This window comes from Alnus glutinosa, chromosome 14 (assembly GCF_958979055.1).
Source record: "Alnus glutinosa chromosome 14, dhAlnGlut1.1, whole genome shotgun sequence".
Classification (NCBI taxonomy): Eukaryota; Viridiplantae; Streptophyta; class Magnoliopsida; order Fagales; family Betulaceae; genus Alnus; species Alnus glutinosa.
Window position 1 is genome coordinate 73,340 of NC_084899.1, and position 123,598 is coordinate 196,937.

General features: G+C 37.7%; 10 protein-coding genes, 1 long non-coding RNA gene and 1 other non-coding gene across 18 annotated transcripts; 6 read left to right on the forward strand and 6 right to left on the reverse strand.

The window, feature by feature from the left end:
- The first annotated feature begins 5,861 nt into the window (after window positions 1–5,861).
- LOC133856462 (probable pectinesterase/pectinesterase inhibitor 12) lies at window positions 5,862–7,836 on the forward strand. The gene is made up of 2 exons (XM_062291495.1): window positions 5,862–7,014; window positions 7,105–7,836. The coding sequence occupies exons 1-2, from the start codon at window positions 6,084–6,086 to the stop codon at window positions 7,794–7,796; spliced, it is 1,623 nt and encodes a 540-aa protein (XP_062147479.1). The 5' UTR covers window positions 5,862–6,083; the 3' UTR covers window positions 7,797–7,836.
- A 3,651-nt stretch (window positions 7,837–11,487) lies between these two features.
- On the forward strand, window positions 11,488–13,901 carry LOC133856465 (putative pectinesterase/pectinesterase inhibitor 45). Its single transcript, XM_062291498.1, has 3 exons — window positions 11,488–12,389; window positions 12,639–12,799; window positions 13,176–13,901. The coding sequence occupies exons 1-3, from the start codon at window positions 11,488–11,490 to the stop codon at window positions 13,865–13,867; spliced, it is 1,755 nt and encodes a 584-aa protein (XP_062147482.1). The 3' UTR covers window positions 13,868–13,901.
- Window positions 13,902–16,273: 2,372 nt separating this feature from the next.
- LOC133856480 (pectinesterase) lies at window positions 16,274–18,587 on the forward strand. Its single transcript, XM_062291514.1, has 3 exons — window positions 16,274–16,574; window positions 16,779–17,363; window positions 17,541–18,587. Exons 1-3 carry the CDS (start codon window positions 16,274–16,276, stop codon window positions 18,233–18,235), a joined length of 1,581 nt encoding a protein of 526 aa, XP_062147498.1. The 3' UTR covers window positions 18,236–18,587.
- Window positions 18,588–25,756: 7,169 nt separating this feature from the next.
- On the reverse strand, window positions 25,757–26,164 carry LOC133857427 (uncharacterized protein At4g02000-like). Its single transcript, XM_062292694.1, has one exon. It carries the CDS (start codon window positions 26,162–26,164, stop codon window positions 25,757–25,759), a length of 408 nt encoding a protein of 135 aa, XP_062148678.1.
- A 952-nt stretch (window positions 26,165–27,116) lies between these two features.
- LOC133857815 (DNA repair protein RAD51 homolog) lies at window positions 27,117–30,332 on the forward strand. Its single transcript, XM_062293167.1, has 9 exons — window positions 27,117–27,337; window positions 27,786–27,930; window positions 28,066–28,176; window positions 28,382–28,473; window positions 28,724–28,818; window positions 28,898–29,011; window positions 29,418–29,547; window positions 29,719–29,840; window positions 29,952–30,332. The coding sequence occupies exons 1-9, from the start codon at window positions 27,245–27,247 to the stop codon at window positions 30,073–30,075; spliced, it is 1,026 nt and encodes a 341-aa protein (XP_062149151.1). The 5' UTR covers window positions 27,117–27,244; the 3' UTR covers window positions 30,076–30,332.
- Window positions 30,333–31,622: 1,290 nt separating this feature from the next.
- Window positions 31,623–55,004, reverse strand: LOC133857886 (1-phosphatidylinositol-3-phosphate 5-kinase FAB1A). 2 transcript variants are annotated; one of them, XM_062293258.1, is made up of 13 exons: window positions 54,676–55,004; window positions 54,334–54,551; window positions 53,486–54,188; window positions 52,534–53,289; window positions 44,609–44,762; window positions 44,071–44,415; window positions 42,550–43,467; window positions 42,140–42,471; window positions 35,737–35,860; window positions 35,482–35,652; window positions 33,607–35,136; window positions 32,631–32,894; window positions 31,623–32,305 (listed from the first exon to the last, which is right to left on the reverse strand). In XM_062293258.1, exons 3-13 carry the CDS (start codon window positions 54,133–54,135, stop codon window positions 31,976–31,978), a joined length of 5,574 nt encoding a protein of 1,857 aa, XP_062149242.1. In that variant the 5' UTR covers window positions 54,136–54,188; window positions 54,334–54,551; window positions 54,676–55,004; the 3' UTR covers window positions 31,623–31,975. The 2 variants fall into 2 exon arrangements, with proteins under 2 accessions (XP_062149242.1, XP_062149243.1); XM_062293259.1 differs by lacking the exon at window positions 54,334–54,551.
- Window positions 55,005–55,953: 949 nt separating this feature from the next.
- On the reverse strand, window positions 55,954–62,852 carry LOC133857176 (dnaJ protein ERDJ2A-like). Of its 2 annotated transcripts, none has more exons than XM_062292324.1 (12): window positions 62,705–62,852; window positions 62,372–62,454; window positions 61,577–61,802; window positions 61,373–61,468; window positions 61,051–61,171; window positions 60,815–60,921; window positions 60,473–60,690; window positions 59,748–59,925; window positions 59,524–59,643; window positions 58,453–58,539; window positions 57,526–57,636; window positions 55,954–56,940 (listed from the first exon to the last, which is right to left on the reverse strand). In XM_062292324.1, the coding sequence occupies exons 3-12, from the start codon at window positions 61,760–61,762 to the stop codon at window positions 56,110–56,112; spliced, it is 2,055 nt and encodes a 684-aa protein (XP_062148308.1). In that variant the 5' UTR covers window positions 61,763–61,802; window positions 62,372–62,454; window positions 62,705–62,852; the 3' UTR covers window positions 55,954–56,109. The 2 variants fall into 2 exon arrangements, with proteins under 2 accessions (XP_062148308.1, XP_062148309.1); XM_062292325.1 differs by having other exon boundaries at window positions 62,577–62,707.
- A 5,198-nt stretch (window positions 62,853–68,050) lies between these two features.
- LOC133857617 (AT-rich interactive domain-containing protein 4) lies at window positions 68,051–88,596 on the forward strand. Of its 2 annotated transcripts, XM_062292887.1 has the most exons (16): window positions 68,051–68,483; window positions 68,652–69,286; window positions 69,387–69,578; window positions 69,995–70,048; window positions 70,221–70,309; window positions 74,603–74,876; window positions 74,985–75,041; window positions 75,787–75,818; window positions 76,055–76,190; window positions 76,317–76,490; window positions 77,793–78,356; window positions 86,155–86,292; window positions 86,364–86,462; window positions 86,947–87,047; window positions 87,146–87,236; window positions 88,176–88,596. In XM_062292887.1, exons 2-16 carry the CDS (start codon window positions 69,128–69,130, stop codon window positions 88,269–88,271), a joined length of 2,256 nt encoding a protein of 751 aa, XP_062148871.1. In that variant the 5' UTR covers window positions 68,051–68,483; window positions 68,652–69,127; the 3' UTR covers window positions 88,272–88,596. The 2 variants fall into 2 exon arrangements, 1 of the variants encoding a protein (XP_062148871.1); XR_009898358.1 differs by lacking the exon at window positions 88,176–88,596 and having other exon boundaries at window positions 86,912–87,047.
- Window positions 88,597–90,447: 1,851 nt separating this feature from the next.
- On the reverse strand, window positions 90,448–93,727 carry LOC133857560 (uncharacterized). Of its 2 annotated transcripts, none has more exons than XM_062292823.1 (5): window positions 93,546–93,727; window positions 92,179–93,068; window positions 91,681–91,881; window positions 91,260–91,455; window positions 90,448–90,992 (listed from the first exon to the last, which is right to left on the reverse strand). In XM_062292823.1, exons 2-5 carry the CDS (start codon window positions 93,031–93,033, stop codon window positions 90,811–90,813), a joined length of 1,434 nt encoding a protein of 477 aa, XP_062148807.1. In that variant the 5' UTR covers window positions 93,034–93,068; window positions 93,546–93,727; the 3' UTR covers window positions 90,448–90,810. The 2 variants fall into 2 exon arrangements, with proteins under 2 accessions (XP_062148807.1, XP_062148808.1); XM_062292824.1 differs by having other exon boundaries at window positions 92,179–92,988; window positions 93,546–93,726.
- Window positions 93,728–95,146: 1,419 nt separating this feature from the next.
- On the reverse strand, window positions 95,147–103,722 carry LOC133857198 (suppressor of mec-8 and unc-52 protein homolog 2). Of its 3 annotated transcripts, XM_062292368.1 has the most exons (12): window positions 103,499–103,722; window positions 101,571–101,670; window positions 100,129–100,243; window positions 99,621–99,811; window positions 99,114–99,228; window positions 98,593–98,641; window positions 98,375–98,464; window positions 97,452–97,520; window positions 97,248–97,371; window positions 96,470–96,822; window positions 95,936–96,310; window positions 95,147–95,617 (listed from the first exon to the last, which is right to left on the reverse strand). In XM_062292368.1, the coding sequence occupies exons 3-12, from the start codon at window positions 100,173–100,175 to the stop codon at window positions 95,339–95,341; spliced, it is 1,692 nt and encodes a 563-aa protein (XP_062148352.1). In that variant the 5' UTR covers window positions 100,176–100,243; window positions 101,571–101,670; window positions 103,499–103,722; the 3' UTR covers window positions 95,147–95,338. The 3 variants fall into 3 exon arrangements, with proteins under 3 accessions (XP_062148352.1, XP_062148351.1, XP_062148353.1); XM_062292367.1 differs by lacking the exon at window positions 101,571–101,670; XM_062292369.1 differs by lacking the exon at window positions 101,571–101,670 and having other exon boundaries at window positions 103,494–103,722.
- LOC133858200 (small nucleolar RNA R32/R81/Z41) lies at window positions 98,736–98,820 on the reverse strand. Its single transcript, XR_009898478.1, has one exon. It is a non-coding gene; the product is annotated as a small nucleolar RNA R32/R81/Z41 (small nucleolar RNA).
- A 462-nt stretch (window positions 103,723–104,184) lies between the features above and the next one.
- On the forward strand, window positions 104,185–107,232 carry LOC133858178 (uncharacterized). The gene is made up of 2 exons (XR_009898462.1): window positions 104,185–104,540; window positions 107,036–107,232. It is a non-coding gene; the product is annotated as an uncharacterized LOC133858178 (long non-coding RNA).
- The last annotated feature ends 16,366 nt before the right edge of the window (window positions 107,233–123,598 follow it).

Consider the following 123,598-nt stretch of genomic DNA (forward strand, 5'->3'; position numbering starts at 1 on the left):
ATAAGCTCCTAAGGTCCTAAAGATCATAATCCCTAATGGATAAGAATTTCAATAATTACAAAACTCCAATTGACAAGATTCTCTTATTATAAATAAGGACCTCTAGCTAATTCATGATATTGAAATCTACACAGCCGATTCCACGATAAAAATAACCTAAAATTACTTAAACAAATTGGCTTAAAGGCTTGCAGGGTGAATCGACGGAGGATACCTTTGATGCCTAATTTAGTCAATAGCTCTGTCAAGGTCTTTCTCGAGGAGAAAGAGTTCTTGTATAAGTGTGTGTTCAATTGAATGATCGAATGAGTGAAAAACTTTCTCTTTTGATTCTTTCTCCATTCAGTCGAAGGTCATTCATTCCTCTTATGACTCTATTACGTGTCATCTTCTCATTGAGTTCCTTGTAATTTGTCCATGAATCATGGTCACTGACCGGTTCTGGCAAGGGGTGTCCCTTATAATCCTCCCTCTGAGCCCTTGCAGGCTGCAATAGAATGAGAATGATATTCTCATACCGTTTCCTATGTGGGTTCTCCAGAAAAACCACTGACAATGTTAAAATTTGAACTTAATTTAAGGAACAGGGATGATTGTGTGCTTTACCATCTAATTTGATTTTTATGCAGCTATACAAATAATACAATTAGGACAATAAAGACTTAGATTGGTCAGCACTCGTAATAAGTTGTTTGATCGAAGCTCAAGGTGGAACACAGTAGTGAATGCTACTGTTCATGTTTTTTTAAATTTATTTTTACATTTTTTATAATAACCAACATCAAAATATTTTCACTTTTTATATCACATCAATCATTTTTTTATTATTATTCAAATAAAAAAATTCACTATAATACAAATTTTTTTTATTTTTCTATACAAATTCTTTTTACTTTATATCACATCATCATTTTTACTAATTTCAAAATTAACAACTCACTACTCTGTTCTATATCTGCATTTGACAAACATCACCAATATCGTCTTATATCAGTAACAAATAAGTACTTCTTATCCCTTCTTGCAAAAAAAAAAAAAAAAAAGAAAAGAAAAAAAGAACTTATCCCTTATGGATTAAGATTTTTCACTATTAATTAAGTAAAGCAATTGTTTAACAATATTAATTTTTATACAACAATTCCTAAAGTACGGGGTTTACTCAAAAATGATCGAAAGAAAATTAAATTGATATTTTTTTCCTTGCGATTTTTGGGACTGTACCTGCTAAACGTGATCCATTGGACGGTGGGCTAGATTCTCTTCTCATATGCAGTTAAAGAAATGCCGACATGAATGAACAGTAATTTCCAACAGGCAACAGAATGGGCTACATTAGAGCACAGTCAGTCTATAATATTCTACACGTTCTTGCTCCCAAAAAGAAAATAGTAAACCGGGTTCGATCTTGTCTTGTTAAATCGTACCTACTACCTATTTGTATTTTACAGTGTTTCCTCCGCTGCGGGGCCCCCAAGTCCTTTGATTGCTGTTGCACAAGTCATCTCAAACAGAGTTCCTTTGACTTTCAATTCAATAAATATTAGACTTATTTTTAATAAATAATGATTCAATGTCACTTAAATATACAATTTTTCATTGCATTATCTATGTTGCCAGGTGATACTCATTACTTTTTAAGTTTTTTATTTATTTTTTAAAAATAAATTAAGGTGAGGGACCACCTTGCCACATAAACAAGGTGGTAAAAAATTGTATATTTAGGCGGTAGTGAATCATTACTCATTTTCAATTATTTTTATGTTTTATCCTCGAGCAATATATTTTTTTGTTTCGATTTTGTCCGCCCCTCTTGTTTCTTGTTTTAATCAAGTTTAATCTTGCCTAATAATAAAAATTCATATAGTAATTATTGTTTAACATGAATTTTAATTAAATTTTGATCAAACAATAATTTTATAAGTCATGTTATATTTAAAATGAAAAAGGAAAAAAAATTATCCCTTGAACATTACTCTTCTATAAAGTACAAATTAGGGCAATAGTATTCCATTAATAAAGAATCTCACATGTGAGATTCGGGCAGATGCTGCGACAAAAAACTTGATATAATAATTGACTTCTCTGTCGCAATTGCTAAAAGACAAAGGTCAAGTTGCAATATGCTACATACCAGATCTGACAAAACCTTATTGCGGAAAAATAGATAATAATAATAATAATAATAATAATAATAATAATAATAATAATAATAATAATAATAATAATAATATGAAAAACTTTATCGTGCACTCTTTTGATAGAGGCGGAGTGATACATGCATTCATGGAGTCATGGTGCACAATAAGTGCACTATCACAAAGTACAATAGAGTTGGTACTATTGTATAGGATTCACTCCATTCTGCCTTGTGATAGTGCACTTGTTGTGCACCATGAGTATTTTGAACCTTTCTTAAAAAAAAAACCTTTATTATGTAAGAGCATTCATAACAACTTTTTTATTATTATTTTTTAAAAAATATATATGAAATAAAATTATTTTTTTGCTTCATTATAAAAAGAATCTGGCTTTTATGCTGTAAAATTAATAACAAGAAATCTGCTGTTAAAATAATAGACGGCTGAAATTAAACTTCAATATTTATAGGCCAAACATCGCCGTGTAAAGACAGCATAACTTTTGGTACAAACTTTACATTTGACACCATGTAAGGATAAGGGAGAAACACCTCTGCCGATGCATTTGCCTTCTAACGCGAGAAACAACTATTCAGGCTACAGCACCAATTCCACTGCAACTGTCGCCACAGCCACCACCACTATTAAATATGACCATGAGTTTAGAAACCTCAATTGACTAGGCCCCAGTCACTGGGACTAGCCCCCGATGGACCACCAGGAACATCTTGTCCTCAGATTACAAGAAAAAATTTATGCATTGGAAAACTAGCTAGCTATCCTAAAATTGAAAATCAGAGAAGGCATGCACCAATCAGAAGCGAGCACCAGGTGGTTAACATCTAATTAATGTTCAATCTCTTTTCATGTGTTTCGCCTAGGGATGTAAATTATCCAGTCCGTTCGACAACCCGCTCGATACCCTCTCAGTTTAGCCTGATTCGAACTCGAGTTCAATGCTGTAGAAACTCGATCGTTACTGTAAAAACCGCTCGATTAGTAAGTGATACATACCCGACTCGCTCAACAAAACTCGATAGGAGCTCGCAAGCTTAGCTCGTTTAAAGTTCGACCGGATCGCTCGCTCGGCTCGTTAGTCCAATTCGTTAGCTCGTTCATATCTTACATATATATTAGTAAATATAGTATAATATATATAGTATTACATATTAATTATTATACTTTGATAACAATATTTAGTATGTTAAATTAACATATTAAGTTATTAATAATTAGTATATAACAATATTAAATAGTTAGCATATATATATAAATATAAATATAAATATATATATATATATATATATATATATATATATATATATATCTCACACCACTCATGGTTAACAATAGTTATATATTATACTTATATTATAGATATTTAGTTTTATAGAATATATTAGACTTACTATTTGTTCACATTATAAATGTACCATAGTTTATACTCTCTAGTTATATATAATAACATATTGTTAATTTGTTATTTATAAATTATAGTTATGTACTATATTTTATAATATGCCTTATATAGTTACATATTATATATTTATGTTATTAATAAATGCATAGAGTTGTTCATAAACTTGGACTTGAATTCTGTTTTGATCATTCATTGAAAAATTTAATAGTCTACCTCGAGCTCTAGTTGAGCTGAGCTTGTCGAGTAATCCGACTCGGCTCGAATGTCATTTTTAACGAACTTGAACTTGAGCTCGAACTCGCCCGAATTTTAAACGAGCCGAGCTTGAACATGCAATTTATAGCTCGGCTCTAATTCGAGCTCAACTATTTAGGCTCGACTCATAAACGAGCCAGTTTTGAAATCTTCAAACTCAACTCGGCTCGATTAAATCTCTGGTTTCGCCTATATTATTGATAAAAAGAAAGAAAGAAAGAAAAAAAGAATAAAAAAAAAATCTGCATTAGTGTGAACATCGGACAGCAAGAGTTTGATCTTTTTTGGGACTACAGAACAGGGGAGAACAGAGAGTTCACTGGCTCCCTTAATGTGGCCTTGACGTGGGAGTACCGTAGAAGATTCTTATTAATATTGGTTTTTAGCCTGTGTTGCATTCATTTTAACAAGTCTCGAATTAATTTCTGCATTGGGGTCAGCCATGACCCTTCGTGCTTTATGTGGAAGAGACTTAGCAGATGAAGTTGAAGATTTTTGCATTGAAATTGATTTAACTAGGTCTTTCACCTAGAGAAATCCTACAGTCTACAGATGATAACAAAGCAAATATGTAAATTTATTCAAAACAACAGGAAATAAATCATAAGAAGATATTTGATTTCATTTTATTTATCAAATAAGTAATATGGAACCTGTCTCGCTCAAGAATGGCTCTGATCAAAGGCTTATTCTGTCTGGTAGACCGTAGATGAGTCATCCTTCATCGTCCATCATGGACTCTATGAGGTCTAAATCATTTTGGCTAACAAGAGATGTTTACAGTTGTCCAGTGGGGGCCAGTCTCAGTTACTAGGGCCTAGTCCATTGAGACTATTGAACTCCTAATCATATTCAATGGTGGTGGTTGCGAACTTACTGCGGTTGTTGCGGTGGAGTTGGCGCAATAGCCTAAATAGTCAAGCCCAATTTCGTTTCTCGCAATAGAAGGCAAATGCATGGCAGAAGGGTTTTTTTTCCTTATCCTTGAGACAACGTCAAATGTATAGTTTGTATAAAATGTTATGTTGGCTTTACACGATGACGTTTGGCCTACAAATATTGAAGTTTAATCTCAGCCATCTATTATTTTAACTGCAGATCTCATGTTAATAATTTTATAGCATAGAAGTCAGATCCGTATAAAAAAATACACCACAATAGATTCCTTTCACATTTTTCTGTATCAATTAAATATTATTTCTCTACTCTTTCTTTATACTTTTTTAGTTTTGATTATTTATGTGATAGGAAAGAGAACTTTTTTTATGATTACATTAATGCTTGAGCATTTCCAATAAACAGAAAAATATAGAAAAGTTGTTGTGGGTGGCTTTTTATGACTTTTTTAAAATTTTCTCTAAAATTTAGAAAACAAAACCCTTATAAGGAAATTAACTACTATGAATGCTTTAAATTGAATCACAATAACTCAAAAAAAGAAAAAAGAAAAAAAAAGTTTTCTTACGATAATAACATGATGATTGATGATGAAAGTATGAAACGTAGGTCATCACAGGGCTCTTAATTACAGGGATTGAGACCACTATCATCCAGTACTGCCTTATTAAGCAATATCTACTTAATTGGTTAGATGTAAGCCTTTTGTTTTTGGGATTTGATTCTTATACAACACTAATACAATAACTGTACAACAACCTCTCACATGAGGGTGGACCTCAATATATGGGACCCACCCTCATGTGAAGGATTATTGTACAGTTATTGTATTGGTGTTGTAAATCTAACACTTTCCGTTGTTTTTAACAGGTCTCTTAATTACAGGGATCGAGACCACTCTCATCCAATATTGCCTTATTAAGCAATATCCGCTGGCGTTAGATGTAAGCCTCTTGTTTTTATATTTTCTTAAGAGAATCATTCTTGTATATACACTTATCAAGTGTATACCAAAGCGGTGTACTGGTGTGTAAATAACCTATCTCTTCTTTAAATTATTCTTCTCTTCATATTCTCAATTTTTTTTTTTATCTTTTAGCATCGTCAAAGGCCTACTCAGTATTCACCACGTGTTATGGGCTAGCAGCCGCCCTCTCCATTATCCAGGTACTAAACAAGCTAGCTCTCTCTCCACCAATTTCCCCGTGAAAGAAAAAAGAAACATATGGCGTTGTCATTATCCTTACCCGTGCCCTTAAAAGTCCGTGTGCTCTTGAGAAAACCATGCAACTTTACGTTCCCAATGGCATCTCCAATTAGGCCTTTTTAGTCTCCATATCAGTGTTCGGTTTAATTTGTCTGTTCAAATTTTGATGACTTCCTCCGTTCTGAAACTAATCCTGCTCCTCTCTGCAATCTTCTTCTCAACAACATGGGCTCTCAATTCTTCTTCTTCCACAACTTCTCTGAATACCCACTTCTCCTCCATAAGATCTTTCTGCAAGACCACACCATACCCAGATGTCTGCTTTGACTCATTGAAGCTTTCTATATCGATAAATATCAGTCCAAACATCATCGCATACCTCCTGCAGACCCTCCAAATCGCAATATCCAAATCTGAAAATCTCTCCAATCTGTTCTTCAATGCCAGGAATTCAAACATTATCGAGAAACAAAGAGGAACCATCCAAGACTGCAAGGAACTCCACCAAATCACGTTGTCTTCTTTACAAAGATCCGTGTCTCGAATTAGTGCAGCCGACCGACGAAAACTAGCTGATGCAAGAGCATATCTTAGCGCAGCTCTCACAAACAAGAACACATGTTTGGAAGGCCTGGATTCAGCATCGGGTCCCTTGAAGTCAGTTCTAGTGAATTCCATAATCGACACTTACAAGCATGTGAGTAATTCTCTTTCAATTCTGTCTAGGCAAGCAGGGGCTCCTAGAGGCCGTACCAATCGGCGCCTCATGGGTGTCCCAACGTGGATGTCAAGGAAAGATCGTCGGATCTTTGAGAGCGCATATGGCGACGAATACGATCCGAGCCAGGTGCTTACGGTGGCTGCTGATGGAACAGGAAACTTCACCACCATCACTGATGCTATCAACTTTGCTCCAAATAATAGTTATGATAATAGGATAATTATCTATGTTAAAAAAGGGGTTTATGAGGAAAATGTGGAAATCCCAATTTACAAGCCCAACGTTGTTCTGCTTGGAGATGGAAGTAGTGTCACTCTCATTACTGGTAACAGATCGGTCGTCGATGGTTGGACCCCCTACAGATCTGCAACTCTCGGTAAACTAAATTCTATCGCCTTTCTATTTAATTAATTTTGTCTCCTTCCTTCTTACTCCTGGCCTATATATATATATATATGAATTTCAGCGGTGTCTGGCGACGGCTTTCTGGCACGAGACATATCTATCGAGAACAGGGCAGGGCCAAACAAATATCAAGCGGTTGCGTTGAGAGTGAATGCCGACTTGGCCGCTTTGTACAGGTGCTCCATTAATGGTTACCAGGATTCCCTGTACGTCCATTCCTTTCGACAGTTCTACAGAGAATGTGACGTATACGGGACCATAGATTTCATATTTGGGAATGCAGCGGTGGTATTCCAGGGGTGCAACATTGTGGCTAGAATGCCAATGCGTGGCCAATACACGGTTATCACCGCACAGTCCCGTGATACCGTTGATGAGGACACCGGAATCTCCATACAGAATTGTTCAATTGTGGCTGCGGATGATTTGTACTCCAATTCATGGGTCAAAAGCTACCTGGGGAGGCCGTGGAGGGTGTTTTCTCGGACGGTCTACCTTGAGTCCTACATCGGCGACTTCATTGACTCAACTGGGTGGACCCAATGGTCCGATGATGATCAACGAGGCTTGGACACTTTGTATTACGGCGAGTACGACAATTATGGGCCCGGTTCGTCAACGGATGGTCGAGTTACTTGGCCAGGGTATCACGTGATGGATTATAATGATGCATATAATTTCACGGTGTCAGAGTTCATTACTGGTGATGCCTGGTTGGATTCCACTTCATTTCCTTACGATGATGGAATTTGATCTTATTGTCTAAAGAGGCACTTAATGGGTTTGTTACGTTCCTCTTCTGTGTAAACATTTACCGTACGTGCATGATTTTTTATGGCATTATTCACTTGGCCGGGAGTGAGATACTCTATGATGCCAGCTGCCTGTTTGGCTGCTTGACAACGCGGTTTCGCAGGTTATAATTAAGTTTGTTTTTAAATAAAATTGCAGAGTGTGTTTTCATTAAAGAGTACGTGGTTTAAAAAGAAATCATTTTAAAAAAAAAAATGCACTTTTGTTTAGATTTAATGGAAATTTAAAAAAATTACGTTTTCATTATAAATATTTTGAAATTGTTATATTTTTTAAACCAAACGCACCCACAATTTAAAGGAGTCTAGATCAGTTACAAATTGGAAGTCCTCCCCAATTTGCTTTCATTAATTCATTTACATTATGGGGCTCATCCTTACTTTTTTATCTCTGAAAATACGCATGAATTTTTGTCGGTAAGATATTGCACAACAGGGGTGGACCAACATGGGGGGAAAGGGGGGAGTAATCCATCTTCCTTCCTCTCAGGTTGAAAGCTCTGCTTCTGAGTTTTAGTTGGGAGAGGCTGTTGTTTTAGGATATTGGGTCCCTGGCCCACTAGTTGAACCATGCTCTGTTAAATTCGTATCAATCCTGACATCTTAGGAGCTTGTCTATGATTTGCTCTGGGAGACTCGTCTGAGACCTAGACCTTATGAGCTTTGGACTCGCCCCGACAATCTCATTATATAACGATTATGAGACCTAGACCTTTTGTGCACTGAAACATTATATAACAGGGGGTTTCTTTAGATGGAAGAATCTAAATCCCAAATAAAGATGAAAATGAAAACGATTATTATTCGAAGATAGAAAACTGGGAAGTGAACAATTCCCTGATAGCGTCATGGATTCTGAATTCGGTAGATCCTAGCATTGCTAGAAATTTAACTCATATCCATAATTTTATTTTTTTTTCAATTTTATTTTATTTTTATTATTATTTTTTTTTTAAAATTTGGCCCCATAATTACTAGGCTGGGTCCACCACTGTTGCTCAAGCGTAATATTATTGTTCTGATAATTCCAGGACAGTTGTGACATGCTGATTAAGAAGGCATGTCTTTATCTTCTTCTAAAAATATCCAAGTGGTACAACAAATTGAATATATATATATATATATTCTCATTCGATGTGATTATTCTTATCAATATTTGGATTAGCCCCCTTTTTTTTAAAATAAAAATCAGGAGTTGATGATTATTATTATATCATGGCGAACAGGTGTGTAACGTGCGAGAATCAATCGAACAGTTTGGGCCAAATTCTGAGAAAAGCTAAAAAGCGTTGTTTGATGAGTCTACGTAGCATTAGGTAGTTAGTCAGGTAAAGGCTGACCAAGCCAATGATGCTTAGTTGGTCTTTTCGGATGATCAGCCACATTGAGATTAAGACACAGTCCGAACTCCCACGGGATCAACCTTATTGTCCGAATTTTTGTCGGTAGGATATTGCACAACAGGGGTGGACCTACATGCATGTGCTCCCCCACCCCCCCCCCCCCCCCCCCCCCCCCCCCCCTCCAAAATTTTCCTCTAAATTTTATCCATAATTATTTATTTATTTTTTTACTTTTGTCCTCCATTTTTTTTTTAATTAATTTGGCCCCCATAATCATAAGGCTGGGTCCGCCACTGGTGCTCAAGCGTAATATATATTATTGTTCTGATAATTCCAGGACGCTTGTGAGTCTTGTGACATGCTGATTAAGAAGGCAGGTCTTTATCTTCTTCTAAAAATATCCAAGTGCAAGAAAGAAACAAGCTCCTTAGAATCGATCGTCATGTACAACAAATTGAATATATATATATATATATATATATATATATTCTCATTTTACTGGAGTAATCACGGAGTAATCGATGTGATTATTCTTATCAATATTTGGATTAGCCCCCTTTTTTTTAAAATAAAAAGCAGGAGTTGATGATTATTATTACATCATGGCGATTGGGTGTAACGTGTGAGAATCTATCGAACAGTTCGGGTTAAATTCAAAAAAAAGCTAAAAAGCGTTGTTTGATGAGCCTGTGTAGTATTAGGTAGTTGGTCAGGTAAAGGCTGACCAAGCCAATGATGCTTAGCTGATCTTTTCAGATGATCAGCCACACTGGGACTGAGACACAGCCCGAACTCCCAAGTGATCAGCCTTATGGTATGCAGGTAGCATTACTAACTATAGCAAATTTATTGAGTTTAAAATCAGATACTGTTTCAATTCATTATCGATATAATAAAAAACTACTATGGGGGATTATTAACCTATTGGCTATTGAGGTTATTTTTGCTGGCCAAAACACAACCACAAAATAGTATAGCTCCTGATGTAGACCAAATTGCATTTGATTTCATAAAGAAATAAAGAGAAAACAATGTAGTCCGAACGAGATCTAAGGCTCGTTCGAACGGGCTTTCTAGGAGAGCATTAGTATCAGTTTCAAGGAGTCTCGATCAGTCAGCGTACGAACGGCATGTCCAAAACTAAGACCAATGTAGGACTCAAGACATCTGGTTGGTGCTACGATTGCACCCCGTTTGGCTGAGTATTAAGTCCAAAACTTTCAATTAAAAGACTGGTTGAAGCTTGTGCGACTAGAAGCATTCGTCTATTTTCATCATGTTTATTGTCCGAATGTGATCACTATTGGATGTTTTAATTTCATGTAATACTAGGGTTAGAACTCTATTTTTCATATAAACTTAAGAGTAATGCTATTCTTTACACCTATTTTACATTGGCTGATATGACGTGTTTGAAACTTTAAAGTTGTTTTTTTTAAGTAGCTGACATAATAAGCCACGTAAAATGCTCTACGTCGACCTTTATCAAATAAATGTGATTAAGTGTAAAAAATAACATTCATTGACACCTAATACGGAGGAATTAACTCGCAGCTCATGTGTTTTCAATAAAAAAAAAAGCTCACCAAGGTTAAGTTTAATTTCTCTTATTTTACTCCAATTCCTTTATTGAATTGTAGTTTTTTTGGAAGAGTTGTTGTATTGTTTAGCTTTGCAATCCACCACACATCAGCTCCTGGAAACACACACCCACTTATTGAGCTATAAATCTGGACAGCCTAGATCGATATCTTGGTCTCCCGTAGTGGAATTTCTTAATACGAGATAACAAGCCTAAAAAATGTTAAGTTAGATAAAGATTTTAATAGGCTCCAACCATTGAGACAACATTTAATTACCAAATAAACAATATCTGGGGTGAGTCAGTTATGGATTAATACCAATCACGTACACAGAAACAAATTAAGACGGCTTGATTAGTTTTTTGTTTATACCTTGGAAAAAGAAAACAACGTACCTTTAAAATAGGTTGGTCATATGGGCAAAATTTAAAGGTGATGGGGAGGAGGCTAGGGGAGCCGCGGGAAATGCGGTTGGAAGGGACAGAACCCTTAACTAACTTCTAAAAACAGAGTGCCGTGAAACCCTCCTGTCCAGATCTCCTTTGTCACTCTGAAAGAAAAGAAAATTGAAATTTCACAAATCAAAATTATCAACGGATCGAGAGGAAGAGGAAAGGCTTAAAAAGAGTTCCTCTGTGGATCTCTCTCCGCTCTCTCTGTGGCTTGGGGCAGAGGCCTCTCTCTGCCTTAGCCATTAATTTTCACCATGGCGTTTCAGGATTTTGAATACATAACGGAACGCCGAAGAGCTGAGAAGCAACGCAAGCTCAGGAAGAGGATTGCCATGGCCGCAGTTTCGGCCTTTGCTCTTGTTGCTCTAATTGCTGTCGCAGTCTTTGTGGGAGTTGGTAAATCCAACGACAGTGACACCAAAGCAGCTCAACCTCACCAACAAGCTGCAAATGAGTCTTCACAGACACACAGTACTAATAAGGTGATACAAATGATTTGCCACTCTGCGGATTACAAGGAAAAGTGCGAGAACATCCTCACCAGGGCAGTGAAAGCGAACCCTGATTTGTGTCATCCCAAAGACCTTCTCAAGACTGCTATTTCAGCAACCGCAGATGAGGTCAACAATGCCATGAACAAAACCATCGGGTTCAAATATAACACCCCAGCAGAGAAAGCAGCATTCGAAGATTGTATGGTACTCATGCAGGAAGCCAAGGAAGAATTAGGCTTCTCCGTTTTCCAAGTTGGCAACAGTGACTTAGGAGAGTTGTCCTCTAGAACCCCTAAACTCAACAATTGGCTGAGTGCGGTCATGTCTTACCAACAAACGTGCATTGATGGTTTTCCCCAAGGAAAATTGAAGGACAGCGTGGAAAAGGCTTTCGAGGGTGTCAAGGAACTCACCAGCAATTCCCTTGCCATTGTATCCGAGGTGGCCTTGTTCCTGTCCACATTCCAGGAAGCAGGTGGACATAGCCGTCACCTTCTGGAAAAGGACGGATATCCCACCTGGATGGCCCATGAGGACCGTAGGATGTTGAAGGCCCAAGATGAAAAGCCCACGCCCAACGTGACTGTGGCAAAAGACGGTAGCGGAGACTACAATACAATTTCTGGGGCACTGGCAGCCATGCCAGAAAAATACCAAGGACGGTATGATATCGATCGATCGATCCTTTAGTTTTGCATCTACGAGGTGTCAATGCTAATAATCATGCACCTTTATCACATCATAATTTTCTAGGGAAATTAAATGGGGGGTGTGGGGGATATATATCGAATCATCGATCGAACAAACGACAATAATTTTCATCTTTTCGAAAACATTTTCAATTTTCTATATTGCTCGATCGTATATAGTTCATTTAGTTATTTTTCTTTTCCACTCTCATGACAATGCAGATATGTCATCTACGTTAAGGCAGGAGTATATAAGGAGACCGTGACTGTGACAAAGGAGATGGTGAATGTCACTATGTACGGTGATGGATCCCAGAAGAGCATCATCACTGGTAGCAAAAATTTTGTAGATGGAGTTAGGACTTTTGAAACTGCAACTTTTGGTATGATGGTATCCAAATTAATTAGCATTCAGCTTTCGGCTTTCCTCCCCCTCCCCACAAAAAATGAAACGAAACAGAATGTATTTATAAATTAGTACACATGCATGCATGCTCAACCTGTTTGTACATGATATATAGCTTAATTCATCTTGTTTAGAAAGCCATTTAATTAGTGGGTATCAATGAGGTTTTCTTCCATCCAACCTTCCAATTGGGAACCTCATGACCATCCTTAGAACAACAAATAAATGACATACGACTAAAAATTATCTGGTCAGCAAGCGTTTCGGTAAAGAATTTCCGCAGATCGAGATAGTTTATTAATTCGGTTTTTTTTTTTTTTTTTTAATTTATTTATGTGAAATATCTAATGCAGTGGCTTTAGGAGAAGGCTTTTTGGCGAAAGCCATGGGATTTAGAAATACAGCTGGTCCAGAAAAGGGACAGGCAGTGGCTGCTAGAGTCCAAGCGGATAGTTCAGTTTTCGTCAATTGCCGCTTTGAGGGATACCAAGACACCTTGTATGCACAAACCCATCGTCAATTCTACAAAAGCTGTGTGATTGCTGGCACCGTTGACTTCATTTTTGGTGACGCAGCTGCTGTGTTCCAAAACTGCTTGATTGTGGTGAGGAAACCTTTGGATAACCAGAAAAATGTGGTTACAGCCCAGGGAAGGATTGACAAACGTGAAACCACGGGAATAGTGTTGCATAAGTGTCGCATTTTGCCGGACAACAAACTTGTACCTTTCAAGTCCAAAATCAGCAGTTACCTTGGGAGGCCATGGAAGGAATACTCGAGAACCGTTGTCATGGAATCAACAATTGATGACATTATCCACCCCGATGGATGGCTACCATGGGAAGGAGACTTCGGACTCAATACTCTATATTACGCAGAGTTTAACAACATAGGACCAGGTGCCAAGGTTCTCGCCAGAGTCAACTGGCCTGGCCACAAGCTCATTAATCAGCAAGAAGCCTTCCAGTATACAGTAGGGCCTTTCTTACATGGGGATTGGATCAACGCCACTGGCGCTCCAGTTCACTTTGGTTTATATACTTAATTAAGGCTTCCATCAATTTCTCTTACCTTATAGGGAAAAACTATGCGCAACTCTATTTATGTATGAGTTCTCCAGTGGCACACAATTGGCTACCGCGTCGAACATATTCACCACACGTTACCAAATCCATTGTGTATCAGGCCCAAAACATAAAAACACATAACATGCATCGACCCTTACCGTTAAGTCCATCTAAATATTGGGTCCGTTTCTAATACTTAACCAACAAATGGAATAATGGGTTTCGATCTTTGTCACTAGACGCGTCCACCGCGATAGTGCTTGACGGCTGATGCAACCATATGATATGTATGGCTAAAATGGTATTTCATGCTCAATATTAATTCGTATTGTTTTGAATTCTATTACATTTTTGTTATATCAAGCAAAAAGATAACCAAACGTCACTTTTATATATTTATATTTTGTTGAAGTAGATTTTTGGATGGCCGGACCATATTGGAAAACCACCCGCTCCTGGAGGATCGAAGAACCTCTAATGCTTCAGGCAATAAAGTATTTGAGAATAAATTGATTGAATGAAAAGAGTTTTAGGAGAGAGAGGGCATACCTGATTTTGGTGAATTAAATATTTAATTAATATTCTAACATTCATTTCCCTCTTCCCCACGTGTGAGCTCAATTTCTTCATCAACATAACATGAAATATTTATCTAAAATTGAGAAGTAAATTGTGAAATCGAGGTTCGAACTCAGTACCTTTACTTTGATACAGTTTAAATCATCACTTATCCAAATAACTTAAGGTGACTTGAAACTCTAACTCCATAATTTACCCCTCACTTTTAGTTAAATATTTCAAATGTTAAGCCTCGCTTGTTAAGGGATAGTATGGGTCAAAACATGACGGAGAGCGTCAAAGTACTAATTAAATGTTTAAAAATTTACTATTTCCATCAACTTAATTTTTTTGAAATAACTCATGATTTAACATACAAAAATTAAAAGAAATGACAGCCTCCTTGTGTCTTTGCACTGTATGCCATATTTTCTTAGATTCCAAAAATTGATGGGGCAAACTTAATGGGATGGGGGCTTACATCCCCCCTGGCCTAGTAATCAACTGGCTCAAATGCGGCCCCAAACTCCGTTGGCCTAATATCCAAGCAGCCCAAGCGTGATTCTAGAACCACCTACGAGCTCGCGAGCCCAAATTAAACTTGCCAACAAGCATCCGACGTGGGACACGCGTTGCCAGTAGGAAAATCAACATGAGGCAACAAATTCTCATGATTATGCTAAAGCAAACCAGTACTCTCCTAAAGCTTGGGGGGGGTCGCCGACCCCCCCCCCCCGCGGCGGCGCGGCCCCTATGCAGGTCCACCCTTGTATCACTGTATTAACAATTAAGAATAAATTTTGTGACAAAGCCATCATCTTGTTTCAAAATATGGAAGAACACCTCGTGTTGATTTAACATAACATGTGCTCATCGATCAGCTCATGAAATTTTGTTTCCTTGAATGTTCAGTTTATTGAAAAAACAAATAGATAGGAGCAAAATTAGGATTTTTTTTTTTGTGTGGAGGTCTGAACTTACGTAAATAAATAAGCGCACAAGCGTGAATTTATGTAAAATAAAAATAGACAAATCTTAAATTTAATTTAATTTCATACAAAAGCATAAGTCAACTATATACTAATTAAAGTTACATGTCTATAAAATAATCTTAAAAGATAACTTTGATTTGGAATACAAAAGTTTCTTAATTTGTTATAAATATATCAAAATGTACACAAAAAAAAAAAAAAAATCATGTTTAAAATTAAAAAAGATTTATAAGAGTTGACCAAAAATTAAACATTTGACGAGCCACGGGATAAAATAAATAAATAAATAATAATATTTTAGTAAGTTTTAAAAACTTTTTGTGGAAATCCCCCAGTAATCAATGCAAGTCCGCCCTAAAACCAGATCAAACACTTCAGAATTATTTATAAAGTAGGCATGCAGTTATGGTCCCATACTTCTTACAAATTGATAAAAAAAAAAAAAAATCGTTCTTTATGATCGATATGTACAATATGTAAGTACGGGGGAGCAATAGGACTCACAAAAGTGAAGGTTCGAGTTGATTACAAATTCACAAGGCCCACTGAAACTGGAAGGATTTAGACACGGCCGAGGGCTTGGCTAAGATGAGATATACACTGGAGCACCAGTTTTTGTCATGGGCCAAGAAATTAGAACACCAAATTAAACCAACAATACTAAATGTTAATTCTTTTCCCGTAGCCACGCCGGCAATCACATAACTTCTCTCACTATAAGTCTATAAATGTGAAACCCCATCCTCGCTTCTAGTCGTGGGGTTCCTAAAGGAATTAGTTCTCATTTCTCTTTGCTAAAACTTGTATTTTTTCAATTATTTGGCATATATGAGAATGAGAATCTTAGAGTTTATAGTGCTTTGGGTATTGGGATGTGCACTAGGAGGGGCCTCCGTGCCATCGGCCGCCATAGATACTTATCAAAAACGTATCCAGGAGGAATGCGGCTTTACTAGATATCCTACCCTCTGTGTTCAAACCTTAATCGGCTTGGACTCAAGGAATCAACATGTTGACTTGATGTCGGCTCTTGTTGACAAGATCGTGCATGCGACGACGCTGTCCACTTCAGATTTTGCCAATTTCAGCTCCCAATTTGGAGCCCATGAACCTAAACGTGCTGCTTCCGTAACAGGTACGTGTGTGTACGTACGTGTTTGTCTTTCACAATTTTAAATGCTTTGTCTGATATGAGTTGCTTGAGAATTGAACAGCGGCGGAAGCATAAAATGGGGCCATGAATAACAGTACATGCATATTTGTCTAGATCTATGCGTGCCTTTTTGTGTCTCATTTTTGTTTTTCTAAAATAATTAAGCCCCGGTTTTTGTACATGCAGCGTATTGTGAAAAACTCATGAGCATGTCTCTTAAACGCCTTGAGCAGTCCCTGTTAGCCCTAAAAGATTCTCCAAAGAAAAACAAGCATGACATCCAAACATGGCTAAGTGCTGCGATAACTTTCCAGCAAGCTTGTAAAGACTCCGCCGGAGACTTAATGGTTCAGATATCTAAGAAGATGGAGTATCTGTCTCAGTTGGGAAGTAATCCTTTATCTCTTGTCAACCGGATCACTAGTACTGCAGGTAAGTTCAAGAACAGCACAACTCGCCGTCTTGGTGAGGAACAAGCTTTTCCCAAGTGGGTATCAGCTAAAGATAGGAAGCTACTTGAGGCAACCACCGTAAAAGCGAACGCCATAGTTGCAAAAGATGGATCAGGCAACTATAAAACTATTTCGGAAGCCATCCAGGCTGCTTCCGGGAAACGGTTTGTGATTTACGTAAAGTCGGGGACTTATAAGGAGAAGATTCACACTAACAAAGATGGCATTACCTTGATAGGAGACGGGAAATATTCAACTATTATAGTTGGTGACGACAGTGTCGCTGAAGGCTCTTCCATGGCCGGCTCAGCCACATTCAGTCAGTATTCTCTCTCTCTCTCTCTCTCTCTCTCTCTCTCTCTCTCTCTCTCTCTCTCTCTCTCTCTCTCTCTCTCTCTCTCTCTCTCTCTCTCTCATGCACACACACGCTTTGTATGAGCATATGATCAATTAAGCGATGCTGACTTTTTAACATTAATTGTGGGTACGTGCACAGCAATCACAGGAGATGGATTCATTGCTCGCGATATTGGATTTCAAAACACAGCAGGTCCTCAAGGAGAACAAGCCTTGGCTTTGTACATCGCTTCCGATCATTCAGTTCTCTTCAAGTGTAGCATTACAGGCTACCAGGATAGCCTGTACGCACTCGCACTCCGCCAATTTTACCGCGAATGTGACATCTCTGGCACCGTAGACTTCATCTTTGGAAACGCTGCCGCTGTTTTTCAGAGCTGCAATTTGGTACTTCGTAGACCAGGACGTGGTTACAATGTGATCCTCGCAAGTGGAAGAAGCGACCCCGGACAAAATACTGGCTTCTCCATTCACAAGTGTAAGATCACGGTGAGCTCAGACTTTTCTCCGGTGAAACATTCCTACAATTCGTATCTAGGGAGGCCGTGGAAGGAGTACTCTAGATCAGTGATAATGGAGTCAAGCATAGATGATGCTATTGCACCAAGAGGTTGGATTGAGTGGCCTGGAGCTGGGAGCTCCACTCTCAAGACACTTTATTTTGCGGAATACTCAAATGAAGGGCCTGGATCTGGACTTCACAAGAGGGTGCAGTGGCCTGGATTTCATGTTATTGGAGAGGAAGAAGCTGCCAAATTTACTGTCGCTAAGTTCATTGATGGGAATTCATGGCTGCCTTCCACTGGAGTAACTTTCAACTTCGGCCTGCACTGATTTTCAATGGAATTAAGCTAGGATGCCGTACGCTGAATTACTAGCTAGCTCACAAATAAAGTGCAAATTAAGCTGGATAGCTGGCGAATAAGAAAATTTAGCGCTTCTAGTTAATTATTTTCAGTTGGAAAATATTGTTGTTAATTACTAGTTACTGTACGTATCACACTAGCTTATAACTAAATGGGTTTGGCTATCTTCAAAAAAAAAAAAACTAAATGGGTTTGGCGGCTTTGGCCACTGTTGATTCCAACAAGTTAACGGTAGCGTTTTGTTTGTAATAATATCATTGTAAGAAGTTCTGATCAGTCTGGTTTATTAATTAAGGTGGTTTGATTGGCCGGGCGCTTGTTTTGCATATATGACCATTCAAATTCAACTATATATATATATATATATATTGGGAAAATATAATTACATAATTAAATTATTTTTATTTTTATTTTAATTCTATAATTTATCTCTCATTTCAATTAAAATAATTTAAATGTTGTTTGATTGCACTGTTCATATCGTGAGAAAGAGTATTAAAATATTTATTAATTAATAGTTAAATTTATCAATTTTTATGAACTTAAATGTTTTTTTTTTTTTAGTAAATGAACTTAAATGTTTTGAGTTGGACTCTACAATTTATTTTTCATTTTAATTAAAATAATCTTCTTCTTTTTTTTTTATCCCACAGTCCACGTACACGTTGTTTACGTGGAAAGGAGTATTAAATTTTATGCGTTTAAACTTTTGATGGATATAAGTATTGATTTCACAATTATGTGTAAAAAAAAGGCGTACTAGCTTTTTGCAAGTTCCGGGCGTTTGGCTTAGCATTAATTCATTGATTTCTGCAAGTAACATACAGACTCATGCATAAAGCACTCGATCTGTAGGTAAGTCTACATTGAATTACATTGGCGGGGGAGAATTGAAATTACGTACAGTGTCGGTGGGCTTGTGATGGTGATGTTGATCGGTGATATATATTAGATAAGTCGACTCTGCAACAGCTAGAGGTGAGGTGTAACGAGTCAAGCCCTAATAGTAGGCGAAGTGTACGTTATTAATTGGGGTCTGTTATAGTGAGTCAAGCCCTAATCTAATATAATAATATTGGTAGTTGTGTGTGATGGGGGTCCATTAATTAGTTAAGACAACTATTATTCATAACTATTATACAATAATAATGTACGTACGTAAGATTAAACTCAACATAATTGAACATGTACTGCTAAATAGCACATTAATTATTCAGCATGCAGGAGGCTCGCTCCCCCTCCGCGTCGATCTTCTCATATTCTATAAAATATGATATAGCCTACAATTAGCAAGACTGATCATTTTGAGAGTTGATTTGTGGCATGCATGGACATTTAGGACAGGGCCGAGTGCAACCCAAGTGCCTGTAGGTTTAGAATAGGTGATCACAATCCATATTATCAATTATATATGACGCTACCAATGAACACATGCACGTCCAATCAATCTTCCAAATCCTTAATCAATCTTTAGACAAAGTAACGTGCTATTTAATTCTAATAATGATGATAATGAAGATGGGGTAATTAGTTGTCGGACGGTGACCGTGACGCTGTGATAACTGTCATAACTCCGATAGGTTTTTAATTGATAATAGATGATTGAGAGCTCTTGCATCCACTTACATTGCAACATTTCGGCCACTCAATGAGCGGACGGATGAGTGTCATGTCACTGGGCCTCTTTATATTCATCCATTTTTATTTTACTTTTTTTCATTTCAGCTTCTTTTAGGATTCTTTAATTTCTTGTTATATTATAACTTTTCTTTGCGTATCTATTTTTTTTTCTTTTTGAATTATTAAGGTAGGTCGATTGAGCTCAACAGTTCCAAAGCAGCTCTTTGGACCACAAACCAAGATGTCTCAGTTTGGTAAATATTTTTGAGGGGTAACTTTTTTTTCTTTTTTCTTTTTTTTTTTTTTTCTTTTTTTTTTTTTTTTAATTACAACAGAGAAAAAAACCAAACAACATCAAAGAACCCTAAAAGAAAAAGAGAAAACAATTCCGAAACAGGGAGGAATGGATGAAGAACTAAAAAGACAAGACGATGTGGAATTGCAGTTAGAGGAAAATCTAGTCGCGGCTCAATTTACCACATTGTGGGCACAAAGTTAGCACTTCGGTTGATATTACTAGCTGACCAGCTAGTAGCGGTAGGGATGGTAGCAAAAAAATCCGAAATAATTGACGAGATACGCCAATCTTGTGTGATCGTCGGACTATTGATAGCGAGATTAACTGTGAGAGAATCACCCTCAAAAGTGACATGAGACAATCGCAAATATAAACAGAGTTGGGCGGGTAATAAAGCTACAGAAGCTTCTCCATACAAAGGGGTGCAAGGTGGACTAATCTTTGAAAAAGTTTGAGAAGAATCACTACAGACAGCTACCTGTGCTGAAAAGGTGCTTCTGATAGTTGTATCATAATTGATCTTAAAGCAATGAGAATCCGACCTTATCTAAACCTGGTGAACAGGCACAGATTTATTTGCCCATGCTGAAAAATGAATCCGAGAGGTTTGATTAACAGCCGCAGATAAAGATAAAGCATTAGGAATCCAACCATCATAATGAGCTTTGTTGCGAGATCGCCAGATATTATCACAAGCCATCATAGCAAAAATTTGAAAAGATTAGTGTCTTCAGAAGGAATACCAATAGTCCCTGGATGAAGCATAATATTTAACCAATCAGAAATATCAGAGATACGCATAGCAGTAATGTCCATAGGCCATAAAGAATTTCTCCAAATAACCCGAGCAATAGGGCAGGAGAAAAATAGATGAATCAAGGAATCCGTTGTATGGGAACAAAGAGAGCAAGAAGTATCCAATTGAGAGGAAAATATGGACTTTGAAATACGATCCTTTGTAGGAACAATTTTCCAAACCATTTTCCAGAGGAACAGCTTCAGTCTATGATTAAGCTTAAGTTTCCACGAACCTTTCCAACTGACTGATGAAACCAGTGAAATTGGAAGAGGCCAGCTTGAAGTAAATAAATGATGTGCCGTTTTAGTAGTGAAAACACCAAATGCAGAACCTATCCAAAGAAAAGCATCGGAGAGAGCTCTAATCTTTATCTTTAGGATTTCTGTCACAGTAGATGAATCAAAGATAAAGGTTAGAAGTGAGACATTCCAATTCAAAGTAATAGGGTTGATTAGATCCAAGATCGCCAAGGGATGCTCCATGATCAGTCTTGAAACACGTGGAATAGGTTGAAAATTAGGTAAAGTTGGTATCCAAGGAGATAACCAAATATCCAGAGAACTAGAAGCACAAGGGGAATAGCAAAAACCCAATTTAAGCAAAGAAACCACAGATTTGATACCATTTCAAATAAAAGATTCAGAGCTTAAAGGGCAAGAGAAAAGCGTTTCTATACTTAATATATTTCTCCTTGAAGAGTGATATCCAAAGTGCATAATGATTGGAAAGAAGTTTCCAGCCAAGTTTAGCAATAAGCGAGACATTTATATTTTTCATTAAGCGGAAACCCGAGCCACCTTGATCTTTAGGCAAACAAATCGAACTCCAAGATTTAAGAGTAAGATTATGAGATTTACCATTAGAGAAACCCCATAAAAAATTCCTAAAAGCATTGTCAAGGCGATGACAAAGAATGTCTGGGAACATAAAAAAACTCATAGCATAGGAAGGGATAGAAGAAGCCACCACTTTAAGTAAAACCGATTTTCCAGCTTGGGAAAGGGTTTTAGATCTCCATCATTCTATTTTTCCTTGCACTTTTTGTAGAATATCAAAAAACGAAGACTGTTTTAACCTACCAAAGAACATGGGGAGGCCCAAATTCTTCGCAGAAATAGGAATCTCTGTATAAGGTAAAATATCCAAAATACTAGCTTTGGTAGATGCAGTGATATTAGAGCTAAAAAGAATATTAGATTTATCTACATTTACCGACTGGCCTGACCAAAGATTGTATTTGGATAAACAGTCCTTTATAATACCTACTTCTAGAGAGGTGGCATGAGTGAAAATGACCAAATCATCCGCAAAGATAATGTGATTTAATGGAGGACAACCCCGAGAAATCTTGTAACCTTGTAAACTCTGGTGCATGAGCCTTGAAATAACTTCAGTACCCAAAATAAAAGGAAAGGGCGAAATAGGGTCACCTTGGCGTAAACCCCGAGAAGGCCTGAAGAGACCAAAGGGAGAACCGTTTAACAAGACTGAGAAGGAAGATGTAGATAAGCAAATCCGAATCCAGTTGATATATTTTGGGTGAAAACCCAATTTCTCCATAATAATCAGAAGAAAGTCCCACTCCATTTTATCAAAAGCTTTCTCCATATCAATATTAACAGCCATAAAACCATCATTTCCTTGTTTATTCTTAAGAGAGTGAAGCATCTCATGGGAGAGGATAGAGTTATCTTGAATATAACGACCTGACACAAAAGCAGTTTGAAAAGGATAAATAATTTTGGATAAAAGAGGCTTTAGTCGATTAGCCAACAGCTTTAAGATAATCATGTAAATAATGTTACAGAGACTAATAGATCGGAAGTGCTGAACCGCAGAAGCCCTCAAAAGCTTAGGAATCAAAGCAATAAATGTATGGTTCTGTTCTCTAAGCAGTTGAATAAAAATCAAAAAAATTACCAATAGCCAACAGAACCGTGCTTTTGATTCAGTCCCAATATTTGACATAGAATAATGCTGTGAAGCCACCAGGACCCGAAGCTTATTCCTTACCCAAACTGATAAGCGAATCATAAATCTCAACTTCAGTAGGAATAGCACAAAGAAGATTATTGTCAAGCTCTGAAATGATTGGATTAAAAAGGTCTAGTAATTATTGAGAAAAAAAAATGGATTAGTAGAAGTAAACAGAGTCTTAAAAATTGTTGACATAAGAATTACCAATATCAGCACGATCAGTGATCCACCCCCCATTTGGGGTCTGAAGAAGAGAAATAGAACTTCGTCGACGACAAATAAGAGTACTAGTATGGAAGAATCTTGTGTTAAGATTAGTGACAATAAGCCATAACTCCCTAGATTTAGTCTTCCAAAGAGACTCATTTTGAAGAAGATATTCATCCAATAAAGCTTGAAGATGAAGCTCTATAGCTAAGTTAGAATTTGAATGAGGAGCCTGTTGAATCTTATCAAGCAGAGATAGAGTTTTATCCAATTTAGATTTGATATTTCCAAAATAGTGCTTGTTCCATAATTTAATAGCCGCCTTTGTTAGTTTGAGCTTTTTTGTCAAACAATAAGAAGGCGAACCAGCAATAAAAGGGGACCATAGTTCTTCAATAACAATACCGCAGATAGGATCCCTATTCCTCAAACATAAAAGGTCTAGGAAAATAGGGAACCGGGATACAAGTATTCAAAAGAAGCGGGCAATGATCTAAACTATGAGCTGGAAGGTGAGTTACAAAATAAGATAGAAAATAATGAATCCAGTTACTATTAGCAATACCCATATCAAGTTGTTCCTTAATTAAACTATAGCCTTGCCTGTGATTAGACCATGTGAAAGGATTACCATTGAAACCCAAATCAATCATTCATAAAATCAGAGTAAATATTATAGGAGAAATAATCAAAAGGTCTACCCCTAATTTATCATCAAGCGATGTGATAGCATTAAAATCCCCAATGCAAACCCACGGGTCATTATAAGAAATCTCAAAATTATCCATAGCATTCCAAATTTTTTTGCAGATATTCTTGTAAGGAGGACCATACACAAAGGTAAGCAAACATTCAATAATAGGATCATCCGAATAGTACCAAACACAAATAATATTACAAAAAACATGGCAACTGACAATATTAACATCTGTTTTCCAAACAAGCAAAAGACCTCCCTTAGAACCAAAAAGAGGTGCATGTAGCATAGAAGTGAACCCCAGTTGATGCAAAATAGGGGTTGAAACAAAAGGAGTAGTCTTCGTTTCAGGGTTATGTTTTCTGATAAGAGCTCTAAGACTGCGAATTGTAGAGACTTAGGCCAAACTTCTACAATTCCAAGATAAAGCTATCATAATTCAGGAGGGGGCATGGCCAAGTCAGCCGCCTCTAAAGGTGCAGAGGTTGTAGCCCCTGCAAAAGAACCAAAATCCCTCAAGATAATTTGTTTAACACTTCTAGATTTTTTAGCAGCCTTGTACACCTTCCTTGCAGGAGTTGGAGACATCGGTGCAGTAGTTAATCCCAAAGAATCAACAAGGGTAATGGGAGAGTAATCTGCATAAGAAGAATGTGTCACAGTGAAAGGTGCCAAATCCAGTGAAGTGGAAACCCTTTGCAGAACTGAGGTATGAGAAGCTGGAGGAGCATTCTTCATTGCCGTGAGGGAGTGGGCAGCAAGCAACATTCTCTCCTGGATGTTGCTGGAAAGGGCATGCCTTTTGGAAGGACTAGAGAAAAGTTATGAGGCTTCCGAAACAGCCACTCTTTTATGCCTAGTAATCTGACTCAACTCCGAGAGAGGCAAGGGGTAGACCTCCTTAGTATGTGAAACACCACGAACAGCCGAAATAGAACCCTTCCTTCGGTATGGATGGTGTCGGGTAGATGACCTAAAGGTGCGGGTTGGTAAATGATGTGAAATAGGTGCATTCAGGTAGCTCGGGTAAGTGGGTTGGCTACTGCGTATTTGGAAAGGGGAATGAGGCAGTGAGATGATTGGGTTTCTGTATATTTGGGGTGGAGCATAAATGGGATGTGTAGTAGTGGCCGAATGAAAAGCATGTGTTGGTGGTGATGGTTGTTCAAGTGAAACAGAATTAGGCATGTAATTGCTAACAGGGAAAGAAGTGGAAGTTGGTGAGAAACTTACATGGGATTGACCAGCCAAGGGAGAAGGATTAAGAGGCAGATGCTCGGTGTCTGTAGTTAAACCAGTAGAAGTAAACCCCTGATAAAAGTGGATGGGTGATGGTCCAAAAAGAGTGAGCCTAGAGGAAGAGTGACCCATAACACCCGTAAGTTGCTGGGCAAGCTGCAAATGGCCCGAGTAACTATGTTGGTCTGTAGGTTCATGTATAATAAGCCCAATAATAGTTGGACCCATGGAGGAATGGGTCAATATATGAGGTCCAAAACCCGATGGAAACTCAGGAGGAAGAGAGTTGGGCTAACCCGCAATACCCAGATCCAGAATATCCTGCTGGCAAAATATATTATCCTTGCCCTTACACCTGTCAGCCGAAGGATGGTGAGACGTGGCAGCATGGGGATCATGCAACCCATGAACGTACGGACAAACTAGAGGGAGATCCTGCTACAGGCTTCGCCAGAGGTGCTGATTCAAGAAGCAAAGATGGAGAAGGCCGACCACCACGAACAACATCCATAGGAAAGTGGAATAACATACCCATTGACTCTGTGCAAAGCAACGAAGAGGCCGGAAAAGTTGCTGGAACTTGAGCCGGAGGTTTAGGAAAACGATTACCCGGGTAGACATAACCTCTGAGAGTGTGGGTATAAATCGCTTGTTAATCTGGAGGACCTGGTCTTGGGCAGAAATTTCTCCGATGTCCAATTAAACCACAGAGAACACAGTAGTCAGCCAAACGCTCATATTGGAATTTAATCCAAATGGGAGCTAAACCTTCACGCGGTAGAAAGAAGCCCGGAATCAAAGGTTGCACAACATTAACCTCAATCATAATACGGAGATGATGAAAAGCAATAATCCCTGAATTATCACCGTTCTCAACATTTTTGACATCTCCAATAAACTTGCCAATTTTGATAGCATTAACAGCAGTTAAGTTTTGTAGGGGTAGGCCATGGACTTGCACCCAAAAAACACAGGTTGAAAAGTTAACTTCTTCAATAGATAGTTCTGGAGGCCATGGCTTGACAACCAAAAGAGCCCCTTTGATATTCCACGGGCCCATTATCAAGGATTTTATCAACCAAAACCAAAGACGATACAGAAAAAAGCAGTCAGTCCCTAGGTAAAAGATCAACCGAGAAAGGTGAGGTAAACTTCCATGCATGAAGTAAAAACTCATATACCAAAAACACCGAAGGGGGATGTAGTGAGATGATGAGACCAAGAAGACGAAAGGCTTTCGATTGATGTGATTTAAAGTAAAAAAAAAAAAAAAAATTTGTATGGAAATGTGAAAAAGTTTTTTTTTTTTATTTGTTGAATAGTAATAAAAAATAATTAATATGATATAAAAAGTTTTAAAAAAAAAAAATTGAATGTTTTGAAGTTGTTTTTTTTTTTTTTTTTTTTTGAAGAAGTGAAAAGAAGAAGAAGAGGAGAGTGAAGTTGTTTATCAAGCGGTGCACATGATTCGGCTGCACCTTTGAGGGACTTTTTGAGATTTTTATCCCTTAGAAAATAGTTGGTGGATTTTTTGAGGTTTGTACCATTTCAAGAGGAGTTGAGAGACATTTCGAAGTTTGTGCCTCTGTTAAAGCCCTTTGATTTACCTTTACTAAAGCCCTTTGTTGTCGCTAATGTTCTCAAAATTGATTGAGTTATTTATTTGACTTATTTTCATTGATTTCTTAGTTTTTGGTTTTCCGCACTGATTTATGGTCATTTAGGAGTTGTTGTTTGGATTGTCTTTCTTTTTTTTTTTTCTTTTTTTTTTGTGTGTTTGCTTGTGTTGTAATTTCCTTTTTCTCCGTCCTCATTTTGAATAATAATAATAATAAAAAAGAATCAGCTGGACCTGAAAGCACTCACTTTGGCCTTTTATCACTGTATATTTTATTCCACTTGGGCTGATACATGGCCCAAAGAGTTAATTTGGAACGCCGGAAGCTTTCTCAGAAAGCCTTAATACTTTTGGCGCCCACTAAACCCGTTTCAAAGTACCATTTCCCTCCAATCCCATCCATTACTTCACCAAACAATTGCCATTGTTAATAGCTCAGATTTTTTTTTTTGTGCCATTGCCCTTATTGCTATAGAACTCTCTGTCTCTCCCTCTGAGTGGTCGTGTCTAGGGGAAGTGACAATGGAGCAGCAAAGGAACCAGAAGATGGCACAAGATCAACAAGAAGAAGTGGAAGAGATACATCATGGCCCTTTCCCTGTCGAACAGCTACAGGTTTTACCAACCTCACATATCTCTTTGTTTTCCATTCCGATGTTGCACCACGAATCATGGGCACGCCCCAAATTTTGTGCTTTCTTCTTAGGATGATTTATTCTTCGTACTTGTCACACACAAAAAAGGGTATTTTTTTTTTTTTTTTTTTTTTTTTTTTTCTAATTCATCTAAAAAAAAATTGGGGGGTTTTTATTTTTAGTGCGATTCCCTGTAGAATGTTTTTGTGCTTCTTGATTCCACGTCTTTCTCTTTTGTCATATGATTCGAGTGGTGTTGGGTCTATTTCCGATTGAAATGGGTTTATTTGATTGACAAACCCAATTTTTCAAACCACCAATTAAATCCATATTTTGTTTTGACTGACCCATGGGGTTGTTCTGATCTCTGTCCTGAAATTCTCAATTTTTGTTGTTGTTAATATTGGTTTCTGGATCTTCAACTCAAGGCGTCTGGCATTGCTTCCATTGATATTAAGAAGCTTAAAGATGCGGGTCTCTGCACTGTTGAATCTGTTGTTTACTCTCCCAGGAAAGATCTCCTGCAAATCAAAGGAATCAGCGATGCCAAAGTTGACAAGATCATCGAAGCAGGCATGTCCATGCCACCCCATTTACATCCTCCCCCCGATTTTCCATCATCTTAATGTGTGCATTCGCTATCGTTTGCGATATGTAAGTTGAGATCATGATGTTTGGTTTGCTTTGATTTGCCTCTTTTAATAACAGCTTCCAAGTTAGTGCCTTTGGGTTTTACTAGTGCTACCCAACTCCATGCCCAAAGGCTTGAAATCATTCAAATAACCTCTGGATCAAGAGAGCTTGACAAGGTCTTGGAAGGTCAGTCATTCAGTAACGTCTGAGGTTTTAATTTATTCTGAAACCCTTTCTTAAGAAGTTAAGAGAAGTGAGCAAGAAACACAAAAACAGGAGAGAGAGAGAGAGAGAGAGGGAGGGAGATAGAGACTGCTAATTTTGCTCGCAAGCATTAAGTCTCCTCAGCGACATTGCATTTTTATAACTTGACATGGCTAGCTTATGACAGGAGGAATTGAGACAGGATCTATTACTGAGATCTATGGTGAGTTCCGCTCTGGAAAGACTCAATTGTGTCACACACTCTGCGTCACTTGCCAAGTAAGAGGTTTCCTTTTTTCATCTTATCGCACATTTGCATTTTTGCTTTTCATTAGAAAGTAGTCGCATCTCTTCTTCTCCACTTGACTAAGCGAAACTAGAATTTACCTGCATTTGTACGACCTTCTGTTTCCAACAAACTTTATATTGAGTTGATTGGATTTTAAAGTTTCTATCTTTGTAGAGATGCAACTGCCATCTCTTACCTTTGATGTCAATTGCAAACTTGTTGTGCACTATGACATTTCAGCTTCCATTAGATCAAGGAGGCGGCGAAGGAAAAGCAATGTACATCGATGCAGAAGGTACATTCAGGCCACAGAGACTCTTGCAGATAGCAGACAGGTGTCATGCAGCTACCTTTAGATAAATATGCTGCTCTGCGGTGTGATCCATTAAAAGCTGATGGTTTTGAATGCCGCAGGTTTGGACTAAATGGTGCTGATGTCTTGGAGAATGTGGCCTATGCTAGAGCATATAACACTGATCATCAGTCTAGGCTTTTGCTTGAAGCTGCTTCAATGATGGTAGAAACCAGGTGTCGTACTGTATTTTGGCTTTGATTGTACCAATGAATCACTTGTTCCATGTTGTCACTATCGACAAAAGTCAAGAAAATTCCCTATAATTTCATCTAATTTGTCTTTTGTTATTGAGACATATCCACTTAGGGGCTTCTCATGGCAAAACTTGCTTGGTGAAAGACAAACCTCCCTTACAAGTTGTCAGTGGTTTGGCAGTTAAATATGTTTTATACTGGAATTTTAAAAACACTGAACAACCATTACTTCAATTCTGGGTTGTCACTATTTGTTCACAACAAATCCACTAACAAAGAATCTTTACTTACGTGCCTCCACAGCTTATTGGAGTTGTCCTAGGTCGCTTCTATACACTTTTGAGTTGCAGGGAAGGCTAATTGTTCAATGGATTTGCTTCTATAGGTTTGCGCTTATGATTGTAGACAGTGCTACTGCTCTGTACAGAACGGATTTCTCTGGAAGGGGGGAACTTTCAGCACGGCAAATGCATCTTGCAAAGTTTCTCCGGAGCCTTCAGAAGTTAGCAGATGAGGTAACTCTTACCAACAACCTATCATGTAGAGAAACCTTCTTGGTTCTTCTAGTTGAATATTTCAAGGGTTAGGGCTTTTAGGAACTTAGAATCATTCAACTGATAATCACACTTGGATCTTTGGCAGTTGTTATTCATTAACATTTTCCTTGTGTATTCCGTGGGTTGTAGTTTGGAGTGGCTGTCGTCATCACAAACCAAGTAGTTGCACAAGTGGATGGTTCTGCAATTTTCGCTGGGCCTCAAATCAAGCCTATTGGTGGTAACATTATGGCTCATGCTTCCACGACAAGGTCTGTAGAAGAAACTTTATTCTTCACAACCTTCTCCCCAAAGGAAAAGTGTGGCTCATTGTTTGAATGTTGCTAAATGTATATGCCTATTTCATTTCATGCTTATGACAGGCTTGCACTGCGTAAAGGAAGAGGAGAAGAGCGCATATGTAAAGTAATAAGCTCTCCTTGTTTGGCTGAAGCTGATGCACGGTTTCAGATTTCTGCAGAAGGTGTAACTGATGTCAAGGACTGATCCATTTCAATTCTGCCCATCATTTCCCACAACTTTTGCCAAGTCCTGTTCATCATATGCTCCTGCAGGCTAGCGATCTTTGTTATTTTGTTTACAGGTGCTTCCAAATTTTAATAGCTATTCTGAAGCTTTGCAGGTTCCTCTTTTTTTTTTTTTTTTGTTCATAATCATTGGATAGATTTCTACCACTTTTCAAGTAATTCTGCTACTTGGGAAGATGTTTGATTGTGATATAGATTCAAAACTTGTCTTGACCATATGTTTATGCAGGAAAACAATAAGAAGTATTGACGATGATTTGGTTTTCTTATTGTGATTGAGATCAAGGGTCGAGGAGGTCCAACTCTATTTGCAAAAAGAACTCCAATGCCTTTGGCTTGCGCTTAATCAAAAGCCATGAACCATGGTAGTTAGTATAAGTGACAACATCAACCCCGCATATCCTCCCCTTCATTTGCAAAAGGAACTCCCAAGCTTCCTTAATCTGAGCAGCTCTAAAATACCCTCTCCACCATCTCTTTCAACACCTCCAATGCTTTGGGCGTGCGCTTAATCAAACACCATCCGTTTGCAGTTATGTTATAACTAACATGATCAGTCTTAAACCTACACTTTAGAGCCTTAAACAAATTATAAGCCATTTTGATGCGAATCAATAGTCGTATTGAACAACTTCAAATCCCGTACACGACTCTTTGTGCATAAATAAGAACAATTTGACAGCTTTATTGGGTTTTCTAGAGAGATCGATGAGTTCGAAAGAGTTACATAAGTGAGCTTCGAATTGCAATTCATCAGTTCAATGATAGTGATCTTTACTTTGCCTCCAAATAGTACTCGTATTTCAAACCCTAAAACCCTGTACCCTTCAATCTCCCTCTCTCTGAAATTATTATTATTTAATGTTTGAAAATTGCTTTGTTGTTGCTTTTGGAAGCGAGATCTTAATGCATTCTAAGCAAGCTTGATTTGAAATTAATGTCACATTTGGGTTTTAAGGTATAATTTTGAACAATTAAAAGCTGCTTTGTTCAATTTCTAACCCCCATTAGTTTCTAAGTTTAGCCTTGAAATGGCATAAAGAAACAAGAGTTTTGACTTGAGCACAGTAAAGGGAGATCGTGGAGTCCAAGATCATTCAAAGGAAAAAGAATCTGGGCCTTCTGTCTTGTGGAACTTCTTCATATCTATCAAGGAGATACCTTATTTTGACATTGTGGAATAATTGTGGCATAAAAATGTGATTTTTAGCATTTCTCTTTCTATAATATCTCTATACTCTCATACGATGACAACAACAAACAAGCCATGCATCAAAAAAAAAAAAAAAAAAAAATCGAGAGCTTATGATGAGCATCTATTTGAGTCGATCATTTCCGAGATCTACTTCTGTAATATCTGGGGCAATATACCCTTTACTTGAAATATTGAAGAGGCTCCAACAGCATTATATAAGGCAGTATATAGGGGGCAATTCAATCATAACATACATGTACAAGAGCTTAATCAATTAATTCAAAAAATGGTAAAGTAAAAAACCCTCAATATAAAATGATGAGAGAAGCATTACATAAAAAAAGTGCTATTTTTCACTCTCTTGAAATAATATACATAGACGATACAAGAAGATACTCTACAATTACTCCAAAAGAGAGGTTATCCAGTACTATACCACTACTGAAATGTTCACGGCGTTAAAAAAGCCTTTTCCCTATCCTAATGGAACAAAAATTCTTCTGAAAAAAAAAAAAAATAGAACAAAAATTAAGGTTACATTTATGTAGAGAACACAATGAGGCAGCCATCCCAATAATACAATAGAAGAACGAGAGAAGAAATGTGAAAATAGTAAAAAGGGAAAATTTATACCAACTTACATATACAGGAAAAAGATTTCGCATCATCCATCTAAGGATGTTCCACCTTGCGAGTTTTCTTCACAAAGGTCAGATTGAGACCCACTGGGAACAATCATTGGAGAGGACCACTGATCTGGGACCATAAGAAAATAAGCAGTCATGGCTTTTCTGAACCGCTTCTTGTACTGCTGAGGTGAGATCACAGTTGGAGTTGTGTTCTTAGGTCCACCAAGGATGCCCGAGGTCTTCACCCAAGTTTCAAGGTGCTTATCCCACGTATATTGCCTCATAAAATCAATGATCCCCAGAACTAGCTCGTGCTTTTCTTCATCCACACCAACCAATAATGAGTAGTCCATTACATCAATTGACTGCAGAAATATATAATGACATATTAGAAAAGACACACACAACACATACAACCAGTAAGAGAAGAAAGCATTCCAAAAGTACAATAGATTATAATTGAAAAAACAATGCTTTAGATGGAGACTGAATCCACCCATTTTTGTATGACAGCCTTGGAGGATCTCTAAGGAAATGAAAGCCAGCCAAACGATTGTTAACCCGTTCTTATTTAAACCATATAAAAACATGCCTATGTGTGGGTTTTACAAGGTTCAAATAAAAACCACTGAGGGAAATCTTGTTATTGTGTGTGCTCCCATTATATCATGACAGCCAAATCCAACTTACAGCAAGAAATGAAGTATCATTCCAGACAGCTCTCTCCAGCAATCGCTTTGCCTGGTTTCCCACAAAAATTGGAGAGGTTGGCATTGCTTCAATCAGATTCTGATCCAGCAGAACTTTATTGTTCCCACTTGTATCAGGATTATAGCGTGAGCGAGAACATCCTTTGAGGTCATAAAGTCGTGTTACATTACGCCTATATAGAAGATTCTCCATTACCAAAACATCCATTTTTGATTCTTTCCCTCCTTTGAGGTGCTTAGAAACCTTCAAGACATTGCCGACAAAGAAAAACCAAATAGCAATTCATCAATAGAGTTAATAAGAAAAAGCCTGGGAAAAATCCAAAAAATAGCATTCTTTGGGTGGACAGTAGCTTTAGGTAAAATTTTAACAGCTGACAATTTTAGGATATGAAGAATTATTGTGGATTCATTTTGCATGTGTAAGAACAGCGGTGAGACAATGGTTCATCTTGTATTACATTGTGCCATGGAGAGGGAGCTTGGTAACTAGTCTTATTTTCATTTGGGGTCCACTGGCAATGCCAAAGACATGCTCGAAAGGGAGATTTTGTCAACATGACAATAGTAAGATTTTGAGTGCTGTGCCGCTTTGTCTCATTTGGCCTATAGAGAGAGAAATATTATATATATATTGTACTCCTATCAAAACTCAGATGTAGTAAAATGATACTGTAATTGGGGGCAAAAAAACTCTTATTTCCGATATTCAGCTATAAATCTTAACTTCTAGCCTTGATCAACAAGTCAGAAATCCATCAAATATTTTAACATATAATCATACAGGACTAATTACAAAGCCAATTTTGTTAAATGACTTGATATGACTTGCTTGACATCTATAATATTTGAAGAAGATCAATCCAGCAATAAGGCAGAAAGCAATTCATCACTTAGTGTTGGCCTTTAAAACTATTTTTAAGCTTTTTCATTATGGCAAAAGTGACAAACAATACCTGATAAATGCCCAAGATCTTAGCCAGACAAGTTGGGCTTCTGGTGCTGATTGATTCGCACAAGTACTTAAAATAGGCTGGTGCAAACTTGATGAATGACTCCAACTCCGTCTTCGTGACCTGTTTGATGATAAATCGATCATCCAAGGTTTTTGCAAAGAAAACATTGCTCTTGCCACCCTGGGCCCCCCACTTCTTACAACGACTAAGAGATCGTACGAAATCGATCTCTGAAGGGCAACAAGACCTCCTCAAAGACTCAAATTGCTTCGGATAGTAACAAGTCACTGTATACTTCACCTTCCCAAGAGGGCCATCATCTGTAAAACAAACTCTGGCATGAAAACCCTTGGCATGTGAGAGTGGGTCCGCAACCTGGGGGCTCCGGGACCAAGAAACAGATGAAGTGCTCTCATCAGTAGAACCAAGACTTCTGTAGGAATCAAGAATTGACTCATCTAAAGAGTTCAGTGAGAGTAGATTCGCTGAATCAAAAAGCGGCAACGAAACTGAAGTATCTAAAACATCTTTTGCTCTGTCAGGCTCAGACATCTGGAGATGATAATCAGACGAGACAAGTGCATAAGCTATAACACTAGTGGGTTCATCATCATAAACCGGCACAACAGTGTCATTAACACCAGCAGGCAAAAGCAGTCTGCCACCATTTTGTCGAGCCAATTCTCTAAATGATGAAACATAGACAGGATTGTGCTCACCAATACCAAGCTGCTGAGAATTCAATGAAGAATTTTTGTTGAATGAACCATAAAAGTTCAGAAAAGGCATCCGCACCCAGCTAGTGGAGCCTTCCATATTATCATGCTGCTTTGGAGGTAACACAGAGCTAAGAGTAGAAGCTATCTCAACCCCACCTTTGTCAATAGTGCAATTTTCCTCATGCGATTTTGCTCCAACAGAATTCGCCACAGTTGGATCAGGGAGGGAATTATCGTTAAGGGGTATGCTAATTGGGTGACTGTCACCAGTCCATGCCGCATCAAGGGAATCAGATAAATTTGCCATAACAGGATACTCTCCTTCTGAGAGGGCCCTTCGAACAGTTCTTCCACATTCCAGAAGGTCAGAATCATCTCTCATATTTTCACTAGAAGAAGGATGAAGATCAGCATCCTTTGTATGATTCAGATCCAAGTCCATCTCACTTCCTTTATGAGCTTCGGTGCGATTATGAATGTGACCAGCCTTTGCTCCCTGATTAAGGTTTATATCAGGCTTTGGCTCCAGAAGAAATGAGTCGCAACTACTATAGCTTTTATCTGCGTTAGTGGTCACATTTATCTCAATAAGCTTCTCCACAGAACTAATGGTTTTCTCCTTGAGTTTCGAGATGAAACTGCTCAAACCTTCCTGGAGATTATTGTTACTTAAACTGGCTGCATGTATCAGGCGTTGGTCCCAGACATAAGAATGAAAGAGTACCTGCCTCCGCAATTTATTGATCTCAAGAATATCAATTGCAGGTTGACCAACTTTTACCTCTCTATGGATCACTTTTTGTATTGATTCCTAAACAATGTCATAAATTCACTCAGGAATCAGATAACATAAACAATTGGACTTTCTTTTCTATAAAAAGAAAAATAACTCATGCCAAGCAGATTTTATACAGCAAGGACAACATAACGAGGATTTAAGCAATAAAAATGTAGAAATCCATTCTTTTTTCTTGGATGAACAATTTGAGTTAACCATCATCAATATAGAATGCCTAACATTATCTGCAAGTTCAATCACTGAGTGAATTCTGCCTGATTTGATGCATAGCCCATGCACTATTTATTGCATAAAGAACAGAAATTTTCTCTCCATAAACAATTTGGAGATGGGAGAACATGAATTGCAGCAAGCTACCTCAAATTCTTGTTTCTCCTTTTGTAGCAACCCTTCCAGTTCTGAAATACGATGCCTAGATTCAGGTGCTTTCACTCCACCATCTTGCAATGCTGCACTTGATACTTTCTCTGAAATCTTACGAAGAGCATTCTGAACTTCAGTAAAAAGACCTTCAATCCTGTTACTTACCTATTAGACAACACAAATAATCTGTAAGCATTAAGAAAATTAACATCACTTGCTGTATTTGAAACAATAATGGTATCATTGCACCTCATTTGCTTCTTTTTGCATCCACTCCTCATTATCATAGAAAAATCCAAGTTTCGGTGGTGGAAGATAAACAGAATGGACATCAATTGAAGCATAGCGGAAGCAAGCAACCATTCTCCCAAAACTGTAGATGTAAAAGTAACAAAGTAAGAGGGCAATAAATAATATGGTTGTGTTCATGGGGTTAACCATTCATGTGTTTCACAAGCCACTGCAATAAAGGATTGCCTACTTAATCAGGTCAATTTTCTAAATGAGCACTCATGTAGACCAAGAAGATCCAATCTGTGATAGTGTAAGCTTTTGTCGAGACTTCATAGATACAAAAATGGAAACAAGGAGAGTTGAGAGTTGAGACAGGGTGGCCCAACCAGGTTGCATTGAAGCAGACCTAGTCCCAATGAACCAACGTGGACTAACAAATTTAAGAAACCACCCAAACCCCCAGTTCGACAAAAAGTGATATTATACCACAAACTTTTATCCAAACTCATGACCATATAAATGGGAACAGGATGAGTTGAGAGTTGAGACAGGGTGGCCCAACCTGGCTGCTCTCAATCAGGGCTAAACACAAGGAAGCAACCTGAACGAATTGGTTCAAGCAATCACCCTGATCAAGCCAATCATAAATGTCTCAAACAGGGTACCTATCCAATTACAGATGCATAATCTTATCTTTTTTTTTCTCTATCCCTTTTTTTTTTGGGGGGGGGGGGGGGGGTTGGTTGGTGCAGGTGTTAGAGCATGCAATGGTATTTTAGCAGGTAAAAACCAAAATATGATGGGTGAGTAGTTTATAAAATAAACCACCCCATGTCATGCTCTTTTTTCTTTTTTTCCACTTTTCTCCCAATATAATACCCAGATCAAGATGTTAAAGAAGCCAAACACTATTTATTGCATTCATTGGGTGTGCAAGGAAATGGCTACAAAAAATGCTTAAGCAGTTTATGTTTTTTCACCAAGTGCTACAAGATGGATGCAGAATATGGATCCAAAAATTTACAAAGCTAAAGGGGGGTCCCGGTCTCTCTGCAGCCCATGTCCACAATTATAATGTGTGAGAGGGTTCCAAAGGCTTAAACAAAGACTTAAAACATGACGCTAGTTGGAAAACCATACATTAGTTAGGTCCTACCAAAGAGATACTCAATGCAAAATGCATCAAATTCAAAGCCTTATCAAGAAAATTCATATAAAAATCACTACTTGAACACCTATCTTACAACCAAATGGTATAATTAAATATTTCTACTTTTAAGTTCCCCCAGGAATGATTAGGCTACTAGGATCTCAAATTTGACACAGGCAATTTAATATTCTTTAAAAGCCCATAGTTTTCCACTACATGTTTGATTGGCCTTCAAATTTCCCAATTTAGTCAACCATCAGTGTGACAGGAAAAGACCAGTGATTTTTCACCCTTCAATTTACCAAGCAAGCAGATACACACATTAACAATTACAAGAGAGAGAGAGAGAGAGAGAGAGAGTGCAAATAAAGACAACTGGTTATTTATCAAAAATATATAGATAACTAAAGACAGCCACAGGCATACAAATATCCCAAGCATACTAGCTCCAGAAAACCATATGTGTAATATCCGGGAATATCGCATGCTTAATTATTAATTCATAAACATGAATTTATAGCATGTGTTAAGATTGGCAGTTTTAAACCTTAGCTATTACAAGAAATCTTGATATATATATATAAGCATTCAGGTGAAGAGTTGAACTTGGGAATTCTAAATCAATCAATGTCGATTGATCGATTCTACATTCGATCGAGTGACATTAGATTGAAGTCGATTGATCGAATTTATATTCGATCGAGCGACGACCGATCGATCAATAATATAATTGATCAAGCGAAAATGTCGATCAATCGATTTAATAATCGATCACGCGACTTCATTTTGAATCGAAGTCGATCAAGCGACTAAAATGTTGATCGAACAACCTTTTACTGCAGTGTATCGTAGTGTTCTTGTAAGCAATGAATCACGATTTTAATTCTAAATATCTTTGAACCCACTTGGTGTGGATGAGTTCAGAGGATTAACAACGTGTTAGTTAATTTAATTAGCAAAGTTTAGTTAGTTTATAACTAAATTAGATTAAGATAAGATATGATAAAATCTTAAGATAAGATTTTATTCGTTTAATCATTTCAAGTGGACAGCTGCTTCAAATCCGACCCTTGAGGACGTTAAATGCTGGGAAAGATCTTGACCATTGAAGTCCTTATATAAACCATGCATGGGTGCAACCGGAAGTGGAAGAAAAATCAAGGGGAAACGCTGCTGTTTTTGGTTCCTGTTCTTCCTCTTTTGAGTGCTGAAACTTTAAGTTTAAATTTTCATTCTTTCTCTTTCATTTTCTGTGATCATAGAACAAAGTTTGAAGCCATTTTTACATTCTTAAACTTCAGCAAAAACCAGTTTTTAAACCTATAAAACAGCCCCTGTTTTTGTATCCAAAAACAGAGGAGTTTTTGGACAGCATCTCTCTCTTGGTGTGAAACGATTCTGGTGTGATTTCAAGGAGTTTTGATCAGTAGAACAGCAAGCCAAATAGGTAAGAATCTTGGTTTATGTTTTTATTTTGATAAATAACTTATTGGAGTGACTTTGTTTAAGATAAAGTATACATATATGTTTATGTATATATATAAGTGTTTATGTATATAGGAATATGATAGAATTTTAGGATGTGGAGGTACAGGTTGGGGCTCTTTGTAGAAATGTGCTTAATATGCTATATCTTTGGGTGTCGGCGCATAGCTTGGGTAGTATGCCGTACGCTGATTTTTTACTTTCTTGTTCGTTTCAATCCTCTTTTTAGGGGCTCCTTTTTATACTTCTTGTGTACTAGGGTTGCGCCCCTCTGCACTTTTTAATGAATTCTTACTTATAAAAAAAAATGTATATAGGAATATGTTTTGTTAGGAAAAGATATTTTTATAGCACAATTATGCTATTTTAATATCTGGCGTTCAATATAATAATGTTGTTATTCTGTTTAACTTAAATAAACAGCATAACGATGTTTTATACCCTTATATTTATTTATGTATAAGGTGTTTTATATATTAAATGAAGTTATATTTATAACAATGTCCGAACAAGACATTAAATAAGCAGGTTCATTAAGTATTGTTTTAATTAATTTACGATTTTGGGGCAGGGATCGGGTCCGGTAAGTCTTCTATGTCCGACGGAGGTCCTTGGGAGCGCTATTCGGCCGGAGATGACGTCTGTGGCAGATTTTGGGGTGGATCTAGGTCTGTCACCTTTTGGGGGTGGATTTAGCGATCAGCAGCTCGTTCCAGTGGTCGAGTCCGTCAAGCAGGCCGTTCTTCCCCCCCTGCGGGCGCCGGTGTTGCTTCCTCCAGTGTTTCTGAGTGATTTTCCTTCTAGGGTGCAGTCTTCTGTGGACTTATGTTCTTCCGGTTCAGGGCTCTTCCTTCGGTAGGCAGTTCCATCAGCTGGCTCTGTCTTGGTGAGGTCGGGTTTTGAGGACTATCAGTTTGGTAAGCATGGTGCCTCGTCTGGCGGTGCTAGGCATGCAAAGTTTGGGCGTCCTTCGGGTTCTCTCATTCGGCAGGCAGCGTTGCTTCTGGTACTCCTTCAGGTTCTCTCATTCGGCAGGCAGTTGTGCATTCGGATGCCCCTGCCTTGGTAAGGAATATTGGTGGGGGTCCTCATTTTGGGAAGTTTGGAGGTCCTCTTGGGATTTCGGCTACCATTCCTCCTTTTCAATGGGTTTTGTTTCCTCCGTAGCCAAGGCTATTCTCCCCTGTGTATGGGTGTCCCCAGTTTGTGTCGTCTGGAGTCTTTGAGGTGGGGGAATCTTCAAAGGGGGCCGGTCCGGAGGAAAGAGATGTGGTTTACCCCAAGGTTGTGCAAGATGCTAGATCTTGTTTTCGCATGTTGGGGGTTTCGTTCTTGGGATCTGATGAGAAGGGTTTTTTGGACTTCTTGACTTAGACTGAGGATCAGCGCTATGATTCTGACTCCCCTCCTAAGAAGGAAAAGAAGATAAAAAGGAAAAAGGGGAAAAGAGAGGTCAAGAATTTAGAATGCTCGATTAATTTCGATGCTAGGGGTGTGGGTTCCAGTCGGGTTAGAGGCAAGAAGATGGGGGTTTGATGTATCTTTTCTACTACTTTTGGGTTTTTCGGGTGTTCTTCCTTTGTTTTTTGTTTTTCTTTTGTTTTGGTGTCCTTTTTGTATACTACATGTATGCTTAAGGGCGCCTTTACGCTTTTTTAATGCAATTTGTTTACCTATCAAAAAATTAATTAATTTATTAATGCATAAATGTAATTATGCAGTTACTAGGATTTATCTTGCGAACGGAACTGTAAGTATCTTTATACTTACTGAAGGTGATGCCGGTGGACTTTTCCTTAATATTGTGTTTATTGTTTTGTTTATTTGGTTGTGCATGTGATTTTACATATTTTTTTATTTCTAATTAAATTACTTAATAACGAGCTAGTAGGCAGAGGGGGTTATAGGCTAGTGGTGGGACCACTAGATCCTGTTTGAACTTAATAAATAACCTGACCCAAGACCTTTGGCTTCCAGTAACAAACCAATAAACGTTAAGTGAGGGGACAGTAATCCCGGGCTAATACGCTATACCGGACCTATGGATTTACGAACGAGTGATGCAAAAGATGATTAATTAAGACATTGCATATAAAACTGTCACATTACTGCTTTATGATTATGCTTATGTACAATTTATGTCTATGCTACGCGACGTGGACAATATATTGCATATACATGTGATTAAGAAGTTATATATTCATTGTGTTGCATTTTATAAACAATCCAGCATTCATTATATTAATGAAAATAGTTGACTCACTTAGGTATTTTCTTTTGTATTATTCTTCTTCTCATGTTAAATATTAATACAGGTTATGAGGATGAGGAATATCAGGATTTCCCAGAGGGCTGGGCAGATCTGATAGTAAGTGTTGAGACTGTGATGTCTCCAGTTTTGTGGGCTGCTATGTAGTAGTCCATTATGTAATTATGACGGATATTATGTTTATATTTCTGTTGTATTGTAATAATAATAATACTCTTGTTGACTTGGTTGTTTTTATTCGTGCTTTGCGTGGTACAGGTCCTATCTTATGTATAATGACTTAATTACACTTACTTTTATTATATGAGGTATTTTTATTAGAAGCTCTGTTGTGTTGGCTATGTTATTTCAATGACGTCATAACGGCATGTGCAAAAATCAAAATTTTTCACTTACGCCTTTTTGTAAAAGGCAGGTCGTTACAATATGGACTAATCATTTCAGCCTCTATTCTCACTAATATTGTCATGGATTCACTCACCATCTTCACACCTTTTCAATCATGATTCCTTAAATTATCACATAATTACTGATATTTCTGCTGCTATCTGAACATCTTTGTTCCCAACTTCCCATGAATATCTATCTAATGGAAAATTATTCCCTAATCCCAACACAACAAAAGATCAAGCTAAGGTACCAAAAATGTTCATTCTTAAATCCACCCCCACAACACCAGCCCACTGTCTTAAACGGACGGTACTTATTAGCATTCAGACTAGGTAGCAACTAGCAAGACATAAAGAGCACTTATTTTAGTATGATACAACATTAATATAAACCCTATTTGTAATATTATCCTTGGCAGTTCTATTAAAATTAACCCTCTTCTAGAGACCTCAAACAATATATCATCGGCCCAAATGCATACACTGCTACTTCAGAATACATAATGGTAAATACTATCAATTAACAAAACAACAGGATACAGAGGGCATATGCAACTTGTCAGGTGCTGGTCAGTTTGACCAGAGATTTCCCCCACAGGAGTCCACCAGATCAACAACTGACTCATGCAACTGATGGCACATGTAAAATATTCTGAAAACAATTGCCATGTCAAACCATCAGCACTCATGTCTAGAAAAAATGGCAATATCAACAATAACAACAGAGATGCACACTTCCAATCAAAAATCAGTTGAGTGGTTAAAACGTCTTGTTCCAGACAAAAATAGCTGACACGATATTCAAGCATATCATTTTACCTGATTTCAGTTCACAACCTCAGTCATTAGAAGATACTGAAGCATTCATATAAGCCAACACAGGTGCTTATCAAATTTACAAATGTTTGTACTTTAGAAACTTTGTACCCATGTCCAATTTCGATAAACAGATATCACCATACAAGTACTACAGTCAATGATTTACTTCTTGATGAGTGAGAAATGGGCAGAAGAAAAGGACTCAGAATATGTGTTGTTTAAATTAAATTAAAGGGCGCAAAGTAAACAACAAAGTTTCGCATATTCTCATAGTTACCAACACAATTTGAGACGATAAAAGCATACCCATAGAACCGGAGACAGTCTCTGTGTAAGGAATGTCCACAACTTGCAACCCTGCTTGCAGCTGCATGATTTGAGAAGCTCAGCTCCAAAAATTTGCCAAAAGACAATCCCCAGGCAGCATCAGACATTACAATTCTCTGAGTGGCCGGAGGGAAGCCATTGGTTCGGGGACATTTGAGGCACCTGTGCCACATCCAGATTTTTCCTTCTCGTTCCCCTGGTAAGAGAAACTCTGAAAGTTTCTTTACAGATATTGTAAGGCTCCCTTGCCGGTGAGTATAACAAAAAACATGTGCCTCTGATGGCATGTCACATGAACGACAACGGTAACTCTGATCAAGAAGAGTTGGTATTTTCAGGGGAGTTTTTTTTAAGAAAAAATAACAGGATAATGAAGAAAGTAAAAATACCTGATCAAACAAATGATCTCGTAAAAACCGCCCTAAAGGCTTATCAAAGCTTCCATAATATTTGATTCGAAAGAGATGGGCTCGTTCGCAGACAGTTCCTTTCCACACGCAACGTGTTGATAAGGAAACCAAAATGCTCAGATGATCTGAAGGTGAGGGAGGAAACTCTTCCTTTGAAGATCCGATCCCTTCATTCTGATTATTACTATCTTCCTTTGAGGATTCCAAATCTGGAGAACCTACATGGTTTCCGGCCAATGCATTGCCATCAGTGTGACTAGCATGAACACATTGTTGTAATGCTTCTGAGGTGCCAAAAAAATCAGAAATCAGAATATCATCTACTATAGCTTCCTTAGTGTTAGCTGTTATGGCCTGAAAAGATTCCTTAGAACCAACTCTATTGTTCTCCGCAGAGGCATAATTTGAGGAGAGCTCACTATAGTAGGAAGCTGAGCTATCTTGCCATGAAGCAGACAGGCAAGTCAAGGAAGAAGTTGATTCTTTGGAGCATGAGGTAGGTTCAGCATAAATTGGTTGGGAGCAAAGAACTTCAGACAGTCCAGTTGAATCGGCCCCTTCCAATTTGCAAATAGGGTCACTATTGGTAGATGAGGCTCTATCTAACATGAGGCCTTCATTGGATTTCTGTAATTCACTGATAGGTTCAGGATCCGGAGGCTTTCCAGTGGCAGGAACAGTAAAACCAGGAACAGTGGAAATGGACCTCTCGATACTTGATGGTTTATCAGGTAATGCAACAGTTATGGGAGACTTCAAAGAGAGTTCTGGAAGCGAAGCACCTTCATCAGCCAGAAAAGATGTCTCCAAGGCCAGGTGATAAGCTGCAAAAATGCCATACTGAACTACATGTTTCACCTTCTTCAATTCATCCCCATTGGCACCCTTGAGCAAAATCTAAAACAAAGCAAAGAAATAGGTCCACTTAAAATCTTTTCACAAGAATTTCTCTAGCAAATTCCAGCACAAACAAAAAGCAAGTTAAGAAGGGCAACCAAGGCACTCTACATATTGATAGAAGTTTTGAGGACCGTGAAAAGACTTTGGAAGACATTAAGTCTCTATTTTTCAACACGTTGTATCTTTAGACAACTGCTTTTGTTTCTCCTTTGGTAATTAATTATCATAATTTTCTTGTTCTTTTTGCTCCTCCCAATTATGTGGTTTCTCTTGTATACTTCATGTGTATTTGAAGAAGCCTTACGCTCTTAATGATATTTTTGATTACTAATAAAATAAAATAAAAAATACATAACATTCCGCTCGGAGCACTCACTGACACTTGAGACACCACAGCTCATTCGTCCAAACTAAGAACATATCCTAATCACAACATTGTTATATTTGATGAAGCTAGAAACAAAGTTAAGTCCTACCCTCCATGCACATAGCCTCAAAAAACAATACATCATTAAGCCAATGACACGGAACTGTAAAACATATTGAAACAGGAAAAAAAAAAATACATTTGTTTGTCTGTATTAACATGTTTGGACTTACAGTACAACCCAAAGGCTTTGGACAATCCTCAAAAAACATCAGAGTCTTTGTCAACTTCTTCCCACCTTGGCCAGCACTGCCATGCTCTTCAAGGAATTTCTCCACATGAAACGTGTCACAGTACCCCAGTTTTGGCGTAATGAGATGATCAATCGAAGGGACTATCTGTGCCCCAGTGCAGCGCGCTATCCGCTCTAAAAGTGGCCTCTTAATATTCAGAACAAGTGATATGTCTTTTGCAAGAAGGTATTCTTGAGCGTATCGAGAAACAGACTTCTCAACCAAAAGAACATTAGGGTGGTGAGCATCAATCTTTGCAACTGCCATCTTCAAATGGTCCATTTCCTGAAAAGGAGTATAAAGATCAATGAAAACAAGAAACATCCCAATTTACTTAATGAATGGAAAAAAGTGAGTAACTATAGGAGAAACTTGTGAGCTTGGTCCCTCATTAGAAACACACAAAGTCAAGGCTAAGAAACTCAGACACAGACAAAAAAAACGCATATAAAGAGGAGGAAAAGTAAACATTTAATACCTGCTGCAACAAAGTATCAAAACTCGACAACAGGTTGGAAACACGCTGATACTCCAAAGCTCCTCCGAGGATTAGTAAACGTGGTTTATCTATTTTTGATGTCATTCGCCGATGAGCCACGTTTTTCTTACAAACAACTCCTTTAACCACCATACTACAAGGGAAAAAAAAAAAAAAAAATTAGAAGTCCAATCAGTAAACAAGAAGACAAATTTAATGAAGCATTCTCCCAACTATAGTTGGCTATTGGTAAGGCATTCCCATTCAATATTAAAAATATGCTAGGCACATGTCTTCTTCTTTTTTTTTTTTATAAGTAAGTAGATTTCATTGAAAAGAAAGCGTAAGGCGCCCCCTACGTGCACAGGAAGTATACACAGGAGAACCACAGCTAACCCGAAAAACCCGAAAAAAACCAGGAAACAGTCCCCAAGTCAAAACCTAGAAAACAAAGAACCAACTAAAATACTACCCACAAAAGAAACCAAACAGCACCCAAAACACCAAGAAAACCTGAGAACAACCCACAAAAAAACCTTCAAAGCAACCAACCCTACGACCTATTGGCCTTGTCTCTCCTACACCTCGAAGAAGCTTTGATGTCTCCGTAATTTACGGAACTTTGTAGATTCCGAAGCTCCCTCTTACTCTCGCGTTTCTTGTTCTCAATCATCTCACCCCAAATCTCCCGATGCTTCTTTCTCTGTTCTTTAGTCACCAACGGATACACCTCGGAGATCTTTCCCCAGAGCTCTGCCTCGATACTCCAACAATCCTTCTCCCAACCCTAATAAGAATTCAATTTCATTAAAAGTGCATAGGGGCGCAACCCTAATAAGAACACTAGCAGCAGACACCCTATAGCCCATTATCTTCCCTATATATAGGAAAAATCTAAAAAAAAAATCACAAAAACCACCCACATCAGTTTCCCTATATTTTTCCTAAACCCTTGGATAGCTACAGTGTTACCCAATGCCTTATTATAATTATTAAAACAAATATTTTCTCTCTTCTCACATCTTTTCACGCAGCCCCCCATATCCCTTCTTCGTTCAAGCATTCCCCCTAGTTAAAAAAAAAAAAAAAAAAGAAAAAAAAAAAGAAAAGAAAAGAAAAGAAAAAGCACCACGCTCTCTCCCAGAGCTCAAGCCATCTTTCCTTTAGGTTAGATTCTTCTAAAACCTTGTCTTCCTTTTCTTTTTAAGTACAATCCTCTGCTATTTGTTATGAACGCTTCCAACTCCAAACGCCAAGATCTGATTGCTCATACCAAAGCTCTTGGATGGGATGATCCAACCCAGTTGGTATTAGTTCTGGAAAATCAATATACTGACTCTTAATTATCAGAATTCAAATATTTCCATAATTTTTCCGAATTTTCTGTTGATTAGAACGAATGAAACTTCATAGCTTCATAACAATCTCTTGTTATGGCTTACTTTATGCTAACTTTTTAGAGGGTAATTTGTATATGTTAATTGATGCAACCATAAAAGCTTCAAAGCAATTAGCAAGATAAACTGATGGGCTAGCAGTAATAATTTCTTGTATCAGTGACGGCGCTTTCTGCAGTCTAGAGTGCTGGCAGCAACAGATAAACTGAGACAAGAGAATGGAGAACTGTTCATTGGCTTCCAAGAAAGAAGCTTCGGCGTCTTCCACCACCAACGCACCCCAAGTCCCGACCAAAGGGGAGAGCAAATCTTATCTTATGTTCTTATTGGTAAGATTTTAGCTCTTGATCTTGCAGGAAGATTACACAGAGGACAGAGAGAGAATGAGAGAGAGTGAGGTACAGTGAAGAGAAAAAGAAATGAAAAATAATAATAATAATAATAATTTAATGGTATAGAGAAAGATTAAAGGAAGCTGTTGTGGAGCATATTTGTATAGGGAAGCAAAAAGTAGTTTTGTTCCCTAAAAAAAAGGAAAAATGGTTGGGTGTCTGTTGCTAGTGCTCTAACAGCAAGTATAAAAGAACTCAGAAAAATTAGACCCGGGCAAGCTATTGAATGCTACTATCCATGTGTAAGGGATTGGAACATCTTTTTCAGCTCTAACAATGTGATCTTCAAAACTCCTTGCATTCTAGTCTCTCCAAGTACACCACATTAAACACAAATGAGCCAACCTCCACACTTTCAGAGCATTACGGTTTCTCATTTGTCCTCTCCAACTCAACAACATCTCTCTCACCCTTCTAAGCATAACCCAAACAACACCAAACAAATGGAACAACGAAATCCATAATTCTCTTGCAATCTCACAATGAAGAAAGAGGTAATCAATAGATTCCCTACTTTTCTTGCACATACAACACCAATCCACCACAATAACATTCCGCTTTTTCAAGCTATCTAAAGTCGAGAATTTCCCTAAAGTTGTCGTCCACACAAAGAATGCCACTCTCGAAGGAGCCTTAATTTTCCAAATACTCTTCCAAGGAAAAGGGAAACTTACAAGAATGGATAAACATGATAATAAGACTTCACTTCAAAAAATTTCCTCTTGGAGAGGATCCAACAAATTCTATTATCACCTCCTTGCCTTACTCTTTGAGAATACTACAACTCAAAGAAGGAAGAGACCAGTTCCACCTCCCAATCATGCACTGGTCTTGTAAAGAATATATACCAATGAATATTTCCATTTCAAAACTACATATGATTCGCCACCTATGCATCCTTACAACGTGCAATACTAAATAACTCTAGATATATCTACCAAAAAAAAATCTAGATAAGAAATCTTGAAGGGCTGTTCTCCACACCATAAATCATGCCAAACCTCACCTTTGAACCATCTCCCACCTCATGCCTAACAAATTTAGAAAAAAGCTTCCCACCCTCTCCTTATACATTTCCACACTCCCACACTGAAGGGCCCCACAACCTCTATAGAACACCAACCTCCACTCAAACTATCATACTTAGTATCCACCAACTAGAACTGATTGGTGTTGTAATTGTTTGATTCTGATTTCCGTGCTTTTGTTTGTGTTCCAAATGTTATAGTTTGTTTAGGCTGAATTCCTTTTTCTAGTTCATTAGGAATTGAAGGCGCGTCACGTTAGGGTTTTGTTTCATTTTCTCCTTTTCGGAGTTCGGCGTCAAGCGGTGCTAGAGTTTTTGCAGCGGAGCGGAGGTGTTTGTTAATGCATGCTGTTAGGATTTTCGGAGTTTCCATCGGAGCTGCTCTGGGGTGAATTCTCTGGTTGTTTCGTCCCTTCTGAGGTGCGGCTCAGCGGTTATGCCTCTGTAGAGTTTCTTCTTCTCTGAGGCTCAATAGACAAGGCTAAGATGGAGTGTTGTTTCTTCATGGAAGCCAAAAATTACTCCTTTTCAGCAAAGGCGAATGTGTCCGAGCTTTGTTTGGAGGAAAGGAGGAAGGGGTTCTGTGGGTATCTTTTTTTGGGTTTCCAGTACTCTGAGTGGTTGTTGGCCACGATTGAGGAGGCGTTGAAGGCTCCAGTGAAGAAGGATTTTGTCTCATCCTACTGCGAAGATGCAAAAGCTTTGATGGTTTGTGGGGGTGGTAACAAGGCCAGCCGTTACATTTTTTCGTTTTTTTTTTTTTTTTTTTTGATAAGTAAGAGAATTTCATTAAAAAAAAAAAAAGCGTAAGGCGCCCCTAAGCACACATGAAGTATACACAGAAGTAACCCAGCTAGCCCACATAAAAAACCCAAGAAAACTCCTAACAAGCATAATAGTAACCTCCATAATACAATAGAAACCCCCCTTAGTAAACCCCATAATACAATAAAAGCCCCTAAAAAGCACCCAAACCAACCCCAAAAACCCCCAACAGGACCCCCTAAACCCAAAGAAAAATAACCCAAGAACCTGAGAAAAATCCAAGAGAAACACCCCTTAAAAGAACCCAAGCAAAAACCGAAAGCCCGAGAAATGACCCACAAACCCACCCAAGGCCAGTCGTTATCTTGAGGTGGCTGACTATGCGGAGGGTGGTCGTAAAGGGGTTATTTGGATCCCTGAAGGCCGTAAAGGTTGGGGATGGTCTCGGATGGTGGGTGAGTTGCGGCAGTTGCTGAAGTTTGTTGAAGCAAAGGATGGGTTGCTGGTTTCTGAGGCGCCTTCCCCCAAGGGGAAACAGAATAGGGGTGTTTTATCCGGTTATTTCGGTGGGGCTTCTCCGTCCTTCGCATAGGTGGTTCATGGAGTAGTCATCAAGTCTCCAGGGTCTCTGGTTCCGAAGGTAGAGCTTTTTGGTTTGGATCTGCTTCCAGCGGTGGGGTGTAGGGATGTGGTAGACGGGAGAATGGCAATGAATTGCTTTGTTTTGGAGGAGCACTTGTCTGGGTCGTTGGAGAAGAAGAAGAAGCAAGTTTGTTGCTTGGTGACGACGAGTCTAGGAAGAAGATGAAGTTAGGGCTTTTCCGTTCGTGGAAGAAGATTCTAGAGTGTCTCAGAATCGCTTTGGAGTGGGCTTCAGCTTCCGAGTTCAAGTACGTTGGGCTGGGTCTAAAGCCCAATCGCGGCATCTAGGCTAGGCCTAAGCCCACGAGGATGAGGATGGGTCTTGGTTCTCTGAGAGTTGGACCCAGTTCGAATCCCGATTCGGATCTTGTGCAACCTAAATCATTTTCGGCGATTGTTTCTAGGGCGGATCTGGATCTATCGTCTTCCGGGAGTTTTGAAGATCGACAGCCCTTCGCCGGTGGGTGTGTTTCCGATCCAGTGGTCGATTCTCCTTCTGCCGAGTTGGCTGTGTCGAAGGTCGCGGTTCAGTTTTCACGGGAGTTCGAGTATCTGGTAGTCTCACGGTTCGACTTTCCCCCTTTGCCGACGGCGATGGTTCTGTCTTCAATGTCTCTGGATACTTCTCGCAGGTCTGAGGGGCCTTCTCTGGCACCAGTAACAATAAGGACTTGTTGGGTTAGGTTCTCTCGGTATCTCTCCTCCATATCAAAGCAATTTTGGTGGTGCTTGCTTGGCCCCTCAGCTCAGACCTGAGGGGTCTTCTCAGCCTATCTTCGCCCCTTCATAAGTTTCAGGGGTGGCTGAGTTGGGAGAGAGGCTCCGTTCTTGTGCTTCAGTGTCGTCGATATCTAAGCCTTTCCAGAAAAGTATTACCGAAAGGCAAGGGAAGGAAAATCAAAGCATTTGGATGTGATGATTCCAGGGTGAATGGTTTGTCCCAATCTCAAAAGTGGCCAAAAGGTTTTGGTCCATCTGGGGAGATGGTTGTGTGGGAGCAGGGTGACGAGATCTGGGATGGAGAAGATGGAGATTCCCCTTACCCTTTGGGTATTCTTCCTCCCAACTTGGCTTTGGATTGGGAGATGGATTGTGTTGAGGACGAGGATCCGTCCTAGCAATTATGGATGCCTTTGAAGATGACTTTTTTCAAGAAGTTACGGTTGATGCAAGCGCGCCCTCTCGGCATAGGAAAGGCAAGGCTCACGTGTTGTAAAAGGGAGTGATTTTTGAGGGTTCAGGTTTGAGGGCTTTTGGTTTTTGTGGGCTGCTTCGGCTGCCCCTGTGTATACTTCATGTATACTTAGGGGCACCTTACACTTTTTCAATAAAACTTTCCTTACTTACCCAAAAAAAAAAAACTTAGTATCCACCAAAAATCTCCACTAGCATACCACCACAACCACTTACCTAGAAGAACTCAGCTAAATTGAATCAGATTTTATACCCCCAATCCTCATGATTTAATCAGAGTACAAATTTTCGACCACTTCAGTAAATGGAACTTAAACTCATCGCCATGTCCACCCCATAGAAAATCCCTTTGAAATTTTTCAAGTCTATTATTAGCCACGCCCACCGGAATAGGGAAGAGAGAAATTAGAAAGAGTGCTTTTTATCAAAGTCAACATGCCTCCCTTAGAAGACGCCTTTCAACCAAGGACATGAAAAAGAATTTGCATCTTCTCCAATGTACTTTCTCATATAGCAGGGAAAAAAATCGCCATTTTTTTTTTTGGATAAGTAAATGAAATTTTATAAAAGCGTAAGGAGCCCCTCTAAGTACTCCCTATTCCATTAAAGGTGGCTAATCGTCTTGAAAAAATCCAAAGGAATTTCTTATGGGGTGGCATAGGGGATGAGGCCAAATTTCATTTAGTGAAATGGAACAGGATTTGTACTCCGTTGCATTCAGGTGGGCTGGGAGTTCACAATCTCATCCAGTTTAATCAAGCACTTCTGGGTAAATGGTTGTGGAGATATGGTAGGGAGAGAGAAGCTTTATGGCGTTTGGTGATTGACGCCAAATTTGGGAGCCTAAAGGGTGGGTGGTGTTCTATTGAGGTCTCGGGTTCCTATGGAGTGGGGGTTTGGAAATATATCAGGAAAGGATGGGAGAAGTTTTGCAATTCTGTTCGGTTTGCGGTAGGGGATGGGTCACATATCAGTTTCTGGCATGATTGGTGGTGTGGAGAGAGATCTTTGAAGCACTATTATCCAGTTCTGTATAGTATTGTGAGGAACAAAGCTGCAATGGTGGTGGATAACTTGGCAGTTCATAATGGAAATATTCATTGGAATGTTCTCTTTACGCGGCAACTACAGGACTGGGAGATGGAGATGGTGCTTTCCTTCTTCAAGCGGTTGTACTCCACTTCGATTCGACAAGGAGAGGGTGGCAGGTTAGTTTGGAATCCCTCTACAAGGGGCTTATTTGAAGTAAGGTCCTATTATGAAGTGCTTAGTAGGAAAGAAGGCCTTTCATTTCCGTGGAAGAATATATGGTGTGCTTAGGCTCCAACAAGGGTGGCGTTCTTTGTATGGTCTGCAGCTTTAGGAAAAATACTGACCCATGACAATCTGCGAAAGAGGAATATTGTGGTTATTGAGTGGTGTTGTATGTGTAAAAAGAAGGGGGAGGCTATTGATCATCTGTTACTTCACTGCGACACTGCCCGTGAGCTTTGGAGCTTTATGTTTTCTTTATTTAAAGTTGAGTGGGTCATGCCACAAACGGTGCTGGATTTGTTGACTACTTGGGGTGCGTCTTTTGGGCATGGCCTAGCTAAAAAAGCTTGGCGGTTAGTTCCTCACTGTGTTTTGTGGAGCATTTGGCAGGAGCGGAATGCGAGGCTTTTTGAAGATGTAGAGACTGTAATGGTAGTGTTAAAGAAGCGCGTGCTTAACACGCTATTTCTTTGGTTAGTGTCCAGTCTTTGCCACCTAGGTATTTTTACTTTTGTAGACTTTCTAAATTTATTACTTGTTCCTCCCTTTTAGGGGCGCTCTTGTATACTTTCTTTATATTAGGGTTGCGCCCATCTGCGCTTTATTGATGAATTTGAAATTACTTATCAAAAAAAAAAAGTACATTGGAAGTATACACAAGGAAACGCCTAAGAAGGCAAAGAAAAACGAATAAGAAAATCAGAAAAGCTAATACACACGGGAGACAAAAAAGCCTCCGTCCAAAGATACAACGTATGAAAAAATGAAGCAACAAAATTCTCCATGGAATTCTCCAAGTCTTCGCCATGTTAACAGTCAAAACTTAAGCCTTTCACGAGATTGTGGCAAATCACACATCATAAAAGAAAACATATAAAGGAACAAGATTATGCTATCAAGCATTTGAAGCATCTATTCACACGATCAATCCTACAAAATCATAATCAACTCTGAATGTAAGAACTAAGATTATGAAACACCTGTTCAACAAAATCAAAACTTCCAATTGGCCATATAAATGGTTCAGCAGCAGAATTATGGCTGAAACACAGTTAAATCTTCTAAAACTAATAAACAGAATCACTTAGAAACTATCAAAAGAGTCCAAACATAAGACAAGATTATCATTTGTGACATGCTCAAGATTAATTTATGATTTTGGACATCGTTTCCCAAAAGAAGCAAGCCAAAAGAATGTAACATAAGTTGCATTGATAGAGGTAGAATTATAAATATCCTTGATCTATTAATTACCTCTCACTGCAACGCCCACAAGCTATGCATTTAACCTTCACATATCCACCAGGATCCATTCCTCCTCCCTTGCTTGTATCAGGCTTAAGAAGAGTGGCAGCTTCCCAGGACAAAGATGTGATTATATCCAACCAACTCTCTGTGTCATGTCCGTCACCCACAGGAAGGTTTTCAACCTGCAACAGTTGAGCTATCAAAGCTCTAAAATGATCTTCCACCACATTTTTCATGGCTTTCCTGTGCTCCTCACTTGACTTTTCCCTACTACGATACTCCCCACTATCAAAGCTTCTTGAACAGCGTAGATATCCCCACTCCCCTGTCGCAGCCTCATCATCATCATCATCAAATAGAACAGCCTCCCTCTCATCCTCTTCATCCTCTGGCTCTGGAGGGAGCCAGAGTAGCCCATTGTTCTCAAAATCCACAGGTTCAGCGTCCAGACCCTCAGTGTCACATGGAGCTTCACAGCTGTCACATGGAGCTTCACAGCTGTCACAGTTATTATGTTCATCTGCTTCTTTCCCAAGTTCCCTAATCCCCTCCAAACTCTTTGTGTCAAAATTCTCAGGTAACAGTGAAGAACTCACACTGTTCAAGTCGATGTTATCTCCGTTAGGATGCACATTATGAGGTCCATAGACATGGTCGATTTCATCAATGTTAACTGTGCTATAATATTCATAGCCCTGAGAGAAGTGTCTTGTTTCTGAATCTGACTGATAAACACCATAGTCATCATCCTCATCATCGCTCCTGGTGGGGAAGGATATGCAAGAAATAACATAATGGATTAACAATGGAAGAGCATCAAGGAAGCATCAGAACATGACATTCAATAATCATGCTTAAGAGTAACGGAAGCATAATCATAAGTGCAACATTAGAAGAAGCTGATGAGAACTCTTCAATTGCACCTATTAATATCAACCAATTGCAAGGCAAGAGATACCTGTTCATACAAAAGCCAAATCGGTTTGGAGATGAAGCTACTACAGCAGAGCTGGGATTTCTGCTCTTCGTGGATATTATAGTGTGCTGCTCAACCATAACTGGATCCACATGGACGGACTGACTAGGGCTAACAGCAGAAGTATATGGCACACGCTGATAAGGGCCAGTGGAGTAAGGAGTTGAACCGACAGTGCTGCTGCTACTATGACAGGTGCAACTGGACTTGGTACTGGCCAAGCTTGTTGCAGATGGTGAGGGACTGAGACCAGGGGTGGGTGCATTGGTGCCATTATCAGGTGGTTCTATCCCCTCCTCCCACTGCTTGAAGCAATAGTTACACACCCTGATCCGTTCCCAATCTTCGCTACCAGTCCTTGGGTCATCGGATGGGGCAGGAAGCGAGTTAGCTGTGCACTTGGCACAGAAAACTCGGCCACAGAGTCGACAATGATGCCTGCGGTTAAAAATGGTGAACTGGGAGTCACAGTCGTAGCATACCCTACAGCTATGATCGGGCATCCAGAAGTCCCTGGACACATTGGGTGAATGGGTCCTGCGAGGGATCCAGGACTTGACGATGTCAACTAGCTCCGACAGTTTGTTGTCAGGGGTGCCCATCCCATGGACAAGGATCCCACCCAACCCCATTCATTGTGAATTGTTCATTGGCCAGTCCCACGATCAGACCACAGCCCAAGGTCCTGATGAAGAAGAATCAAATCCCAAATAAATATGATGACAGTGAAAAACCAAAACCCAACAAACAAACAAACAGACAGAAAAAAATAAATAAATAAAAAAAAAATTAAAAAAAAAAAGATAAAGAAAAAGGGAGCAGGAAACAACCTCTTTCAAAGTTCCATTGCATTGTTCGTCTACAACTATGGTAGTACTACTGTACTAGCAGCAGTCATAAATGATTCCACAACCACAAACTCCTAGAACCCACTCAAAAGTTCCATTGCATTTGCCGTATTGGAGTAGTTAGTCAGAAATGAATCCACAACCACGCACACACACTGATGCGCATAGACACGCATATATCCATATCTATAAGACTATATCTATAGAGGAAAGCAAAAGATATGCCGTTAAAAAGTAATGGGCCAAGCTTTCTTTCATCTGAATGTATAGAAGAAGTCATAGTACATAATGGAAACAGAAGTACAAATAAAAAAGAAGAATTACCTGGCGGTTGTCGCCCGGAATCCCCAGCTTCCGATATCTGAGCCTTGGGAGTCCCAGAATTCCAGGGGCCAAAGATACTCTCAGGGCTCAATCCGAGAGGTAGCACGAGTCAGGAAGGGAGAAAATGCCCCCGACCCTAATCTAGTCAATCAATTTGGAATTTCGCACCCCAGGAACACGAACAGCACGAAACCGTTAATCAGAAGAAAATTAATTTCCTACACGAGTGGTCTATTTAATTTAGTTTGAGCCCATGACAGACAGGCGCAGACAAAACTATTGGCGTTGATATTAATAGTAATACAAACAGAAAGCCTTTCAAATCCCCGATTTGTGTTGCGCCCCCTTATCACATAATTACGTCCGACACTGACTAACTGTCTCATGTTTCATATCTACATTATATTTTAATTAAAACAAAGAAAAACTAAGACAAATATTATATATAAACCCAAAAGAACATCACACTGCAGACCAAGTTGTTAGAGCAATCTTGATAGAGAGAGGTTTAAAGCTACTATATTCAATACTCTTGTTCCTTTCTTATTCTTTAAAAGTGATGTGATTTTAAAAATCACTAATAAATTTGAAATTGATCACCTTCAATAGAAATTTTAAAAACTACATTATCTTTAAGGAAATAAAAGTCTTACCTATAGCATTAGTCTACTCTTTAGTCAGGATTATACATACAATAAAACGTCGTTGAAGTTGGCTGGAGTCTTTGTACTTTGTCGAAGGGTGAGAAGGATTTTTTTTATTATTATTTTTTAAAAAAAAAAATATTAGATGACCGAGATTTCATGAATCTCTCGCCTTCTTGGTTTCATTGCCAGTCAAAAAAGAGGAGAAAAAAAAAAAAAAACAGCCAAACTTAAACCAATTAAATGGACATTCCACTTTGTACATTCGATTTGTGGCATCATTTCAGGTTATAAATACGGACATCGCAATCGTTTATGCTCGGTTTGCTTGGAAGGAATTTGTGACTAGGAAAAAAGCTTGCTTTTTTTTTCTTTTTTCTTTTTTCTTTTTGGATGAAAATGATGAATATCATTAGGGAAAACAACCTGCTTGCTCAGCAAGTACAATGCTCTGGATAAAAGGACATTCATCTATCCGTACTCTATTTAACATCTGTGAAATTGCAATCTTAGCCATAACATGAGCTTGCTTTATTAGCTTTCCTACAAATGTGCCAAACAGTCCTGTAGCAGAAACCGTTTAGCTTTATTTTAGTATCCTCAATCAGTTGGCCGAGTAACTTCTTGCCATGAGTTGGTTCTAGTATCGGATAAGATTATATGAAGCTTTGCCAAGTTAAACAAAAGGTAAAATAAATGACTCACTGTTATGGTTGTTAAGTTCTTCAAATGATCAACGCAGGCTCAAAATGTTTATTATTTCATCATTAATAAAACAGAATTATGTGTTTCACTCCTCATCTGTGCCTGAACCTTCCGAGCTCGAGTCCCGTTTATTGAGAGTGCCATTGGCAGCAGGGCCTTTCTTTTTAGCATCTTGTTCATCTGCCTCATCTTCACTGTACTCACTCTCATAATCATCATATTCCTCTTCTTCATTCTCCTCTTCCTCTTCAACCCCATCCTCCGTAATGGGTCCCTCTTCTGCGACAAGGCCACCTCGGGTGCCAGCCCTAGTCCGTCTCAAAATTTTTACTTTCAAGTTTGTCTTTCTATCGCAGCCTATCCAAGCGTCACACAAGCAGTAACAAGTCAAATTGTAATTACCCTCTGCTGGGGCCTGGAACTTGCCCATCACCAGTCTAGACCCACCCTTCACCTTGTCAACTGCCTCTCTCACGGCCACACTGGTCTCCTTTACATTTGCTCCTGATCCCTCCATAGTCTCCTCAATTGACTTCGAAGCGCCAGTTATAGCTGCAGCTTCATCCATAAAACTAACCTTTTGAGAAAACCACACATTATTTGAAACAGGATCTGCAAGCATAAACCAGAAGTTCTCTTCCTTGTGAAATGGGTAGCATGGGGCATGGGGGAGGGCACCTATCAGGCCGTTACCACGTTTGAGTGTTACCCAAGCATGGACCGTGACAACGTCACCCTCTTGTATACCCTCTTCACCTTCAGTCTCGCATGTAGCTTCAATTGTTATAGAAGGCATCATTTCCAGCACCATCTCAACATCGTGTACGCAGTCAGGAGAGAACCCGGCTACCTGAGTAAGCAGCTCAGCACGTTCTTGCAAGCTCATGTCCTGAAGGTCCTGAAACGTTCTCACCTTCTGCAAATGAAGAATAAAAATGTTTAAAAAATATCAAAAAGAACGTAAACACGGGGAAATGATAATTTTTCTGGGTGGGGGTTTGTGGGAAGGGGGATCACAGGATGTGTTCAATACTCCAGACAGAATTCGTTCAACACTGATTTTTGGTCATTAACAGGCTTGTGTTAAAGCAAAAGTCATTTCAAAATTTCATCAGATGTGTTGCTCAACAATTAATTTCGAATACTTATTAGATAGGTTTAGTAAACCTATATGATTTTAAAACATGTTAAAAAGAAAATATACAAAACACAGAAGAAACCCCAAGTGAAATATGAACTGGAACAAAAATGTGGGTACAGCTCTTTCATTCCATTGTTCAGAAATTTTGATTTTAATCAAGTAGAAAATAACATAAATATAATAGCTAAAGCCATTGGAAAATAGCGCACCACAGGTTCTTAAATTATAGCACATTTCCAGATAATAAGGGCAGCCATCAAAGACAAATGTTGTGGCTCTGCCCTCAAAGCTAGGCAAAAGGCATATTAACAACTGCATTCCTGCATGCCGCAAACAAGAGAGTAGATTTTATCTACTTACTTTGCGGGCTATCTTTTTGATAATGGCCTCACTGAAATGCGGCAGCTGCAGAAAGGTTGCAATGCCCTCAGCAGATCCTCCAGTTGCCTTCCTTGCACTGATAGGAACAGCCTGCATCACAGGTAACACAACAAAAGGATCCTACTGTGAGTATGAACTAGGAAAAGAACAAAGGAACACAAAATAGATTAATCCTAAACATGGAAACGTTAACAGGAAGCAACCATCTAAGTAAATGACTTACTAACAAAACAAAAGTTCTTTGCAACAAAAAATGACAGATACATTCCTATGAAATTGAGCAAAAAGTTGTTAAGAAACTAAATGTCTGGTATGCACAACAACTAAAACAAAAAATGCAAATACCCAAATCTCGCAATGAGCTTTGCCAAAAAAATAAACAGATAAACATAAATTGGAACTTGCTTCAAATTTCTGAACCTGACTGGAAAATTTGTTAAGTACACTCAAAAAGACACAGGGAGGACTACAAACAAGAAAAAATCACAGCATATTCAAGCCTGAGACAAACTAACAGAATGAGAAGCTGGGCGCACTAGCCCACCATCAAATCTTCAAAAGGTTTGCAACTAGGAACTCAGAAAGTATTACATATTGGAATTAAAAAGCAATAAGAAAGTTGTTGGGAATAATACGAAGTAAAATAATGTGAGAATTGGAGTAGAAGAAAGTAAAGCATGTTGAGAACGATTTGCATTATTCAGGATATTAGTATACAATCTGTTAGTTACTGCCTTCTACATAATATAAACAAGCTAAGAAGGTCGTATATAGTCCCTGCCTATCCAAGAATTGCAGAAAAACTCCGTAATTAGACATAAAGATAAGAATAAAGTCATTAAAGCACATGTCACTGTAATAAGTCTTTTTTTTATATATAAAAGATGTCCTCAAAGCACATCTCACCTGAATGATACATTGAGAAAGCTCGACTACCCCAATTGCAGGCCTCAGCCATCCATGCCCCTGAGCGGTGCGTGGTATCACCGCCATCTGCACAGATAATAAGAGATTACTTATCTAACAATCGGTATGTAGCTATTTCAGAAAAATATTCTGCTTGAGAGCTAAATCAGTACTTTCTAAAACTACTACAAGACAATGAACAGCGATAGTTGCAGCATGTAACTAAAATAAAGTTTGCAGGGAACTGCTAACTTTATACATCCTTGTATGATACTTCCATCACTCTACAATAGGTTTTCGAGAACCAACCCCTCAACCCCCTCCCCCCTTTCTCCCCCACCCACAGACCAAGGGAAAAAAAATTTGAAATTATTTATTCAGTTATAGAGTATATCTCAGAAAACATGATAATAGATTCCTTTCATTACACCGCATATAAACTCAGACAGAAAATGGAAGAGTTGTGAAGAAAAAAGTGCAGCAGATATTCTGTTCTAGGCAGTTCTACTAAACTGTTGAGAGATAATGTACAAGAATACTTCCAACAGAAGACACAGTTGAAATACTCAGAATGCATCTGAGAACCGAAATCTGCATAATTTCCCTCAAAAACTCCATTATTCATACATGTATAGCTCAACAGAAGTTATGGGTTCGTTTGGTCAAATTTTTTAGAGGATTTTTTTTTTTACTTTCTGGTTCTGATGCAACATAAAGGTGAAAGTAATTTGTGAGAGTTTTGTGCATTGAGTTGTTTGTTAATTTTTTGCTTTTTTGATAAAAAGCAAAAAACTGTCCTGAAAAATGTTGCCAAACAAGCCCTATATTTTGGGGGGGAAGATCTAAGAACTCTTCAAATTCAATGAGGAAATTATAAAAAAACTCCTTACTCTCATGGGCCATTTGACTTCCTTAATACTTATGACAACCAATTTTAACAAAGCAGCATACCACAAGATTTAATTGTTAAGAGACAACAGCACAGGCTTACAGGCGGTGACTTCAGTGTTAAACACAATTAGCAATGATTATAGAAGTCTACTCGAAGAATGTAAAAGAGGACATAAACACCTTCATTAATTCTTCAAGAAGGCGAGGTGAAAGTTCTAGCACCCGTCTGAAATCACCTTGCAATGATGGAGGCAAAGTTGCTGATTCACGAGTTAATTGAGCCTGAATCAACAATTCTGTCTGAACAGAAAAGAAAGCAGAAACAAGCATTTAAGAATTTACCAAAAATCCATAGAAATGCAAACTAATTGCCAAATACAGCAAAATATTGGTGCAAAAAGTACCTTAACAAGGGCTGGATGCTGCTTCCAAAACTTAGCTTGCTCTTGCTTAATGTTTTTAAGGTCCAGATTCAACTCACTCCTGACCAACATGAAAAGCTTCTGGAGGGGCTCATTATCAGTCCTACGAACTGGAATTTCCATATATTCAGCAGCTTTTACAAAGACATCCATAACTTTGCTGTATAATGAAGAATTGACATTAGAATGACAAAAAAAAAACACAAAGATTACATTCTGTGCAACAGATTCAGTAATATGTATGAATAAGTGGAAACAAAAATGCAAATCTCAATCAAGCTCATTGTCAAAGATCGTTATCACCAATATCCAACTAACCAGTACAATGTCATTTATTGGGTTGTGTAGAAACTTCAACTGACTGTTAAAACTAAGTGTATCAGCAATATGTAGAGGGTAATGCCAATCAGATTCTTATTTTGGTTTAGTTTGAGGAGAGGTGTTATCTCCCAAATATTAAAAAGATGTACTTGTGTATGGGTATGCACGAGCGTGAGTGTGTTATATGTGTAAGACACCCAGTTCTCACACAATATGACACTCATGTGTCAATGTTTAAATTGAACTAAAGAATTGTAATGCGTGCTACCTAATAATGTACAGGAAAATCATAGAGATATGCTGAAAGCATACCCTAATTGGACTTTATTGGATACAATAATGTAGCTCATGAACAAAATAAATTAACAAAAGATTAACATATATACCTTGGGGCCAAAGAAGGTTTCATCAAGTAATAATATGCTGATAATGTTTGATGCATCACATAATTTCCTGTATATTTGGACGACCTCGAGAGATATACAACAGCTATCACCAAAGGCAACAGAATACAAACACCAACTATCCAAAGTAGAAGTATTCCACCAGATGCCCCATCAATATCTAGCAAGAACTGAGGGAGAGCTATGCCCATTTGAAACCCCTGCTCCAACAAATTATCACATATAGCATTGAAATTTTACCATTTAGAATTTTGTACTAGTACACAAACCGTAAAGGGAAATTGAACCTCATTTCACAAAAATAAATAAATAAAGATATATTACCTGCCTGCCATCCGGATGGCCATATTTCTCAAAGTTTTCCCGTGATATTGGATCTGTCAGAGCCTGATAAGCCTTTGATATATACTCCACAAAATAGTTGTGGGCCTCTGAAAATATTATAATAAAAAAAAAAAACTATTAGCATGCATGGGTTATTTGTATTAAGCCACATCTTCCTGACTGATACAAAGGTCTGAAAATTGAACATATAAACTAAAGAACTGAAACCCTTCAACCTGGATCTGGATTTTTATCAGGATGGTATTGAATAGATAGTCTTCTATATGCTTTCTTTATTTCTGAATCTGAAGCTCCGGATTCCAATCCAAGAATACTAAATGGCTCAAAAACTTGAACCTGATCACAAATTCCAGCAAGAAAAAAGAAAAAGGAATGTCAGTGAAATGCAACATTAAGCATTCAAAGCATATTGTTATGAGTTCCTATAAGAAGTCCTAATTCACTAAAAAGTAGCAGCATGTAAATGAATAAATCATAACAGGACACAATTGTCACATGGTCACTAACAAATGATCAAACTTTGATTAAACTATTTACCTCGCGGCTCATATTTTTTATGTAATAGACCAGGACAATCACGATGACCCAAAGCAATATCAGAGTCAAGTTACTATAAGTCGAGAAATTTGAAATCTGCATGATTCCAGAATATACACCATGGTTAGATCAAATAGCGACACTTGGTATGTACTATGTAATATGAAATTGAAGATACATCAAACGGACAATGAAGGAATTCACCCGCTTAAATATTGATTTGCGGTACTTCCCTGATCGAGAGCAATCAGAGCAGTGGCAGTGTATGCTCTTTGTTTTCTTTGAGGCGGCTCGGCATAACTTCAGAATTGTATAAGGTATCAGTGGCAGGGCCATTATTGTCAAAATGAAAATCGGGAACAATGCGCTATTCTCGTCTGAGGCAGCCATTTAGGACTTCTATCTACAATGACTCGTATACTTGTTATGCCTACAAAAATGACTCTTGTTATAACCAGAAAGTCATTGATAGTCACGGAGTTTTAACCAATAATTTTAACTAATGGATCTTTTCTACTTCTTTGGCAACGCTCAACGGTAAAAATTGATGACAAAGAAGGTTGAACTGGTTTTGCAAAATATATTGAAATTTAGAAGTTCATCTTGCAGTTGAAATAAAATCAGATTTGTGTTCGAAATTCAAAAATGCAGATATCTTTGTTTTTTCTAAACTCAGACCAGCACGAATACATGACATTCAAGGTCCATTTCAACACCTCCATGTCCTCAGTATGCACCGAAATCAAACATCAGAGTGAAACCACGACAAATGAACATCAAAATAGATAGATCAAAAACCACCGAGTGTAACAATAAACTTGACTTCCAACTTCAACCAAAAAAATAATAATAACAAATACATATTAACGTACATCAGAGACCTAATTATAGCTCAGCCTATAAGCAATTCCTAAACTATGCATATCCAGGAGTAAACTCCTAAGTCCAATGAGCTATAAGAGCATATACACGTACACATATGCAAACAATAATTCTGACCTGTTTAATAGGTGATGAAAACCCTTTCAGAATTGAAACCTTCAAGCTGATCGCTAAGCTCCCAATGGCATTGGATTTGAATCCTGTGCACAAAAGAACAACTCAATTATCAAACAAAAATAGATCCATGCAATATTCAACTTTGAAAAACGAAAAACAGAGAGAGAGAGAGAGAGAGAGAGAGAGAGAGAGAGAGATTGAAAACCCCCAAGAAATTTTGGATGGCCCAAAAAAGGGCTTTCGAAGCAGTAGAACTATGATAAAAACGGGGCTTTTGTTAGGGTTAGGTTTTTAAAGGGAGAGAGATGCAATACATATAAATAGGAAGAGAACCTGTGAAATATCGGAGGAGGAGGTGCAGCGAAGTGTGTCCAAATAGCGTCGCCGCGTTATAGAAAAATCCTTCACTGGTTTGATTTGATTTCTTACAAGTTGCAAGCCCTTGCCGTTAACTTGAAAATCACTCGAGTTGGGCCTTCTACATCTGGGCTGAGTGTGCTCCAAGACCAATTTTACATCCATGATTGCGGGCCAGACGAGGGAGATTTGGCAAAGGAGGAAGCCCTTCCAATTTTTTTAGTTCAATTCACCGACGAATTTTTATGGTGCGTTTGGGTATTGAATTTTTAGAATTAGAATTGAATTCTTATTCTAATTGCGAAGTTCGAGGCAAAAAGTTGTGTTTAGGTGTTGAATTTTTAGATTAAAAAATATTATTTTTAATAGTAAGAAATGATTGGAAGTTTAAAAAGTTGTGTATAATGATTGGTATTTGTGAAAAGTTATGTGAAATAATGATTTAAATAATAATTATTTAATTAAAAAATAAATATTTTTTCTTTTTAAAAGAAAAAACAAAATTAAAATTAAATTTTTTTTTAAAAAAATAGAAGCAAACCGGCAGCCACCCCCAGTGGTCGGGGGAGGCCGCGCGGCCACCCCCAGTTGTCGGGGGAGGCCGCGCGGCCACCCCCAGTTGTCGGGGGAGGCCGCGCGGCCACCCCCAGTGGTCGGGGATGGCCGCGCGGCCACCCCCAGTGGTCGGGGGAGGCCGCGCGGCCTTCCCCAAGTGGTTGGGGGTGGCGCGCTGCCACCCCCATTAAATCTAGGGGGTGGCGCGAGGCCAACCCCTAGATTTAAAGGTGGCCGCGCGGCCACCCCCCAGTGGTCGGGGATGGCCACGCGGCCACCCCCAGTGGTCGGGGGAGGCCGCGCGGCCTTCCCCAAGTGGTTGGGGGGGGCGCGCTGCCCCCCCCATTAAATCTAGGGGGTGGCGCGAGGCCAACCCCTAGATTTAAAGGTGGCCGCGCGGCCACCCCCCAGTGGTCGGGGATGGCCGCGCGGCCACCCCCAGTGGTCGGGGGAGGCCGCGCGGCCTTCCCCAAGTGGTTGGGGGTGGCGCGCTGCCACCCCCATTAAATCTAGGGGGTGGCGCGAGGCCAACCCCTAGATTTAAAGGTGGCCGCGCGGCCACCCCCCAGTGGTCGGGGATGGCCGCGCGGCCACCCCCAGTTGTCGGGGGAGGCCGCACGGCCACCCCCAGTTGTCGGGGGAGGCCGCACGGCCACCCCCAGTGGTCGGGGATGGCCGCGCGGCCACCCCCAGTGGTCGGGGGAGGCCGCGCGGCCTTCCCCAAGTGTCGGGGGTGGCGCCCCCGGCCACCTATGGTGGTGGCAGTGCGCCACCCCCTTTGAGGGGTGGCTACGGTAGCCACCCTGCCTTTTTTTTTAAAAAAAAAAAGTTATTATTTTTTTAAAAAAATTAAAAAAAAAAATTATTATTATTTTTAAAAAAAAAAAATAATTTATTATTATTTTATTAAGTAAATGCGGGACCCACGCACTGTACATGGGTCCCAGTGATCATTGAAGGTAGAATTGGATTCAGAATAGAATTTAAATTCTATTCTGAATCCAAACAGATCATTATAATCTTAATAAATATTTTTAGTTATATAGTTTATATTTTATAAATTTAATATATAATATATAATATAATTTAAAATTAATGAGAAATGCTAGGGGTATCAAATTTTTTACCAAGATGATGTAGAGCTTCTTTTTTTTTTAAAGAAAATATCACTGATATTTCATTGCAAAAACCAACAAATATACAAATTAGAGCCCAAAAAACTCTAAATAACCATAAACTATTACTTTGAGTTTAATACAAATAAAAGAAAACCAATGATAACATTTAACCAAACTCTATCAATGTCATGCAAGACACCCTCCTTCGTCAAACTATGAACTGCCTTATTTTCCCCTCGCTTCGCATGACGAACATGCCAACTTTCAAAATAATGAAGGACCTTACTAGATGGCAAATGGCATGCAGCGGCCACTACCAAACCATGAGAATCCCTCACAATATAACCATATCCCATGCACTCATTTTGCTTATCAATAGCAGCATCCCAATTTACCTTATAACTTTCTACAGGAGGCGGTTTCCACCCAGCATCCCAATTTACCTTATAACTTTCTACAGGAGGCGGTTTCCACCCAATATGCACAGTAGTAGTAGACAAATAACTATTACCACCACTTTCAGCACTCTTCTCCAAAGCCTTTCTATATGCGATAACATAATCAATAGAAACTTTAAGAACAAGTTTAGGATGCATAAACTCACCATCATGGAGAACCGCATTTCGCTTAAACCAAATTCTTCTAGCAATTTTCGCATTAAGTTCAACCTCAACAATAGAACAATTATCAAACATATACTCCATAAGAGCTTAAAAAGTTGTTCCAATATTGTAACACTTTTGCATGTTACTATCCATCGACCCCCACACATTCATTGCTGAAGGATACTCCCACAAAATATGCAAAACAGTCTCCTACCCCGAATTACAAAACATACACATAGGATCCAAATCCACCCCTCGCTTACTCAAATTATCCTTTGTTAGGAGGATATTCTGGCAAGCTTGCCATAAAAACATTCTTATGGAATATGGAATCCTCAAACCCCGTATGTTTTTCCATAAAAGATTAGACTCCAATAAATAAGAACAACCTCCCCCTGAAACATCTAATCGATCTTTCTCAATATAATAAGCACTACGAAAAGTAAACTCACCAAATGTAGATCCACGTCAAATTAAGAGATATTTTCTTCCATTTTGACTAAGAGGTAACCCCACAATGATATTTGCCTCCTCCGAGTTAAAAATCTCCCCAATCAACTATGTGTTCCACCATTTAGTATCTGGGTCAATAAGTTCACTAACTGTAACATTCTTAGTTAAAACTTTCATTGGGGATTGAACAGCAAAAGAAGACGGCATGGGAAGCCATTTATTCTCCCAAATATTCACATCAAATCCATTCCCAATCCTCCACACCAAACCTTTTGTCAACAAATCCTTTGCTGGAAAAAATACTGCGCCAAGCATAAGATGGCCTGCTACCCAGAGAAGCATTAAGAAAATATCAATGAGGAAAATATTTCTCCTTAAGAATGCACCCTACTAAACTGGAAGGTTTGTGAAATAATCTCAATTCCTGCTTTGCTAACAAAGCTTTATTAAAACGACCCATGTCCCGAAAACCCACTCCTCCTTTGGGTTTGGCAAACCCCATTATCTTCTAACTCATCCAATGAATCTTATATTCATTCTCCTCACCCTACCAAACTGGACGGATTGTGAAAAAATCTCAATTACTGCTTTACTAACAAAGCTTTATTAAAATGACCCATGTCCCGAAAACCCACTCCTCCTTTGGGTTTGGCAAACCCCATTATCTTCTAACTCATCCAATGAATCTTATATTCATTCTCCTTATGCTCCCACCAGAACTTCTGCATCATATAATTAATATCAGTGCACAAAGCTTTTGAAATGAGAAATACACTCATACTGTATGTTGGAATAGCCCGAATCACAGCTTTTAGGAGAATTTCCTTTCTAGCTTGAGAAATGAATTTTGTCTTCAAATCATGCAGTCTCTACCACACCCTATCATTGATGCTTTTGAACTCCTTTAACCGAGATTTCCTCACTAGAGCAAGAATGCCCAAATACTTATCAAAACAATTAATAAAAATAAATGTTACGGGTACCAATGAATAAGTTTCACATCATCTTGGTACGCATTTATTGATAAAATATTTGGTACCTCTAGCATTTTCAAAATTAATATCCTAATGGGAGGATAACTGTTAAGTCCATTTCCAAGTTCATTTTGAAAATCCAGGTTGTCAAAGAGGCATAAATCGATTTATAAAGGTAAACAAACATTTAAAATGTTACGCGATGATAAAATAATTCTAAATGTCACTTCGTATCTTTTTGTGTTTTAAAAATTGATGTAACTTTTAAAATTATTATTTGATTAAAATTCAATAGTGATCTATCACAAATATAATAATAATTTTTAAAAGTACATCAATTTTAAAATGACACAAGAAAGACATGCGGTGACAAGAAACACTGCTCATATAATGTAGTTGATGGCATAATTAAGTTCCTACACTACCTTAAAATGCATATTTATTATACGGAATAAACTCTTGTAATGAAAATATCATTTTTTTTTTAATTTAATATGGTTAGGGCTCGTTCAGTATGTAGAATGACTATTTTATTAATAACATTAATAGTTATTCTCTCTCTCTCTCTCTCTCTCTCTCTATATATATATATATATATATATATATATATATATATATATATATATATATATATATAATAAATAAATAGTTATTACTGTGAATAGAATAATATGAAATAAAATAGCTAATCATATTATTTAGTTCATGGAAAACACATATGGCCTTATTGGAATGGAACAGAAAATTACTAAAAATACCCAATTTTCTCTATAAAACAAATTGAATATTGTCAAAACTGTGCTTCACAACAAAATTGAAGATAAATTATTGATTAATTATTTGATGTTATATATCGAAAGAGAAATTGCTACAAAATTTAACACATTCAATCGTAGATGATTTTTGAGATCTAAAAGAATAACATATTATATTTTTATAAGTGTACGAGTTGAAGATTGAAATATATTAAAAAACAATTATTTTGTTTATTCTTTGGTAACACTAAATGGATACTATTTTCATATATATTAATTTGATATTTAATCTTAATATATTTTTCATTAATGCTTTGGCCCCTCCCGATAAAAAATTATGACTCCATTCCTGGTTAATTGGGATTGTCACGTCAGTATTATGAGATAATCGTGGAATAAAAATGTAGTATATAACATTACTATTTTTCAAATGCGTAATACTAAAAATCACATTTTGATCACATAACAATCCAACAATATTAATATTGTAGTCCCAACAAACTCTTGGATCAGTCATTATTAAAAAAAAAAAAATTAAAGATTAATTAGAACTGTCACATCAATTGTTGGATAAATGTGTAGTAAAATGTGGTAGACAACATTACTCTTTTTCAAATGCATAATGTTAGAAGAAAAGATAAAAATGATAATTTTAAAAATAACATTTATATTATATAATTATCTTATAAAGATGATGCGATAGTTATAAATTTGACAAATATTTTGATAAATCATGATTTTTCTTTTAAAAAATTAAGAATTAATTATTACGGTGACATTTTATATGTTAATTATGATATAAGAATATAGTATATATAACGTTAGTCTTTCCCAGTAGAAAATGTTGCAGGGGGCACACACTTACCGGGTAAAATGACTGTGTCAGTGTGTCTCATCACTCATCAGACACCAACGGTGAGAGAAACTGCGAACACGACGACGATCATGACGACGACGCGAAGAAAAGTTTTGGATTACGAGAATCGCAGTCTAAAGTCATGGGATTGTCTCAAAATCCATACACAATCACACACGAAAAAAGAAAAAGAAAAAATAGAGTAAAAGGTAAACCCAACGGCAACAACACTCATTTCTTTCGGAATATTTATAGTGAGACTATAATATCCAAATGTGGTGCGATGTTTTGACAAGTCGTCGAGATTTGTTCCTTTTACTATATTTATGTGCGTATTTTACATATATCTATATACTTACAATTCGGGAGGAGTTTGGGTTATGATGAAGTTTTGTCATAAAGATGATGATGGTTTTCGAACAATCTCTATTCTCATGCGGTGGGCTTTACTAATAAATGTCCTCATTGCGACTGTAGTTAAAACTCACACACACGTTTTCCTCAACAGGAAGCCTGATTTAATTTGATTTCAATTCTTTACTTATTACGATTTTTTATTTTTATTTTTTTTTAATATTATGGATGAATTTTTTTGACCTTTTTGTAGCGGCGGGGGCAATTGGTAACGCGCGAAGAGATAATGATTGAAGAAATAGAGGTAGAGATGTGCTTTGCGGTTTTGATGAGATTTCTTTATCCGTATTAGTTTTAGACCGTATATAGCGTTCCTTCACTGTTTCGGTGTTTCCTCTGGGATTTTGTTCCTTCGCTTTTGGTTTTTTGGATTGTCCCTGGATTTTTGCTTCTTTCCTCGTTTTGTTTCGTATTTTAACATCGTTTTAACCATTTGGGTCGTTGATCTCTCCTTAGTCTCAGCTTGTAAGTAATTGTTCAACGCTTTTTCGTTGTATCTGAATGCAAGAAAGAAGCTTGTCCATCACCCTTTTTTTACGCCACCACAATCAACTAGGTTTGGATTTGGAGAGAGGCTAAATAAATAACCTCTGAGTTTTACAGCAAATGGGGTGTTTTAGGCATTAGTTCCTTTTTCAATTTGTTTCTGGGGTTGTCTGGCATGCATACATGATGTTCCATGCTCAAGGCCCTTCAAGAAATCATTGTAGTCTGCTAGCAGTTCTCTGTGGAAAAGTCTCTGATAATAAGCAGAATCAGAAGCCGGTAGTTTCCCAAAATCCACCAAGATACCCGTTTCCGGAGCTTACTTCATTTGGGCGTCTCGAGGTGTATAATTTGATCCATTGTTGTAAATTCCTGTTGCTGATAATGGGTTTTCAGTAGATTGTGTTTAAGGTCTTAACATTATGTTCATATCTGAATGCAGGTTCGAGTTCTGACCAATCCGAGTACTCATGAGTTCCAGCAAGTTCTTGAATCATCAGAACCCAATTTTGTTTATCTGCAAGGAGAGCAACTTGCCTGCAGTGAAGAAATTGGGTCTCTGGTATGGGAAGATATTGATTTGTCCACTACAGAAACCTTGTGCGGACTGTTTGGTTCCTCATTGCCAACCGTTGTAAGTGGTTTATCATTCTATGATTCTCAGTTGTAATCTGCCGTCTGGAATTAAGTGAACTTATTAACCTGGTGCTTAAAACTTGAATTTATGTTGAATGGATTATGTGTGAGCTTGTGTAGCTTCAATATTATCAACACACTGTACTGCAGGCCTGCAGATCTGTTTTGAAATTGATTTGTAGCTATGAACTTGACAAGTTTTTGACAGCGGTTACCATAATGTTAGCTTGTGAGGAGTCAATTAGAAAGCATATCTCGCAATTGTTCAATTAAGCTCAAAGAATTCATAGGCAGCCTTTTTGTATCCCATATCATATTACTACCACAAGATTGAGTCTCTTTTTCATTTCTTACAGTTTTTGGCGATTGTTTGGCTCAAGTAGTAATGATATTTACTCTCAAATGATTGCGCAGGTTTATTTAGAAATCCCCAATGGTGAAAAATTGGCAGAGGCACTTCATTCTAAGGTTATGTCGATTTTAGGCAATTCAATATATGTTTTTTCATTTGATTATATTGGACGATGTTGTTATCTTGGGGGAAAGAGAGATTGTTAGTTGGGATTTGAAGGTTGGAACCTGTACTGGTTTAATGCCTTTTTTCAAAATGTTGTTGAACTTTGGTGTTTGTCTTTGGCAGGGAGTTCCTTACATTATATACTGGAAAGATACATTTTCTTGTTATGCAGCGTGTCATTTCCGTCACTCACTTTTGTCAGTGGTACAAAGGTATAATCATCTACTCTTTCATTGGATTCTGTGCCACTAAGTTCCGTATAAGTAACCAGTAAATTGGCAAAGACGCAATGAAAGTAGTTGGATTTGAAGGAATTTTCTATTAAGGCCTTGTTTGTTTTAGCGTAAAATATTTTTCAAAAAATACTTTCCTCCTGTATTTTGTTTGTTTGGCGCGGCGTAAAATAGTGGTTAACCCGAAAATATTTTCCACTGAACACTGAAAATGTAAAAGGGGCGAGGGGGAAAACGTTTTATGCGCAGAAGAATGGGCCTCACAAAAGTACGCACTACCCCTTTTCTACCCCTCGCTCTCATTTTTATGCCCCCATTGTTTCTTTTTTTTTTTTGATAAGTAATTGCAATTATATTATAAAAAGCGCAAAGGGGCGCAACCCTTATACACGGGAAGTATACAAGAGAACCCCTAAAAGGGACGAACAGAGAATAAATTTAAAAAGTCTACATAAGTAAAAACACTCAAACTATGATGGGGCGCTATCCAAAAAAATAAAGTATTGAGCAACCACTTCCGTAGCTCTACCATGGATGTCTCTACATCTTCAAACAGTCGAGCATTCTGCTCCCTCCAAATACACCACAGCAAGCACAAAGGAGCTAACCGCCAAGCCTCTACAGCATGACCACCCCCAATCGCCGCCCCCCAACTATTCAGCAACTCCAACACCGTTCGTGGCATAACCCACTCAACCCCAAATAAAATAAGGACGTAGCTCCAAAGAGCCTGGGCGACCTCGCAGTGAAGCAACAAGTGATCAATAGACTCCCCACTCTTCTTACATAAACAACACCACTCAATAACTATCACCTTCCTCTTACGCAAGTTATCATGCGTCAAAATTTTTCCCAAAGCAGCTGACCAAACAAAGAAGGCCACCCTTGTTGGAGCCTTTAACACGCCAAATGTTCTTCCAAGGGAAATACGGATCAAATGGGCCATCTTTCCTAATAGGCTCTTTGTAGAAGGATCTCACCTCAAAAAAACCTTTTTTAGAGGGATTCCACACTAACCTGTCACCCTCCCCATGTCGAGCCGAAATGGAATATAGACGATCGAAGAAAGAAAGGACCATATCCACCTCCCAATCCTGGATTTGTCGGGTGAAGAGAACATTCCACTGAATAACACCATTATACACCACCAAATTATCTTCCACCGTCGCGTCTTTATTCCTTGCTATACTAAAAAGAGCTGGAAAACATTGCTTCAAGGATCTATCCCCATACCACCCATCTTGCCAAAAACTAATATTTGATCCATTCCCCAGTTCAAAACGAACAAAATTACAAAATTCTTCCCACCCCCTCCTTATATGTTTCCATACACCTACTCCAAACGAACCCGAAGCCTCTTTCGAACACCACCCCCCCTTTAAACTCTCAAATTTGGCATCAATCACCAAACGCCATAAAGCCTCTCTCTCCCTACCATATCTCCACAACCACTTACCCAAGAGAGCTCGATTGAACTGGATGAAATTGTGAACTCCCAACCCACTTGCATGCAAAGGTGTACAAATCTTGTTCCAATTTACTAGATGAAATTTGGTCTCGTAACCAATGCCACCCCAAAGAAAATCCTTTTGGATTTTATCAAGCCGATTAGCCACCCTTACTAGAATAGGAAACAATGATAAGTAATATGTGGGGATGTTGGAGAGCGTACTATTAATAAGAGTCAACCGGGCACCCTTCGACAAATATATCCGCTTCCAACCCGCCAACCTCCTTTCCATTTTTTCGATAACACCATTCTAAATAGAGGTGGACTTATAAGAAGCACCCAACGGCAAACCCAAATAAGTCATAGGCAAAGAAGCAACCCGACATCCAAGAAGAATAGCCAGCCTTTCGAAATCCTCTACTCCACCAATAGGAACAATTTCTGATTTTCCTAAATTAATTCTCAAGCCAGAAACTGCCTCAAAGCATAAGAAAATACATCCCAGATGTCGAATCTGTTCTTCTTGAGCGTCACAAAAGATCAAAGTGTCATCCGCAAACAGCAGGTGATTCACAACTAAGGCCTCGGAATCCCTGGAGCCCACCGAGAACCCTGTCAAATTACCCTGATCCAATACGGCAGTCAGCATCCGACTCAAAGCCTTCATAACCACCACAAACAACAGAGGAGAAAGAGGATCTCCTTGTCGCAACCCACGAGAGCTACTAAAAAAACTGGCTGGGGTTCCATTTACAAGAATAGAAAATCTCACCGTAGAAATACAAAAACGTATCCACTCCCTCCATTTTTCCCCCAAACCACATTTCTGCAACAAATAAAGCAAGAAGTCCCAGTTCACGTGATCATAAGCCTTCTCCAAATCCAGCTTACACAGAAGACCAGGTTCCCCCGATCGAATATGACTATCCACACATTCATTTGCAATAAGCACGGAGTCTAATATTTGTCGACCACCAATAAACGCATTCTGTGTGTTGGAGATAATCTTGCCCACAACGGACTTAAATCTGTTTGCAAGAACCTTTGAAATAATCTTGTAAATCCCCCCTACCAAACTAATAGGGCGAGAATCTCTCACATCCATGGCACCAGTCTTCTTAGGAATCAAAGTGACAAAAGTAGCATTCAGACTCTTTTCAAGCTTGCCTCGAGCATGAAATTCTGCAAAAACATCCATAATGTCAGTTTTTAAAAAATCCCAACACTTTTGAAAGAAAGCCGCAGTGAATCCGTCAGGGCCCGGCGCCTTATCTCCATTCAAATACCTGATAACATCCCACACCTCCTTCTCCTCAAAAGCTCTCTGTCACTCTCAGATTTTTTCTTCCGTGCTCCCCTCTCATTTTTGCACGCGTAATCCACTACACAGCCAAGTGAGAGTACCTTCCTCTTTACATTGTTTTCTCTGCATCATTTCTTTTGTCATTGTAAAACACTGATTTTGAGTTGTTAACTTGGTCTGTTTAGCTAATATATGGTGTTGATTGTGATGATGTATATTCCAAGCTTCGTGTCTTTGCTTCTTTTTTGTCCTAGTTGATGCCTTTTCTTATTCTGACATGCGTGGCTTGCTCAAAGTAGACTATATTTATCCCTTGTACTTTGTAAACTGGTTGTTAGTACATGCAACGTACAATTGCAAGTTGATTTAGTGTTTGCTGGGATCCTCTGGTTTGTGAACTGTATCTGTGTTTTGGGCTGAGGAATTGTATCTTAAAATGAGAATCGGGGTTCTAAACTCTCTCTGTTTTCAGAATCAGAAAAAAGGAAAGCAGAGCTCGTAATCCCATATTTCTGATTGTGGAATCATCGGTTCTATTTGTAAGTTTTAGCAAATTTCTGAGCTCCCTCTTTCCAAAATTGAAATCTAATATTGTTTTTTGTCGTTGAAGTTATTTATTTATTTATTTTTTGGCTGGTTATGGTTGAAGCTCAGCTAAGCCAATGGGTGTTTTAGGCATTATGGCCAAGCTGAATTGAAATTCGTTTTATGGGTTTCTGTTTTAAATTCTTTCTTTATTTTGGACCCCAAATACTGAATTAATCTAAAATTACTAAATTTTAGTCAATCTTATTTCCTTGACTTTTCTCAGCAAGCCATAGGAGCTTATACATTTCTAATATATGGATTCCTTACATAATTCTTTGTCTGAGTTTTAATGATCTTGTAAAAGTGATATGTTTATGTTATTAATCATTGGTTCATTTTTTCCAAGATCTTGTAAAAGTGATATGTTTATGTTATTGACCTTTGGTTCATTTTTGTCTTATTGCTGAAAGATTGTTTCAAAGATGTTTAATTTTGGTATTCATGCTTGCACTGTTTTCTTCAAAACATGGCAAACTTCATTTTCTATCTTAAAAATCACACTCATTCAAACATTGTTGTGAGTATGACCTTCTGTTACTCATGAAATAGATGAAGCCTATCACTCTTCTGACAGTATATTTTTTTATGTTGTGAATGAAAGTTGGTATTTATAAGTTAACATGATTCTGTGAAATTATATATGAAATATTTGGTTATTTTTCGTACGAGTTAAATGTCAGAAAATGGTTTCTGAACCATTTTCAGGTTGCAAACAAACGGCGGAAAATAGCCAGTTTTCTCGAAAAATCAGAAAACAGTTTACGCTGAAACAAACGGGGCCTCAATGTGATTTGGGAGTGAACGTAGTTTATCTTGACCAGTGAATACCATATTTAGGTTTATGGTCCTGCTAGAAGATGGACTAAATATTATTTGTTAGCAGTATGACATGTCTAAGCTTCTGCTGACTAGGCTCTGTTCTGCGTTGCAGTTCATGCAGTCATACATGGGATGCGTTCCAGCTTGCTCTTGCATCTTTTAGGCTGTATTGTGTACGTAACAGCAATGGCTTACGTTGTAATAGCCAGAAGGCTAGTGGTAAGCTGGGACCATGCTTGCTTGGGGACCCTCCCAAGATTGATGTTGCTCCAGCTGAGGTAGATGTGCAGGAAGAAGAAAGCTCTTCTGGGACTCTTCCTGCTATAAAGATATATGATAAGGATGTGATCATGAGGTTTCTTGTTTGTGGAGTTCCATGCGCACTGGTAAGTCTCGTTTCATAGTTTTCAGTTCATGTGTTGTACTTGTTACATGGTTAGAGCATATTACGAATACTTTGTGGGATGTACTGTTTACAAACTATACTCTTCCAGGATGCGTGCTTATTAGGATCTTTGGAGGATGGACTTAATGCTCTCTTGAGCATAGAAGTAAGCATTATGCAACAGTTTCCTGGTTTATTTCTTTTGCTTTTGTTTGTTTGTTTGGTTTTTCTTTTGTCATCCAAGTTCCTCAATCTCACCTTATATAGATGGTAAATAGTCGTATACGTTTGCGGAATCATCACTTTCGGACTTTCATGTTACTCATGGCTTCACAATTGGTTTGGTTTGACTGTGAATAATTTGTCTGCACTAGTACATAAAGTATGACTAGCCTTGCTGGCGGCACAATCCCGTGAAAGTTGGTCACTGACCTCTCCTCCCCCCAACCAGATTTCTGGAAAGAAAAATACAGAAGAGTTATTGAAGTAAAATAATTTTTGACTCCAAATGTTATTTACTTTTTATTTGGTTCCTTTGCTTCACGAGCTTGCACACCAAATCATCCTTCAAAATTTTCATGTTAAATTCATCACTTGTTTGAATCAGATTTAGTTGGTCATCTGCAAATATCATATAGAAGATAAAATTAGTACAGGTATATCTAGTTATTACAATAAACAATTTGATTCTTATGTCTTAAACATTACACTATATTGGTTGAACATTAATGCAATTGTTCAGCATGCATGTGCTGAGTGGCCTATCATCATATATGTTTTCAGGATTATTAGACCATTTTTTTTCCTATTGTACTCATTCTAAGGTTGCTAGCTGTACTTTGTCATTTTCTCTTCATTCTTTCTTCCTTCCTACTTACAAATCTCACCTTTTTCTCCTTCTTGTTCTTCAGATACGTGGGAGTAAACTTCATAATAAGGCAAGGTATTAAATAACTTTAGACCAGTGACAGGTTTTGAACACCTTATTCTTTAGTGTCATGGCATATGTTTTTCAGTTGAGTGGGAAGTTTTTAGTGACTAACAATTTCAACCCACATACTGCATTTCCTTCAATGCTATGATGTTGTGTTTTTATGTTATATATAATTATAATTAGTTTCTTTCTTACATTATATTTTATTAATTTTTTCAGCTCACTAATGGCATTATCATTTGCAGTGCTCCACCTCCGCCTCTACAAGCAGGGATGTTTTCTCGTGGTGTCATGACCATGCAATGTGATTTATCAACCTGTAGTTCTGCTAGCATATCACTTTTAGTGTCTGGTAGTGCACAGACTTGTTTTAATGATCAGGCAAGGATAAATTATTTTTATTGATGTGGGTTGCTATTGATGTGTCTGTTTTATGGACTCTTTAGGTTTGTAAGTACACATTTTTGTATCGTATATTTTATCATTTTGTTTTTTGGATCTCCTCAGATTTTGGAAAATCATATAAAGAATGAGCTCATTGAGAAAAGTCAGCTAGTCCGTGCATTACCCAGCTGTGATGGAACCAAATTGCCTTTTTCTGAGCCACGGAAGTCTGCCTCAATAGCCTGTGGTGCAAGTGTTTTTGAAGTTTGCCTGAAGGTTCCCACGTGGGCTTCACAGGTTACATGGCTCCTAACCTTTTTACACTGCACTTTGCAGATTACACTTTCTCTCTACTTATTTTGTTAAGAAAAAGGCAAAAGCCCCTCAAGAATTTTTGGATCCAGTAAATCCACAAAATTATTAAGTTTACTCAGAAACCAATTTTATTTGGCACGTTTCTTTTGTTTATCTTAGAAAGGATGTTATCAAGTATCTATTGGAGATTCTTATACTAGATGGAAACGTAGAATGTCATGTATTGTCCTTGTTTAAGGATTTAAGAGCCCAGCTAAATTTTTTTCGAACGAAAAAAAAAAATTATTTGAGCAATAATCTTCAATTTCCTTGGGTGGTAGGTATTTTTTCTAAGTAATTTGAAAAATACAAGTATACATACTGATTATTAGACCTATACATTCATGTCAACTTTACACATAATTAATACTTGTATAAAAAAAAACTTTATACATAATTTCTTTATTCAGGCCATGAAAATATGGTCCCAATTTTTGTTATGACAATCATACCATATGCAGGAATTCTAACCTTAGCGAGAGTATGCTCCTGGCAATGGTCAAATAATTCCTACTTAATAATTCACCAAGAAATTGGTTCTTGGGATAGAATATTTTAAAGTTTTATTGGATGTATAGGTGTGTGTGTATAGTTCTTGTAGACTGCAATATATTTTTGACGGGTTTTTGGAAGTCTTTATTTTATGAGAAATGCTACACTTCCCAAATTTTTTCTTCAAAATTTGGTCCCCAAATGACGATCTCATGTGATCTATTATTTTGGAAAATGTGTCACAATCTCATGGGATTTAGACACATAATTTGGGGACCAAATTTTGGATGATTTTTTTTTTTTGATAAGTAATTTTGGATGAAAAATTTGGGAACTCCAGCATTTCTCTTATTTTATTGACCTTTGTTTAAGTGCAGCAGTGAAGATGCCACCTAGCCAGGTGCTAAAACCCATTGGAATAGGAATGAAATTTTGGGTTCAATTATCCATCTTCATGCTAGATAAAGTGGTGCATGTGATAACTAAATGATGTTTGCTTATTGCTGTTCAGAAAAATGGTAACTTGTTTGCTTGATGTTTTTCTGTGTATGTGGCTCAATCAAGCATTTTCCCTTTGCTAATATCAGCCCCAAAATTTTAGGAATTTAATTCTATATCTGTGTTTAGAATAAAAAGGATGTGTAGTTGATACCCGAGAACTTCTAAGTTGGTTTGGCTTGATTTAAGCCCTTGTTATGATGTGAGTTTATTCTTTTGTACTTAATGGTCATTTCCTTGGAATTCTTTCCACAGGTTTTGAGGCAGCTGGCACCAGATGTGTCTTACCGCAGCTTAGTTGTGCTGGGAATAGCTAGCACTGAAGGCTTGTCAGTGGCTTCTTTTGAAAAAGATGATGCTGAACGCCTTCTTTTCTTTTGTACAAGGCAGGGCAAAGAACATCATCCAAACAATTCTTTTCCTGCTGTGTCCCCCAGCTGTTTGATGCCTCCTGCCCCTAGTAGAAAGAGATCTGAGCCATGCCGAAAAATAAAACCTGTCACCTTTAGTGGCCCGAAATGGGAAAATGAAGGTAGTGGTAGACAGAAACCTAGTATTGCAGCAATGAGGCCAATCCCTCACAGTCATCGTCATAAGATGCTACATTTTTCTAGATTTTCTGAGCCAGAAAGATATGATGGAGATCAAGGAGAAGCTAATCTTCCAGTTGCCCCTTCAAAGCATAGTATTGTTGGCCCTGCTGTCACACAAAGGAAACGGTTGTCTAGCTCTTTTCATGCCCAACAGATTATTTCTTTAAATCCGCTACCCTTGAAGAAACATGATTGTGGCAGATCCCCCATTCATGTATGCTCAGAGGTTAGTCATTTGGTCTCCACTTCTTAGAGCATGGTTGGGCATTGTTCAGTGTCACCATTGAAGTGGTTTCATTTCCATATTTTTGAGCAGGTGGAGAACCATTTTCTTTTAAAGTCACTGAGTCACATATCTAATATATGTGGTTATGCATGCCATTTGTGTGGAACATCACTTGAATCCTGTGAAGCATGGATAAGAATTGTGTGTGTGTGTATACACACTAGAATGTTGTATGGACAGATTGTGCTCGCAATTACAAAAACAAATAAGTTGTATGATTCTTATCAGCTAATGATTTGTTCATTGGTTTCTTTGCCAGTTCCCTTGTGTAATTCATATCATCTTCAGCTTTGTCTTTTCTACAATGTTATTTAGACCCAAAACATGGACTCCAACATTCTATATTGTCACTTCATATATAATACGCCACTAACTTCCATTAATAGAGTGAGAATGAGGTTTATGAATTAGATATACTATGGCTTTATACTCATCGGATATTTTGCAGTTTTGTCTTTTGGTTATGTTGTAGCATTAGAGATGGCGATGGGTTATGCGAGTTATTTCTATGCTGAAATGAACAACGTTTGAGCTGGTGATTAAAGAGGGGTTTTTGGGTTTACGCATCACCAAGAGGAGCGGAGGGGTCTCTAGAGCGGTGGTTCTGGGCAAGTCAAGCGTGGTGTGGTTATTGGTTATGGTGGAGGTGGAGGTGTTAAAAGGGGAGAATTTGAGGGAGTTTTACTGGTTTCTAAGGGTTGGAAGTAGGGCTTATATTGCGCAAAGGTGCCCGAATAGCCATGGGTGGTACATGGCTCTGGCGGAATATGGAGGAGGGTGATGTGGCTTCATCGTTGTTCTAGATAGGGCTGAGTAGGACCCGCCCTAACCTGGGAAAACCGCCTCGCCCCGCCCTATTTTTCTTACAAATCGCGTTCAACACGCGGTTCCCGGGTGCGTTTCTCGTTTCCCCGCATGGTGCGGTGCGTGGTGAAACGTTGGAAAATTAACAGGTCCCCGCCCCGTGTATATATATATATTAATGTATGTTAAAACTTAAAAACGTGAAATCTGGAAATCCCTAACCCTAGCGCTGCACCCCCCCCCCCCCCCCCCCCCCGAGCCCCTCTTCATTTTTTCCTTTCTTTTCTTCCTACTTCCTAGTGCTGCACCCCGCACCCCTTCGCCTCTTCTTCTTCTTCTTCTTCACGATTTCCTACATCTACTCCAATGGTGCTCCAGATTTGGTTGGTGTTTCATGTTGCTCTCCTAAAATCTCGCCCTTTTTATTCTTCCGAGGTCGAAATCCGAACCCAAAACTCTCTAAGTCTCTAACCGTAAAGGCCTCTTCGTCGTCGATTCACAGTGCTCACGTTGAATGCATAAGGAGAGCAAAGGGCGAAGTGATGATCCCCGCCGTTAAATGGTTCAAAGAGTGGTAATTTTCCGCGCACGTACATTTTTTTTTTTATCTCTGTTTAGATAGTTCAATTGTTTCAATTTCTCATGCTTCTAGACTTCTAGGTATTGAATGAATCTGACTTTGGTTTGAATCGTTTGCTGGTTTCTCAAGTTTTGGCTTGAATTGGGGATAACCCGCACCACCCCTCCTCGCACCAACCCTGCACCGCACGGATACCATTGATCTTCAGCAGGGCACGGGTGTGACTTTGTGAACCCGCAGGGGTGCGGGGCGGGGCCAAAAAAGGGAAACCCTCCCCCCCCCCCCCCCCAATGCTCACCCCTAGTTCTAGAGGGCCAAAAAGGTAAAGGGTGGAGCAAATTTGCGTCGAGTTGAGAAATGTGGTAGCGCTTTTTTGATTCGGTTGTAGATGATGGGAGTATGGGTATGGTTTTCGAAGGAGTAATGGTGGTTCAAAGACGAATGGACTAAGTGGGACTCCGCCGCTACCAGCAAAGGACTCGATGATGGATCAAGGAAGGAGATCGTACGTTGACGCTTTGGTAGAGAAGGGGCAGTCTCAGGAATTAGATTATTTAGGCAAGGGTAGAGTGGGTAATTCAAAGGAGCAAATATGGAAGAGGGATGATGGATATGGAAGGAATGAGCAGAAGGTGTTACCCGACATTCACAATAATAAAGAAGGAGACGACAGCTTGAAGATCTCGTTGGCCAAATTGGGTGAAGTATTTGAATTATGGTCTATGAAGAATTTATTGGTTGCACTTAAAAGGAAAGTGGATTGTTGCTTGGAAAGATTAGAGGTGGGCCACTTGTCTTTTGGGCCTAATTATAACTTGCCAGAAAAAAGGATTCAGCAGACTTGTATGAAGGAGTGGGTAATATAAATTTGGCCCTGTGTTCTTTTAAACTTGGAGGGACTGTGGGACCGAAGGCCATTGCCATAGGGGGAGATCAAAATATCCAGTCCAAGGGCTCTAACTCTCGCCAAGACCCACAAACGCCTAAAGTTATAATGTGGAGGCCAAACTGTATAAAATGAAAGATATTAGGCCTAGACAGAGTAATGTTGTGGTCTATAAATGAAGGTATATACCCAAACTCGCCGGCAAGGGGAAAATTCAAGGTCACACTTCCGGGGAGATAGAAGTTTCTCTGGCAGGTTCGAAGCCTTCTCTTGCAAGCACAGTACATCAAATTGATGAAGCTTCTAGGCTTAAGTCAGACCTCGTCGATGAAGTTCCAGCTAGGGTGATTCATTCAAGCTCTCGGCCTAAGACGGCAGAAAATACCAGAAATCTTGGGTTTTATGCAGAAAGGGCTGGCGTAGGATTAGAGGTCAATGTTGAAGCTGTTAGGTAAGCTGGGTCCTTGGAACTAGTTTTATCAGGCTTGTTTACCAATGATGGGTCAGGGATGAGTTCGTAGAATTAAGGGTGCAGGTGAATGGGTGTTTGAAAGAGGGATTGTTTCTAGGATTTTCTTTAGTTTAGCAGAAAGATTCTTCATTTGTTAAAGAAATAGTGAATAATCAGATTATGAATGGTGTTTCAGATACTGGAGAAGGTGATAGAGAGTGTACGATGAGTTGGTCTCCTGGTGCTCCATGGTTCCTTTGGAAAACGAGTTGGGGGAAGGGAGGTTAGAAAGTTTGACTTCAAAGGAGGTGCAGGAAATGAATTTGAGTGGAAAAGAGATGAATCACTCTTTTTTGGCAGTGGTAGCTATGTCGAGTAATTCTAGACGTCATACTCAGGTCCCTTTAATAATGATGTGGCTTTTAAAAGCCACATCATTATTAGAGGGACATGTATATGACGTCTAGAATTACTCGGCTATGCCCGACAAGGAGGTGAAGGAAAATGAGACATTAGTAGTAAACCCTAGGATTGAAGAACAGGAAGTGCCTCAGTCAATGTCTTCAGACTGTGTGTTTGAAAGGGTGAATAATTTTTGTCATGTAGTGGGGTTGTCGTGCGAGGGCTTTGAGGATCAAATGTTGGCTCTATTTTATGTGACTGAAGCAAGCAGACTTCAGAACGGATCAGTTTGTGTTCCATATGTTTGCTTTAGGACAACGAGCAAAGGAAAGCCGGAGCTAAAGAGGTTGTTGTGCTTAGTTAATTATGATATAAAGGGAGGACAATCTAATAGAGGCAGAGGAAAGGGACAATTCTTTATGAAACCTCAAAATACTGTCATGGAAAGTAAGAGGGCTAAATGAGAAGGAGAAAAGATTGAGGATTAGAAGTCTTCTTAGAGATTCGAAGGCGAACATTGTGTTTTTATAGGAGACAAAATTGAAGTATATTTCTAGGGAGGTGATTCATAGCTTATGGGGGATGCCAACAAGTGGATTGGACATATTTGGGGTCGTGAGGGGCATTAGGTGGGATTTTGTTAATGTGGAATAGGCGGGTGGTGGAGAAGAGTGAGGATTGCGTGAGAAATTTTCCACTAGTGTATTCTTTTAGAAGTTGAATGGGCCTTTTTGGGGGTGTATCGTCCATGTGATGATGTTGAAAGGAGGTATCTTTGGGAAGAATTGGTTGTCATTATAAGTTGGTGGGAGTTGTCGTGGTGTATTGGAGGTGGTTTCAATGCCATTTGTTTTCTGTGTGAAAAATTAGGCGAGTCTATACAATCAGTAGCTATGTTGGAGTTTTTAGAATTTATATTTGATTAGGGACTAATGGACATCCCACTTGTAGGTGGGATACTTGGTCTAATAATCATGATGTGCAGTCATGGTTTAGAATTGATAGATTTCTTCTCTATCTGGATTGGGAAGAACGATTTCCTGATGTTTCTTAAAGGACACTCCCTAGAATCCTACTAGATCATTATCCTCTGATGTTGGATTGTAGTGTATGGGGTGGTGGTAGTAGGTATTTTAAATTTGAAAATATGTGGTTGAAATCAGAGGGCATTGTGGAGCAGGTGAAAACATGGTGGTTGTCAGGGGCGGAGCTACCAAGGGCCTTGGGGGGGCCTAACCCCCCCAAGGCCCAAGGTTCCCCCCCCCCCAAAAAAAAAAATAAAAAAAAAAAATTCCTAAAAAAAAAAAAAGAATTAAAATTTTACCCCTAAAATTTTCATTTTTTTAGTTTTGCCCCCCCAAATCCCAAATGCTGGCTCCACCCCTGGTGGTTGTCATATAATTTTCATAGATCTCCTAGTTATATATTGGTGTGTATGTTGAAAGCCTTGAAATCGAACTTAAAGAAATGGAATGGGGAGGTGTTTGTGAATGTAGGGAAAGAAAAAGAAAGATCTTATGGAGGGTATTCGGGAGCTGGACTTTATTGTAGAGGGGCGACCTTTATCTGAGGTTGAGGAAGGAAGATATGTTTAACGAATCAGAGAGATTTATCATTTTTGAAGAAGTGAGTTGGAGGCAGAAATCAAAAGCCTTGTGGTTGAAAGAGGGGGATAAAAACACTAATTTTTTTTCCAAGGGTGGCAAATTCTCATTGAAGATATAGCTTAGTGGACTCTTTAGTTAATTAATGGGTCTATGACTTCTGACTCTATAGAAATAAGGGAGCATATAATGCAATTGTATGAGACAGTTTATGCTGAACAATTTAGTTGGTGGCCAAAATTGGATGGCCTCTTGTTCTTTCCATTGATGCGGATGATAGTAATTGGTTGGAAAGTGATTTTGATGTGTGGGAGGTGGTAAGGGACTTGAATGGTGATAAGGCTCCGGGTCCTAATGGTTTCTCTATGGATTTTTTTTAGAAGTGTTGGGAGACTATGAAAGAGGACATCTTTGCAGTTTTTAAGGAGTTTCATAGTCGAATGAAGTTTGAGAAGAGTTTTAATGCTACATTTGTCTCCCTTATCCCAAAAAAGGCAGGAGTTGTGGACGTTAAAGATTTTTGGCTGATTAGTTTAGTGAGTGGTGTTTATAAAATTATCTCCAAGGTCCTGGCGAATAGGTTAAAATCAGTTTTGGGAAAGGTTATATCAAATTCCCAGAATGCATTCATTAGAGGTAGACAAATTTTGGATTCAGTTTTGGTTGCTAACGAGTGTCTGCATAGTCAGATTAGATCGGGGAAACTAGGAGAGTTGTGTAAATTGAATTTGGAGAATGCGTATGTTCATGTTAATTGGGAGTTCTTGTTATATTTGCTGAAGAGATGTTGGATTTGGGGAGAAATGGAAGGATGGGATAGGGCATTGTATTTTTACGGTGCAGTTTTCCATTCTTATTAATGGTTCACCATTTGGCTTCTTTATTATTTCTTATGGATTGAGACAGAGGGACTCGTTATTGCAGTTATTTTGTGGTTGTTATGGAGATGTTCAGTAGGATGATGACTGCTATAATGGATAGGGGACTTTTGTTTGGTTTTTCAGTGGGGTTAAGGAATAATGAAGAACTTTTAGTTTCCCACGTATTGTTTGCAAATAATACCTTGACTATTTGTGATGCAAATTCTAAACAACTTCGACATTTGCGATGCCTTTTCTTATGTTGTGAATTTGTATCGGGATTGAAAATTAATTTGGCGAAATCAGAGATAGTTCTTGTTGGCAAAGTGAGAGATGTAGAAGGTTTGGCTTGCATTCTTGGCTGTAGAGTATCTATCGTCTTTGCTGATGAAGTACTTGAGTTTGCCTTTGGGTGCGTCTTACAAGGATACATCTATTTGGAATGGCATAATGAGAAAATTGAACGTCGGTTGGTTGGATGGAAAAGGCTTATTTCTCTAAAGGAGGTAGATTGACTTTGATAAAAAGCACTCTTTCTAATTTGCCTACTTACTACTTGTCTCTTTTCCCTATTCCAGTGAGTGTGGCTACTAGGATTGAGAAAGTTCAGAGAGACTTTTTATGGGGTAGGATTGGTGATGAGTTTAAGTTCCATTTGGTGAATTAGTCAAGAATTTGTACCCCGATGAAACCAGGTGGGTTGGGTGTTAGAAACTTGATACAATTTAATCGAGCCATGTTGGGTAAATGGCTATGGCGTTATGCTATGGAGAATGAGGCTTTGTGGAGATTGGTGATACAGACTAAATATGATAATTTGAGGAGAGGTTGGTATTCCAAGGAGGTAATAGGGTTATTTGGAGTGGATGTGTGGAATATATAAGGAAAGGTGGGATACTTTCTCAAAATTTGTTAGATTTGAGGTGGGTGATTGGTCAAATCTCAATTTTTGGCATGACGTGTGGTGTAGGGATTAACCATTGAAGATATCTTATTTGGATTTGTTTAGTATTGCAGGTTGTAAGGACACGTGGGTGGCGGATTTGATGCAATTCCGAAATGGAGGTATTCATTGGAATATAATTTTTAGTCAGGATTGGGAGGTAGAGTTGGTCTCCTCTTTCTTTGAGATGTATTCTCTCAAATAAGGCAAAGAGTTGTGGATAGAATATGTTGGATCCCTTCCAAGTGTCACAAGTGAAGTTGTTGTATCATGTGTTAACCATATTTACGGGTTCCCCATTTCCTTAAAAGAGTATTTGGAGAGTTAAGGCTCCTTTGTGAGTGGCATTATTTGTGTGGTCGGCGGCTTTAGGGATTATATTGACATTGGATAACTTGAGGAAGCGGAACATCATTGTGGTGGATTGGTGTTGTATGTGCAAGAAAAATGGGGAGTCTATCGATCACCTTCTTCTTTATCGTGAAGTAGCAAGAGATTTATGGAGTTCTATGTAATTTGTTTGGTGTTGATTGGGTTATGCTTAGAAGGGTGAGAGAGTTGTCGATGAGTTGGGGAGGCCAGGTGGGGCGTCGTGACATTTTGGAACTTTGGAGGTTAGTTCCTTTATGTTTAATGTGGTGTATTTGGAGAGAGCGAAATGCACAAAGCTTTAAAGATAAAGACTTTGGTGGTGGAACTAAAAAAGATTATATTCAATTTCCTTTACACATAGATAAAAGCTCATAATAGGGTTTTTTTTTTTTTTTTTCTTCTAGTTTTTTCTAACTTTTTGAACCTTTGTTATTCTTTTTCTACTGGATAGAGGATTCTCTTGTATACTTCTTATTTACTAGGGTTGCGCATCTTCTGTGCTTTTCAATGAGATTAAATTACTTATCAAAAAAATATTATCAATTCAATACATTAGCCCATTTAACCATACTTATTTCTCATGTATGATCTCATCCAACAATTTCACGGGGCTAAAATTCTCGTTTAATCCACCAAGTATTGAATACAAAGCCTGACAGGAAATATTGAATAGATTGTGGCAATGAGATCTTGTAATTGAATTAGCCATTTGCACTACCTTAGACTGAAATGTTGGATCCCTTTACATACTTGATGTGAGACATGTACAAGGAATTTTGATATCTATATCTCAACTTTCTTCTTTTAATTCGTTTCCAACATTAAACCTCTGGCAGGAGGAATTCCTGAGGGATGTAATGCAGTTTCTGACCCTCCGTGGACATACTCGTCTCATTCCTCAAGGTGGGTTAGCTGAGTTCCCTGATGCCATTCTCAATGCAAAGCGCCTTGACCTTTTCAACTTGTATAGAGAGGTAATTTCTTTGCCGTAAAATGCTTATTGAAAATCTGCCAAGATGTAATATTGAAATTTTTGGTCCCTCAGGTGGTTTCAAGAGGAGGCTTTCATGTTGGAAATGGCATCAATTGGAAAGGACAGGTTTTCTCAAAGATGCGTAATCACACGCTGACCAATAGAATGACTGTATGCTTTTTCAACTTCTCTTCGTTATTTTCCTCTTTTATTCTTGAGATGCTTTAACTTGCATGTTATGCAAATTCGTAGATTTGGAGTTAGGTATAATATGGAAGGTTGAACCTTAAATTATAAAATTTATGTCAAAATTACTTAGTAATGCCTTTCGTAATTGCAATCTTTAGGTAGTGTTTGCTAAATTTTTTTAGTATTTATATGCAAGCTATACCTGGCACACGTATTTCATATATGAATTATTGAGCTTTATGACGTAAATTGAGGGGGATAGACTCAGGCTGAAAGTAACTCTGGCAGTTTTATAACAAACTTTTCCTGATATTATATTGTGGCTGGTTTTATTTGGTGATATCATTAATTTAGAATTATTAGCTTGTTGTAACTTGCTACTATTTTGGAAGCTTATCTTCTTGAATGAGAATTGACTCACGATGATGTAGATGGAGAACTCAGCTGTATTTCTGCTGATAATCAGGGTGTGGGGAATACACTAAAAAGGCATTACGAAACTTATCTTCTAGAATATGAATTCGCTCATGATGATGTAGACGGAGAATTCTGCTTGTTGTGTCACAGGTCTCTCTCTCTCTCTCTCTCTCTCTCTCTCTCTCTGTGTGCATACTGTACGGAAAAAACTGTATGCCTTACTGACAATTTGAGTCTGCATGTAACAGTAGTGCAGGTGGTGATTGGGTGAACTGTGGTATATGTGGCGAGTGGGCTCACTTCGGGTGTGATCGGAGGCAGGGGCTTGGTGCTTTTAAGGTATGTTTGCCTTATTTAAGTTCTTATATAAAATTTGGGTGGATGCCGTAGTATTTTATATGAAAGAGTACATGCTTAGCAAGATTTCTTGTAAGTCAAACATTTTCTCGCCTTAACAAGTTAAATCATGTAGCTAACCTATAATGTCAAATTCCATGAGCAATCTAATGGTACATGTAATAATAGTTGAGGTATTTTTATGGTTTAAATTTGATGCAGTATATACTTCATATTTTTTTTTTGGATGAATGAAATCTTTATAAACCAGACACAACCAGCACTTACACTCCAGTCAAAACTGGATCAACATCCACCCAACAGGTAGAAAAAAAAAACCACGTTACTGCTACATATCAGTAGCAGAACCAGCAACTAACCCCAACAAGCCTAAACAAACAAATTCTGGAAGAGCTACATATCATACCTCATCTTCTTGTGTCAGAAACCGGGGTTGCAAATGATTCTGACGAACTTTTTGGTTTTAGCTCAGCCAAAGAGTTATCAAGTTGGTCTATTTAGAACAGAAATTGGCCTTGTTGTCAACAAGAGGTCAGGTCAAGATAACCTGTAGCAGGGATGATTTTGGTTTAATTATTACCCATTATCGTTGAGCCAGGAATTTGTGAAGACAATGTTGGAAGTTGGAACCAGTATTCAGAAACATTTGCAACAGACGATACTGATTTCTGTTTCTCATGAAGCATAATGGAACCCATCCCCTAGAGTGATTGTATGGTGTCATGAATTGCAAATTTAACTTGGCTTTTGGTTTTACTTTCATCTAGCTTTCCTGTTTGATCCATCTGCATGAAGTAGTCACTCGATGGGGGGGGGGGGGGGGGGGGGGGGTTGGGGATGAAAAATAAGATGCGCAGACAGCATGTGTAGATTCAAAAACTTGAATCTTTGTTGTCTTGACATCTATATGGTGATTGGCAGGACTATGCTAAAACAGATGGGTTGGAGTACATTTGTCCAAATTGCAGCATCGCAAATTTCAGGAAGAAATCTCAGAAAACCACTAATGGAAATTAACAAGCCTTGACCCACGACCTGTCACAAATTCCAGGAAGAAATGAAATCCCAGGAAACTGCTAGGGATATTGATGATCCCTCTCCCCTCGCTCTTTCTTTGTTAGAAAATCTCTCATTCCTCCCACCAAAATGGGATTTATATTGTAGAATCTGATTTTACTCAAATTATTTCAATGTGGCAGTTTTATAGCTTTATTGTATTGAGACTGTCCAATAATTTCCTCGTTTTAGTTGTATGCCCTTCTTTTTTTTTTCTTTTTTTTTTTGGTGGCTTTCTTCCCTGGAATTGGATTTGTATACTGCAATCAAATGTGGCAGTTTCTCACATTTGAGATCTAATTTTTCCAAAGCAATCTCCTTAATATGTTAGATATGAGAGAATGTCGTAGTAGTCTAATAAATTTTATAATCCTTGTCCTAAAATAGCTTGCAATTTTTTGTTTTCCAAAATCCATTTCATAAACTTCAAACGACTGCAATTTGTACCATGACAGATTTTGTGAATCAAAAGAGAAAAGATGGAAGAAGTGCATGGATCCCTTCAAACTACCATTAATTGTTAATGTACCTTTCAAATTATCAATTGTGTCAATATTTTCTTTAAACTACCAAAAGATGTCAATATTTCCATAAGACTAACAAAAAGACAAATAACCCTAAATATTTTTTCAGTAAGACAAAAATGTCTATAAATTTGAAAAAAAACTAAACCTAAAAAATAATGAAAATATATATATATATATATATATATATATATATATTTTAAAAACCTGTTTTTATTTTTTATTTTTTATAACATTTTGTTATTTTAGATTTTTTTTTATTTAAAAAAAAAGGTGTTAATGATTTTATGAAGGTTATTTTTGTCATTAGGGTAGACATTGACATCTTTCAATAATTTAAAGGGAGAGATTGACACAATTGATAATTTGGGAGGAATGTGAGACATTGACAATGAGGTGGTAGTTTCAGGGAGTTATGTGTACTTTTCTAAAAAAAAGAAAAAAAAGATCTACTAAATACGTCGCACCCTATAGCTTCACGGGAGTAATGTGCATTTGGTAATTCAATTCCAAAGGATTCATGTGGAGGTTTGAATTATCTTCGTTAAAGAAGGATGTGAATAAGTTAAGCGAAAGAAGATTTATTCAATAGTGATCTATCACAAATTTAATGGTAGTTTTAAAAGTCACATCAATTATAAAGAGAACACAAAGAGAACATGGGATGGCATTTAGCATTACTCTTATTTAAGTGGATTATATTGTAAATGACGTGCAATGTCAAAATGGATAGATTCTTAAGGAGGTTTCGCGGAATCATAAAAGATTTCATTTTTCAAAATGGGTATTTATTTAGTTAAATCACCTAAATCAGGAAAAATGAAAGAAAATTATGTCTGATTTCACGTCGCAAAAGCCCCACGCTTCCTAAAATGAGATTAGCAGGGCTGATTGCAAGACACCACGTTACTTACAAACACAACTCAACAAACTGACCAAACTCGCCGAACTGACCATTTTATTTTCTCGGTGTCTGGTTCGAATTTGGTAGCGGAAAGTAGTAGAGGGGGACCTTGTACAGCTTCCATGGTGGAAGTGGGAGTAGATTAACTGATAAAGACCAAACGACGTTAATTTTAGGAAGACTTTTTAGCACTCAATTTTTCGGTCATAAAAACGCTGTTCAACTTTAGTGGATTCTTGCGACATCAAATAGTGCTTTGATGGTGAGAAGCCATGGGAGAGGTGGAGACTGTAGAGAGTTAGGCTCAGAGAGAACGAATAATTTTAGTTCTTTTCAGTTTTTGTGTTTTATGCTGACGTGGTTTTTTTTCTTTTTCTTTTATTTTATTTTTATTGGAGGGCGAAAAAAAACCTGATTTTACCAGGTCTTGTTAGAAGTTATTCTCTTATTGTTCTCACTTCGTGAACCTATTGCCAGACGAAGTACCGAAGCCGCAGGTGATGGCTGAAATATCGCTTTAGGGTTTGGCTGCAAGCAATTGGTATCATGTTATGAGGGAAGGTCCCCAGAGCCCTTCCAAAACTTTCTTTGACACACTCCGTAGCACACATGCTCTTCCTTCATTTTGGCACATCAAGCAGCCCCTTAATTATAGCAAAACACCATTCAGGTTATTAACCATAATATGCAACCTAGAACGCGACTTCCAAATGGCAAGACAGACAATTTAGCTAGAAGTAATCACGTCGTAGACGGTCAAATTAAAGAGACTGTATCATTCTATTGCATATATACAGGTAAAAGTCCCAATAAGTGTATTCCCATCATAATAAACCGATTGGTATGACAATTGCAGATGCAAGAGATCAAGGTATGGAAACAAATTGCCTGTGGCATCGACTACATCCCTTCATTCAGAAAATACGAAACAACCCCAAAGAACTTTTCACAGTTAAGATCTAAGATGAGGAATCCTTATCAGAATCCAAGCACGTGTCTATAAATTGATCTATCCCAGTGGTCATTCACATCCATCAGAAAGATGCCATATTGCAGAGAAATCGGGGAACTATCACCGTACACTGGAGAAAAGGTCTTCAAGGGCAGTATACAAGGGCTCGGCAGCCTTTGGTCTGTCCACCATCCCAAGTAGAATATCAGATGTAGTGAGATAAGGATCGCCATAGAAGCGTAAATTGGTATCCATCCTTGTTGCAACAACATTCCCTTCCAGTGACACTCCCACAAATGCGCCTGTCATAATTTGCAAAGTTCAAAGATGTAAGACTGTTCTCCTTGAACTTTCAAGCTACCACAAAGTATGCATAAACCACATTAGAATGGGGAGAATCTCATAAAAAAACATCCTTGAGCTACCTGTACCACCTTCTTGCAAAAATGAATATTGCATTTGCCCCCCCCCCCCCCCCCATACCACTATACCATGACATAAAAGTGTACGATTCTAATTATTCATATAACCAACACTTCACAGACAAAACCTAATTCATGTAACAATACCTTTGCTACAACTGTAAGTATAGCACATGCCAGAACCTCTATCTCCGGCACGAAGATCTGCTTCCAGCACTCTCCCAACAGGTCCTGCTGCAGCACTGCAACCAGCACCGAGAGAAAAATGCAAGTGACTACAAAATGTCTTAACAGCTTTCAAATCGTGAAGCACAATTATGAAGTCCAACAGCTCACCACCAATCTGTAAACACATGGTAAGTATAAAATTAATTAACTACAACAAAAATTGAGCTAGTAATGCCAAAAGATTAAAATTTATATCTAGTTAAAAGGAATCCTCCTCAAAAACATGCATATCCGATATTTTTTCCTAAGCCTTCTATTTAAATGGAAATAACAAACGTTCTTGTAGTAATAACAACTGGAAATATACTATAGAAGTACTATGAACCAATTGTATGTTTACCTGAGCACCCCATCCTAAGCCAACAGAGAGTATGGCTGATGGGGCAGACCATGATCCATCTGACCTTCGAGAAATGACCAAACCTGTGCCAAGTTTGTAAGCAACCAGAACACCAGCTTTGGCAACAGTTAAGATTGCCAGGCCTTTCGCTCCTTTCAGAACTGCCAAGGGTATGGACTTATCAGGATTCAACCTAGTAACCTGTACATTCCAACAAACACCATGAAGAAAGTTAAAAAATCGCTACGTACAGGACATGGTTACTTAAAATGTAAACGAAGTACCAACTTCTAAAATACCATGACCAGCTAGTTGACAAGTACAAGAAATGAAACAAAGAGTCAACAGAGAAACAAAGCTCCAAAGCATAATCTAGAACCTAGCCTGGACTACCTACCTAGTATTCACAATCCTATCTACAAAATTACAAAGCAGGAAATTAATCTTAGTTTTACAGAAACAAAACAAGTTGACATGTAATGCAAATCAGAAACACACCTGGCAGTAGCTTCTCAATGTATTGGAGGCCTTGTATATCTCATCTTCCATGGACAAACCGATAGGAAGATTCAACCATCCTCTTGTACATGTCCAATCCATCACATCATGCTTTGCTACTTGCATGGCATTGCTTATGGTGTTAATAAGAATACCCTGTAAAGGATCGAGCCTATCGTAGCAGGCATCACATACCCTCTGCGGATTCCTCTCCCTGAACTTAACAGGTAACAAGCACCTCCCCTTGGTACATGCTCTGCAGAAAACCCCTCCACAAAACCGACAATGATGTCTGCCACGAGTCAGTGCTGTGAACGGAGCAGTGCACTGCATGCAAACTGTAGTAGAACTATCCCGCAGCCACTCAGGGGGCTCAGCCTCCAACACCTCTTTGTAAGCGCTATAATTAACCCCACTAGGCTCGAGGAGTGGTGGGGCACTGGGTATGTAAACAGATGAGTGCAGGTCCGTGTTTCCATTCTTTCCAGACCCGAGAAAGGAAACAGTTGTACTGGGGAGTTGTTGATTTGTGGTGAGACTTGGAACCGATTTGTTCTGGCCAGTCAAAATGGAAAATATACCACTGAGAACATTCTTCAAGTTCACTTCAGGAGGCATATTAGTTTGCATGGAATTCCGAGAATCATCACTAGAATCATATCCTCCATCAAGAAAATCATCAGATTCAATTGGGAACTGGTACGAGTAATCTTGTTTAGAGGAATTTGAGCCTAGTGGGGCTTGTGGAACAGCCCATGGAGAATCAGTGAAGTCATCATCATAGCGGAATTTGGCATTGTCCTTTTCAATCTTAGAAAGTGAAGAATATGAAATTCTTGGGTCAAAGTTTGCCATGAACTATAACGATAGAAACCCAATAAGAGATGGCACTGAAATTTGAATATTGACACCCATGTTAGGATCTAAGACAAGACTTTTTTTTTTTTCTTAAATTAAAAACCAGAAACAGAAAGACCCAAGTATTTTAGTAAGCACGGTAACCATATTAAGCTCCAAATTGTGGTACGAGGAGCTTCTACACAGTATTTATAATAATACTCATGTCAAAGAAATCACAGAGATCCTCAATTTACTTCCTCGGGCGTGGGCATGCAAAACGCAGTAATTCTCTGTCGATTTGCAAGATTAAAAAAGAAAAAGAAAAAGAAAGAAGCTAAATAGAGGAATTACATAAGCCCCACCATCAGGAACAAGTTACGCTATCAAAGAAAGAATCGGCAACGGCCATGAATTAGATTTTGCTTCGGACTAGGGTTTTCAAACGGATAAAAAACCAAGTTCCAACGTAACCTCAATCCAAAGAAAATTAAACACATGAAAGAAGAACAGAATGATAAATAAGGTACCTTTTTATGTAATCCAGAGATTTGGAATTTGCTAGGGCCTCCAATCACAAATCAAACCAACCAAAGGAAGAAGAAGAAGAAGAAGAAGAGTTTCGTAGATAAACCGAAGAGCCACAAAACAACGTGAGCTGACACGCTGTCACAGACTTGTCGTCTAAACAGATGCCAATGAAATTCGGGCTCGCTCCCTCAGATAACAAGCTAACGATTTCTTTTTAGTTCCGTAAACGCAAGTAATAATCCATGGGTCCCTGGTCCTGGTCCTGGTCCTAGTCCAGGCCCTATTCGTTAGTCTGTGGGCTTGAGCTGAGACATTCAAAATGATAAAAGTAAGGCTAAATTACACTTTGTTCCCCTCCCTCAAAAATATATATATTTTTTGTTATTGATAAGTTATACGTGCGGGACTTGAACCTACGACCTTACCTTCCAACTTATCATCTCATTTATACTTGCACCTTAATTTGGACCTACAAACTACCAAAATGTTTCGAGCTATTCCTTATATCAGATTTGGCTGTTAATTTAGATGAAAAAAATGCCACACATGACAAACTTGTGCACCTAAGTTGTTTTTGCATGATTAATTTTTCTCTTGGTTTGTATAAAAAAAAAAAGTTACAAAGTTTATTTGATGGGAATGTCTGTGCGGTCACCACCCAAACAAAGAGAAATAGGATGATTTTCTCCATTTCATTTGAAATGGAGAGGAGCCCCTTCCTTATTTTAAGATGGACAAAATTGTGATTTCATTTATTTTTGACAATTTTGCCCCTCTTGAATAAGGAACCAGTGGCTCTCCATTTCAAATATCCTTCTCCAAACAAAAGGGTGGCTCATTCAAAGGCAGACCTATATGGGGGCCTCCCCCCCCCAACTCCCAAAATTTTCCCAAAAAAAAAAATTATATTAAATTTTACCTTTAATTTTGTTTAATTTTTTAATTTTGCCCCCCCAATTTTTTTTTTTTTTTTTTTCTTTCAATTTGGGCCTCCCATACCCATATTTACAAGGCTGGGTTTGCCACTGGCTGCATTAACTCCCATATAAACAAGTGAGTGTACACAACCGTTCTCTTCTATTATATTAGGAAGTAGCTTTGCAGCCATATAACCATCTCCAACTTGCTGTAGGTTTTTTATTTATTTTTTAGTACTATGATTAAAACGGTGTGTTTTCATACAAAATATAAGCAAATTAATAATGCCCAAAAGACTCAAGCGCACGTGCTAGTTACGTGTTACATTTTCTATCCTAACTAACAGCTAAATTTGCCAAAGAGAGAGAAACTCGAAACATTTTGATAATTTGTAGATAATGAACCTAGTTTGGAGGGGTAACTCTAACAAGGGATGAGCGTTTAGGCGGACAGAGTATACTCTATCCTAAAAATATACAAGAAAAGAGCGAGCTTTGGCCGAGAGCCCTTTGTAAAAGTAGAAGCAGCTATTGCCAAGTCATAGCACTGTTGTTCCTGCTCTACGACCGCCTCTCGAACTGTGATTTCCATGTTCAAACAACACTTTCTTTTTTTTTTTAATGTCTTTGTATTCTCAAAATTTGACCATCAAGTTAGATAGAATATTTAGCCGGACTATTCATTACAATGAACATTTCAAATCATAATTTTGACTCTGCCCAAACTCCAAATACTTACAGTATTCTGTCTTATAAACAGATTGAGAATAATTCTAGCAAAGGAACTGGAAAAGCTCAATTGTAACAACAAAACTAAGTGCAATCAATTTCTAAGTACAAAAGAAAACTAGCAACGCAAGATTAACTTCCATATTTCATATTCGAAGCTTCTTTCCAGGTTGTGAATCATCGTCATAATGGTGGCCACCCTCACCATTCATCTCCTTCTCCATTTTCTTTCTAGCAAGTATCTTGTTAATCTGGTGCAGCTCATTATTTAGCTTCTGGTCCCTGTTTTGCTTTCGTGTCTTCCGACCATCTTGCATCTTCACACCAAACTGGAACGCAGCTTTCGGCATGGCTTCTTTCTGCTCATTGTAAGTTGCCCATTCCTCTTCTGTCTCAAAGTCCCACCTATGAAGACGACCCTTTGCCTGTTGAAAAGTGTCTCAACAATGTTATAAGCATGTTTCACTTCTACAAGACCAATAACGTTACGGTAACCATTTCTATAAAAGAATATGGCATAGCAGCACAGAAACATGTAGCTCCTCACAAAGTTCTGGGATGACATTTTTGAGGATAGAAACATATAGATTTGTCAAAGAAAAATCTTTCATTTAATAAGAATATTATACTCCCTGCTATTCAAAACCAATTAAGAGGTAAGTTATTAAAACGAAGCATCAATTATACCTACGATGATATGCAAAACCGAACAAATTTTCTTTTACTTAAGAAAGATCACTTACTCGTCCACCCATATCCATTTTGGACAAGTCATCTTCGTCGTCACTGTCCACAATCTCCCGGTTATACTCTTGATACCCTGGGTAACATTCAGAATAACTCTCAGAAATGAAATTGGGATCCTTTTCTCGAGCATCTTTCTCCCTCAATTGTTGAAGTCTCTGATCATCCCTCTTAAACACAGACCCTAAACCCCGATCCTTCTCTTCTTGAGTCATAAAACGTGGATCCTGTGGAATGCCTGCTTCCACTTCATAAGTCATGTTTGCTTGGAGATATTGTTCAGGGTAAGCCAGCTGTTCAGCATATTGGTAGTCCTGCCACTCACCCTGGTAACCAGCAGCCAATGCTTGTGTTTGCATTGCATCATATCCATTCTGAAACCAAAAGGTAAGTAAATGCAGAGAAAATTAACTTATTAGACAATGGGACAGACACACTCAATTTCAACAAGAAAAATACAAAAACTTGAGGGAAAGTAGGCATAAATTGGAACCTGAGTTTTCTAATTTTTTTTATTACTAGGATAAACTAACCGTTCCTTGCCATTCTTCAGGCAGCCCAGAGGTTTGGACTGGACCATAAGCAGGTTCAGTGAAATAGGAAGGCTTTTCCTTATTTCGAGGAGACTCTTCCATGTCCTCTGAGAGAGGGCTTTGGCTCAAGTCTTTAACCGGAATAGCATAGTCAACACCATCTCCAACAAATATGTCATCCTCTTCTGCTCTAGCAACTGCTGGGCCTTGTTTCTCTCTTGCATCAAGATGATTTTTCCTTGGAGGAGGTGGAGGAAGAAATTCTCTTTCAGTTTGATGCTTGGGCATCCCACCGTTAGGCTTTGATGGCTTATCCTCATCATCATACTCATTGCCAGCTGCCAAAATCTTACCTGTAATAAAAAATGGAGAGAGAGAGAGAGAGACTCAAAGAACTTGGATTACATAGATAAATAAGATAAATGACCCAGAAAGAAGCATGTTTATGATAAAAGATGAAAATTGCACGTGAATACCAAAACAGACAATAGAATCTGATCTCTTTACTCATCACAGAAAATCTTGGGATTCATTATCTCAAATCAGTCAACATGCAACATGCAACATGCCTATATTCAAAACACTTCAATTTGTCTCCAGAAAACTGTGCTAACTCGGAAATGCCCGTTAGAGTAGAGCAGTTAAATGACCATTCTCACATGCAGGATAGAAGCCACATTCTCAGGTGTTCAGGCAAAACATCAAAAAGACGTTTCTTCCAGTACAATGATTTCAAATGAACTGTAATGCCTATCTCCTAGCTGTATGCAGCAATTACCTTTTGCATCTCTCTCCTTTTTCTTCTTCTTGAGAACCTTCCCAGAAGAGCCAAGACGAAGATATGACATAATTTTAGCTATTCGATCCAGCACAGAACCATCAACACTGACAGTAACCATTTCCTGCAAAGTACAAGCCTAAATCAGATAAGTTGCCCTTCATTAAAGGAGAAATTCCAGCAAGGGATCAAGAAAATATAAACCTCAGGTACTGGACAATCAGCCTTACTCCGGTGCAAGGTGGTTGGAATGTCATGAGTGTATCCACCCTCCTGGCATGCAGAAGAGAAATTTATGTCAGGAGATTGAGCTTACAGACTAGTGGTTATCGACAAATACATAAAATGAGAGCTATAACATACCAGACCTTATGTATGACACTTCTATGACCTTATGTATGATACTTATATGACCTTCCTTAAAAGTATTACCACACAATTCTCCAGAAGTTTAATTTAATCATTTATAATTCAACTACTGTTTGGTCCCTTACCTTACATTCTAATGCTTAAGTATTCATGCATATCTCAAATTGGGTGGAGCACCATATGTAATATGACTGTCCAGTAATCCCAAACCAAATGGATTCAAGATCAACCATTTATGGCATGTTGAAAAACCTATGTAGATGCCCAAGCCTCCAAGATGCAGGGAAGCAGCTGAATCCTGCAACTTCTACCTCTAATTTGGGGAATTACGGTAAGGGTTTGATCTAGAAAGGGTTAGGGTCAGTTAGAGTTTGCTAGTGAAAAGTATCAAGAATAAGATTTAGGTTTTAATAGGCTGATATAGGAAGGTTTGCTGATCTCATTTGATCTAATATTTTGATCAATCATAGAGAAGCAGAGAAAGAAAACAGTAGATTAAAAAAGGAAATAAAGGTCCAATGTGACATCATTACTTTGGCTTCTTATAAACAGAATAATCTAAGATCTGTTTGTTAAACTGGATGAGGGGTAGCAAGCTTACAGTACTTTTAAAATAAGTGCCTATGATGCATGGTACGTTGAACTAGCTACACTCTGTAGATGGCATAAGAAAGAAAAAAACAATAGAACTCATATAAGGAAGAACCAATATGGGACTTCCCAACGGGCAAGCATATAGAAGCAACAAATATTCTTACCATGTTAAAAATAAATGCCATTCGACCAGGAAGAAACATCTCATTTGACTTGATAGTAGTCTGGGGTTTGACTATCCATTTATACACCGACTGAAGCACAAATACAAGACATTAGTACAAATGACTTATGCAAAAGCCAGGAGCAATAAACTATTCATTAAATAAACTAAATCTAAAACACGGTTCCATAGCTTTGTATTTGCAAGAAGTCAGCGCACCTTTGCAGTTGCAGTGCGAAATGATAATTGTTGATCTTCCTTAGAGGCTCTGTCAGTAAATAACTAGTATGTGTTGGTGCAAACAATTACAAAGACCAAAATGACATTAACAGAGGACATTTTTTTTTTTTATGAATCCAACAGTAAGAATAAAAAAGAATGTAGCGAGTACATCTTGATCACATGAAGTTAATCATCACCCATCAATTACTTTCATCATGTCCATAAATCAACCGATCAGAATTTGGGAAAATCAGAGCATGAGGGGGGGGGGGGGGGGGGGGGGGGGGGAAGATCACATCTTTTTGACAGTTTCAATAGTTACAATCCTCTAGATAATTAACTCATGAAAAAATATAAGGCTTCAAAAGAAGCCCTTTTTTTTTTTTTTTTTATGAATTCAAAAGAAGCCATTTGTTCACAATATTTAAACCACAAAACAGCCTTCATTTTTCTTTTTTTAGTGTTAAACTAGAAAAATGGATTTACATGTTTTAGACAGATACTTGAAATTCAAATACCTAGACTTTCCATCGGCATCATCTCCACCATCTGGCTTCTTGTCAATCTCGCTTCTTACTTTGTTGAGTAAAGCATAATCCAAACCTTTGACCAAATGTGTGTGCTCCACATCACCTGAACAAGCATTCATACAGCCGAAAATATGATATGTTTAGCAAATCTGCATAAGAAGCTCAAAAATGGTTTGACTTTCCAAGCAACATCAACTGTTATGGTAATTGAAGCACTGTGCACCGTTGTGAAACTGTTATACAAATTGAAAACTGCATGACCATTCTGGTTGATGTTAAAATGTTGCCACTAAACAATAAGTTCACATGTATGTATATATACAAGAAAGATAAAACAATATATATATATAGGAGCCACAATAACATATCAAATAAAAGACAGATAAATTATCGATATTCAAAACCCGAGAGAGGAAGCAGCAAAAATTATGACTTGGTAAGATTTTCTCCTTCGAAACCCAATGGGAAAAACTTCTTTATGATGATAAGACGCACCTCCAAGATACTTGCTCTTCTCTATGGAAAACTTTTGTGCATCAGCTGAGCGGAGATCAACAGGGCCAGGAGGAGCAACAGCATGAAAAGAACCCAATTCCGTGGCTTCATAGTCCGGATTTTGGTCTTCCCTACGCTCTTTCGCACGGTCTCTATATTTTGGTGCTTCCGGTTCTTCAGCTTTCTCCTCCCTGCACAATCCCTATTCTCAGAACCATTATGTACATACATTCATACATATTTATGTGCATACATTCATACATACATATCTGTTTGCATATATCTCAAAAACTAGTAATTCAAATTTCATCAACTTCCTAAGTTAATTAATAAATTAATCTAAAAATGCATTTACCTAAAGCCAAAATCAACTACAACTCCACCAATAAAGCGAGTCTATGACTCGCACACTGAAAGTAGGAACAAAAGGTACAAACTAGCTCTATGAATCACAACAAAAAGAAAAATTACAAATCAGATGAAAGAAGAATGAATCATTTCGACTTACCTACGACGAACAACTTTCTCCTTGTGATGTTTCTTCGATGCAGTCATTTTGATGGCTGATAGGATTCTCGAACCTTTCCTTTGGCTTGGTCCCTACACTTGGTGCAACGCCCCGCCTATATTACAGGGGCGAAAGTGAAAATGATTAAATTTCCACGTGACGCTAATACTATTACCTTATAGTTATATATAAATTAGCGCAGCGGAAAATCACTTGAATAAATTTTTGCTTTTGAATTGACCTTATGATTTTTTTGAATTGACCTTGTGATTTCATCAATAAAAGTTAAAACACACTAGAGCCTCTATCATATTACATAAAGTCATTACAACTTAAACCTTGATGATTATACAAAATCACACAAAAATGCCACACGTAGCATGTATACAACTCTTGTTTCAAGTTAGCACTCCACAAGCTAGGGATACCTGAGTACTTCAATAATAGGCTTCTAAACTTGCATATGGGTCTACACTAATCTCTCAACTTGCATCAAAATCTATGTAATTGTGGGATTGGATTACCACATTTATATAGGCGAATTAATGAGTCCGCGGTCTTAGTAAGTAAAAAAATCATTGTCTTTATTATGAGCCTTTTTTCACATATGATTACAATATCTTTTTTTTTTTTTTGATAAGCACATATGATTACAAATCAACTATGTTATGTTGTATAAAATAATTATTTTCACTTTAAAATCATAGTTGATAAAATAAGCACCGTAGAGTTTGTTTAATACTATATAAAAATTTCTTTATCATTTTTCTGAGCTAAGTCTTTACTACATATAACCTTAGCTATATGCATATACACACATTCCACGTCCCATAACCGTGAAACGTATGCATATGCATACATCTAATGCAAGAAAACAAACATAAAACATTAATAAAATATATAAAACATAACATCAACTCATATACAATGCAAAGCCATAGTCGTATTTCTTTAATTCTCTCACATCGAACTAGGAGCTATTACCCTGCGGCTTATTGGGGCCCGTTCACACCCATTACAGATTAATAATTTAATGGATCCATTCACCCTTAGTAGCATCTTCGGGGTTAGTTCACCCTTAGTAGCATCCTCAGGGTCCGTTCACCCTTTGGTCTACCTTATTAATCTTTTTATTACTTCCTTTACAGTGTTGGGGGCCGTTCACCTGCCTTATTATTACGTTACCAGTGATGGGGCCCGCTCGCTCCCAACCTAGGGTCCGTTCGCCCAATATTAAAGTGTCTTATTATCATTTTATGCAACATGTACGCAATACATATATCATGATCATGATGCATATCATGTTTCATTTCATAAGGCAAAAAAATCAAAAATAAATGATATTATATTTCATAAACTAATCAAGCTCAATTTATAAAACAAATATCATTATTTAAAAATATGTATCAAGTCTCAGTAAGTAGTTATACAGTTATACTTACCTCGTTGGCTCTTTTTGTGGTTTCTCCCTCAAACCAATTATCGTGTACTCTAGATTGGAGGATTATTTCATTCCTAGTCCTCTCATTCCATGTTACATGCCTGCAATTTATCGCTCTGTTAGACGCGGCTAGACTACTAAACCTTAAACTATATTTCATAGACAACCTACTTGCAAGCCCTCACGTAGGATTTCTCGCTTCCCTAAAGACTAACCCGGCACCATTAACCTTCTTTGTGCTAGTAACACATCAAACTGAACTCTTAAAATGTCATCATACTTGAGTAACTTTCCCAAACTCTTATTCAACTTTAACCTTCTGTTATTGAAATTTCATCTCCTATTCATAGGAAGAAATATTATTTATATCGTTAAGCCTCGACTTCCCATCCACCACAACACGTGACTGATCGTAATTATTCTATGTTTACAGAATTTTTTTTTCTTTTATAACAATCCTAGACTTCTTAATTTGGGGCCTAACAGTTTCCTTATTCCTTTGAAGAACCCCAACTCCTAATTCGTATTTTAATATACTTCTAATAAATCTTTAAATTACTTTTACCGCGTTATTAGGCTTGGGTTACATTTCTTATAATCCTTAAATTACCTAGACCTCATTTATTTAAAAAACTAAATCCATTAAATTTAATCTGTTAAAATATTTAACCACTTTTAACGTGTAAATTAATGCCTTAAACATTTCATCACTCTATTAAGTGGATTCAAAACCTATTTAAGTATTTCCATAATATCATGTGGTTATTAATATTACCTGCTAAAGCCTTAAGAGTTATTTTGGGCAATTTAAAATCCTATGACATTCTCACCTTAAAACATCCCAATAAATATTTTATCCTTAATTAGGTAAACATCCGAGTAATTTGGTTATAGAACCCTAATGATTTAATAGATTCATAACTTAATTAGATTAAACTATAATCTCACATTGTAATATATCTAACTATCTACTCCTTATTAGATCTTAAATTTATTCTTTATACTCATTTTTCTCACATTCGTAGTCTATTCTCATTCCCATTTGTTATTATTACTTATTCTTATTAGTTACTATCCTTTCCTTTTAACCATTTCATTTTCATTTATATTCTATTAAACATCACAATAACCTATTATTCATTTATCTGATCACACTTTAAACCCTTAATTATTATGTTCCTAAGCCATTTAGGGTCCGTTTGAGTTTGAAATTTCAAAAGGTACGACGTAAAAATAGGATTTGAAAATGTGCAATTTGAAAAAATAATTTTTAAAAACACAGTTAAGCGTTTGGCAAAATCACGGTTTGGCATTTAAAATCGCAAATTAGTCTTTAAAATTTTGCGATTTCAAAAAAGCATCACTAGGCTGCGATTTGAAAAGGCAATTTTCTACGTTTTCAATTGCAATTTTTTAAAAACGTAATTCCCAAATGATTAATTTTCTATGATTTGATTTAAAATTGCATTTTTTGTCTACGAAATCGCAATCTCAAACGCACTCTTAGACTAGTAACTTATTCCAATAATTTACAACAACAACCTGAGGAACAACAGAACAAAACCTTCCTAAAAATCAAACTCACCAACCGGACACAGCATCACTAGAAAACCCAAAATCTCTTAAATCAACACACACGGCTATAGTGAAAGAGAAGTCCCAAAGAATAAACCCATTCACACACGGCTGGAGCCCCAACAACCAACAATCCACTCCAACATATTGAACACGCAACTAAAATACTGCCAAGAAACGAAACCCACGTCAAGAGAACATCATCCGGCCACCCTCTTAACCGAATAGGAAAAGCCCCAAAATTTCAACCTAAATCAAACCTAAGTGAAATCCTAACAATTTAACATGATTTTCGTAGGTTATTAACAGTGGGTACAACAAAATCAAAAGCAAGAGCTTGAGAATCTACCATACCTGCTTCCTATGGCCCAAACCCCTCTCTTGGCTTCACCCTCCTTTTACTTCTCCTTTCTTCTTTACCATGCAGCTACAAGCGGAGAGTTCCTCTCTCTCTCTCTCTCTCTCTCTCTCTCTCTCTCTCTCGGTGTTGCCGAGCTACAGCAGGGGAACGGGGGATGGAGTGTGTCGAAGAGAGAAAAGGGCGATTGGAGGGGATGAGCGCGAATTCTAAAATAAAGACCGATGCCTCATAAAAAAAATATATAAATAAATAAATACCGATACAATTTTTCAACCTCCCATCACCCGTCCTAAGAAATAGCTTAATTGATTGGGACTACGCCTCATGAAGCGGATGTCACTAGTTCGAATCTTCCATCTCCCTCTTGTGTGAACATGTCAAACAAAAAAAAAAAAAAAAAACCTCCCATCACCCGAACCCCGTCCAACGTGACGTAGTTCCACTTCCCACGATATTTTGGTTGGATGTCAACCCAACGTGTCTTTGGGTTATACACTAATGATACATTTGTTGTATTTTTAACATTTTTTTAAAAAATACTCACATTACACGGGAAATGCTATAGTGTACACTGCAATCCCACCGCAATCTCACCCGTCCTACGTGGACAACATTTTTTCACTTATTTATTTCTTAAATAAGAAACAAACAAAAAATGAAACAAAACCAAATGGGCGGACAAACTGATCAAAAGTAAAACAAAATTCAAAACTCTCTCTCTCTCTCTCTCCCCAACTAGCCGTTCTTCTTTACCGGCGGCGTCTCCATCGGCGAGGACCTTTCCCCCAACTCAACCAGCCACATCTCTCTGATTGCCGTCTCCACCGGCGACGGAACGAAGTTTAAGTTTTCTGATTATTTTTTTTCCTTGTTTTTTTTTACATGAGGCACGATCTTCTTCTTTTCTTTCTTTTTTTTTACATATTTTTTGTTCTGGGTTCGATTTAGTTCGCGGGTGGAAGATGAAAGAGGGTGGCGTTGGGTGATTAAGTTAACCGGCCGTCCAAGCATTTTGACTCTCTGGGCATCAAGAAGGTATTTTTTTTTCTCTGCAAGTGCAAACACTAAATTTTTTTGCTATTGCTTCTGGATGTTGGCCGTTTGCTGGAGGATGTGAAAATGAGAAATCTTTTTGTTGTTCTATTGCTTATGAGTTTTCACAAGTTTTCACTTTCTCTATCTTATTTTGTTTGAATTCCAGTTTTTGTTTATGGGTTTGTCTTAGTTTGCTGAAACTTGATTCATTTGGATTTGATAGATTGAAAAGGTAGTCTATTTTCCGAGTTTTTTTTAAGGGAAATGTAGCGTTGCCTTTGTTAATTGCTCACCAAACCCCATAAAGACATCAAGTCTGTGAATATCATAAAACAAGAGTTTGAAAGATTACCTTTATTTAAGCTAAAATAATGAATGGCTTAGTGAATTACCTTTATGTAAGCTAAAAATAGTCTTGGCAATTCTTGACATGACCCGCAAACCCAACACGAAAATTTTGAGTTTTGGTATAGCATTATTGGGTTCGGGTCATAATCGGTTCAACCCGATTATGACACGGTTACTTTTAAAAAAATAAAAATAGAAAGCTTGATTCGTGAACGAAGAAGTGAGAAGCAAAAGATAAAAGACTAAGAACCCTAGCCGCTGACCCGCACGCCGGCACGCCCTTCATCACTTTCAGTCTCTGTCTCTCTCATTTCTGCGACTCTGCCTTCACTCTTCAGTCTTCAGTTAAACTTGGCCCATCCTCGCCGTAGACGTCGTAGATTTGACGCTTCTGAGGGTCGTTGAGCACGTCATAAGCCTCGGAGATCTGCTTAAACTTGGCCTTCGCCTCCCTTTTGCTCACCGGGTTCTTGTCCGGATGCCACTTCATCGCCAGCCTCTTGTACGCCTTCTTCAGGTCCTCCTCGCTTGCATTCCGGTTCACCTTCAGTATGTTGTAGTAGTTTGTAGTCCACTCCCATCTCTACTTTTCTCCCTTTGATTCTCTCAAACTCTCACAAATCTGCGAGATTGCGAGTGTTCTGATTGTTCACAGTTCGGTGGCTTCAGCGGTTCTGTTCAACCGCCAGCCCTTCACAGTTCAATAATCGTGTTTATTGGTCGTATTCGAGTTACCCGATTATTAATCGGGTTGTGTTCGGGTCACGGGTTCCAACTCGATTAATAATCGGGTCGTGTTCATGTTGAACCCGTTTACATAATCGGGTCGGCCGGGTTGACACGAACCCGGCCCGTGAACCCGAATTGCCAAGCCTAGCTAAAAATATAAAAAGCTTAAGAATGCTTGACATCTAATTATAGGAAGATGTATATGTAAGTGCTCGCACATGTATCACCAATAACAAAATAAATATGATGAAACACCACCCACGTAGAGGAATGTTTCCCTGTAAGATTGACTTGCAATTCCTCACATTTAAAGAAAGTATACAATATCATGAAGAAATAAGATGCCGCTAGAATGGGGGCATGTTAGGAGGATCTCAGTGTTTCAATCACAACACTATTATAATCTTAGCATAATATATCTGACCATTGATCTGACTCCTTTGAGAGAGACTCAAGGATTTTCTTTCATTTGTCGCAATTTACATATATAGCTAATCCCATCATTTATTACAAATTTTGATTGAAGCAATGACTGAAATAGAGATTAAATTTGTTGTGCTAAGATCTTATCTGTTATTCATGTCAATTTCATAGATGTTACCCCTCCTATTGCCTGGTCCAGTTATTTCTTTTATAGACGTAGTTGTTATGTGCTTGGTCTATATATCTTTTGCAACTTTGATAAATTAGGAAAAGGCATTTACAGGTAAATTGTTGCTTCAATGGACCACCTAACTTTGAGCATCATACACTAGGGGAAATAATTTTAAAATTGTCCTGGGTAGAAGAATATATATTACACTCTCCATGTGTCTCCCCTGTCCCTTCTTCCTTTTTCCCGTTTCTGCCCTTTACAGCAATCTTTGTCCTCCACCCTTTCTTGTGAGTTGGGAATTATCTTGTCAATGCCTTTTCTTCTCTTTCTTTTTTTAATCAAATGTGATTTCTTATGATCTTTTTAAGTAAACTTGCAATTAAAATCAAGTTTCTTGCTATTTCCAGTTGGTGATAATTCTTTTGCATTTTTTATTCGTTGTAGAATATCTAGAGTGTCTTATAATTCCGTGGCATTTTCCCCTCCCAATTTATTTTATTTGCTGTTGTTCTTCTTATTTACATTAATGTCATAAGGTAACATTACATCTGCCAGTCACTGCTGGATGCAAATAATTGTGTATACCATTTGAGCACATAACCCGTATCTTTGCCATTCTTGGTTGACCTTTCTGCCAGAGACTAGGAATCAAACCTTTCATTTTTTTTTAAATCCTAATATGACCACAGTAATCATTATCACTTTCATTTTCCTTATATTATATAGAATAAATAACATATTCTTGTTCTTTGTTTTCACAACATTCAAAGGTTGGGTTATGAAACTTTGGTTTGATGTGGTTTTTGTAATTGGCTTTTTACAGGGAATTGTATGATGAGCTGCAAGAGTCACTTTACGAATTCTTGGAAGCAAAGGGATGAGTTGCAAGAGCCACAGCATTCAAAAAATATAATATAGCTTGTCTTTCAAAAAATATAATATAGCTTGTCTTTTTTGTAATTGACTTATGTACCTATACTTTGAGTTATAACTTATCTATTTTAATCTTTTAGCTTAACAGATACATTTTAATTTTACATTGTTGATTATTGATAGAAAATATGATCGGCATACTAGGATAAGCTACCATTTTCAAATTTTATTCAAATTCTTACAGTTTAGAGGTAGTAGGCAATATAAATGAGTACACGACTTATTAAAATTTGATTTTAGAAGGTTAGGTGTGCCATACTCATGAATGGCTTCAAGCTTCAAGGCTTGTTTAGAATTTAGTTTGCAGTGGACTTCAACTACCACCAAGGTCATGCTTACACCTAAATGGTTATAACAAATTGATTAATATGATGGCTTGGTCTAGATGGGATATGATGATCTTTGTTGATATCATGCTTTTTACACATAAGCTAGACAATATGTAATTTAATTAACTTTTTGTAACCATTCGTACCTGTAAATGGCTTCACCTTATATGTAATAGGAGTAAGAGGATGTATAATGCGACTTGACTTTGGATTTTGCACAAGAGGCTGATATGTATTGATCAATACATGTTTACTATTAGCACGGATTTGTTGCTTATTAATTATCAAAAATTTACATATGTGGAAGACTTATCATCAAACTTAAGTTTCATTATAACCTCACCACGCCCATGCAAGCCCCTAACCAAAATGAAAATAGATATTAATTCTCTAAACATACGTTGATTCCATTTTTCCCTTTGTTGTTTTTGTCTATTTGTGGGTTTGTCTGCTTATGATGGAAATTTTAGAAACTTATGTCTAGTGGTTTGAATTGTCAGATTCAATAATAACAAACATTTATGTGCTTGCAAAAGAAAACAAATGTTTTTATAATTTTTTTTTTTAAAAAAAAAAAAAGAAAAAGAAAAAGAAAAAAAAAAGCGTAGCTAGTAGATGTCATTGCACATTGTTCCAATATAGTGGCAACTCAACAAGTTCTAACTAAATCAAAAAATAAGAAGGCAGCATTACAATACAAAAAATAAAAAAAATTACATGACCATGATAGTAAGAATATTTCACAATCACAAAATTACATAACCTGACCATGGTAGAAGTACAAATATAATAACTTTAGAACTATTTAGAGGTCATGATAATGAAATTGATGACATTGATCAAAAAATGAATATTTGAAAGTTCAACACTAGCTTGTATGGGCAAGGTACTTTGATGGTTGAAAATGTTATAGACTTAAAATAAGATGGGTTGCCCATGCACTGCAATCGCTGGGTCGGTTGGAATTATTGCATTGGCCACGACTGTCATCCAAGTAAGTTTTTGGGATGGGTTGTTACTAATATCACAAGCTAATTGCCACAGAAGGTAGAGCAATACTCCTTGGCTCAAAGGAAGAGGAACTACAGACAATATCCATTGTAAATCAACCTGAAAATAAAGCTTTTGTTGCATCAGTTACATGCGTATCTTAAATGAACACTTCAAATTTTCACAAACTCACAAAAAAACATAATTTTTCACAAAAATAAAATAAAATTATAAACATATTGTTGAGTTTGTGCGCATTGTTAGATGAGACAAATTCACCTGTGAACATAGACAAGACACAATGGACAAATCACATCTTGAAAGGGCTATGTGGAAAGCCCATTCAAAATTGTGCTCATATACCAATCTTGATAACTCCCTTGTTGGATCAACGAGCACCCCAACCTAATACACAAATGAGACAACCCAAGGTTTGATTTTTTTTTTTTTTAAAAAAAATGGCATCAAGTAAATCGTTATATTTATCCACAAATTTATGAAAATATTTGAGTACGAACTAAATGACCGTGTTGATCATCAATTATTGAAGGCAGTGGAGTTTGACTTTTGTTCGCTTAATCTTGCTTTGCTTTTGAGGTATACAATTAAAAAATGGTTAGGTTCATGTGTTTCAAACAAAATGCAAGATAAACCTAGGTAAGGCATATATGTGTTTCAAAATTACGGGGAAAAAAAATGAATAAATCTGTTTTTTGCTTCTACTTGTTTTGGCATTGTTGTCGCTTGATGGCTTATTTGTTACTTGTATCTTCTTCGCCGCTTGTTCAACTATTGGCACCAATCTATTAATTAGTGGTCTCCCTTTACGTTTAACCTTAACAGGACTAAGCAAATTATTACTTTGCAACGACGAAGCTTTATTACTTTGAACGACCTCATTACAGCTGGAAGATGCGAGTGAAATGCGACTTAATTTATGGCATTCCTCTTTTAACACATCAACTCCTTTCATCACCGTATTGTAAATGTGCTTGCCTTTTGATCCGAGCGATGCTAATTCATTTAAATTCTTGGACAAATTGTCATATCTTTCATCATCAGAGTTAGCACCAAAATTGTCGTAACTACTCGACAACAATGTGTATGTTCGCTTTAGATCCTTCCTCCATCTTGTAAGACAATATCTTGGTGGCAATGTTGGAACCTTTTTTGACAATAGCACAGAAATGGCATGCCTGCACAAAATACGTCTTGTTTCAAACAATGCACAAGTGCACTTTACTTCTACCTCTTCTTCATTTTCTTCATTGTAGTAAACACAATGTAATACGTCTTTCATGTTTTTATTAACGACACCAATTTCAATCACCTGATAGATAGAAATTGCACATTCATCAGTAAGACAAGAGTTATTACAACCTACAACTTTCATAAACTCCCCCTGAACTTCTTTGAACTTTACAATGGTGTACACATTTTGCAATTTCTCCTCTTAAGGATATGGGGTTAAACATGGAATCATGCGATTAAAATAATTGAAATCAGCTTTTTTCTCATTCTCAACCATTCTCCTCAAAGCATTATCAAATTGGTGGACAAATTCCTTCAATGTAGTCTTTGAGTGCACATAACCATCAAAAAACGCATTCATACTTTCACTCCACTGTGTAGTATTCATTTTAGCCCAAAATGTATCTTTCATATATGTCAGCACCCAAAAAGTCCGCTCATTATATAACCCATTCAGCCATGCATTGTCATGAAGTTTATAAGTCTAAAGTAGATTTTTCCAATTTTCTTCGAATTCATCACAACTTTGAGAATCATAAAAACAAACATTAAAGGCACTCTTAATGCCATTAAATTGAGCATGTGTTGCAAACTTTTCTGGCAGTTTTCTCATAATGTGACATAAACAATATCTATGTCGAGTTTTCTTTGTGAAAACTATAGCAATTGCATTTTTCATTGCCCTATCTTGATTTGTTAAAATTGCACTTGGAGCTTTGCCGTTCATGCACTCTAACCAAGTACTAAACAACCAAACAAATGTTTCAGTATTCTCATTTGATATTAGTGCTGCCCCCAAAAGTATTGACTGATCATGATGATTCACACCTACGAAAGGAGCAAATAGCATGTCATATCTATTGGTCAAGTAAGTCGTGTCAAATGTAATGACATCCCCAAAAAGTTCATACGTTGTCCTACTTCTTGCATCAACCCAAAACACATTTCGCAACCTATAATCATCATCCACATCCATCACATAATAGAACCCATCATTCTGCTTTTGCATTCTACTGAAATAATTCCGAAGTGCTTGAGCACCTCCTTTGCCAAGATGAATCTCTCTTGCCTTTTCAATATAATTCCCACAATCTTTCTCCCCAAAAGTAAGCTGCTCATGCCCCCCTTTTTCAACAACTAAAGAATTAAAATTCTTATTCTTACGTATTCCGGCTCTATCATTTAGCTCAAGCCTTCTTTTCACCGCAGCATCTATATTCTTGTAGTATCTAAAAACCTTGTTTTTCTGGGCTTAAACAATGATTATGCTCTACCACAACATTACTCAAAAACCACTTTCCATCAACACGCAATGTTGCACAAATCCAGGCTTTACACTGCGTTCTAATTATTTTTGGAACTGCCTTTGTACAATCACCTCCGCCTTTTTTTGGTTTGCCTTGGTGAATACATGCAAGGGTTATGTACCTGCGACTTCTATCTTTCCATCATTAATTTCTTAGGTTCTTCAACTTTATCATTCACAGTTATCATCTTGTATTGTGGCTCATTGTCATCCTTATCATCCAAGTCTAAATCACATACAAAAAAAAAAAAAATCAAATCAATAATACAGAGTTCAGATAAATAATACAAAAGTTAAAAGCCTAACCAAATTCAGGTCCATCTTCGTCGGTTGAATTGTTGTCATTTGGAATGTGTACTCAGATATTCAACTTCGCCCTCATTCTCCAGGCGTGAGCTTGAAAATTCCATTTAAGAGAACAAAAGGTGGCCTAGAATTACCAATGCAATAATAATAAGATAATATAATGCCTATATGCCTATAATTCCATTTTGCATTATTTAATTTCAGCATAGTGATTGAATAATTTCAATTTAGGTTTGATATTTATAAAGACAAAACACACAACAGACTTCCCCTTTATATTCCCATTTTACTTTCAACTCCAGCATACACAAAAACATGCATATACACACACACTTAAGACTATATTTGAAAAAGAAATCATTTAGCCAGGAAACACAATTCTCTATATATGGAGTCTCCTGGCTAAATCACTCTAATAGTCCATTGAAGCAACAATTTAACCTTAAATGTGTTTTCCTAATTTATCAAAGTTGCAAAATATATATAGACCAAGCACATAACAACTATGTCCATAAAAGAAATAACTGGACCAGGTAATAAGAGGGGTAACATCTAAGAAATCGACATGAATAACAGATAAGATCTTAGCAAAACAAAACAACAAATTTAATCTGTATTTCAGTCATTGCTTCAATCAAAATTTGTAATAAATGATAGGATTAGCTATATATGTAAATTGCGACAAACCCATAAACAAGAATTGAAATTCAAACAAAATAAGATTGAAAAAGTGAAAACTTGTGAAAGCCCATAAGCAATAGAACGACAAAGAGATTTCTCATTTTCCACATCCTCCAGCAAATGGCCAACATCCAGAAGCAATAGAAGAAAAATTTAGTGTTTGCACTTGTAGAAAAAAAAAAAAAAAAAAAAAACCTTCTTGATGCCCAGAGAGTTTAAATGCTTAGACGACCGGTCAACTTAATCACCCAATGCCACCCTCTTTCATCTTCCACCCACAAACTAAATTGAACCCAGAACAAAGAAAATGTTAAAATAATAATAATAATAAAAGATCGTGCCTTATGTAAAAAAAAAAAAAAATCAGAAAATCTAACCTTCGTTCCGTCGCCGGTGAAGACGGCAATTAGAGAGATGCAACTGGTTGAGTTGGGGGAAAGGTCCTCGCCGATGGAGATGCTGCCAGTAAAGAAGGAATGGCTGGCTGGTGGGGGAGAGAGAGAGAGAGAGAGAGAGAGAGAGAGAGTAAATTTTGAATTTTGTTTTACTTTTAGTCAGTTTGTCCGCCCATTTGGTTTTGTTTCATTTTTGGTTTGTTTTTTATTTAAGAAATCAAATAAGTTAAAAAATGATGTCCACGTAGGACGGGTGGGATTGCAGTGTACACTATAGCATTTCCCTACATTACACACTCCCACTCACGTGGGGTGGAGTCCATGTTATGGTAGGTCCCACCCCATATGAGATGAGAGTGTGTAATGGGTGTTTTTGTAACACTTCCCATTATACAACTTATTTTACACAACTTACAACTAAAACACATTGGTGGGACCCATGCATATAGGTTCTATCATGCATGAGTCTCACCAATGTGTATTGATTATGTGAAAGTTGTGCAAAAAGGTTGTGAAATAATCATTTTTCTTTGGTGAGGGAAATCATGCCACGTTGGGTTTGGGTGATGGGAGTACAATCAGTTATAAATGTTACATGCACATTTTTTTTTACATCTTCCATATATCGTTTTTTTAAATCAATCATTGAATATGTAGAACTCATATGTGGTCCTTGTGAGTCCTACAAATCCAAAAATTAATTTAGAAAAAAAGATGTATGGGAGATGCACAAGAAATGTAAAAAAATTATTTTTCTTATGGTTATTATCTTTAATTGTAATCGCCTTAAAAAGTAATCATATTTTCATAAGCGCTCCTCTTTAGGCGGTTAAAGATTTTAAAATAACCGCCGTTAGCAGTTATTAAAACTCATAACCGCTCTCTAAGTATGAGCCTATTTTAGTATTTTGAGCCTTCCTTTAGCTTCTTTTTAAGACCCGTTTTTCATTCTCATGCCCAACTTTATCCATATATTTTTCAAATCTACAATTAAATCTATATGATCCATATGTAGGTCATACTGGTCCAATTGTGAATTTAAAAAGAGAAATGCTAGAGCATCTACTTTGGTTTTTTTTTTTGGGTCATTCTGTGCTGACTTGACACTATTTTTTTAATAAATAATAATAATAAAAAAGCTTGAAACTGATTCTTTCTCTATTCCTCTTATCTTCTGTGCCAAGTTAGCACAAAAAGATTTAAAAAGGACCACAGTAGATGCTCTAGTATTTATCCTCTAAAAAGAGTTGGACAATAATTAAAAGAATAGCAAATCTCTTTATATATATATATAATATCAGGTCTCTTATAAATTAATTAGAAGGTTTCAAGTAGTTGCTATGAAACTTAGAGAAAAAATATATATAAATCTTTGGATGAAAGACATGCACGAAATATCATTGATCTTGAAAACAATGATTTAGTCACAATAATACTTGATGAAACATATTAACTTAGCAAACTAACTGAGAGACGCTACATGTACGTACAATCAATCTTGGTCTCATATGGGCATTTTATGAGTTTCAAAATCAATAACCCAGCAAATTGCAGGAAAATAAGAATAACTTCTCCAATAACCCCTCAAACAAGTTTCAATATGAATAACCCAATTTTAAACTAGCAGAAAACATGAATAACTCCTCCAATAACCCAATAACTTTCACAATTATCCAATCACAAAGTTAAGGATATCACACTTGTTAGTATTTTATGTTGGCTACATTCTGGATGACAAAACACTTTATGTAATGGTTGCAAATTAATAGGATGATCGGTTCTTATTCAGAGTCTTCATATATTCGGACAGTGTTCATTTCAAAACATGTAACTGATCACAAGTTTCTAGAAGATGTCCATGAAGATTCCTTGCAAATACCAAGACAGAAAAACCAGTTCTTGTGCAACCGTCCAGACGCCCTGTAGTGTCTAGCAGATTGAGTTGAAGACAGAGCAACACCGTTCGGACGCTGTCCAACATTTCAGAATATTCCAGTGTTTCGTTAGAATGCGGAAATGAGTTATAGCGAAGACCGTCCGGACGCTCGGCCAAGCCGTCCAGACGTATACTTGTTATGGAAAGAATTGCGCTATTCTTTCGGACGCTCGACAGCCAGAGTCCAAACTTGTCCAGATTTAGGATTTCTGTAAGCCTATAAATAGATGGCTCTAGGCTTGTAAATTGTAAGAATTCTGTAACGAATTCCACAATGCTTAGAGAGGGTGTTTAGGGAGAATCGAAGATCCGATAAGCTAGCTTTCTAGCCGTTGCCGGTGTGTGCTCAACAGTTCGTGTGAAGTCTATCTTAGGGGTCGGCCCTAAAGTAAATGAATCCATCAAAGACCTCTTCAAGTATGAGAATTGGTTAGGAAGCGTTCACGATGTGCTTCGTGTTATAATTAAAGGTATGACTACTGCAATAGGTTTGTGAGTACGAGTACTTTGTAACTTGCTTTGTTTTTGGATAGTGGAGTTCTTAGGTTTGGTTACCCCGAAGTGGTTTTTCTCTTCACAGAGTTTTCACTTCGTCAACAAATATATTGTCTTCTTTAAATTCCGTATTTAAGATATTTTATTGCACACAAACACACACTTGGTTTATTTAGAAGTCAATATTTAATTTTTCGACACTCAAGGTGCATGAACATCACAAATACAAATACAAGATTGCAAATCCATTACAAATCTAAAATTCGTGTAAAAAATGACGTCGTATTGTATTTTTTATTTTATTTAATATGTATTATATACAAGGGTGAGCGGTTATGCGGTTATTAGGCTGCTAATAACCGCTTGCTTGTACACACATTTATAAGAGTATGACAAATAGTATTATTTTAAAGGGAAAAGTACACATATCTCCCTCAAACTACTACTCAATTGTCAATGTCTCCCCAAACTACCAATTGTTTCAATGTCTCCCCTCAAACTATTAAAACATGTCAATGTCTCCCTTAAGACCAACAAAAAAACAAAAATGACTATAAATTTTTTTCAATAAGACAAAAATATCTTTATAAATTCGAAAAAAACTAAAACAAAAAAAAAATAAAAAATAAAAAACGAAAAAGAACTTTTTTTTTTTTTAAAAAAAAAAATCTGAAAATTATTATTTTTTAGAATAGTTTTTTTTTTTTTTTAATAATTTTATGAAGGGCATTTTTGTCATTAGATGGGACATTGACATTTTTTAGTAGTTTAGGGAGAAGATTGACACAATTGGTAGTTTGGGGGGTACATTGACAATGATGTGATAGTTTGAAGAGGTCATGTGTGCTTTTTCATATTCTAAAATAAAGGGTAACAAATAGTATTTCTCTTTATTTTAAAGTAATGCTATTTGTCACCCTTCCATTACGTCCTCACAACATTTTGGGGCACGGGATTGGTTATTTAGTTGTGGGAACCATGCCGCGTGAGACTAAGGTGATGGGATGAGGTGCCAAATAGCATTACTTTCTATTTTATAACCAATAATTATATAAGTAGGACTTTTGTTATCTTTTTAGAATTCAACTTATGTGTTGTAGTTTTAAATTACAACACATTTGCTGTAAATTTAATGAACGGCTTAGATTGTTTCAAATGCCCTTTAACCACAGTGTTGTTGTTTTTTACTCAAAGTTGTCTTCTCGTGGTTTCCTGTTTGACGTCGTTTAAGGGTAGTGAGAACGTCTTCCTCTTCATCTTGCTTCTTCACATCTGTGCAAACTGGCTCTTGGCGCAAACTGTATTGACAAAAATGGGCTCCATTGTTCAAAGAAAGAAAGAAAAAAAACAATCCTCCTTTGTTTGTCAACGAGAAACAGACCCATTTTGTTACTATTTATTTGCCGAAATAGAATATCAAAAACCCATTTATTTCCATAATTCCTTTTCAACAACTGCAAAGGGAACATATAAAGAGAGAGGCCCATTTTTTGTTCCACTTCATTCATTGAAAATAGAGAGAGGAAGAAACATGGACGTTCAACCCTTAGAAACGAAACTTTCTCACACAAATATCGTAACGCCCAGTGAAATTAATTATATAGCAATTCAATTAATGATTCGCCTCCCGGTAATATTCTACAAAGAATAAGACTCAAAAGTCTCACATTCTTCAGATAGAGCCTGCAACGGAAAACTTTTAACTTTCATACAAAGATAGCTACCAATTAAGCTCACAATCTCATAAACAACTAGTGCAAATATAAAACATTATAACATAAATAACTTTTCCAAGTGTTACGGTCAAAGATCAACATAATAGATATAAATATTATAAAACCAAATCTAAGACTCATAAAGATATAAAATCTCAAAGTCTATACTTAATAAAATGAACTAAATAAATGATTTCGATCATCTCATGGCGAGTATCTCCATCTTCGTCCCACATATCATTCAGATAAACAAAATATAGCTCCTAAAAAATAATCTTGACTATGTCATTCAAAATAATTTGGCGTCTCTCGGAATCCATCATCAACTAAACTATCTATAAAACAACACTTGTTTTATATGTGAAAAATATACAAGTGTAAGTCATGACTTAGTGAGTATAAATACACATAACGTATATGTTATCACATGATGAACTCAAATATTTATGAACCACATGTAGCAATATTAGGTTCCAATTCATCATGGATAAAATATATATAGTGTATGTTGTAATAAGAGAATCATGTATAAGTTCAACTCCATATTGTTTATCAAAGCCCTTAACCGTTTATTGGTAGGGTTGATGTTGTCCTGATGGACCCGTAGTATAATATTGGTGCCCTTGATATTACCGCATACCATCATATACTAATAGCTCAACTGAGTTCGACTTTGGGTGCCCTATGTTACTAGCAAAGCTGTCGCGGTGGCCTACGCTACTAGCAAAGTTCTAACATGGTCCTAAACCACAATAACATTCACATGCAGAACATGGTATGTCCAATTAGACATTCAAAACCATAAGTTAGGGCACGGAAACTAACTAAATAGCATATGGGCAACAAGATAACAATCTAGTAACACTAATAAAAACAAGCTATGTAATACCCCAAATTTTTTTTATAAAACAAATAGTATTAATATGTATATATATATCTTATTAAGTTAGTAACTTACTCAATAAGTAGAAAAAAAAAAAAAAAGAGGAAGCAACTTGCACGGCAAGTTGATTTATTTTTTTTAAAATTTTCTTCTTTCTTCTTCTTTCTTCTTCCTTCTTCGTTACTTTTTCCTTCTTCTTCTATTATTTCTTCTCTCTTCTTCTTTCTTCCTGAGCACGCAGACACACACAGAGGGAGAAACAAAGAGTGAGCGAGAGAGAGAGAGAGGGAGAGAGATGCCGATAGGGAGAGACAGAGAGATGAGAAGAGAGAGAGATCCGGGAGATCAAGAGAGAGAGCCGATCGGAGAGGGATTTGAATGGAACCCAGCAACCCGAGAGCCAGAGGACGGCCGGAGATCCCAGTTCTGTGACTTCCGGCGACCTGTAATGTGGTTTTCCGACGAGCTCGAGAACCAGATGTAACCCGAGAGAAGCTTCGATCGTTGAAGCCGTGAAGCTTGGACCCACGACCCGCGAGCCAAACCCGACGGATCCGGGAGAACCCGCCCGACCCGAATCTTCAGGAGGTTCGATCCTCCATGTCCGGCGATCCCTGTAGCGGTTTCCGGTGAGCTGTTACCCATGTGCAGCAACCCAGCCGAACCCCGAAGCCCCATGACCCAGAACCTGACCCCGTGACCCGAAGACTCGAGAGGAAGACCCGGTTCTTCTTGTGCAATTCCGGCGAATTTCCGGCGACTACCAGCAGCTTTTCGGGTGGATTTCTGATTAAATCCTCAAGGTATAAAAACCCTATGATTTAGCTTGGGTATTATGATTTGTGATTATTTTTGGACTTAGGGTTTGGTTGGATTATGTTTGATAATTTGGGGGTTTTCTATGGATTGATTAGGGGATTTTATTGATTAATGATGGGGTATTGTTGGATGTGTTGTGTTCTTGTTCCGGCTGGTTGTGTGTCGGCAGTGGCCATGGTTAATTGAAATTGGATGTTGGATGTTCTATGGTTTTGGTTAGTAGAGATATGTGTTTTGTGATGAAGGTTTTTACTAGCTGTTTTGGTGTCTATTTCAATTATAATATATTGAGAGATAGGTGTTGGTATTTGGGTTGTTCTAACTAAATCAATTGATGAGTTTTATTGATTGGTTGATTTAATACTTAAATTGAGGATTAATGGCTTTTAAAGAGACTGCTAGTTTGAGTTGGTTAAATTGATCAGTGATGAATTTTAAAGAATAGATTTTCTATGTTGACCATATGGTGTTTTGGAGATTTGTTTTAGGTTCTTTCAATTAGATAGGTATTGGAATGTTATTAGGAGGTATTGGCTAGATATTTATGTGTGATATATATTGTGTTAACTTGGAATGGGTTAAATTTAGTCATAATGGATTGCTAACTGAATTTAAGACTCTAGGTGGCTTTTGTTGTTGATCAATTATGATATGAGGTATTATTGGGATTAGTGTAAGTACTGTGATGGAGTTTCTGTAATGTTAGTTTAGATAAATCATTTTAATTTTGGAGTTCCTATTTTTGGATTACTGTTCAGGTTTTGGGAGAGTATATGAGAGTTGGCTGTTTGGTGTTTTGGCTAAGCCGTGAGTATGGATTGATTTTGGGTGGATTCTTTTTATGAGTTCGGTTTAATATTGGTTGGTTTGAATTATGGAGTCTCGGACTATGAATTTGATAATTTAAGAAAGTTCATTTTTGGGGATTTATGTGAATAGGCCAAATGATTTCTTGCTTTTTATATATTGGAATTGCTAATTATTGAGGATTTAGTTCACTAAGGTAGTGATGTTAGTTAGATTACTCTGATTTTCAAGAAAAGTCATAAGCTATAATTTCAGATATATGTTTTAATTTTGGATAGAGATTTTGTATATTTATATATAGGATAAATTAGTTTAAGTTTTAGAATTGAATTTCAGAACGCTCCGCTAAATCCATCCTTGTGCTTGATCTAGGTAAAAGGTCGATTCTGACGCTAATGGAAAGTCCAGGTAAGGGGATACAACACCGAAAAACCCCCAACAAGATTTTATTACAAATCTTTTGAAAAAGTGTTGGGAAATTTTTCAAAGCGTTGCTCATGTGATTTTAATGCCAAGCTTTATTACTCATATGATATTGTTTAAGAATTTTGAGCATGAATCACAGTTATGGTTAAGAGCATTTTTAAGAATTATGATTTATGCATAATTATAGTTAAGATTAAGAGCATTTCAAAAATTATGAATTATGCATACTCATAGAGATGATAAAGAGCATTTCAAAGATATGATTACAGAGAATTCCAAAGTATATGATTCTATTCATGAATTCAGTTTTGAAAGAAAAGAGAATCTAAAGTTAAATTCTGCACATGACTACAGTTATAAAAGCGGCTCTTACAGTTTTGAAATAAAGTTTACAGATAAAGCAAAGCCTACAGTATTACAGAAAACGTTCATGTGCAGTAATTGTTTAACCTTGAAGCACTACTACAGTTAGAATTGGTACCCATAGGGTAGCATGGCAAGCATACCGTAAGTAGGTGTGTGCTACCATCCGAGGTTGGCCTTCACCTAGGGAAGATCCCCAACCCGGCGACTCTTCTCTGTGACGACAGGCTGAGTCTATAGGTCCTTTGGACAAAGCCAACGTGCGCCGCTCACGGGAATTGATGGTGTAGAGTCTATAAGAGGTTAAACCACAGAGAAAGGATTAAGGAGAAAACAGATAAAAAGATATTACTGGATCATAATAAACTGTCATTCTTATATCATTATTCATATTCTATTTAATTGTTCATATGCTATGCCATCTGTTCTAAAACAATACATTTCATTTATGAATCATGCTTTAATATGTGTTTTCTTATAAAACATAAACAACCTAGCATAACACTTCTCAGACAATTTTCATAATTTGAATCTCCAACTTATATTCAGTCTAAAATCACATATCATAATTATATTGCTAAACATCATCATAATTTTTAATATACTTAAAAATACTCAAATCACCCAAAATAAATTAAAATCAACATACTATTGGTTTAGGTTTAAAAATCAATTTACATTATGCAATTCATCATATGTGAAAATAATTCTTATCAGTGAGTAGAATAAATCTGTCATTATGCATGACTAAAGATTATGGCATAAAGGTTTATAACATGTTTTATTCCCCTGGTGTTGTATTTTCCTTACTGAGTTGTCGAACTCACCCCTTTTTCCTCCACCCCTTTCCAGATGACAACAGTAAGACGAAGTCTTTTTCCTTGTAAGGGCATAGACCTCGCTGAGAGCGATAGTTCGTGATGAACTGGCCAAACCCTAATATTGTATAGTATGTATTGTTCTTTTTGGAGTTCATGACCTTGTAAAGAATTAGTAATAGAAAGGTTTAATAAAATAGGAGTTTTAAATTTATATGTTGTAAATGCACGCTTCCATTTATATGATTTTAGTACTCAAACTCACGTTTCCCTTATATACTAAAACGGGGGCGTGACAAGCTAGGCTAGGAAAGTTACCTAATTTGAAGAATAAGAACCAAGAGAACTTATTCTTTCTCTCTCCAAATCACTCTCTCACTCTCACTTTAGAATCACATTGATGGAAGGGGCGGAAATGAAGTGAAATGGAGAGGGTGGTTGGGGGTATTTATAGGTTAAAATCGCAGAGGATAAGGTTGATGTGTTATTTTACAGTACTGTCAGTCATCGAATGTTCGGGGTGTACTATTGAATGTATCGAACATTCGGTGTACAGTCTTAGGGTTTTAAGCGAACGTTCGAGTCTAGGGCTACAAGCAAACGATTGGTTGTATTATTGAACGTTTGACCTTCCACTTCGAACGTTCGACTCACTATATTGAACGTTTGATTGTACATAAAGTCAGAAATTTTACCCTTTATCATACCTTAACCTTTCCATTAGATCAACCAAGGCCCACTTAATTCTAATTAATACTTTAAGGTATTACAAAGCTTCTTACATAGTACTTTTACGAGCACGGAGAAGAGAAATAAATGTTGGGTGGTGAAGAAACATGACCCAAATCAACAACGAGAATGATTTTGACTTTCGCTCGAACTGAGGTTTCAAGCGTGACCCATGACCTTGTTGGGTCCTTCAAGCACCACCAAGACTCAACCTAAGACCCAGCTAAATAGTACATTCCAACTCACATGCTTCTCAAGCCAAGACCCGGAGGCAACAACGCGACTGCTAAATAGACTAATCTGGGCAAGAATAATAATCCTCGGAGGATAAGACATGGTTGCTCATATTGACAAGAAGATGAAGAGGAAGACGCTCCCACTACCCTTAAATGGCGTCAAACAGGAAACCACAAAGAAGACAACTTTGTGTTAAAAATGAACACGTTGTGGTTAAAAGGATTTTGAAACAATCTAAGTCGTTAATTGAATTTACAGCAGACGTGTTGTAGTTTAAAACAACAGCACAGAAGCTAGATCCCTAATTTTATTTATAAAAAGTGATGTGGCTCTTAACATTACAATCGGATCAAAATTCAATAGTGATACATCTCAAGTTGAGTATATATATGACTTGCAGATTAAGTCTACGACGACTCACACACTTAAAAGCCAGAACAAAAGTTGCAAACTAGCTTTATAAATCGAATTTGGATTCCCTACAATTTTAAAGAAATTGTAAATTATCAAATTACATAATTTAGACAGTTTCTTTATGTAGAAAACGCTTGAAAAATGCCAAATATTAAAATTGTGGCATATTATCGAGCCAACCAGAAATAATTTTTCTTCAAAAAAGCTTATTCTACACTTTTACAAAGACACTTATTATTCATAAAATCAAAAGATAATTTTTTACTCAAAACTTTTATACAACATAGAGAGCAAGTGACCTGGCTAGGGTTTGCAGCAATTGAGAACGCGAGGACGAATCTCATTCTGAATTATTGAATACCTTCACTTTCTGTTGAAGTCCAAACAAAAACATGGCAAAATGGCAACCGCAACGTGAAGACCTTGAAACAGGCTAGGGTCATGGGATGGGAAATGACAATATTTTGTTCCAAACAATAGACCGCTCTGATCCCATCATGCGAAACATAATTGCATACTAAATTACCCTCTTCTTAACCGTAGGAAAAGAGCTTGTCATTTGAGGCGGTGGGGTTTTTTGTTTCAATAATCAAAGGTGAGGTGTTTATAATGGCTGGGGTCAACGCATCCCTTGCAAATGGTTTTGCAATTGCGAGAGGGCCTCATATTTTGAACTGTCCAAACAAATGTTCGGGCATGTAGATCTTATTGAGACTCTCATTTATATACGGATCAGACAAGCTGCAACTCGGTGCATGAATTGCAATTAACTAATCTCAATTTGAAGAAATAAGCATGTGGAAAATGATTTTCAAATGATGGTTTCCTGTCCCCTGACAGGCTATTTTTAATAAAAAAAAAAAAATCAAATGTAATTAAGAAGTGTCATTTGATGTGACATCAAATGACACTTTTTAATTATATATATATTTTTTATTACAAAGACCCTGTAAGGGGACAGTTTCTCGTTCTCTGTGTATCACTACTCGTAAGCATGCATACTGATCTCCTTCGAACAAGATGGAGTCCAACCTTAGCCTCACCAAGAGCATAGTGATAAGAAACTAGTAGACACGAACAATAGACATATATTTTAGGGAAAATATTATTTTAACCCCCTAAATTACTACATCTTTTGCGTTTAGCCCCACAAACTGCCAACGCTCCGACTTCGGCCTACAAAATTACCGAAACCTTTGAAAAATGCATTATTTGGCGAAATATCTCTATATTACTCCTGTTACGTGTCATTTTTCAATTAAAAAATAAAAAAAAAACTAAAAAAACTAAATTTTTATTTTTATGTAAAAAAAAAATAGAAAATATGGGATTTTGGAGTGTTTGCTGAGCCACCCCCTTGGGGAGGGGGGTGGCTTACATGCCATCCTTGCCCTTGGGGGTGGCCGAGCGCCACTCCCAGCCACTGGGGGTAACCACGCGGCCACACCCGACCCCAAGGGTGGCTGTGCGCCACCCCTCGAGCCCTAGGAAAGCCACCCCGAAATCCATTTGGCCAAGCAACCCCAAGGGGGTTGGGGGGTGGTGCACGGCCA

Excerpts from the sequence above, each read along its gene's own strand:
- LOC133857560 (XM_062292823.1), bottom strand. The coding sequence starts at position 93,033 with ATGGCAAACTTTGACCCAAGAATTTCATATTCTTCACTTTCTAAGATT. Across the intron at positions 91,882-92,178 it reads CATTGAGAAGCTACTGCCAG|GTTACTAGGTTGAATCCTGA; the intron begins GTGTGTTTCTGA and ends TGGAATGTACAG. Across the intron at positions 91,456-91,680 it reads GCTTAGGATGGGGTGCTCAG|ATTGGTGGTGAGCTGTTGGA; the intron begins GTAAACATACAA and ends ATGTGTTTACAG.
- LOC133856480 (XM_062291514.1), top strand. The coding sequence starts at position 16,274 with ATGAGAATCTTAGAGTTTATAGTGCTTTGGGTATTGGGATGTGCACTA. Across the intron at positions 16,575-16,778 it reads ACGTGCTGCTTCCGTAACAG|CGTATTGTGAAAAACTCATG; the intron begins GTACGTGTGTGT and ends TTGTACATGCAG. Across the intron at positions 17,364-17,540 it reads GGCCGGCTCAGCCACATTCA|CAATCACAGGAGATGGATTC; the intron begins GTCAGTATTCTC and ends GTACGTGCACAG.
- LOC133857617 (XM_062292887.1), top strand. The coding sequence starts at position 69,128 with ATGATGTTCCATGCTCAAGGCCCTTCAAGAAATCATTGTAGTCTGCTA. Across the intron at positions 75,042-75,786 it reads ATGCTCTCTTGAGCATAGAA|ATACGTGGGAGTAAACTTCA; the intron begins GTAAGCATTATG and ends CTTGTTCTTCAG. Across the intron at positions 86,463-86,946 it reads CGCTGACCAATAGAATGACT|GGTGTGGGGAATACACTAAA; the intron begins GTATGCTTTTTC and ends GCTGATAATCAG.
- LOC133857886 (XM_062293259.1), bottom strand. The coding sequence starts at position 54,135 with ATGGGGTTGGGTGGGATCCTTGTCCATGGGATGGGCACCCCTGACAAC. Across the intron at positions 35,861-42,139 it reads GACTGTCTCCGGTTCTATGG|TTTTGGGAGAATGGTTGCTT; the intron begins GTATGCTTTTAT and ends TTACATCTACAG. Across the intron at positions 32,895-33,606 it reads AGATCTTGGGCATTTATCAG|GTTTCTAAGCACCTCAAAGG; the intron begins GTATTGTTTGTC and ends AATGTCTTGAAG.
- LOC133857427 (XM_062292694.1), bottom strand. The coding sequence starts at position 26,164 with ATGGGCCCGTGGAATATCAAAGGGGCTCTTTTGGTTGTCAAGCCATGG.
- LOC133857198 (XM_062292367.1), bottom strand. The coding sequence starts at position 100,175 with ATGACTGCATCGAAGAAACATCACAAGGAGAAAGTTGTTCGTCGTAG. Across the intron at positions 99,229-99,620 it reads GAAGAGCAAGTATCTTGGAG|GTGATGTGGAGCACACACAT; the intron begins GTGCGTCTTATC and ends ATGCTTGTTCAG. Across the intron at positions 98,642-99,113 it reads GATGCCGATGGAAAGTCTAG|AGCCTCTAAGGAAGATCAAC; the intron begins GTATTTGAATTT and ends ATTTACTGACAG.
- LOC133856462 (XM_062291495.1), top strand. The coding sequence starts at position 6,084 with ATGACTTCCTCCGTTCTGAAACTAATCCTGCTCCTCTCTGCAATCTTC. Across the intron at positions 7,015-7,104 it reads CTACAGATCTGCAACTCTCG|CGGTGTCTGGCGACGGCTTT; the intron begins GTAAACTAAATT and ends TATGAATTTCAG.
- LOC133856465 (XM_062291498.1), top strand. The coding sequence starts at position 11,488 with ATGGCGTTTCAGGATTTTGAATACATAACGGAACGCCGAAGAGCTGAG. Across the intron at positions 12,390-12,638 it reads CCAGAAAAATACCAAGGACG|ATATGTCATCTACGTTAAGG; the intron begins GTATGATATCGA and ends ATGACAATGCAG. Across the intron at positions 12,800-13,175 it reads TTTTGAAACTGCAACTTTTG|TGGCTTTAGGAGAAGGCTTT; the intron begins GTATGATGGTAT and ends TATCTAATGCAG.
- LOC133857176 (XM_062292324.1), bottom strand. The coding sequence starts at position 61,762 with ATGGCTGCCTCAGACGAGAATAGCGCATTGTTCCCGATTTTCATTTTG. Across the intron at positions 61,172-61,372 it reads TAAAAAATATGAGCCGCGAG|GTTCAAGTTTTTGAGCCATT; the intron begins GTAAATAGTTTA and ends ATTTGTGATCAG. Across the intron at positions 59,644-59,747 it reads AGCATCCAGCCCTTGTTAAG|ACAGAATTGTTGATTCAGGC; the intron begins GTACTTTTTGCA and ends TTTTCTGTTCAG.
- LOC133857815 (XM_062293167.1), top strand. The coding sequence starts at position 27,245 with ATGGAGCAGCAAAGGAACCAGAAGATGGCACAAGATCAACAAGAAGAA. Across the intron at positions 27,338-27,785 it reads TCCCTGTCGAACAGCTACAG|GCGTCTGGCATTGCTTCCAT; the intron begins GTTTTACCAACC and ends CTTCAACTCAAG. Across the intron at positions 29,548-29,718 it reads TTCAGAAGTTAGCAGATGAG|TTTGGAGTGGCTGTCGTCAT; the intron begins GTAACTCTTACC and ends CGTGGGTTGTAG.